This window comes from Mesoplodon densirostris, chromosome 6, assembly GCF_025265405.1.
Source record: "Mesoplodon densirostris isolate mMesDen1 chromosome 6, mMesDen1 primary haplotype, whole genome shotgun sequence".
Classification (NCBI taxonomy): Eukaryota; Metazoa; Chordata; class Mammalia; order Artiodactyla; family Ziphiidae; genus Mesoplodon; species Mesoplodon densirostris.
In genome coordinates, this window is record NC_082666.1 from 34,093,387 (window position 1) to 34,215,282 (window position 121,896).

Here is a 121,896-nt window from a genome sequence, read left to right on the forward strand (position 1 = left end):
AATTGGCCATGTGAGCTCCCTAACACTGATGGAAAAGCTGGGGCCCAAAGAGGGTGCCTGGGAACTCAGGCCAGAGCACCACCCCACTGTCTTCAGAAGATATGGTTTTGATGTGTGGAGTCTTTTCCCCCAGTATTATGAGAGAAACTGGCTTGGCTGTTACTGGAGGTGACTCATTCCTGCTCTCCGCAGAGGGAGCACAATCACATTGTTCCTGCAAGGTGTGCACTCCTGCCAGGTCACTTGCACTTGCAGACAAGTGATTCTTAAAGGATTAAAAAGCAGTGCAAAGGCTTTGGATGTGCCAAGCTGCATGTAGCTGCACCAGAATCTCCAACACTGTAGAGAGAGTGCAGGACCAGACCCTGAGGAATCTCACAATGGTCCCAGCTCCTCCATTCACCACTTATGTGTCCTTGGGCAAGCTGCTTCCCAACCCAGACCCTGTTTTCTCATCTAAAAAACATCTGACCAGATCATTTCTGTTTCAGTTCCCCAGTTGTCCATGACCTTTTCTTACCTATTTCTTGTTTGGAACACTTCAGTAGTAACTACAGGAGAAAGACAAATTTTTCTTCCTCATCTGTTTCTCCTATGTCCATTACCAGATGTGGGAAAATCCAAAGTCCCCAAAGTGACTCACCCCTGTGCACCTCCTGGGGTCCAGGACCTTGGGCTGGTACATTGGGCCGGTCTCAAACAGGTGTCAAATGAATTTTAATAATGTTCACTATTGGTCCCCACAATCCAAGTCTACAGAGAGACTGATGTAGACAGCAGGCACTGAGAGAAATGAAGAATGTGTGCAATGGTTAGAGCAATATATTCTCCTTAACCTAAGACTCTATGGACACACGCAAGGCATGACACATCCTGAGGCATAAATCTTTGTTCCTAAGGGTGAAAGTGACCAAAACCATAGATCTCCACAAAAGCCACTCCAGGATGACTAAAGAAAGAATGAAATGTAAATGAGAGCACTTTTTTAGGCTCTTACACTATGTTACCAAAATTTCCAGTGTTTTCTCTTTTTCTTAAAAATAAATTTCATTCGGGGCTTCCCTGGTGGCGCAGTGGTTGAGAATCTGCCTGCCAATGCAGGGGACACGGGTTTGAGTCCTGGTCTGGGAGGATCCCACATGCCACGGAGCAACTAGGCCCGTGAGCCACAACTACTGAGCTTGCGTGTCTGGAGCCTGTGCTCTGCAACAAGAGAGGCCGCGATAGTGAGAGGCCCGCGCACCGCGATGAAGAGTGGCCCCTGCTTGCCACAACTAGAGAAAGCCCTCACACAGAAACAAAGACCCAACACAGCCAAACATAAATAAATAAATAAATAAATAAATTTTAAAAAAATAAATAAAATAAAAATAAAAAATTTCATTCAAATAGCACTTTTACTTGGAGGAAAAATCAAAAGGTATAAAAGGATATAAATTAAAAAGTAAGTTTTCCCCCCACCATTTCCAGGTCTCTCAGTTCTCATCAGAGCCTGCCTTTCAGAGATAGCCCATGTCCACACAACCATAAATGCAGGTCTGTAACTTTGGGGGACCTCCATGGTTGCCTTGGTTTTTATGAAACTGCCTTACTGAGTGTAAACTACATTAAATACTAAGGAGAGCTATGAGTTGCAAGTAGAACATTGGCAAGGTATGACTTTAGCATTCTTATTCACTTCTCATTCAGTCCTTGGGTGATTTCATTCATGCCCTGGCTTTCCTCACCTCCAATCTGAAGCCTCCCAGGCCTCTATCCCTGGCCCTGCTTTCTTTCCTGATTCCAGCCACATCTCTCCACCTGGACTGGGCACCCCAAACTCAGGTGCCAATGGAATTGGTCACTTTCCCCCAAACCAGCTCTTCTTCACCTCTTGCCAGGCTCCAGCTTTCCCCACTCACCCCTGTTAGGAATGTATGTCACTTCTCTTCCCCTCCACCTTCTGCCTCACTGCTCTGCTCCTCCGGTCAGTTAAGTCCAGTAATGTGACCCTCTGGAAAATCCCTTCCTCTTCCTCAGCTTTTCCCTGCCTTAGTTAATTTCATTGTCACCTCTCACTGGAGCAGATACATACATAGCGCTTACTCTGTGCCAGGTACTCTCCTAAGTGCCTTACACATATAAAGTCATTTTATCCTCACAACGATCCTACAACAGGTATGCTATTATTATCCCCATTTTACAGATGAGGAAACTGAGACCGAAATGATAATAACCCCATTCCCTAAGCTCACTAGACTCTATTGTGCCTCCTTTGACTAGATTTTCTATGGCCTCTACTGCCTTCAAGACCCAAGTCAACTGTTACTTATTCCAGGAAATCCTCCCAGAGTACCCACTATTGTCACAATAGTTTCAGACTTTTAGTCTACTTTCCTCCATGTAAAATACTGCCAGATAAAATTGGATGGGACATGTTTATACTGAAAATTACTTCTTATTTATTGAAATTCCAATTTAACTGAGTATCCTTATCATTAATTGCTAAATCTGACAACCCTACCCCAACAAAACCATAAATAACTTGACAGCAAGGCTACTCCATCCTCGTGTCCCACCCACCCACCCTCAGGGGCTAGAACAGAGCCTGGACCAGGTGGGTGCTCAGTTCAGTTTACTGTATTGAATTAAAGTTGGGTGCTCAGCTAACGGTGATTGTCTGCCATGTTAGCTTTTACTATGCTTTGCGTGGGGAATGATATGTCCCTTATGTCCCCCCAGTGCAGCAGACACAGTGCTATGTGCGAAATAATTAAATTCAGTGCATCTTGGAGCCTCACTTTTCTCATCTATAAAATGAGAAGGTCTTCCCTGGTGGCACTGTGGTTGAGAGTCCGCCTGCCGATGCAGGGGATGCGGGTTCGTGCCCCGGTCCGGGAGGATCCCACATGCCGCGGAGCGGCTGGGCCCGTGAGCCATGGCCGCTGAGCCTGCGCGTCCGGAGCCTGTGCTCCGCAATGGGAGAGGCCACAACAGTGAGAGGTCCGTGTACCGCAAAAAAAAAAAAAAGTTGTTAAAATGAGAATACTGTTCAACACCCACTCCCCCACACTTTCTTCTAGGCTGCTCATAAGGATCAAATGCCACAGGGGAGGTGCAATGGTGCTTTGAAACTGAGAAAAGCTGCAGTTTGTGAAAGATGACTACAATTACCAATATTAGCATTTCTAACTCAATAATAGGGAAATATACAGCCTACATCTAATCTGATTTTTCAATAGTTTTAAACATTGAAAGCTACTAATTGCTTACTAAGAAACAGCATGGCAAAGGAATTGAGACAGTGAGAAAATCCAGGTGTTCCCGATAGCTAGGAAGAGGGTAAAAAGAAGAGCAGAGGGGAAGTACCCATTGGAGACAGAAGCAGATACCGTCCTGATAGGTGCCCCACCAGAAACCCCAATGCCCAGTGACCCAGGCCAATGCCAAGAAGATCACCTGAGATTACCAAATGGTTTTCCCATACCATGTTTCTTATTACCATTTCACCAGTTTAGGAAAATAAGACCAAGAATGGTAAAATTCCATGTCCAACTTCTTCAAGTCTTAGATGTCCTCAAGTTAGGACTGAATCCGGCCACTTCCCCCAAGACCTGGGTCAGTAGGAAGGTTGCTTCTTGGTTTCAAAAGGAAAAAAAGGAGAAGGAACAAGCTGCACAAATAGACTCCTCATGTCTTTACCTTTCTCTTCCCCCATCTTTTAAAATTCATCCTGTGAGTTGCTGCCAATTCACTGAGTTAAAACTTTAAGGATCTAATTTACTTGGGAATCTACACACATAACCAGAGATCATAGTGAATGGAAAAACATCATTCAGAGGTGGAAAGATGGTGGCTAGTTCGTGCAAAGCTCCAAATTCTTGGAAGATCATTAGAAAAACGTTGCCAGGTGGCCAGCATTGAGGCTGATCCCTTGTTCCAACTCCATCTGGGCGGTAGAAGACCTTGAATTACTTGGTCTCTATTTGCACACACATGGCGGGTCAATAAAGTAATTGTCTTAATCCAAAAAGCATACCAGTGACCAAGATATCTTCAGCTACATATGTGGACTTTTTAACATATAATTGTCTCAGTTCTCTGATCTCTTTGGAACTGATCCCTCTGAGACTTTATTTTTACAAATATTCCAGTAATTAATTTAATTTATAACCGAAGCACATTGAAAAGATGAGAGCTTCCTTCTCTCCTCTACATTGGTGTTTATTTTGTGGAAGTCTGATGCCAGCCAGAATCACCTTTTCCATACTTAATGCATTTTTAAATACCTTTGTAATCAAACAAGGGCATTAAGAGGGATTTAACACTTGCTAATGGGACGCCACAAGCCCTTCTTTCCCCAGATGGCCTCTCTTCTGGCTTCGTGCTGGGAATAAATCATTTGGAAACCAGGTGCTTTCTTATTCTCAATTGTTTTTCTGTTTTCCTCTCTTACACCTAGCTTCATCTATATTGGCAAATGAAGTGAAGAATTCAGACTATTACTCAGATAATTCAACAAAAATTGCCCTTACAGAAATTTTATTTGTTTGTATGTCTTAGAAGTGAAAGTAGGGGCTTAGCTTTAAACGTAAATGACTTGATATCCACTGCTGTAAGGCAAACCCATGGCCAGTGAGTGGAGTTTTGCTGGAAGATAATCTGCTTATACTCCTAACACCAGGGGTGTTAACTATTTATCACTATGAGCCTCTTGCTCCTCCTCTCTGTAAAATCAGGGTCACAATTCCTACATTGCCAGGTTGTTGATGAAACTAAATTAGATAAATATGAAGATTTTTGCATGCAGTAGGTATTCTGTACATATTTAAAAACACACTGGCACATACATATACAACACACATTGTACATTGATCAGAACATTTATAGTGCACTTTACAATTTATAAAACACTCACCTACATTCTCTCTTTGATCTTCAGAAAAGCGCTGGGAACTGTAAGGACAGTTAGTCACCATTTTTACAAATGAAGAGCCTGAGGTTAAATGAAATTAAATGGCTTTCCCAAGACCACACAGCTGGTCTAAGTTCATCTGTACAACCCCTGAAGCTCTCCACCACCTCTACACTGATGCCACATGCTCCACACAGGTGTCTAAAAAACTGGTTCTTTAATTTGGCTTCACACTGAAACTACATGGAAAACTTAAAGATAAATACTAATACCTGGCCCCACCCCCAGAGATTTCGATTTAACCACTCTAAAGTGTGGCCTGGGCATTAGGATTCTTTTCTCAGTCTATCTCTTCATTTTCAATTAAACTTCTATTGTGAGGTAATGGTAAATTCATGGGCGGTTGTAAGAAGTAATAGACAGAGATCCCATTTTCCCCCAAAAGTAACACCTTGCAAAGCTATAGTATAATGTCACAACCATGATACTGACACTTATACAGTCAAGATGCAGAACAGTTTCACCATCACAAAGATCTCTTGAATTTTCCTTTTATGACTACACCCAGCTCTCCCTACCTACCCTTCCCTAACCCTGGTAACCATTAATCTGTATTCCATATATATATAGAGAGTGTGTGTGTGTGTGTCTGTGTGTGTGTGTGGCTGCATTGGGTCTTTGTTGCTGCGCAAGGGCTTTCTCTAGTTGGGGCGAGCAGGAGCTACTCTTCGTTGCGGTGCGCAGGCTTCTCATCGCGGTGGCTTCTCTTGTTGCAGAGCACGGGCTCTAGGCGTGCGGGCTTCAGTAGTTGCAGCTCGCAGGCTCTAGAGCTCAGGCTCAATAGTTGTGACACATGGGCTTAGTTGCTCTGCAGTATGTGGGATCTTCCCGGATCAGGGATCAAATCCGTGTCCCCTGCATTGGCAGGTGGATTCTTAACCACTGCACCACCACGGAAGTCCCATCTCTATACTTTTTTTGTCATTTCAAGAATGTTATATAAATGGAATCATGCAGTCTGTGACCTTTTGGGATTGGCTTTTTTGACTCAGCATAATTCCCTGGAGATTCATCCAAGCTGTTGGGTGTTTCATTAGTTCCTTCCTTTTCGTTGCTGGGTAGTATTTCCTGGTATGGATGTACCAGCTGATTTAACCATTGAAGGACATCTGAGTTGTCTCCAGTTTCTGGTTATTATGAATAAAGCTGTTATGAATATTTGTGTACAGGTTTTTGTGTGAAGAGAACTTTTAGTTTCTCTGGGATAAATGTCTGAGTGCCTTTTCTGGGTGATACGGTAGCTACGTGTTTAGTTTTGTAAGAAACTACCAAACTGATTTCTAGAGTGACTGTATCATTTTCCCATGAGCAATGTGTGAGTGATCTACTTTCTCATCCTCACCAGCTATGGTGTTGTCATCATTTTTTCTTAAAAGCCATTCTGATGTGTGATAGTTCTCATTGTGGTTTTAATCTGCATTTATTTCTCTAATGGCTAGTGATGTTGAATATTTTTTCATGTGCTTATCTGCCAACTATATATCCTTTTTTAAAAAATTTTATTGGAGTGTAGTTGATTTACAATACTGTGTTAGTTTCAGCTGTAAAGCAAAGTGAATCAGTTATACATATACATATATCCACTCTTTTTTAGATTCTTTTCCCATATAGGCCATTACAGAGTACTGAGTAGAGTTCCCTGTGCTATACAGTAGGTCCTTATTAGTTATCTATTTTATAGATAGATAGTAGTGTGTATATGTCAGTCCCAATCTCCCAATTTATCCCTTCCCCCTCCTTATCCCTCGGTAACCATAAGTTTGTTTTCTACGTCTGTGACTCTATTTCTGTTTTGTAGGTAATTTCATTTGTACCCCTTCTTTAGATTCCACATAAAGTGATATCATATGATATTTGTCTTTGTCTGACTTACTTCACTCAGTATGACAATCTCTATGTCCATCCATGTTTCTGCAAATGGCATTATTTTGTTCTTTTTTATGGCTGAGTAATATTCCGTTGTATGTATGTACCACATCTTCTTTATCCAATCCTCTGTTGATGGACATTTAAGTTGCTTCCACGTCTTGGCTATTGTAAATAGTGCTTCTTTGAACATTGGGGTACACGTATCTTTTTGAATTATGGTTTTCTCTAGCTATATGCCCAGGAGTGGGATTGTTGGATCATATGGTAGCTCTATTTTTAGTTTCTTAAGGAACCTCCATACTGTTCTCCATAGTGGCTGTACCAATTTACATTCCCACCAACAGCGTAGGAGGGTTCCTTTTCTCCACATCTCTTTAGCATTAATTGTTTATAGATTTTTTTGATGATGGCCACTCTGACCGATGTGAGGTGATACCACATTGTAGTTTTGATTTGCATTTCTCTAATAATTAGTGATGCTGAGCATCTTTTCATGTGCTTTTCAGGCATCTGTATGATTCAGTGCCATCCCTATCAAATTACCAATGGCATTTTTTCACAGAGTTAAAACAAAAAATTTTACAGTTTGTATGGAAACACAAAAGACCACGAATAGCCAAAGCAATCTTGAGAAAGAAAAACAGAGCTGGAGGACCCAGGCTCCCTGGCTTCAGACTATACTACAAAGCTACAGTATTCAAAACAGTGTCATACTGGCACAAAAACAAATATAGATCAACGGAACAGGATAGAAAGTCCAGAGATAAACCCGTGCACCTGTGGTCACCTAATCTATGACAAAGGAGGCAAGACTATACAATGGAGAAATGCAGTCTCTTCAATATGTGGTGCTCTGGACAGCTGCATGTAAACAAAGGAAATTAGAACACTCCCTAACACCCTACACAAAAATAAACTCAAAATGGATTAAAGACCTAAATATAAGGCCGGATACTATAAAACTCTTAGAGGAAAATATGGGCAGAACACTCTTTGATGTAAATAGTGGCAAAATCTTTTTCAATCCACCTCCTAATGAAAATAAAAACAAAAATAAACAAGTGGGACCTAATTAAACTTAAAAGCTTTTGCACAACAAACCATATACAAAACAAAAAGACAACCCTCAAAATGGGAGAAAATATTTGCAAACGAAGTAACTGACAAGGGATTAATCTCCAAAATTTAAAAACAGCTCATGCAACTTAATATCAAAAAAACAAACAACCCAATCAAAAAATGGGTGGAAGATCTAATAGACATTTCTCCAAAGAAGACATGTATATCCTTTTTAGTGAAATGTCTGTTTATGTCTTACATCCCATTTTTTAATTAGATTGTTTTTAACTGTTAAGTTTTGAGAATTCTTTACATATTCTAGATACTAGTCCTTTGCTGGATATATGGTTTGCAAATATTTTCTCCCAAGCTATAGATTGCCTTTTGTTTGCTTGTTTAAAAGATTTTATTTTTAAACAGTTTTAAATTTAGAGAAAAATTGAGCAGATAACATAGAAAGTTTCCATGTACCACCCCCACCCACCCATACACATTTTCACTTGCAGTACTGTGGCACATTTGTAATAATTAATGAACCAATACTGACATATTATTAACCGAAGTCCATAGTTTTTATTCCTGAATAATGTTTCATTGTACAGATGTACCACCATTTATCCAGTAAACTATTTAGGGATATCTTCGTTGCTTCCAGTTTTGGGCAACTAGAGTAGAGATGCTACAAACATTCATGTGTAAGTTTTTATGTGGACATGAGTTTTCAGTTCAATTGAGTAAATATCTAGGAGTGTGACTGTTAGATCATATGGTAAGAATACATTTAGCTTGGTTTTTTGTTTTTTGTTTTGTTTTGTTTTTTGCGGTATGCGGGCCTCTCACTGTTGTGGCCTCTCCCTCTGCAGAGCACAGGCTCCGGACGCGCAGGCCCAGCAGCCATGGCTCACGGGCCCAGCCGCTCCGAGGCACGTGGGATCCTCCCAGACCGAGGCACGAACCCATGTCCCCTGCATCGGCAGGCGGACTCGCAACCACTGCGCCACCAGGGAAGCCCTAGCTTGGTTTTTAAAAAATTGCCTTTTAAAGTGGATGTACAATTTTGCATCTTTTATATAGGATAAGCGTATTTTCATATGTGTATTTGCCATCTGTATATCTTCTTTGTTGAAGTGTCTGTTTAGATCTTTTGCCCATTCTTTAATTGGATTGCTCATTTTCTTATTGTTGCATTTTAAGAGTTCTTTGGATACAAATCATTTATCAGATTATTTGTTTTGCAAATATTTTCGACCATTCTGTGGCTTGTTTTTTCATTCTCTTAACAGTGTCTTTAACAGAGCAGAAGTTTTTCCTGTTAATAGAGTCCAACTTATTAGTTCAATTTTTTCATTCATGGATTGTGCTTTTGGTGTTGCATCTGAAATTTCATCACCAATCCCAAGGTCATCTAGATTTTCTATGCTGTCTTCTGGAAGTTTTATAGGTTTGTGTTTAGGTCTATGATCCAGTTTGAGTTAATTTTTGTGAAGGGTGTAAAATTTGTGTCTAGGTTTATTTTTTGCAAAAGGATTTCCAATTGTTCTAACTCTATTTAAAAAATTATCTTTTCTCTATTGAATTGTCTTTACTCCACTGTCAACAATCAATTGATTATATTTGTGTGGGTCTATCTTGGAGCTCTCTAGACTGTTCATTGATCTATTTGTCTATTCTTTCACCAGTCCCATACTGTCTTAATTATTGTACCTTAAGTAAGTTTTTAAGTCAGATAGTGTCAGTCTTCCAACTTTTTTCTTCTTCCTCAGTGTGGTATTGGCTATTCTGGGTCTTTTTCCTTTTCATATAAACTTTATAATCAGTTTCTCGATATCCACAAATTACTTGCCTCCAAGTGGGGGTGTAAAATCAGCTCCCCACTGGGCCCCCTTGTCACCAGAGAATGAAGAGGAGAGAGGTAAGTGCCAACTAGCCCCACCTCTCATCACCTTTTTCCGCCTCATTGCTGCTGCATGAGGATGGAGGTACAGCAATGCTGGACCCACTGACAATACCCCACTGCATGGGGTATGAGAACAGATTTTCAAGAACAGTAAAATACTGTTACAGGAGAGAAAAGAGTTCCACTTTGATTTATACAGAGGTGACTGCATTTTTTTTTTAAAGATGCTCCTATTGCTCTTTTTTTTTTTTTTGCGGTACACGGGCGTCTCACTGTTGTGGCCTCTCCCGTTGCGGAGCACAGGCTCTGGACGCGCAGGCTCAGCAGCCATGGCTCACGGGCCCAGCCGCTCCGTGGCATGTGGGATCTTCCCAGACCGGGGCACGAACCCGTGTCCCCTGCATCGGCAGGCGGACTCTCAACCACTGCGCCACCAGGGAAGCCCTGCTCTTTTCTTATATATATATATAAATTTATTGATTGATTTATTGATTGATTTATATTTGGCTGTGTTGGGTCTTTGTTACTGTGCGCTGGCTTTCTCTGGTTTCGACGAGCGGGGGCTACTCTTCGTTGCGGTGCGCGGGCTTCTCATTGCGGTGGTTTCTCTTGTTGCAGAGCATGGGCTCTAGGCATGCAGGCTTCAGTAGTTGCAGCACATGGGCTCAGTAGTTGTGGCTCGAGGGCTCTAGAGCCCAGGCTCAGTCGTTGTGGTACACAGGCTTAGTTGCTCTGCGGCGTGTGGGATCTTCCCAGACCAGGGTTCAAACCCATGTCCCCTGCATTGGGAGATGGATTCTTAACCACTGCGCCACCAGGGAAGTCCCAAGATGACTGCAATTTAAAGGGAGAATGAAGGCATAGGGAGGGAGTCAAGCAGGGGCTTAGGAGAGTCAGAGAGGTGAAAAAGTACAAAAAAGCAGGAAGCAAGGGTTGGTCTCTGTGAAACCCATCTGGGTTAGCCAACTGGCACTTACTGAAATTAGGCTCCTACCCTCCTGCAGAGGCTGAGAGACAGGGAACCTATCTTCCTTCGGGTGTTGGCTTGAACAAACAGTAAGTTCTTTGGGCATCCTTGAATTTTCTCAGACAGACATTCTAAGGGAGCATGGGGTCATCCTATGGATGCAGCAGCCTTGAGCTGTTAGAAACTATTTTAGTGTTTTTTCCAGTCTTTATAGGCCAAGGTTGAGGCCTAGTTAAGAAAGGGCTCAGGGGACCCTGGCTAGAGTTTGGTCAAGGAGAGAATCTCTGTCAGTGTCCGGGGGGCTTTAGTTGTAAGAGGGAGGACCTGAGAGAATAAGGCGACTCCATGAGCCAGAAGTCCTCGGCATCAGGAGTTTTGAAAGCTCCTCAAGTGACTCTAGTAAGCCACACAATTTGAGAACCACAAGACCAAGACAAGAACTTTGCCCTCCATTTTAATGCCCCCCTTCACAAAGAAATAAATTCCTCTAAGGAGACTGCATGCTCTGTGTACATGCGTGTACATGTACGCATACTGGTTTGTGTATATGCAGGTATGCATGCACACACCAGGGTGAGAGGTAGAGAAGAGGCCTAGTCCTCTCAAGCCACAAGAAGATGAAGAAAGTGCTTAGAGCTATGGAAGTGTACCAAGCTGCCTTTGTTTTAGCGATGGGGGAGAAAGGGATCCTGCCAGAATTCAACCCCATATCCATTTATTTGGCCATAAAAATGAGGGAGGGGTGCTTCTCAAGGTTGTGGTTGAGGGGTTACATTCATGCTAGGTCTTGCTGACCAGTTCTCATCCTCACGGTTTTCTCTGCTGGACGCTTCCTGCCTGAAACCACGGAACTGGCTCCCAGTCTCAGCAATTGCTCAAGGGTCATCCGTAAAGCACTGCTTTCTGGCCTGACTTTCCCAGAACTCACTAAGCATAGTCCTGTTGCTTCTTCTATGATTTATTTAGATCCTAATTATTATTCTATGTATTTATGCAAATGCAGAAGACAGGAGGGGTGAAACTCCTTTCAGAAGCCATGCAGTGGTCTCTGGAATGTTAAAGGCTCAGAAAATTGGCAGATTCTCAGATTCCATCTCAGGAAAAGAACATTTTTCTAGACTGAGTGCTGCCTGAAAGGTTTGGCATTTCTGCCTGTGAAAATGAAAGACTAGGTGGGGCCTGAGGCTTCCCTAGAGCAGTGGTTCCCACATCAGAATCACTGGCAGCCTGTGAGATCACACTGGTGCTTCCACTCCACCCCACACATTCTGATTTAACTGGGACTGAAGTTGGGCATGGGTCTTTCTTAAAAGCTCCCCAGATGATTCTGACAGGCAGACAGGTTGAAGGCTGAGAACCCTAGAAATTCTGCAGAGTTCTGGGAGGAAACAGCAAAAAGTCCAGGACAAGCAAATACAAATTAAGGAGCCTCTGAGCAATACATAGGGCATACTTTCCCCAGGGCACCGACCCTGAGCCATGACACAGAGGTGGAAAAGACACAGTCTGTCCTTTCTGCTGAGTTGGGCAGGTGATAAAGCCAAGGCTGGTGTGCAAGGCCACAGTGGTGGGAAGGGACATTGGGCTGGGCCTTGAAGGTGAGTGGAGCTTGGACAGGTGGTAAAAGGCGTTCTGACCTTATAGAGCTGCGTCTTCATGAGGAAGCAAAATTATTTTTTTTGCAAGAAAAATTTAACATGAGATTTTTATCTGCCCTTTCAGCCACTACCCCCTCCTCTTTAGTGTGCAGTGTACATCTGCATTATACACTAACTAAATCCCCTTGAAAGACACAGGAATGCCTCCTTGCCAAAAAGAAAAAAAAAAAAGGCAATACTTCTACCTTGGCCAATTTCAAGCTACCAACATGGTCTAACTGGCTTGCAAAATTCCTGACACTAACAATGGGCTCTCACAAGCCATTAAGAGCTAGCTCTAGCATCACCAGTACCCCCCACTCCCTCTCCCCACTGGTGAAGAACCACTACATTACAAGGAAATGTAGGATTTAAAAAAAAAACACTTATCAAATAAAACACCATTAATGGTTCGTATTATAATGAAGTGAATTACTTAAACCCACCTTATGCAGATAATTCTTAGGACAAACTTGGTAATACAATCTGGGGAGAGAGATCAGGCTGACCAGACAGGCAGTGAGGATCACAGGCCTCTTGCCATGTCTAACTAGTAGGACTTTACCACATGATGTCACTCTAATACTTGCTTATTTATGTCTCTGGAAGTCTCAAGCAAGTTGTCTCTCCTTTGCTAAAAGATTGGCGTTCTTAACTTTAATGCCTTGGGCTAATTATGAAATTACATCATATTTGTTGTTTATTACTTGAAAGGAATCTTTTATATGTATTCTTTTTCTTGTAAAAGAGACTGAAAATTTGCAGAAAGGAGATAAGGGCAGAGAGGCATTTTGGAATCACAAAACTTTGATTTAGCACAAGACTGATTTACCAGGTGAGTAAACTTGGACAAGATTCTTAACTTCTACAAGCTTCAGGGTCCTCACCTGTAAAATGCGGAAAGATGCTTGTAACTTCTACCTCACTGACTGGGAGTAAGTCATTTCCATTGGCATGTACTAAACACTCACCCCATGCCATTTCTCTGCACTGGGCCCAGAGAAAACCAGGATGAGGAAGTCCAAGTTCCTGCCCTTAAGAAGCTCAAGTTTAACCTCAGGGACAAACACCTAAACAAGAGAATATAGAGCAACGGCCAATTGACACGCTTAGGTTTGCACTCTAAAGTGTGAATGTGTTATCTGACATTCTCTAATACTGTGACAAAAATTCTTCACGTGTAGTAGCTTTTTTGTTGGGAAATAAATGAAATGTTGGTCTTAATATTTCAATTATAAGAGTCGTCAGAGATTAAGTGATCAGTGTTTTCATACCATCGGCCACACAGGGTTGCTTTTAGAGGAGAGGACCAGGAGATTAGGGCACTGAAACTGTGACTGTGGAGATAGGAGAACTTGCTGAGAGTGTGGGGAGTGAGGAAGAAAGGATTGTGGAGGCAGGGAGGTAGACATAGGCATGGTTTTTAGAGATGGTCAAGACGAGCATGTGGAAGAACGTTCACATGCAGCACTAATTTACTGCCTGTGTGATTTGGGGCACATCACTGTCCCCTCTATAAGCCTCCATTTCCCTCTCTATAACTCATCAGGTATTTAGATAAGTATTAAGCAAATGTTCTTGGGTTGCAAGCAACAGAAAAGAATGCTGGCTAATACAACAAAAGTTATGTTGAAGCAGCAGGTATATGTGAAGACATCAGAGGGGTAGAGGCTTTGGCAACACAAGAATACAGGCCCCACTGAAAGAATTCACGTTCCAGAAAAAAATTTATACACTGTTCTGGCCAAATAAAATGTGTCTCCTGGCACCATCAGCCTCTAGTCCTCCAGTCTGCAACTCTCTCTACAGGAAAGAGCCCAGGTTCCTGCATCGCACCAAGGCCCTGTCAGCTCCAGAGGAACTCAAACTCCAGGCTAGAAACCCAATTCTAGGCAACAGGGAGGGCCAGATGGCAAGGCATTAGGTGATAAAGACCATGTCTGGTTCTCTCCCAAAGCTGCAGCTCCCGCACAAGGCCAGGGGCAGAGGCAGCCTCACAGACTGCCCCCAAATCAGGACTCTTTGTCTAAGGTAAGAGTTGGCTCACAGATATTTGATAGCCCATCACATTACGCAGCTCACCAATGTCTGATTTCACAGACAACTGCTCATGGGCCCCTGGTCATGGACCCCATCAGGAGGTGGGGGAGGAGAAGAGGCAGGAACCACCCTCTTCTAGGCAGTCAGTCATTCACCAGCTAAAATCTCGCAAGACTCGATAGCTTCTCCCTCAGCCCTAAAGCTACTAAGTGGTCACCACGCCTAGCACTTCCTTCTCCATTTGCAGCTTTCCACTACACCACCTCCTCCTTCCCACCCCCAGGAACACTGAGCACAGCCACCAACGTGGCTGTCCACTGGATCCCCCACTAGCTGTGTGTAATCCCAAGGGAAGGGCCACATTCTGGCCATTTCTCTCTCCAGCTCTGGGCCTCACCCATAGTAGATGCTTGGTAAGTGCTTAATGGTTGCTAACCATTAAGAACCATTGCTATAGTTGGAATGTTTGCTTCCACCCTCCCAATCCCCCACCCCTCCCTCCAAATTCATATGTTGAAAACCAAACCAAAGTAATGGTATCAGTGGAGACATTTGGAAGGTGACTTTTGGGAGGGCAGAGCCTTCATGAATGGGATTAGTGCCTTTATAGAAGAGGCCCCAGAGATACCCCTCATCTCATCCACCAAGTGAGAGCACAGCCAGATGTCAGGAGTTTGTAACCCGGAAGAAGGCCTTCACCAGAACCTGGCCATGCTGGCACCCTGATCTTGGCCTCCGGCCTCCAGCCTCCAGAGCTGTAAGAAATAGATTTGTTGTTTATAAGCCACCCCATCTGTGGCGTTTTGCTATAGCATTCCAAACTAAAGTAACCATGCTTGCCCTTCTAGAAATAATCATGACCTGGGTCAGGAAACATTGGCTCAACCACTGACATGGCCCCCTCCATCCTGGTCCTCAGTTTCCCCAACTCTACAGGAGGGAGAGAACCACATGATTTCTAAATGGCCTCTGGTTTCTCTAACACCCTTCAGATTCAGTGGCTATTTGTGACTGTAAAAATAGCTGCAACTCTGGCAGGTGTCTAAAGGGAGAGGGCCACCGATGGGTAGAAATGGCCCCTCCCACTCAGGAGACACCCATGGGCTGTTCCTTTGAAGGGGACAGGCAGTGAGGGTTGGTTAGTGAAGCAGTCAAGCAGTGACAAAGCTATGGGCAGGTGACCATCAGGGGCAGAAACAAGAGATGGAAATCAGACACCTCGTTGTGAGTCTCCCACCCACCACTTAACTATGTGACCCAAGCTAGTCCTTTAATCTGAGCCTTTGTTTCCCCCTTGGTCCATGGGTGAGCAAGCAGTATGAGGGTCTGTTGGATTGGATTTTGAACCTTGAAGAGCTAATAGAACAGGAAGCCACATTCTGGGCTCTATGATGATGTTACCCTCATGGGAAGAGCAGAGGGGGAGGGGCCAGTTAACCTCCCCCACCCCCCTGCTGCTCCCGACCCAGCAGAGCAGAAGGTGCTAATATGCCTAAACCCAACTCCCCACCACCTTCTGCTATCACACTAGAGCAAGAAATCCAGATCAGACAAGAGCCATTGCATCTTAAAATTTTATGTGACATTCTGTAGATGTGTATAGAGTGGCCTGTGGCTGCCTGCCCACAGACCTGGACTGTAGGGACACCACTGCTCAGCACTTGCTGTAGATGGCTTCACTGCCCCACTCCTCGAACTCTTCCTTGCTGACCCAAAGCTGCTGGAAGGTCTGCAGGGAGGCCAGGATGGAGCCGCTGGTCCAGACGGAGGTCTTCCTCTCGGGAGCAGCAAGCACTTCGGGGCTGTCCCTGGGGCAGAGGAGGCTCAGCTCCCTCTGGAAGCGCTCTGGGAAGCCGTCCAGCATGGTGCAGCCGCCACACAGCAGCACATTGGCTGCCATCTCCTCCTTGAAGCCCGCCTCCTGGCAGCGGTTCAGGCAGGTGGCCGTGAGCTCAGGGAGACCAGGCTGGTTGCTGCCCACCAAGGTGGGCTTGAAGAGCATCTCGGCGCACTGAAAGCGCTCATGGCCAATGGTGATGAGCTTGCCGTCGGGGAGCTCATAGTCCACACGCAGATCCTCCAGGCACAGGCCAAGCTCTTCCTCTGGCTTGAGTGCCGAGTAGCAGCACTTCTTCTTGATGTGCTCGATGATGTGCAGGTGGTCATCCGTGAACCTGTGGCCGGCCTCGTTGAGCAGCTGCAGCAGGTAGTTGGTGAGGTCGCTGCCGGCATAGTCGGCACGACTCGTCAGGCCCGGCAGCACATTGCCCTCGGAGATGGGCACCACGTGTGAGACGCCGTGCCCACTCTCCACCACCAGCCCGGAGGTCTTGCCATAGGAGTAGATGGACAGCAACGACTGGGATGTCACGTGCATGGCAGGGATGCCAAAGGTCTCGAACATGAGCTCTGCATACCTCTCGCGGTTGCTGGTGGGGCTGAGTGGGGGGTCGGAGACCAGCACGGCATGCTCCTCGGGGAGGATCTTCATGGCTGTGTGGAAGATGTACTCCCAGATGTTCTGGACGCAGTCCCAGTCCACCACGATGCCGTATTTTAGCGGGTTAATCAGCTTCAGAGGCGCCTCTGTGTTGAACAGCTCGTGGCCCACGTAGATCTCCTTGCAGGTGTCACCAGTATCAGCCACCTCTGAGCAGCGCTTGCCCACAGTGGAGGAGATGAAGTAGGTGGGCCTCGGCTCCCCTGCATAGCCACACTTACAGTACTGGGAGCCCAGGTCAACGATGAGTGCCTTGATCTTACGCACCTTCTTGGGCTTCATCTTCAGCTGAGTGGATGAACTTGTGTCCCGGATGCCAGCCTCAGGACCTGGCAGTGTGCCTGCCTCTCCAGGGTCCCCCTGAGCCGTGCCCATGGGCTTGGGGCTAGGGCTGTTCCTAGTCCCCATTTGCCTTCCTTGCTCACCTTTCTCACATCCACATCCTAGAGCTTCATGGGGAGAAATAAGAGGGTTCACCTCCAGCAGTGCCTTGGCAACCCCTCAGGATTGTGATGTCACCACGGGCTGGTCCATTCCAGCAGTCCAGGGAGGGCTTGGCCTTGGCAGGCCCTTGACCTATCAGCCCCACCCGCATCGGCCTAACGCGACTTTGCTCCCAGACAGAGCAGGTGGCCAGCACAGTTTTAGAAATCCAACCACACTTGGGTCTCAGAGGTTTCTGCTCCCTCCCCTTATATCCTCAATCCTAATCCCCCATTCACTAGCTGAACACCTCTTCCTCCTCAGCTTCTTGGCCAAGAGGGTGATAAATATTTGAGCCCCTACAGTAAGCCAAACGCTGTAGCAGGCACCTCACATGACACTTCACAGCATCTTGGGAGGTAGGCAGAGCTAAGGAAATCAAGGCTCAGAATGCAAATGACTTGCCCAAGAGCAAACAGCTCTTGGAGTGTTTGTACTTTAACCCAAGTTCCTCCAAATCCAATGTACCAGGTCACCTTGAAGATTGTGTAGACCCTGATGATAAAAACCTGGCCACAAGCAGTGCCCAGTCTAGTTGGGAAGAAGATGAATGGATGCAGAGGAGTTTGCAGGTGTACGTCTATTGGGAGAACAGAGGTGCACAAAGGAGGGAGGGAGTCAGAAGGTTCTCCGGAGAGGTGCTGCCTACGTAGAGTACTGAAAGATAAGTGGATATTTGTCAGGTAGCTAAGAGGAGGGAAAGCCATCCCAAGCAGAGAGCACAGCCTGATCAAACACTCCGAGGGAGGCATGGTGGGGAGCTTCCAGTAGTTAAGGTGTTTGGAAAAATACATCAGGATACGGCAGTCATGGGGGCAACTAGGGAGGACCCCGAATTCTAGAGGTAAGGGCTTAGATTAAAGTGACCACAGCTGGGGAGCCAATGAAGCCTTTAAGCAGGGGAGTGGTCAGATTTGGTTTCCAGGACAAAATCTTAGAAAGATTCATGTTTAGTTGTAATACGGAGGGACAAGACTCTGAGATCTAAAAGGAGGATGTTGCAGAACTTTGTGTAAGACTTGAACGTGGCCTAAGCTAGGGCTGTGATAGTGTGGAAAAAAGGAAGGGGCAGGTTCTAAAGAAATTCAGAAAGTAGAATCTAATCTAATTGGTTGGTTCTCAACTGTACTCAATTCAGTCCAAGCTTCTAGTCTAGCATTTGAGACCCTTTTCTCATAGGCTCCTGTGACATCTCTAGCCTCAAGCATTGCATTTATATGAGAAGATTAGATGTGGGGAGTGAGGAAGAGGGAAGGATGAATTCCTTTCCTCTGCCCAAGCAAAGATGGCCTGTCATACAGAACAAAGAAATTCATTAGGTTCCCATAGGGTCCTCTGTGCCAAACTGTCCTCCCTCTGAAGAAAAAGACAGATTAGGGCTTTGGTAAAGAAACAGGAGGAAAAGGGGAAGAGAAACAACTGGGGCTAAGGAAGTTTTCTGGGAAACTTAATAAGAGCAGAAGTAGTTGAAGGATTAGGTGACATCGATAAGAAAGAAAAGAGGGATTTTTAAGACATAAGAAATACTGCTGTGGAACATATAAGAATGTTAATAAAGAGCTCATGGGAATTTCTGTTTGCTGAATTGTTTCTTGGAACATGGCTCTAGGGAACTAGATTATGTGGGAAACAACTGTATAAGGATTTCAGTTATGAGCACCACCAAGTTCCACTAGTGGTATCTCAAAATCACAGAACCTGAGGATTAGACACTTGATCTGGCATGGACAGCTGTGAGGGACAAACTTTTCCTCACATTGGATTGACATCTGTAACTCTCTGAAGAAACCATTAATTGGTCTTGGGTCTACTTTTCAGGTTGTGCAAGGCAAGCTAATTCTTCCATGTGACAACACTTAGGCTATTTAAAGGCAATGCACGCGGACCCCCTAAGCCTCCTCTTCTTCCACTCCTTATGGAAAGACAGTACAGAGTAGAAAGAGGAGTAAGGAACTGGACTCAGAAGACCCGAGTTCAAATCTAGCTCCATTATTATAATCTGTATGAGCTTGGGCAAACTACTCAAAATGTTAGTCGAACCTGATTTTGATAGTGTTATATCCCCTCATCAGATTGATCCCTATCCACCGCCTCCAGGTTTCAGGCTTGAGCATCTAGGTGGATGGTAGGACTCCTCATATATAGACAGAGGATACAGGGGCGAGAGCGGTTATACAGGGGAAGGCAATGAGTTCCATTTGGGGCGTGCTGACTTAGAGATGTCCAGAGGCCCCTAGACTGTGGATTATGGAGCTCGGGAAAGAGAAATGATCTAGATTTAGTCCTCAGGAGAGTATCTCCACCTTCTGAAGACAGCTCCTTTCCCTTCCACCTCAAGGAAACTGGTTAGTCTTAGTATTGGGGTTATCACACTGAGGGCTGAGCTTTGGGAATGAGGTCCACTGTCTGTTTGACAAGGAATTCTTTTCTTTGCTGGGAGCTTGACTCAGAGATTCCCAAAGGCCAACATATTGAAGAGTTGGATTCCTAGGTCTCAACAGTCTTAGGCTCGAAACATTCAGATTCAGTAAAGTGGGGGTGGGATCTAGGAATTTGCTTTCGTGAAAAGAAACGTACTTTGGCCTTTTCCTTACTAGATTCTCTTTCTTCCCTCCTTAGCTGCTAAAATTACAGGGCCTGGTTCACCTTTCCTCCAAAGGTCAAGGGTGGGTGGTGTCCCAAAAAACAAAGCGAGGAGCAAGGGTACCACCTCAGGGAGAAATGTGTTTCTTGGTCTAATTTTTTCATGTTTTCTTTCTCCACATTAGGGGAGAGCCTCAGCGTTGCTTTCAAGAAGGATCTCATGGTTTTTTTGGTCTTGGGCCAGAGGAGCAAAAGTAGGTGTTATCCCATGAGAAAATACGGCCCAAGAAAGCATGAGCAACATAGAGTGTCTCTACCTAGAGGGACCTCACCAGAGACCCCCAGGAGCCCACATATGCCTTAAATGGCTGGTGACAGGTGTGCATGGTTGTGGGTGCCAGGCAGTGGAGGTTATGGGTGCAGTGTGCCAAAAGTCTCTCTATCCTTCCATCATTGATACCACTGTGTGCTGACCCAGAGAGAAGGGTCACAAAGGGTGATGTGAAAGACAGCATCCAAGCATGCAAAATCCTGAGAGGTGAAGTAAAAGGAGTGAAATGTGACCATTGGCTTTAGCCTGAAGGATGTGGGGATGGACCCTGAGAGTCCCTGTGCCCATGGACGTTACAGGCTAGATGGAGCAATTGGCCTTAAGCTAGCACAGCCCCTCTCCCACCTGTGATGACAGAAAGCGCTAAGGACAGCAAGCATGGGCAGTGGGGGAGGAGCCTGTGAAACAGAGCATGTCAGGCTCTGAGTGTCTTAGTGAAGTGGGGTGCACAGGTCGAGTGACAGAGGGTGAAGAATGGTCCCCCAAAGATATTCACATCTGAATTCCTGGAACCTGTGAATATGTTACCTTTCATGGTAAAAGGGACTTTGCAGATGTGAGCTAAGGAGTTTGCAATGGGGAGATTAACAACCCTCGATTATCCAGGTGGGCCCACAGTAATAAGAAGTATCTTAAGAAGAGGGAGACGGGAGGGTCAAGTTCAGATAAGGGGATATGACGGTGGAAGCAGAAGTCTGAGAGGTCCTTGAAGAGGAAGGAAGGGGCCACAAGCCAAGGAAGGTAGGCAGCATCTAAGGGCTGGAAAGGGACTATCCCTTAGAGCCTCCAGAAGGAATGAGGCCCTGCTGAGACTGTGATTTTAGCCCACTAAGACTGGCTGTGGGCTTCTAACCTCCAGAATTGCAGGATAATAAATTTGTGTTTTAAGCCATGAAATTTGTGGTAATTTGTTACAGTCTAAATAGGAAACTAATATAGGCTCTTACAGGACTCCAGGGCAGTAAAAATGTACTAAGCAACTGCATATTTCTCAGAAATCGAGAGGTGGGTTGAGGGGAAAGAAAATGGATGATTCTAAACTAAATACACCTTTGGTTGTCATACAAGTTCTCTTGAAATAAAGTCAGACAATCCAAGTTGGCCATGCAAAACCCCTGAAAAGCAGAGGTAAGTAAACTATTTCTCAGGCAGCCAGGCATAGAGAAAAGTACTTTCTTATTCTTCTTTCAAAATTCAATACCATCTCCTCCTCTACCCATTGAACCAAGAAGCTGCCCCTATCACATAGTCGCAAGGCTCATGAAACTGGACTCGGTCCTTTTCTTCTCTCATATCCCAGAAGGAGTAAAGAGCATCCCCAGTAACTTCCTTAAAGGAGAAAGCCCACCATTGTAGTGATTGCCTCTTTAATAAGAGCACGGTGTTGCATAACATAAGGATGGATCCTGGGCACCTTGAGAGCAGCAGGTGTCAGCACCAACAGGCCCAACTTCAGAGATGGCATGTGATACAGTGGCCAAGCAGCCTCAGAGACACATGTTGGGTCACATCAAGGGACACCCCTGGGAAGAAGTCGCAGTCAGCAGAACTTGGCACTGCTGGCTGGATATCCTTGGGTGGGCTATGTACCCAAGAGCCTCAGTGTTCTCATCAGTGGGACTGTAGGGTCTAATTTCATTGTCAACCCAATGACCTGGACAAAGGAGGAGTATGTGCACAAATATGTGTCCAAAAATAATTCCCCTGCAGGTTGCCCTAAGAAATAAGTGGGACAGAAGTGCTTGGCGTGGTCACCATAGCAGCCATTGGTCCTGCTAAAATCTAAGTCAGATGGTGTCAACTCTCTGCTCAAGATTCTCTAGTGCTTTCTGACCTCACACAGAGTTAGAGCCGAAGTCCTAGCAATGGCCTATGAGGCCTGACGTGAGCTGCTCTCCCTCCCCGACCCCTTCTCCCATCTCTACTTTTCCTTGCTCTCTCCACTGCAGCCACACTGGTCTTCTTGGAATCCTCTAACTTGGGAAGCAGCAAACCTTTTCCGTAAAGGGCCAGAGAGTCGATACTCATTTTCAGCTTTGTAGGCCATACAGTACTTATTGCAATGACTCAACTCTGAGGTTGTAGCATAAAAGCAGAGATAGACAATATGTAAACGAATGAGCATGGCTGTGATCCAATAGAACTTTATTAAAAAAATAGGCTGCAGTTCTGAGTTTGCAGACCCTGCTCTAACCCACAGTCGTCTGCACCTGCTGCTCCCTGATATACACGTTGCACTCTCCCTCACCTCCTGCAGGCCCTCACTCAAGTGTCACCGTCTCAGGGAGAAAAATACCTGGCACATGAACACAGCCACCCTCCCCCCAGCCTTCCCTGCTTTGCTTTTCCCTTTTGCCATTAACATCTTCTAACATATATTTATTTTGGTTATTGTCTGTCTCTCCCCAGTCCCCACTGACTAGAATGTAAGTTCTACAAGGGCAGAGGTTTTTGTCTTTCTTTTTCACGGCCGCCTGCCTTGCACATAGCAAGCACTCAATAAATATTAATTGATTGGATAAACCATGTTTATTACAAAATCTAGAAAAAAGTAAGTCACTTTAAAAACGCTTTCAAATCTACCCTTAGGGTAGACAGGACAGGACAAAGGTTCCCAGTATCTAGAAAGCCCTGGGACACTGGATTATGTCATAATGGGTGATGTCATCACTGGGGAAATTCTCTGCTTTAAGCCTCTCAGGCCTTGAGGCCAGTGGGATTGAGGAAACTTCTGAGAGCAAAATGGCTCTCGAGAGCATGTGGGCTCCACAGGCGGCAATCACAGGGGATGGGGCTTCCGAGAGAATGGGTGAACAGGCCTCCCTGCAGACACGGGTCCTCCAGACTGCCTCCTTAAAGGACGGCCCAGCAAAGCGGGCAGTGTGGGTTCGCCGTAACCATTCAGAGCCAGAAGAACCTACGAAATCACCTGTGGTCAATAAGAAGTCCAAGCTAGCGTTGACCAAAGCAGTGGTCGTGGACCTTGGCACGGGCTACTGTAAATGTGGCTTTGCTGGGCTGCCAAAGCCCACCCACGTGATCTCATCCACAGTGGGCAAACCCTATGTGGAGACAGCCAAAACTGGGGACAATCGCAAGGAGACATTCGTGGGGCACGAGCTTGTCAACCCAGAGGTTCGTCTCAAGCTAATTAATCCTCTGCGACGTGGCATCATCGTGGACTGGGATACAGTGCAGGATACCTGGGACTATCTCTTCCATCAAGAGATGAAGATTGCCCCAGAGGAGCACGGGGTCTTGGTTTCAGACCCACCCCTGAGCCCACACACCAATAGAGAGAAGTACGCTGAAATGTTGTTTGAGACCTTCAAAACTCCCGCAATGCATATCGCCTGCCAGTCCCGCCTGTCCATGTACTCCTACGGAAGGACCTCCGGCCTGGTTGTGGAGGTCGGCCACGGCGTGTCCTATGTAGTTCCCATCTGTGAGGGCTATCCTTTGCCCAGTATCACCGGACGGCTGGACTATGCGGGTTCTGACTTGACAACCTACTTGATGGGCCTGATGAACAATTCGGGGAAACACTTCACTGAGGACCAGCTGGGCATTGTGGAGGACATCAAGAAGAAATGCTGCTTTGTGGCCCTGGACCCCACTGAAGAGAAGAAAGTCCCAGCTACTGAGCATACGATCCGGTACACCCTGCCGGATGGGCAGGAGATACACCTGTGCCAGGAAAGGTTCCTCTGCTCAGAGATGTTCTTCAAGCCTTCTCTGATCAAGTCTGTGCAGCTGGGCCTCCACATCCAGACAGCGTGCTGCCTTAACAAGTGTGACATCGCCCTCAAACGAGACCTCATGGGGAATATCCTACTCTGTGGGGGGAGCAGCATGCTCAGCGGTTTCCCTAACCGTCTGCAGAAGGAGCTGAACAACATGTGTCCTAATGACACCCCCCAGGTAAACGTGTTGCCCGAAAGAGACACTGCGGTGTGGACGGGTGGCTCCATCCTAGCATCACTTCGGGGCTTCCAACCACTGTGGGTCCACCGCTTTGAGTACGAGGAACACGGGCCTTTCTTCCTCTACAGAAGGTGCTTCTGAACTCCGATGAAGCATGGTCTCTCTGGTGGCCACGCATCAGCTTTGCTGGATGAGCACCCATCCCACACAGAGAGAGCTGAGCCAGCCATTTCACTCCTGCAGTATTAAACAATCCTCATGTTTCCCTCCACAGTGTGTTTCTCTATTTCCTCACGCAATGAGATCTTCATGCATGCAGCATCTGCCTTAAAATGTCCATTTACCAAAACAACAGCGAAGGGGTGGGGGGAGAAGGGGGGAATGATTATGGACCAAAAAGATGTTGATTGCTTAAGTATTTGGGGCAGAAACTACCTCTAGAATTATTCTGTCCCTTATTTTGTATATTCCCCACTTGATGTACTATAGTATTGTTAAACTCTGCTTGGAAGGGGGAGTGGGATAAAGATAGATAGGTAGAGTAAATGCTGTTGTGGCATATAAGAAGATCCCTTTCAATAAACACCAACAGGAAGTATGCTGTAATGGTTCAGTCTCCCACAAAGCAGCAGAGTGCATTTCATACTTGATCAGTGACTCTGAAGGCTTGGGAAGAGCTGACGAAGATGTCTGACGCCTGCTTTGACTGTACTTTCTTTTAGTTCCAATAGTCATTTATGTCTCAATACCAGTCCTTACCAAGCCATCATGGTGACTGGCTGCTGAAACCTGGTGCATTATGAGCAAGATAGGTGTATCTTAAGGGAAAAACTCTTCAGGGAATAGGTGCTATATAGGTTTCCCCCTTTAAAAAATTGGGGGCAGATTTATCTTGGGTTATCAGCACTAAGGTCATGAGGATGCAACCTACAGCCATTCTCCAGACACTTCAAGCAGCAGGTGCTCATCTCCGTCCAGACTGGATTCTCCATCAACCTGCAGGGTATACAACTGGAGTCTGGAACGGGCGCAGGATAGAGGCTGCCAGTTCTGCAGTGTGGGTTTGTGGGAGGCTGCTCCATGCTGGTCATTCTAACCCAACTAAGGAACTGAAGGAACGTAAAGATCCTCATGGTCCGGGAAGCCCTTCCAGAGCCCAGCATGTTCTGTGATATTCCTGTGGGGTAGTTTATAATTGGACCTTCAGTTTTTTAGAACAGTCCCCAGTACATGCTCTGCCCTGTCTCCAACACTGGCAGACAGCATAAAATAGTGGAAAGAACATGGGCTTTAGATTCTGCAATTTGAAACTGTTGTGCTTCCAACGAGCTGCGTGACCTGAGTCTGCTCACCTGTAAAATTGAATTCAAATGCCTACCTCACACAGCTGATGTAAATATCAGAGGTAAACATCTGAATATACCAGTGTGTGGCCTCCAGGAGGTGATCACAAGTGTTGTTAGCTAGTATTATTTTGTAGAATTCTACCTCTTATAAAGGAGCCCAAATGCCCTACTATGATCCTGAGCCACACATACACCCAAAGACGCACACATTCAATCACTCGTAGGAGAGTGATGGCATCTCTACCATTCCCAGGGAGAAGCCCTACAGAACCACTCTCAGAGCCTCCAGGTTTGCCTAGACAGCCTTGAAAGACCTAAATGCCCCACCCTGGAGGCCTGGTAAGTAAGCACAGCTGGCTGGCACTAGCAAGCTAGAGTAGAGAAGCAGAAATAGCCACAGAAGGGCTTAGTCAGCAAGGACTAAGCCTTACCCGGGAGGATCAGGGAATCAGCTAGGAGTTGGGTACATTGACTTGAGAGAGGTATGCCTCGTTCACCTCAGTTTCTGCCCAAACCACTACTGTCAACACTCTATGAACATTCACTGATGGGCAGGTTGAAGTTTGGTTAATTCTTAACCTTTGGACCTCTTTGGCAGGGTGGTAAAGCCTATGGACCCCTCAGAATAATAGAATAATATTTTTAACTGCATCAGATAAAATACATAGGATTACAGAAAGACTCTATTTTAGATCCCTTAAGGGATCTATGAACCCCCAGTCAATTACCCCCCAAAAGGTGAGGGTCTTGATGAAGGGGAGGCATGGGACGTGGTTCTGGAGAATGGGAACTCCCAGGCCATCCTAGGACCAAATGCTATATCGCATTTTAAAATGAAAAATACCAATATAAGGCTAAACAACGGTGTGATCTCATTCAAAGCGCTTTTATGAATTCTCTCACTTGATCCATATAAGTCACACTTGCAGAAAAAAAGAATCCTCCTCACACATAAAAAGAGATGAATAGTTTTTAGTAAGTATTTGGACGTCATCTTATCCCAGTGGTTCTCAACTGAGGACAATTTTGAACCCCAAGGGACATTTGGCAATGTCTAAAGATATTGGCGATTATCATAACAGGAGTAGAGGGTACGTAGCACTGGCATCAAACGTGTAGAGGCCAGGGATACTGCTATACATCCTATAGGCACAGGACAGCAAAGAAGGCCGTAACCCAAAATATCAACAGTGCCGAGACTGAGAAACCCAGGTTAGCCCAGTGGGCACACAAGGTTGTAGAAAAGCAAGATTCAGTGAGATTCAATGACTTTGTTCAAGGACACTAAGATGAGTGGACCCATGACTTTATCCTTTCCGTATACCAAGAGGACATCTGTTGGTCTTGAAGTTCCTGGGACTTCAAAGCTAGTAAGAGTAATGGAGGAACAGCCTAGTGTAAGCGTGAAGCATAGGCAAGGGCTTAGGGAGCACAGAGAAAATAAGAATCAAGAGCAGGCCTTCAGGGTTGCCAAACATCACCATATTAACTTTGGCTTGTCTACAGGTCTCAGACATTTATGGTTACCTAGCATCTAAGATGTTCATCCTCAACTCAGTTGCTACTAAATATGACAGACAAGGAGGGACAGCCAAAGACTCCCAAGGCTTGTCCAGGTGGTGCTTCTAGTGAAGCAAAGAAGGTTATGGGCCGACACGGGAGGAGGAAAAAAAGCTGATTTGGCTTCCCAAACTTGTAGTCACCTTAAATTACTAAGAATCGTCAGTTTTATTTATTTTTAAAAACATCCTCTTCAATTACGGCTATGAAAAACCCCTCAGAGGTGTGCACATGTATGTATACACACACATAAATATACGTGTGTATATATGTAGATATATGTGAAAAATAAATTTATTTTAAAATATGCAGCAGTGCTAAGAAATAACACCAAGCTGTATTCATAAAGGCATAATAAAAACATTAGCGCCTGCCTCAGTTTTTAAAAAAGTCTAAATATAAAATACACTTTGATTACAGGAGACAATCCTCTGCAAGTTTCCTCTTGATGTCTGGAGCATCTGAACAAAGCTGATTCCATGGGACAAACTAAATAACTGAGGCTTTTAGCTTCCTGCAGCATGAATTTGGGAAGATCCCAAATTTGGGAGAAGAGTTATATACTCTTCTCTAGAAGTTGACAGAATCTTTCCCCCAAATTAAGCATTCATCACTCCCAGGAGTTTCTCCTTTGTCTTTACACAGCATTTTCCCCCATAAATTCGCCCTTGACTTTGCCTTCAATTTGGAAGGTCTGCTCCCACCTGCTACTTCTCCAAATGAATAAAATTCCATCTTGCTCAGAGGACAGAGTCCCTTTACTATTATCCATAGCAAGAGCACTATAATATATTAAAATGTCATATAAGTAACCATGTTCATTAATCCACACCAAAGAGTAGTCACAAAGCAGTTGCAGCCTTTCAACGTTGGGCACTTAATTATAGATCTTCTTTTTCTATTATTTTGAGAAAATTTTCAGACACACAGAAAAGTTGAATTATACAGTGAACACACCTAGATTCTATAGTTTACATTTTTCTATATTAGGGAAAGCCTTCTTTAGTTACACAATTCTGGGTATACCTATACTCTGACTTCCTGTTAGTTTACGTAGAGTAATAAAGGTCTGTTTCTGGTATTAAAAGCATGAGAGAGATTGATAACCTTACCCAAGAGTCAGCCACAAAACTGTTGTCAAAACAGACAGAGCGGGCTTCCCTGGTGGCGCAGCGGTTGTGAGTCCGCCTGCCGATGCAGGGGACGGGGGTTCGTGCCCCGGCCCCGGAGGATCCCACATGCCACGGAGCGCCTGGGCCCGTGAGCCATGGCCGCTGAGCCTGCATGTCGGGAGCCTGTGCTAGACTCACCAAAAAGAGATAACATTCTCATTTCTTCCAAAGAAAACAACTAAAAGACAGAGGTCAGTTAAGCACCATAAAGAAAAATAAATGAAATGGCCTAGATACTAACAAAAACATTATGTTAAAAGAAGCAACATTTGGAGAGAAAGGAGTAACTTACTACTGTTCATGCCTGTGATGCACACTGCTCACCATCCCAAACGTACGCAATACTGTTTCAGAAATTCTAATCTGTTCCAGCCCTAACACTGCTAACCCTAGCAGAACATTCACAGGCAATAAAAATAGTCCATATGGACACTGTAGTGATAGGAGGCTCAAACCAGCTATCACTGGAAGCACATGACCTGGTAAGATATTACAAAATAACCGCTGTCAGCATAGGAAAGCTTAGAATATCAAAGGAGAGATTTTGCATTTCATTCTGCTTTAGTTCAAGGTGAAGTCATTTAAATGATTAAATCTGACCAAATGTTGGGAGCACTAATAGCCATGTTGTTTATATATAAGGCTTTCCTCAAGGAACATAAAACAATTTAAAAACATTATTTTACTTTTCTTCACACTTTGGAGGTAGCAGCCACGAAACATTCCCAATTAACTGAGGCACAAATCAATTCTGTGATTTGTCTACGGTCCCAATATGATTCCGACCTGTAGCTGGGAATGAAACCCAGTGTCCTGATTACCACAAATACCAGAAATACGCTCTCAATCAGCGCTAAGTAGAAGAACAGTAATTTTTACGAAATGATGATATATGGGTTAAAGCTTAAAGCCTTGCTAACGATTAAGATTATATGCAAAGTAAAATAGAAATGGTGTCTGCTGAGGTCTGCTGCACAGAGCAGCTCTCTGTAATGCTAAGGTAGATGGTCTTTTTCTCCCCAGCTCCCAGCAGCCAGGCCTCGAGGAGTGAGGAGTGGAAGGAAAACAGCCTTCTCTGTCAGAGCCCTCCTAACTGGGGTCAGGGTCGCTCTAGAAGGCTCAGTTTCCACTGAGTTCTTTTGTTGATATTTGGTGGTATAAAAAGCTCAGCACCTGAAAGGAAAGAGAAAATGTGACAGATACACTCTTTCAAGTTGGTGGGAGCTGAGCCAGTAACTCTAAGCTAACGCTAGGCGACGGGGCTTTGTACCTACGACACGACCATCAGAACCAGAGTTAATGTTTCTGTGACCCTAACAACCTCCCAGTCAGAGCAAACACAGCCTGGAGGCCCTGCCCCAAGAAGAGGAATTCCACTTCAACTTTAGGCATGTGGGAGGGTTGAAGAAAAAAAAATGCCCACTGAGTGATTCAAAGTGGAAGAACGTTCTGTATTTCAAATGGGAGGGGGTGGAAATTGTGGTGCTTACAAGGCCGAATGCATGTATTAAATTTCACCAAACTATGCACAAAAGAGCTGTACGTTTCACTGTATGTCAAATTTACCTCAATTATAAGAGTAAAAAAAAGTGCTGGCGTGTATTCAGTAAAGTTAATGGACAGAAAATACTTACAATAAAAATTTCTAAAAACACACTGATCAATAAAAATATCCCTACTTAAAAAAACAAAAATAACTGGAAGAGGTGGGTGATGGTTGGGGGAAATTTGTCACCGTTAGATAAAACTCGCAGGCCCTTTTTCAGTTAGATTTATGGAGCCTCCTACTTAAGTAGAAATCATATACAGGAAATAGAGACATGAGAAAATATGTATATAGAGAGACGTTCTTTCTTAGTATTATTCAGGGTACACCTATATATATGACCCATACAGACATGAAAAATTATTTTAGAAGAATATTTTAAAGTGTGTGAAAAATGCTCAAGACAAAATGTTTTAAAAACATGGTTTTGGGCTTCCCTGGTGGCGCAGTGGTTGGGGGTCTGCCTGCCGATGCAGGGGACGGGGGTTCGTGCTCCGGTCCGGGAGGGTCCCGCATGCTGCGGAGCAGCTGGGCCCGTGGGCCATGGCTGCTGGGCCTGCGCGTCCGGAGCCTGTGCTCCGCAACGGGAGAGGCCGCAATGGTGAGAGGCCCGTACCACAAAACAAACAAACAAACAAACAAAAACCATGGTTTTCATTATACATATACACATGCACGGTACACACGTATGACTAGAAATTATTAAATCAATTTTCTTTGCCATACTTTTCTGTACAATCCAGATTTTCTCTACTAATCGTAACAGTTTTATAATTTCACATACAATTACTACTCTCTACACCCCCAAACAAAATTCTATTATATATAGACAAAAAGACCACAAGAGGTTGTGCTTATTTAACAATATTGGAAAAGTTTACTTAAATTCAGGGTCAAGCCCCATAATTTCATGTTAAATAGTAACTAAACTTTCAATGACAACTTATCTGTTTTTAAAAAAGAAACAAGTTCTGAAAATAGTGTATCTTACTTTTAAAAATTAGGCATAACTACAATTATATTTGATTCTTAGACTTAACCAAGAATAAATACCAAGTATTGACTTATTGGCAGGAAAGAAATTATTCTGACAAACTGTATGACAGCAGGACATGACATCTTTCACGTTTCCATGTTTGAATTTCACAGCACAGAGAGAGTCATTTCACAAAAACATTTTGAGGGCTTTATCAACTTTCCCAAAGACTTCTCTTAATCCTTTGATAGTCAAATCATACTCATTTGGAGTAATTTTGTTATCAGTTATAACAAGCCCAATTCGGCCATGATTTAAACACTACTCTAGTAAAAGGTTAATCCATTTTATGAAATGGATTACATTTTTGCAGGCTTGCAATCAACCTACATGGTACTGCGTTGCATCTTAACATGAAACAATCAGAAAATGCCCCATCAAGTCACTGATCCCCTACTACTACTGTTAGCTGGGAAGGGGCAGGTGAGGAATATTTGAAAGGAACTAATTTTGTGAGTAGCTCATCCGCCTCTTTTTGAATTATGAGAACTTTTCCTTTCCTAACAATCTACACTAGTGTTCCTACACAGGGACATGGATAATAAACACTCTGATAATGAAGAGCCTCAACATTTTAAAGTCTTTAAGGCTCAGCTGGGAAATGGAAGTGCTCTTTAATAAAGCCAACTAGACCACCCTAGAGAAAGGTGTGAGTGAACTTGACCTGAAGGTCAGCATCAAGCCAGCAGTGAGGAAAAGAGGGGACAGAAATCACAACTGGATTCGACACATTACAAACTAAACAATTACCAAACAGCCTCTGGTCTGAGATGAATTGTAGCATCTCAGAAATAAGTGTACGTTTGGGGACTGATACTAAAGGCAGCTTGCCGGCCTCCAGGAAGAAGGGGATCTAGGGATACAGCAGTTAACTGTCTGCATATATGAGCTTAGCTGGAACGGAAGGTGGTTAATTTATTCCTGGTAGCAACATAAGCCATGAAAGTTAAACTTGACATGGCTCCCACAAAGTCCACTTCAAATGTCATCAAAATGCTCCCACAGTGTAGTACTTAAATGAAAAAATTTCAGAATGTTGCCTCTCACATGCCAGAAATGCAAATAGCACCAGTAAAAATTGCCACCTTTTCAAAGTTGTTATGCTTGATTGATCCACATGAAGGGCGAATACTCGGGCACCAAACTGATTTTTCAAAAGTTTTTTAGGGGGCCTCCCTGGTGGCGCAGTGGTTAAGAGTCCGCCTGCCGATGCAGGGGATACGGGTTCGTGCCCCGGTCTGGGAGGATCCCATATGCCGCGGAGCGGCTGGGCCCGTGAGCCATGGCCGCTGGGCCTGCGCATCCGGAGCCTGTGCTCCGCAACGGGAGAGGCCACAACAGTGAGAGGCCCGCATACCGCAAAAAGAAAAAAAAAAAAAAAAAAAAAGTTTTTTAGGGAATTCCCTGGCGGTCCAGTTGTTAGGACTCAGCGCTTTCACTGTCAGGGCCCAGGTTCTTGGTCAGGGAACTAAGATCCCCTGCGGCCAAAAAAAAAAAAGAGTTTTAAACCAACTTTCAAAAGAAAGCCTTTCGGGCTTTTAACTTTGTTGAGGAATATGTAACCTAATTGATGAGAATCCTCTTCCCCCAACAAATAAACAAAACATTTTTGGTATAATTCAATAGGAAATGCAGATGAAATGCTAATCTTCTTTGGATTTGTTTTCAAATTATAGTCAATTCTAAGGATGACTAAAAAATTCCAGCTCTTAAGCAAGAAATATGAAAATGTCCCCAAGACACAATGCAAAACTGCCAATAGTCAAAAATGATTCAGATGAATCCTTAAAATGTACATGCAAATTAGACTGTTTAGACTCAAACTTCAACTGTAATGTGCCTGTATGCATGAGTGTATGCCACTGCACTGACAAGTGTGCATGTCAGAACAATTTTTTTAAATTATACATTTAATGTCATGTTGGATTTCCCAGAACCCCACCCAGGATCCCACCACTAAAGGCATTAAACTGATTTTAATAAAGATACAGTCTTAGAACTGAGGGAAAATTGTAGTGACTCCCCATTCTCTCCTAATACTACTAACCTTTTCAATACTTACAAAAAGATATTCCTTCTGCTTAGTAATGTAATAATTTAGAGTGAAAAAAAATACTAAGAACAGGGACTGAAGTCTTCTCTTGTTGATAAGAGGCCATGATACCATTTGCAGTAGAATTGGGACCTAGAACCTAAGTATTGGGTTGGCCAAAAAGTGCCTTTGGTTTTTTTTTTTTTTTTTTTTTTTTAGTTTCTGCTTTATAACAAAGTGAATCAGTCATACATATACATCTGTTCCCACATCCCTTCCCTCTTGCGTCTCCCTCCCTCCCACCCTCCCTATCCCACCCCTCCAGGCTGCCTTTGTTTTTTAAGTAAAAATAAAAGACACGTTTTTCATTTTCACCAAGAACTTTATTGAACAATGTATTCACTCTTTTGTTCCACTACCTTCTGCCATTTTTCAGGCAACTTCATAATTCCATCTTCCCAAAACTTTATCTTTTTGAGCAAAGAACTGTTCCAGGTGCCTTCTGTAGTCTTCCAGGGAATTGAAATTTTTTCTATTAAGAGAATTTTGTAAAGACCTAAATAAATGGAAATCCGAAGGTGCAATGTCTGGTGAATACAGCGGATGAATCAGAACTTCCCAGTCAAGCTTTTTTGCCTGGTCATCAAAGAAAAATGTAGTCTTGCGTTATCCTGATGGAAGATTATGCGTTGACTAATTCTGGATGCTTTTTGTCGAGTGCTGCTTTCAGTTGGTCTAACTGGGAGCTGTACTTGTTGGAATTAATCATCTGATTTTCCAGAAGGAGCTCACAATAGAGGACTCCCTTCCAATCCCACCGTATACACAACATCACCTTCTTTGGATGAAGACCGGCCTTTGGTGTGGTTGGTGGTGGTTTATTTCACTTGCCCCACGATCTCTTCCGTTGCACATTATTGTACAGTATCCACTTTTCATTGCCCATCACAATTTGTTTTAAAAATGGAACATTTTCACTATGTTTCAGTAGAGAATCACATGCAGAAATATAGTCAAGAAGGTTTTTTTTGCTTAACTTATGTGGAACCCAAACATCAAAGTGATTAACATAAACAAGCCGGAGCAAATGATTTTCAGCACTTGATTTGGATATTTTGAGTGTGTTGGCTATCTCCTGCGTGGTATAATGTTGATTGTTCTCAATTAATGTCTCGTTTGATTGCTATCAACTTCAACTGGTCTACCTGACTGTGGAGTATCATCCAGCAAGAAACCTTGGGCACGAAACTTCGCAAACCACTTTTGACGTGTTTGATCAGTCACAGCACCTTCTCCATACACTGCACAAATCTTTTTTTTTTTTTGCATTTCAGTTGCGTTTTTACCTTTCTTGAAATAATAAAGCATAATATGACGAAAATGTTTCTTTTTTCCTTCCATCTTCAATGTTAAAATGGCTACACAAAAATTCACCAATTTAATGTCTTTTTTTAAATGCACGTGGATATGACAGCTGTCACATACAAACTAATAAAATTGTTTCGAGTGAAGTTAAAGACAACTAAGTGCTACTAGAGCCATCTTACGGAAAATAATGAACGAACCTTTTGACCAACCCAATAGAAAGCAGACTGAATCAGCAATGATTATTTTATACTTCTGATGACTGCAAATACCCAAATCTCTACCAGCAATAAATAGCCTTTCATTTTCATTATGGTATCAAACACATATGTGATTTTAATTGGCCAGTTTCTCCAGTCTCAATTCAGACCTCTACATCTCCTGTCCACCAGAAGAACAAGGTAATGATGGGGGGAAAACAGAAAAAGAAAATCTCAGTGATATAAGCCTGGTCCTTTCCAAATAAGTGAGCCATACCCTGGGGGGAGGGGATATAATAAGAGGTTACAGAATACACAGAGCACCAGACTGTACTCAAAGATTTGTGAGAATTTTTACATTAAAACAATTCTGTGCATATCATGGAGGAGAATGCAAACTTGCACATGTGTTCAAGGTAAACAAGAAACTTTGCAGGAATTCCACACCCGCTCGAGCCTCAGCAGGCACACTCCAGGCCCTCCACCTCGCCTTCACTCAGGTCTGCGTGTTCTCTCCTGGCGCACTCTCAGTAGTGATGTCATGTGCTCAAAACACTGCCATGTGACTATACCACGTGGTATCCTGCACATATGACATTACCATGCTTTACCAACCAAAGCAAAAACACAATTTTCCTGGTCATTTCCCCTAGAAGCCTCGTAAGTTGTTATCTTAGATGTTAACATGATCTGAATAGACAAGGATAAGGGAGGGCGTGGGGTAGCATTATAAATTGTTAGCCTCGAAAACACTAGTTCTGAAGGTGATCACATTTCTTCTAAGAAATACCTATTCCAGTAAATTCAAGTATTTATGGGAGGCTAATTCTCAGTTGTTTATATTTTTATGGCTTATAAAATGCTTTTATATCTACCTTCTCATCTAACCTTCAAAACATTCCAGTGAAGTATATAGGAGAGTATTATCCCCATTTATAACTGGGGAAATTGAGACCCAGTAAGCTTATGAGCTGATTTCCAGCCTCTCTCTCAGCTCCAAATCCACCCTTCCTATACACTGCTCGTGATGCTGGGACTGAGGGCCTGAGAAAACACCCCTCCTTGGACAGCCGTTATGCTCCAACAATAGCAGACACCAGAGGGACAGGGCAAGGCTGGATGGAGGAAGGAGAGGGAATTTGTTCCCTTGTTCGCTGGCTTTCACTCAACAGTAGCTCTGTACCCCGCAGCAGCTGTTTGTTCCAGTTTCTGTTTATTTCTATACACTTAGACCCAGCCTCATCCTGCCCCCTCGGCAATACCAGCACCAGCTGGCTGCCACCCCCTTCTCCGAGGTTCAAGAACCAGCTCTGCAGGGGCCTCACCTCCAAGCCTCTAAATTCTAAGAATCCCAAACTCTTCCTTTTGTTCCTTCAGCTTTATGGGTACAAGCAGCTGTCGGGTTTCAATCTCAATGTTCCTTCTCTGTGTTCCCTTTCTGCCTTCTCAGTCCTCTAGTACTTGGTTAACCAGTTCCATATATTAAAATCTCTCTGATAGGGCCTCCCTGGTGGCGCAAGTGGTTGAGAGTCCGCCTGCCGATGCAGGGGATACGGGTTCGTGCCCCGGTCTGGGAGGATCCCATATGCCGCGGAGCGGCTGGGCCCGTGAGCCATGGCCGCTGAGCCTGCGCGTCCGGAGCCTGTGCTCCGCAACGGGGGAGGCCACAACAGTGAGAAAAAAAAAAAAAAAAAAAAAAAAAAAATCTCTCTGATAAAATAACAGCTGTGGTTTTTGTTTTCCTTAATGGACTCTGACTGATAAACCAGCCTTTCTGAATCAAAATCAAAACTCTGAACAATACACCTGAGGTGTAAGAGACTGAGCAGATACACAATAAATAGATGACAATATATTAGAATTCTTGATGGGAATGGATTATGGAATAATGGTAATAGATAACATCTTGTGCCAACTTGGCAAGTCTTGGTAATATGATTGTGGTAACATCTCAAGCTGGCTTTGCTTTCTACCCACCCTGTCGGTATACCTGTTTTTTCCAAAACAATTTTTCTGTTTTCCCTTAAGGCGATGGTTTACCAGCCTCATCTAATTGCTTCTTTCTGAGACTCATCTATTAGTTTTCACAGTATCCAGTTTTGTAGTTCTCCTGGGCAATTTTATAGCTTTTCTTCAGGCTATTGTTTAAGGTTGTCTTAACAATTTATATAATTTCTTTATCATTTATATAGTTACTCATATTTCTTTAAAATTTATATATTTTAGCTTTTCTAGTGCATTATGGTTTTAAAATTTTCACACTTACCATTGCCTTATGGTTTTTAAAGTGGTTCCTGCTTCATAATTTCATTTGATCCTTACAACAGGTTATCAGAGAATAAGAATATTTTGTTCACGTCTCATAGCTATTAAGGGGCAGAACTTAATTCTTCTTGGTAGTTGTCAGTGTGATATTCCCTAATCTTCTGATGAGAGTGGTAGCACAAATATTATTATGATTATTTTATAGACTCAGAATTGAAACTTAACTGACATGCCTCATCAAAAACAACTGAATTCCTGCCAGAGTTGAAATTAGAATAAAAAATGAGAATTTCCTGATTTTTGGTCGGATCTTTTTTCCATTATGGAACAAAGGCCTTTTAGTTAAGACGTATTATCAGGTCTTATATCTTTAACTTATGAAGCAAAATAAAAGAGTTTAAAAAGGAAAAATAAAACTTAAATGTAACTTGTCAGTTTTAAGTTTCTTTATATTATAAAATGAACATATATAATGTTTACCTGAAAATTTTTGAAGTGCCTTAAGAAGTATTAGTTAAATATTAAAGTTGTTTTAAGAATACTCGAAATATTTTTAGTCTATTCAATATTACTCTTCAAAACTTGGGTATGTTAATGCATGAAATGCTCTAAAACTTTAGTACAAAATCAATTTCCAGGCAATAATTTTTTCTTACCTCATTAATAATTCATTTTATTTCAGGGGAGAGAGTCCACTAAAAACTTCGCAGGATTTAATTCATCAACCAGAGGTAGATTTTAATTGCATTTTATGCTAATACTGTAGCATAAAAGTTGGTAATAGCTAGTTTTCTAAATGATTTACTGTAATTGTGTGTTTCCCTGTGCACACAACACATGTATACTATAGATAACGGTAGAAAATTAGAGGACTTGCAGTAACATTTTTTGGAGCTTTTTGGTTATCTTATTGGGAAAAAAACCCACCAAATATTATAGGGATAAAGTAGAATGGGCTTTGATAGTCACTAGATGCAATATTAAGTTTCAGGTTTTCCCAAGTAGGTGAAACTATCCTATCAGCAAATGGATTTCTCTTATACTGTCCTGAATGTGAGGAAAGGTTTTTGGCTTCTTCATTATTGAATTGGATGAATGATATTGATTAAATGAGATAACACATAAGAAAGCATCTGTCATGGGGCTGAGACCATTATAGATCCTCAGTACATGTTAGTTTCCTTTTCTTCTTCCATATTCCTGATGATTTAGGGCATTCAGGGAGAGACACATATACTGACGCTCACCCTTCTGCCCTATGTGTCTCATGAAACTCCACATAGGCCTAGCTCTAATTCTCCTCACTTACCTGGAGGCTTAGATTGATAAGTGGATTACAAGAGTCCTTTCTTATTTCCCCTGACTCTCACGTTAGTCTGTTTGCCTCTCTAGAACCAAGGACATTCTTGCAATTGAAATTTGAAATTTCTGTCACTTTATCAATGTTATGTGTTTTCCTTTGGCAATCCCATGTGTTTTCACCTGAGCCTCTTCAGGAAAGGAATTTTAGCTTGAGAGAATGATTGTCAACAGAGTCAGCAGAATTATAGAAAATACATCATTTGGAATTTTCTGTAAAGTTGACTATGAGATTTTCCTTTTTTAAAAAGTTGGAATAGAGGCTTCCCTTGTGGTGCAGTGGTTAAGAATCCACTTGCCAATGCAGGCAGGTTCTAGCGCTGGTCTGGGAGGATCCCACATGCCGAGGAGCAACTAAGCCCATGAACCACAACTACTGAGCCTGTGCTCTAGAACCCGCGAGCCACAGCTACTGAGACCGCATGCCACAACTACTGAAGCCCACGTGCCTAGAGCCCATGCTCCGCAACAAGAGAAGCCACGGCAATGAGAAGCCCGCATTGTTTCCCTTTTTAAAGGATAGGGAAGGATGCGAAGGACTATTTTGACCTTGAGATCAGGTTATCCAATGATAGCAAGGCTGTTGGAAAGAGAGTTAAAGTTAACCCTGAAATTATTGCCTCCTTCCTCTTCATAAGCTTTATCTAATTTATCACCAAGATCTATTATTTTTCTTCACAAATCACTCTCAGATGTGCCCTGTTCTTTTCATTCTTCCTGCTGCCACCTAAAGCTCAGCCTTCACTTCCCTGGTATCTCTCACTCTAAAAGATTCTGTGTACCATTTAAAAATGATCATCCCGAATATTCTAAAGTATTTTTCAGTATTCTTTCCCATCATCCTCTTCTCCTCACTAAATTGTACAATGTATGGTGAATAGGGAAAAAATAATCCCCTCAAATGGCTAGTTGAAGAATGTGTATAGGTGACAAATTCTATCTTGCTGAGCTGGAAGCAGGAATGTTCTAACGCTTTCGACCTCATCTAACCCTTTTGACCCCATGTTCCAAGATTCAACACCCTCTTATAATTGGGGATATTATGAGATGAGCTTCAGATCCAGGCATAATTTTTATGGCTAAGTATCAAATGTCTGTGCAATTCTGCACGGTAGTTGGAGGTGTCCCACTGTAGGGGAGCCACTGCAGGGACTGATTCGGCATCAGGTCTGGGAAATCTGCTTCTGAATACTGTTAAACTCTTGTGTTTTCCTGGATACAACAAAAAACATAGAAGTTCCATGACAGACCTTTTATGTTTAGCTTTCATTTTTAAAATTCTGTATGAAAATTATCCATGAGTGTATTTCTTACCAACTATCTAGACGACATACGCCTAATGTAGTGATGTTTTTCCTTTCTACCAGGTTTTTGCTGAAGAGGGTTTGACGCTTGCTTCAAGTGTGCAAGCTTTCTCAAAACAGGTAATGCATGTATCCCTGCCTGCTGCTGGTGGTGATGTCATAAATACCCACTTTGAGGGTATATTATCAAGGTATAAAGGTATTTAAGGTCTAAAAGATGGAATTTCATTGGAGTTGTTATAACTTCCTTATTTACATTTCAGCTGAAAGATGATGATAAGCTTATGCTTCTCTTGGAAATAAACAAGCCTGTTCCTCTATGCCACCAGCTCCAGGCAGTAACTAAGATACCTTTGCAGAATCAAGTGTTTCTAAAGGTAAAAGGGAGGGTGGGACATTCAGGAAAGCGCTTGAGACACTTTCACACTTCTTTTTTTATTAGGTTAGCTTCCAGCCCCTTTTTCTTCAAATAAAGTGTTAATACCCACAGAAGAACAATTTATTTCCATTTTTCCTGCCTTGACTGCAAGAACCATTTATCATCTGCAGTTATAACTGACCCCAGGAAGCAGTAGGTTCACCAAGTAAATTAGCTTTTTGGACTTGATTAATACCATAGCACGGAGCAGCTACCCTTAAATCCCAACATCATCACCTGACTAACTAGGGCACAGACCCCTCAGAGTGAAGGGCTTCTGTTGTTTTAGGGAGTTTGAGTGCAAAAAAGTAGAGTGCAAGGAATTGCAACGAAGGGGGTTCACTGCCACTATTTGGTGCACTTTGAGAAGCCCCTAAACCGTCTGAAATAGAACAGGTTGATTTTCCATCCATTCTTCCTGGGGTTCCATGAAATTGGTATGAGACTTGGGCAACAATCCCTACTTCTGTGTTCTGGGACCTCAGGTCATCAAGTCAGCTCAGATGCCTTAATCCGTATACCCTTTGAGATCCCTTAGATTTCTATAATGAAGAAATTTTTACCATTTTCAAACTAAATAAATGCTGAAGTCTTTTGAAGACCTCCTTATAAGAATTTGATTTGCTTGCTTTCTGTCACTATAGGTTGATAAGAGTATTACAAAGACAAGATGCATAATGGCTATTTTGGTCCAACTTCTCTCATTTTGCTATAAACTGCTGAAGAAGGTAAGATAATTTATCTTAAACTCACATTTAAAAAATTAGTCTAAAAGAAAGTGCAAAAGAAAATAGATACTATTTAATTTTGCAATTATTTTAAGAGTAAAGTAAAGCAGAAACTAATTTTCTTAATTCTTTTCAGATTCAAATGGAAAACAACAGACGGGTCTCAGTTACAAATAAAGATTCTGTGGATGGTAAAACTTGAGAAGCTTTCGAGGTCAGATCTCTGGAACACCATGTGGCAAAGCTAACATTTTTAGAAAGCAAACGATCCTTTATATTTCAGAAGCTGAACAATTTTGTAAAGAAAACAAACTGAAATCTTGCTTTATTTTCTGATCATGAAACCAATTGTGAAGCTTTCTGACAACTAATAGATGCCATGGTAGTTGCTATATTTCTAATTGCAGTGTGATTTTAGAATGGGACATTGCGATGAATAATGTTCTTTAGGTCAAACCAAATATCCCTACTGTCTTAATGACAGTTTAATCCAAAGAAACTACTTTGAATATATGATCACTTTTGGCATATTTTACCCTAACTTCCTATTTTTTTAAATTTAAGCTTATCATCTACCATATCAATTTGCAGCAGAAGAGACACAGTAGTCTGGGTGATACAGGTTTTTCCTTAAACCTGTGGACTCTTCTTCAATCCCTCTGTCCACTGAGTATGACTGGGCCTCCACTGTTCCCTCTGTCACAGATCATCCATGCCAGGAGCACACGTTTGTTCTCTAGTAAGGGTTTCACGGAGCACAGGAAATCCGGTGTGATGCATGTCCCTCTCCCACCCAAAAGCAGGGTCATGGAGCTCACTCCACGGAATCCTGGAGGAACTCACTAGGAGATGGTTTTAGTTCTCATTCTAGCATAGCTGGCCTGTCTGCCCTGAATATTAGCTGGAATCCTAAGCCTATCTTACTGGCTTAAAAAGTAGTTTTTGTACTTCTGAGTAGTGACTGATGGAACAGAAGGTAGAACACAGAGAATAATTGAACTAAGCTGTTTAAAATAAATTCTGAGTAAGCATACATTTTATATATGTGCCGTTGGAATGTTCATTTTAAAACAAATAAACAACTTTAGTCTTTTTAGTTTTACGGTTTAAAGCTTTTGTTTTTGTGGGGTGGGTTTTGATAGAAGGATCTGGTTATAAGTTCTGTCCTTATGGTGTAGTATAGTTAACTTTGTTTTTTTGTGCTTGTATCCCAGTGCTTCGAAATTTATTTTGAAACCTAACGGGACATGTCAGTTGCCAAATGGCAGTAGTTCTATAAGCTCGTCTGATGATCATTATCTGGGTCAGCCATCACAGTCAATGTTCACAAGATCCTGAAGAACTACCAGTTAGCTCGTCAATATTTTATTGAAGGAAACTTGAATTTACTGTAGGCCTTGGAGAGAAAATGGGATGCACTCAGCTTGGTTATGACCTTTATAAAATATTTCTTTATAAAAATCATCAAACATGATTTTTATGCCCTGAAACCGAAATACTCTTTTAAATTACAAAGGAAATAATGGGAAAATGATGTGAGGTAATTTTATATGTAAAATAGATATATAATTCTTTTACTATTTTTAGTATCTTTGTTTTATGACACCTTTGGGCACCATTTGTGCTACCTGAAATGGGAATTGGCTGGTTTGTGCTTATACTTTCAGCTCATAGCACTATCAGAGTAGATGTTTCTATAGTTACTACCTGTATCATGTCCAGTGGGTATACTTAGGGGAGAGTTAGGGTTAGAAGAAGTTTCCTTGTGAGTCAAAAATAATTTTAAAATTTTATTTACAAAATATTTTACAGAACTCAAATGACAATATTCTCTTATTTAAATGCAAGTAGGGGTAGGGAAGGGATAACATGACTTGAAAAGCAAAAGATGATGGAGAACTAAAAGAATTTATACTCAAGGATAATTGTTTTATTTAAAAACAGAAATGTTAATATGTATATATATGTTGCAGCCTTTAAGGAAAAATAACAATTTGAAAAGTCCTTTTATTTGAAATTCAATGTAAATAAGTATACAATCTTAAACCATGAATTCATAGTTTTTTGTTTATTGTTTAAATGATGTGAAAGCTTTTGGTCTGTTCAAAAGCATGTGTGTCTTTGAATTCCAGGAACCTCTCGGGAACTTCTTTGCTGGTTACTCTGTAACTAGAGTGTGAGACTGAGTGACCACAAATAAACGTTACTTCATACAGCATTATAATATTGATACTTCCATGTTAGCAAAGCCCCTTGCAAAGCCTTTTCATGTATCCCTCATTAAGAAACCAGTGTTACAGTGCTACGTTGTTCAGAGTTGAAGGCCAACCCACAGACATAAAGAAGGTACACTCTACACCCTGTCTCTGCCCAGCAACCTGAGCGGGGGAGTTGGGGCAGAAGGGGTGGGACCGGACGTTTCAGTCCTGTCACACTGAAGCAGATTGGGTAAGGAAGGCCAGTTGTTTTTCAACTTCAAAGTGATGGAAAATTGAGGCAAAAACAATAACCATGACATAATACTCAAACAGAATTACCTCAAAACCTAGTATTTACTAACCGGTTACAGGATGATGGGTAAATTATTTTTACTTTTCTGACTTTTCAAATTTTCCTCAAAGTGCTTTGTTTGTTGGTTTTTAATCAGAAAAACGTCTGTCGCTTGCCAGTTGTTAGAATGAGAAAAGCAAAAGAACAGAGTGAGTACATGGGCAGGCAGATCTGGGAGGCTGAAGACAAAATGGAATCAAGGCTTGTTATGCAAGACAAAGAAGGAAACCTAGGTCAGGTGTTAAGATCAGGCCTCCCTGCGGATGGCGGGTGTGAAGTATGCTTCAGCATCTCTGGTTCTTCCTTAGTGCACTGACTGGTAGGCCAGGTAAGGATAAGAATGTCCTGTTGTTTTTACTCAATCTTAATCCTCATGAGGTCGCTGTTGTGGCATTGATGCGTTTCACCACGACTTCTTCATACTGTTTTTGTGTCAGTAACCCTTCTGTTATGCTTTTACTTTCTTCAAACTTGGGCAACACAACTGCAATGTATCCTTCAGTGGATGGCTAGAAGGGAAATAGAATATTTAATACTGTCAAATGGTAAAAAATCAGATAAAGAGTATGTGGATGGGATCTTACTTCCCCAGACCCTTTTACCTTCTCTTGAAGAACAGATGGCTTATGGAGGATGTTTTCATTCACTTCCATCAACCGTCCTCGAACACAGCTATTTAAAGAAAAAATTGCTTTGAAGAAAATTATTACCTTCTTTGTTTCTCCAAAATTGTGGTTAAAAAGTAACTCACCTAGATATGGTGTATTCTTCTCCATCAGAGCAGTAAATCTTACACAGAGGTGCAAGTTCTGTTAGAAACTGTGCCCCCTGATAATAAAAGGGAAGAAAAAATTAATTGATGTACATTTTCACTTTTCTTTGTGAGGCAGCCCTCAGAGTTACAATAGGATATATTCCTGGAATTAGCGTTTTAAATAAAAATGACTTAAGTACAGAAAAACCATTCATTTATTCAAATACTTATTTTTTAAATGCCTCTATAGGCTAGGCACCATCCTAGGCTCTAGGGGAAAAAGCAGACTAAGACACATGTGATAATAGGTAGTTCAGTTACATATTAAGAATATATTTTACCTTAATTTATTATACTTTATATTTCACTGTACATGAGAAAGCTGCACATAGCCAAGTGTAAAGACATCAAAAGGGTAGGAAAATCTCATCAATAAGCAATAATATAAAATTCAACATTATACAGAATGACAGCAATATTGTACAAAGTTAGTTTCATTAAGATTCCTACCTTATTTTTATATCAGAACTTAATAGAGAAAGGAACTTCTTTATAAGGTCAATCACTAAGACTTTCTGAAGAAGGGATATTTTTCTAATTTAAAAAAAAAGCAATTTGAGGAAAATTTGGAAAACAGAAAAGTTTTAAGTAGCAGATAAGAGTAACTTACCCCTTATCCTATAACCCGCTAGCAAATACTACATTTTGACATATGTCTGTTTGAATGTTGTGGCACGGTTATACTTTCATGTACTCCACTGTATGGATATATCTGGGGAGGTTCTGAAAATTTCTATCGAGTCGGCCACAAAGTTCATGCAGGTTTTTCCCTAACATGAAAAACCGGAGCAAACTTTTTGGCCAACCCAGTACAAGGAGGCTCATGGGAAATGGATGCAAGCATGTCTCATGGGTTGCTCTTTTTTCCCAGGAATTTTTACTGCAGTGAACATCTGAGGTCAAGATGCTGTTCTTTATGGCCTCTTTCCCACTCACAACATTATTAGACAGCATTCAGGTGTTACTGCATGAGCTTCACTCCTCTGCCTGTGGGTACTTCGTTTCAAAAGACTAGTCAGTGTGACTCCCCACTTTTGGGAGGAGGGGCTGGGGATTTGTCCCAGATGGTTTGTCTACCACAGGCTCTGTGTCAGAAGAGAAGTGTTTTAACCCCTTTTGGTCACCTCCCTTGGGAGAATAAATGATGGGCAGCGCTGAGATGCGATCAAAGCTTATCTGCAGTGGGTTCCACGTGCAGGTCCCTCTCTGGTCCTCAGTAGTAACAACAGTGCGACTCTTTTGGACAAAGATTGATCACAGGAACATCACAAGCACTAACTGTTCTACTTGTGATTTGTAGACTTTTAAGAATGGTCCATGCTTTTGAAAGTCCACTTGCTTCCTCAGTGAGGAAAAATCAGTAATTATAAGGCAGGTTATTAGGGGCCTTCAGGCCTACAAAGGGGAGTGTAAACAAGGGTCTTCCAGAACAGTGAGGTAATTAGCAGGAACTCTTAGTACGAACTCAGTAAATGAAGGACCTAAATCATCCACTGAAACTCTCCTTTCCAGGGGGTTTGTCAGGATAGTTTAGTATGGTATTGAGTTGTCCTTGGTGTGATACCCTCCTTTAACAGTAAAATGTCCATCTTGCCTAGAATTGTAGAGGGCACAGGTAACATTTTCTATAACTAAACACTACGTGGAGGTAGAGGGTGTAGCTAGATGTGTATTAAATTGGCAATGATTTAGGAATGGCAAGTGATAGGAAGCAAATACTGTATATTTTCTCAGATTGATTTTTTTTCACTACCTCAGGACTTTTTTTTTACTTTTAAGTTCACATGTGAAAATTTATGATAAAGAAGTATTGATCATCTAAATTTTTATAGAATTCTAAATACTAGCTTAACAAAACAGGAAGGGACAAAATATCTTGTTATATTGGTATTAGCGTTGTTCTTTCAAAGGCCCACCTTCTCCATCCTTCATCCTGGGGATGATAGGGATGGTGGCCCAGAAGTTAATATGATAGATAATATACCTTCTGAAATACCTCATTTTTTTGGCCTGAGAATTTCCTTAGAGCTTAAGTATTCTTAAAATCATCTCTAACTGCCAGGGAAGTATGCTGAGTATACATTACTGGGTTCTAAGTATGGCTGGCTCTATCATTATTATGACAATAGAGGGTTTAAGTAGAGAAATACAGAAACATACCCGCTTAAATTTCCCAGAGACTTTGTTCTGAAGTCTGCTACAGTTGGTACTGATTTGATAGGAAATGCTTTTAATTGCTTTTCCACTTTGAAGAACTGGATGGGATCCTGCCAGTGTGATGACACATATTCTACGAGGAGCAAAAATTGATCCTGTATTATTGCTTGGTATGATTCTTCCTCCTATAACACAGTATTCCTACTGGCACAAGAAGAGCTGAGCTGACATTTGTTTAGTCAGCCTATCATTTCCCCCCATTTTCCTCTGGCTACTATTGGAGCTTAACTGATGAGAAGAATGCAGTAATAAAAATGGAGAAAATGGGACTGAGTTTCCTTCCCCAAAAGGGTAGCATACCACAGGTGTTTAGACAGCACAGAGGAGGAAGAGGGAAAAGTAAGGCATGCCGGTATGGACAGGAAACCATCTGTGCTTCTACCCTAGCCCTCTCCGTGGGCTTGGGCGATTCAGTGGTTAGGCACAGGCTGGTTACTTGAGGTAGTAGCTGAGGGTGTGGTCCTCCATTTGGATGTTTGGGTAAGCAAGTTTATTTGTTTAGCGTAGGCACTGAAAGACTCATTCTTGTCAATCAAACTCCTACTATAAATAATACCATCTCAATACAGTGGAGGATAATCACTTAATGAATATTTATTCAATACAAGACCATACCAGGCTACAATGCCAGAAAAAAATTTTTTTTGATAATTTAAAATTCCCAATTTGCTTACCGGTTAGAGTGTTGTAGTATACAGTGGTCCTCACAGGGTTTTCCTTTGACATCTAGAAGAAATGAATGAGTCTGATGGCTGTTGAGTCAATATTTACTACCACTGTGTAGTCCTTTCTTTGGTTTATAGAGGTAGTTAATTATGAAGGCTGGTATCCCTTCATTACTCAAAAAGATATACCTAAAGGCTGACCATAAAGTATTTAAAGATATCTGGTCCAGATGGAATCATTCATTCAATGTTAAAATGATGATTAACTCTTTGCTCCACCGTTTTTTATCCTCACTTTAAAATGAGTACAATCATTATTTCTATCAGAAAAAAAGTGATTAGTAATGTATTCTTTATTTAATTTAGTAGCATGCTTTGTTGGTCAGTTTTAGAGAGACTTAACTCATCCTGGTTCGCCCAGGACTGTCCTGATGTTGGCACTGAAGTAATGGATTCCCGAAAACACCTCAATCCAGGGTTAACCGGACGGTTGGTTACACTAAGTCTGGCTAATAAAACGTATGCTATTGTAAAATATTTCAGTATTGTAAAAGATGAGTACACCTATTATCCCTAAATGAATGGGAGCAAGTTGGGTTAGAGGAGGGTCCCAACGATGCTCTCATCACTGATATGTGCTGGGTATACAAAGCTGTACAACAGGATACCTACTTCTAAGTAGGCCAATGTGTAATACCAGCGACTTCCTTTAAGTAAAACTGTTAGATTCTGCTTTCTAAATGCCTCTATTCTAACCCACCCTCTTCTCTCCATCCCTATGCCTCTACCTTAGTTTAGACCGCTACCATTTAAATCATTTTATGTATCGCCTCTTCTTGGAGGACTGAGCCCCTCAAATCCCTTTAGGCACTCAAGGAGATTGCAATCCAGCTCCTGCCTCCCTCGAGGATCTCACCTTAGTCTACCATCTTCCCGCAAGCAACCCACCCTCGTGAACTCGCACTGCGCTCGCCCTACCCAGAATGCACCCTGCTGTTTTCCACGTCCTTGCAAATGCCATTCCCTTGGCCTACAGGGGAACAGAGAGATCCAGTTCCTTCTGATGTGGGGAGGAAGCGCTGGGGAAGGTGCGTGTGGCTTATGATCTGTCATCATAGTCCCTGTACTGTCAGACAAATTGGGCCCAGAAGAGACTGACATCATTCTCCACTTACCCGCTTTGTACCAGCGAGTGAAGTAACGATCCACAAGCGACGGCACCGCGGGCTCCGCAGCCGAGGCGGCCACAGGGGTCTCGGGCTCGGTAGCCATGGCGACCCAGGGTGCTGCAAACCCCGCCCCCTGGGACCTGTACTCTTCCTCTCGCTTGCCACGGAGGAAGGTATCTTTCCGGCGCCGGGACACGCGCTGTGCGCACGCGCGCTGCTCCCCGGGTTGCGCAGGCTCCACCCACCGGCGCCACTTAACTGAGCTTTGGGGTCTGACGTCAAGGCGGGGATCAAATACAATAGGCTGGGCAGGAGGATGTAGGGATAGGGGGCGGTGGCCAGCGCAGCTCCACATATATCTTTGCGGGGGAGACGGAGAAGGCAGGCCACGCCCCTTCCGCTCGCGGCGTCCCTCTGGCGCCGCTCGGCGCGTGTCGGGCCTTCTTCGTTTGCGAGTACTTGTTTCGCAGGTCGCCCCTCCGCCTGGCTTCAGCCACGACCGGAGGGTCTCGAGCGGCCTGACGGCCCGGAGACCCAGTGCGCGTCGCGAGAGCTCAGAAGCACGGTCAGGGAGAGGTCCGTGCGCAGCCCTGGGCGGACGCACCGCTGTTTGGGGGTCCTCAGAGCGCGGCGTAGGTGAGCGTTCGAGCGGCCTAGCTGGGGTGGGGGCACGGAAACGGGCCCTGTCCGCCAGAGGGTGTCCTGATGAAGGGGGCCCCCTAGCGCCGAACCGCTACCTGCTGCTGGTCTGGGAGTGAAGTGCGGCTTGACCACCTCTGCCCTCGAGTTCTCTTTTCTGCAGACTCGCCGCCTGCTGCACCCGCGGCCATCAGAGGGCTCGGCGCGGCGCGGCAGGAGGGGGAATGATATGCTGCTCCCCCAGCTGCACACTTACCCAGTCTCCGGATTCCTTGCAGGTGCGGACTATACCGCCGACCCAAGTAATGCACCAATTAAAGCACAACAATGCATGATAGAAGCTGACGGTAATAGAGAGAAGTTCAGGTGCAGCTGCGAGTTTTTGCAGCCCGAAGTATTTTAGCTTAATGCTCATTACCTGGGAGTCAGGATTCTGAGAGTTGGGTGATTATGTATAATTTAAGCTTATAGGCTGCATCCCTTTAGTGATTAACTTGTAATAGAATACCAAAGGTTCTTCCCTATGACACTTGGCCGGTGATTTTGAAAGCTCAGTGATTTGAGAACTCAGGTTGTTTGATATGTTTGTCAGTCAGGATCCAGTCAGGAAAGTAGAAACCACACAATATTTCAACAGAATGTAATACGAAGAATTGGTTAAATACCTGCTGGAGGAACAAAAAGCAAAAGGGAGCAGTGAAGTAATTAAAAAGGTAAACTAATGAAAGCAGTTACAACACTTAGCTAGGTCTGAGGATCAAAACAAGGGAAGCCATTGGGGTTATCATGACCTGGGAGGAGAGGCATTGGAAAGCTGGTGTTGATAGCTCTGGAATTCAGAGGAGGAGCTCCATGTTACTAGATTTCAGGCACCTGGAGGGAGCACCTGCCTGGTTAGTGCTGGTACCTCTGGGGTGGTTGTTATCATGCTAGTCATGGGAGTGCCAGAGGCTGGGACTAAGGGCCCCTGGAAGGATGAAGGCGCATTGCTGGGGTGACAGTGACTGAAACAGCAAGGTAACAGGAAGAAGGGAGTCCTCCTCATCTCCTTCTGCCTTTGCCTTCCAAATTCTTATGCTGGGGTTCATGGACCCCAGAGCTCCACAGATTGTTGGTGAATAGAATCCAAGTTCACAGGGAGACATTTTGATGCTCTGATCATGGCAACAATAACAGCATAATTATTAGCTAAACCAGGTTGAAATACATCTGGTCCTCTGTCGCCTGTTTTCACCTCTTGCTACTCTGTCCCGTGTTTACTCCCCTCTAGCCAGACATCCTCTCATCTCACATTTACCCATCCTTTCAGATCTATGTCAGTGGTCGTCTTTGTGTTATTTAAAGATGAAAGGTAATGTAATTTTTATGTGCTTTCAAAAACCTAAGCTTTCTATATAGAATTAGATCTAAATAAAAAGTCTGCATAGTATAATACAGGTTCGAATAATTTCTAGAAGTTCTTGAATATAACTGTCATGAAAGCTCACAAAACCATTGTTTGCCTTGATTCTCTTCCTCACTTCCACCGTGTGGGCTTGCCTTCCTCTTAACCCACATTTTATGTTGTCTCACTCATACTACACTTAACATTTTATCTGCTATGTAGTATAAGGATTAATTCATGTTTATTCTTTCATTGTCATAAGTAGGAAATGCAAGATGAGAGAATTCACCTTGGATTAAGGTGACAAGAAGGCCAGTGTGGTCTGTGTAATTGTCACCCCTCACATAAGTTAGGGACTTCCAATTACAGTATAAACTTTAAAGGGGTCTGGATATAAATATATAGCACATTGACTTTTTTTTCCTCTTAGGTAATGTTATACATTAAAACAAGTCTGATTTTGTCAGACCAAGGTAGATTTCCTATTGATCGTTCTTTTCTCAGCTTTTCTATTGCCCTGGTGAAAATCAGGCCAGGAAAGTGGAGTAATGTGAAGTAGTTATATCAGGTTATCAAGCTCCTTGAATTGTTGGTCATCATTTTGAAGTATACTGTTGTAATTTCATAGTGTCGTCTTTTCTCCCTGAGGACAATAAATGCTTTTCTTTTTTTAAAAAAAATTTATTTATTTGGTTGTGCTGGGTCTTAATTGCGGCACGTGGACTCCTTAGTTGTGGCATGCAAACTCTTAGTTGCGACATGCATGTGGGATCTAGTTCCCTGACCAGGGGTCGAACCCAGGCTCCCTGCATAGGGAGCGCAGAGTCTTAACCCCTGCACCATCAGGGAAGTCCCATCAATGCTTTTCTTTATTTCTATGTCTGATTTCAATTTTAATTTTTTAATGAAGATATAGAGCCAGTTTATAAATAAATGTAGTTGGTGATATTAAAGTAATTTTATTTTCTTCAACTGCCAGTATATATGTGGATTTTTATATTATTTTGTAAATCAAGTTATAAAAATACCCTCATGTGCAAAAATAAAATGTTTTCTCATTCATTGCATTCTTCTCAACTTTCCTTCAGAATAACCGATGTTAAATCTTTTTTGAAGAAGAAACTCTGAAGTTGAGAATCTTGCCTCTTTCAAAGAGTGAGAACGTAAAATAGATTTCACAGCCTCAATTTGTAGACCATATATTTACACAATTGGTTAGGTTGCTACCACTCATCTCTGTGTGGGTTCAGATTAGATCTTTTTTTTCTTGTTTATTCTAACTTCTCTGCTCCCTGAATCATTTTGCTTATATTGGAGTGTGATTTATCGCTACTCAGCTGTTTCTATTTCTCAGAGAAATGAAAGCTTCATCAAGAGATATTTGTACTTTTCTTTCAGGAGTCGCTTCATCATGAGAAATCTAAAGTTATTTCGGAGCTTGGAGTTCAGGGATATTCAGGCTCCAGGGAAACCTCAGTGCTTCTCTCTCCGAACTGAACAGGACACAGTGCTCATTGGCTCAGAGCATGGACTGATAGAAGTAGACCCTGTCACAAGAGAGGTAAGTTATTGATGGAGGGTGCTAGCACTTGGCATGACTCTTGACTTGTCTTTTTTCCAAACTTGCTTCCCCAAATAGTCTTTCCTTTAAATCTTTCTGAATTTACGTCCCCCCCAAATGAATGCTCCCTTCGCTTTATACTGATGTCATATTAGACGTAACTAGTACCCTGTCTTTTAGTCTGCTTCTGTTTGAATTTAAGCTGGCAAAGCTCTGACGTTGTATTTTGCGGGGTGCCCTACTTTTTACCCTTTCTACCATGTAAATACTATCTTTTAACAGTTCTCAAGTGGGAATGCAGGTGAAATTTTTCTGTAGGGCTTTTAAAATTTTTTCAGTCTCCATCTCATACCAACTACATCAGAATTTTCACTTCTGGAGCTTGAGCGTATGTATATTGAAAAGCTCTTTAGGTTGATTCTGATATCTTCCCTTAATTATATTTTGCTACTAATGTATTTTAGGTGATTACATTCTTAGTCCCTTTTCCCCATACTGTATACATTTTAGAAAATCATAGTTACTAGCTTCATGTTTTATTGGATGTTTTCAAAGATACCAGGCTTTTATGTTTGCTTGGCACAAAGGTCACATGAACTGTGTTTTGTGTTAAAGATGGTAGTGTTGTGAAATTTCTCAAATGAAAGTTTGGGTTTTAGGAAAAAAACATTTTTGAAAGCTTTTATACTATAAAAGAAGCATTAAAAAGTATTTCTGGGGCTTCCCTGGTGGCGCAGTGGTTGAGAGTTCGCCTGCCGATGCAGGGGATGCGGGTTCGTGCCCCGGTCCGGGAAGATCCCACATGCCGCGGAGCGGCTGGGCCCGTGAGCCATGGCCACTGAGCCTGCGCGTCCGGAGCCTGTGCTCCGCAACGGGAGAGGCCACAACAGTGAGAGGCCCGCGTACCGCAAAAAAAAAAAAAAAAAAAAGTATTTCTGGAAGTGTGATGAATTGTTCTTAAAAGTAGATTGACTTAATTTGCTTATTTGTTTGTTTTGGTGAAAGGTGAAAAATGAAATTCCTCTGGTGGCAGAAGGCTTTCTCCCAGAGGATGGAAGTGGCTGCATTGTTGGTATTCAGGAGTTGCTGGATCACGAGTCTGTGTGTGTGGCCACAGCTTCTGGAGATGTCCTACTTTGCAATCTCAACACACACCAGGTAAGTGGAAGAGATCAGTGAGGGGGAAATCTTAGACATCCTCAAACGCCTTTTTTTGTTTCATGTCACTTGTTTTTCATAGAAGTTTAAAATGTCAGGAGCCATAATATTTAAGCATTTTGCAAATTAAAGTCTTTACGTTATATAATTCTTTACAGAAACTTGTTGGCATGGCTTTAGCTATATTTCAGGATTCTTCTAAAACTCAGTTTCGTCTGTTGCATTTATTAATTAGAACAATCAGAACATTCCAAATAAGAACTTAACAAAAACCCAAATCTGGCCATTCTTGTATGGTATAGCTCACCTCTTACTAGAATCTGATCCTGAGCTGTAATCTTTATTTCTCAATTTATGAAGTCTTTGAAATGTTTATATGGCTTATGTTTTCTTTTATGAATACTGAATAAGCCTCTCCTTGATGGCTAACTTTAAGAGTCCCTGAACTACAGGCACTAAGGTGATATGCTATCATTATGTGCACATCTTGTGACTACCAGAGAAGATAGATTTCAAACATTTGCCTCCTTCTCTACTTAGCATAAGGCTTAGTTTCTGGATTTCTAGCCTCACCTTCTCCACAGCGTTTTAAACTTTATTGATTACTCCCTTAGTTGTGATCTGTATCACAAGTCATTACTAATCAGAGGATAGTAATAGCAGCTGACATTTATTAAATGTTTACAATGTGCCAGGCACTTTTTCAAGTGCAGAATTGTATTCAATCTTCACTACAACCTTATGAGGTAGATTGTTGTTTTTCCGTTCTTCCAAAGAGGAACTTGAGGCACAGAGGGCTTAAATGATTAGGCTAAGGTCAAACAGTGATCAGGTGGGATTTAAACCCTGGCAGTCTAACTCTGGCACCTTTGCTTTTAACGGTTCCGTTTAGTACAACAATAAATCTTATTCTCAGTTCATGGTGAGAAATATCAAAGCCATCAAGTATAACTTACTTAGTATTTCTCACATTTAAAAGGTATGCTTTTACTTTCAAAACACTGTGTAGAACTTTTTCCTAATTACTGAGCTCCTCCAAACCATCCGTCTCCACCAGATGGTGCTGATCCTCCACATTTGTGGCATCACAGTGTCTGCAAGACAGAATCCATGTTCCTTATTGTGCCTTATAAGACCTCTCACTGTCTGTTCCCCAAATTCCTTTTTAGCCTCACCTCCCACCCCCATCATTCCTGTGTATATGTATACCTTAGGCTCTAGTTGCAGCTGATTTTTAAGTGCTCTTTTTAACTGCACATTTCCCCCCCAGTTTCTTCCTCCTGGCCCTATTCCTACCCTTCAAAGCACCTCCTCCGAGAAGCTTTCCTGGACTGTCCTGGGCCACTTGTCAGTCTCTGCTCTGAGCCCCCACTTAATTCCCAGAGACCTCGGTTACATCCCTAACCCTACTGTAGAGGCATCTTTTTTTTTTTTTTTTTTTTTTAAGATGTTGGGTGTAGGAGTTTTAGTAATTTATTTATTTTTGCTGTGTTGGGTCTTTGTTTCTGTGCGAGGGCTTTCTCTAGTTGTGGCAAGCAGGGGCCACTCTTCATTGTGGTGCGCGGGCCTCTCACTATCGCGGCCTCTCTTGTTGCGGAGCGCAGGCTCCAGACGCGCAGGCTCAGTAGTTGTGGCTCACGGGCCTAGTTGCTCCGCGGCATGTGGGATCCTCCCAGACCAGAGCTCGAACCCGTGTCCCCTGCATTAGCAGGCAGATTCTCAACCACTGCGCCACCAGGGAAGCCCTAGAGGCATCTTTTATCTCCTTAACGGGAGGAATGGAGTGGCCGTAGTCACTTCCAGTCCCTGTGGTCTGTATCATGCCTGGTCTTTTAATACCTGTTACTGAATAAATGTTCACTGAATAATTTCCCCTTTGTGTGTTTTGTTAATTGTTTTGATTAAGGTCATAGTAAATATTTACAGAGATGCTTATACTTTCATATCTCCCTTAACATTTAAAAATGTCTCTCTCAGCTGGAATGTGTCGGGAGTGTAGCCAGTGGTATCTCTGTCATGAGTTGGAGTCCTGACCAAGAGCTGGTGCTTCTTGCCACAGGTAAGCCTGTCACTGGTCCCTAATTCTTGACTTTTATAAAACATGACTCCTAATATCTCACAGGCTTAAGTTTTAGGGTGCTTAGGTTTCAAAAAAAAAAACCCAAAACATTTCTTGGAACAAGGATACCAACATGATAATCTATAAGGAATGTGGTGTTTTTGAGTTAAGTTTTACTTCTTAATATATTGTTTTAAAAAGTTGCTGCTAAGGTCCATAGTTATGGTTTAAAATGTCAGCAATATTTAACCTGCTCTAAGAGGAAGAGTTGCTACATAAAATAAACTGATTCTAAGAACTGCTCTCCCAGTCCTATTTTTTTCCCTTAAGTCTTTTCATTCCAGATGAGTTTCTGCAAACTAGCACCCTGATGAGGTATACATTTGAAGAGATATCTTGCTGACTAAATCGTTGAAGTTAATGGAAGAGGGCTATGTGGACTTTAATGTTAGCTTGACATACATAAATAGCTGAGAATAAGTACTAGGTGATTTACCCAGTCAAAACTTTTTTTTTTAAAATGAGAGTCGGAACATTTTGAATAACTTCTGTCTTCCCTGTTTTGACTATAAACTCCTCCACTCCAGCTCAGTAGCTTCCAGTGCTGTAGATACTTACAGAACGGCAGATTTGCTAAATGGGAACAAAATCATTCTTGTTTGTGCTCCTCCAAGGTCAACAGACCCTAATTATGATGACCAAAGAGTTTGAACCAATCATGGAACAGCAAATCCACCAGGATGATTTTGGTGAAAGTAAGTATAGCTTTGTTTGAACCATTTTGTGACTTGTCTTGCACACTGATAGCCACATCATAATAAGCCCAAAGAACTATGAAGCTTAAACCCCAACTTAATTCACTGACTGATAGCCCCATTCCTTTAGTTCATTCCAGATTTTAAAAGGCATACCTCTGGTGCCTCTCCAAGTCTGAGAGCTGGCTTTGTCAATAATTTGGGGAATAGGAATCTGTGCTTAGAATCACCTGGGTAGTTGTTGCCCAAACCCCAGGACAGGCTTAGTCAGGGGGTTTAATGAAAAGGACTGTACTAGCTAGAATAAGGAGAGCGTTTCTGAGGTACAATTTTGGGGAGAAGACAAGAGAGGCAGGATAGAGAGCTGATTTTTGTTCCTAGTGATTAGACCTGAATTTTCATGGGACCCATCATATTGTTTTCTTGCTAAGATCTAGCTGAGGTGATATGGGCATTAGGCTGTGGAAGTATTGAAGAGGAGAAGAGTGGAGATGCTTATTGAGTGTAAGAAGCTCTGGCCAACTTCAGGGCACCAGGTAGCTGGCCTGATTGAGGAGAAGGATGGGGGAGATGGTATTTTAACTTTTGCTGAGGTCTAACTTCATGACTTCTCATTTTACTAAGAAATCATTTAGAAAAGTGCTACTCATTTATTCATTCAAAAATAATTTGTTCAGGGCTTCCCTGGTGGTGCAGTGGTTGAGAGTCCGCCTGCCGATGCGGGGGACATGGGTTTGTGTCCCGGTCCGGGAAGATCCCACATGCCGTGGAGCGGCTGGGCCCGTGAGCCATGGCCGCTGACCCTGCATGTTCGGAGCCTGTGCTCCGCAGCGGGAGAGGCCACAACAGTGAGAGGCCTGTGTACAGCAAAAAAAAAAAAAAAAAAAAAAATTTGTTCAGAAATAATGTTTGAGTAGGTAGTGTGAACCCAGCAGTGTGTTTGGTGCTGTGGCTAATTCATCTTTTCCCTTAAGGAGTCAATAATAACAGGATGTTCAGGTATTAGGGTAGCATAAGGAGAGAAAGGGAGTAATGGGGACAGAAGGCTTCCCAGAGGAGGCCGACTTGAGCTGAGTTTTGGCTGACTTGGTGTTGGGTAGATGAGGGTTGAGGGTGGGGGAGTGGTTCAAGCAAGTGAATTAGTTCATTCCAAGGCAGGGATGTTTCATAGAAGCCTTTGACACAGCATGGCTTATCCAGGCAACTGTGAGTACTTCAGCATTGCCTAGTGACAGGACATGGATGTGGAATTAAATAAAAGGGAGGGATTTTGATTAAGTTTGATAGGGAGTTTGGACATTAAGTTACAGGAGATCAGTCATTAAGGGTTCTGATGATGCAAGGTTGATTGGTGGAGAGGGAAGAGACGAGACAGGGTGATCTGGTAGGAGGTTGCTACAGGAATCCATGTGAGAGATAAAGAAGGTGGGTGTGGGACTAGAAAAGGGAAAAATGCAGGAAAATTTTGATTCTCAATGAGGATAGGAGTACATTTTTTGGAATTATGAGAAACTTTTTTGGAATATGTGTGCATGGTTCCCCTCCTGCCCTAGCTAGTTTGAGAAATACCAGTTTAGAAAGTGAAATAAATAGGCTTTGGGTATGTAAGGTGAAGAAGAAAGTTTAGTAGGACTCTAGTCAGAAGCTCAGGTGGTGGAAATAAAGATGTCAGTATCTGAGAGGGAAGGTGGGGAAGTGCTGGTCTGTAAGGGGTGGGTGATGAGTTCCTTCTTGGATTTATTTAAGGGCCATATGGGATCACCAAGTAAAGCAGGTGAGTAGAAGGGGCTGAAGCTCAGGAGAGGCCAGAGCTGTGGACTGGGAGTCATTGGCATGTGGGGAATCTTGACAATCTTGGGGTTAGATGTGCTTGCTCAGGGAGCAGGTATGGTGCTGGATCTAGGGCCCGGGGTGGGACTCTGGGGCATCCAGCTTTGAGGATAGTCACAGAGGTAGTAACCAACACATCTTTGCATGGGAAAGTGCTCTGGGCCTGGCTCCTCCCACCGACTTTTTCATAAAAAATCTAATAGAGTAAATCAAAGGAGAGGGAGTCCAAGTCAGGGTCTTAGGTCTTAGAAATGTATTTGTCAGTATTTGTCAGTACAAAAAGTCACTCTGTGGAGTGGTGAATAGATATTTTTCTTCTAACCCAGGTGTCGACAAACTTGTTCTGTAAAGAACTGGATAGTAATTGTTTTCCTCTTTCAGGCCATATGGTCTGTGTTGCAGCTACTCAACTCTGCTGATGTAGTGTGAAAGCACTTAAGATAGTACATAAAGAAATGGGTATGGCTGTGTTCCAATACAAGCTTATTTGTAAAAGCAAATGCAGGCTGTAGTTTGCTGATTCCTGCTGTAACTCCACCACTTATCATCTGATCCCACTGGAAAAGTTGTCTTGCTTCGCTCCTTGACCCTTCATCTCTCTGTGGAAACTTTCGGATAGAACCCCAGGGGTGTGCACCAGGATAGGCACTACTATTTGTATACAGCAGCAAGGTGTGCTTTGGGATACTACAATACTTGGGTGTGCCCAAGCAGAGCAGACAGGAGACAGTCATGCTGACCCATAATTTATAGAAATTATAAACAGCTCAGATTCGTCAGAATCAGCATCAGTTGTAGGAGGGAAATATTGGGTCCTGGATCTGGCCAATGCTTTCAGGGGCATCTCTGTAGTACCTCTTATAGGTGGATGCCAGATCCTACCTTCAGGAACAGAAGGCTGCATTATTTCAGCAACTGACTTTATATTTTATGTAAGATCAGCATTATAATTTAGAAAGAAGCCCAGCCTGGAAGGCAGAAGCCCTGTGTTCTAATTTTGGCCTCTGTCACTAGGGTGTGTCAGTCTCTGTGAGGGCTTGAATTCCATAGTCATGGTCTCCTCCAACACTAGCAGGGAGGTTGGATACATTTAGTGGATTGAACTTACGATTGGAATTTTATTCCCAGCTCTTGTCTTCTTGAGTTTTATGTTTTGTTATCTGTGGATATGCTGCATAGATTCTTCATGTTTCATTCTCCTTGTAAAGTGGGGATGGAGTGCTGACTGTCATCAAGGGAATTTATATACAATGGCAGTAAAGCTCTTTCCAAAATAAGGGCATTTCAAAGTCTTCAGAATCACTTCAGTATATAATATGGAACATAGGTTTTTGTTTTTTTTTTTTTTTTTGCGGTACGCAGGCCTCTCACTGTTGTGGCCTCTTCCGTTGTGGAGCACAGGCTCCGGACACGCAGGCTCAGCGGCCATGGCTCACGGGCCCAGCCGCTCCGCAGCACGTGGGATCCTCCCAGACCAGGGCACGAACCCGTGTCCCCTGCATCGGCAGGCGGAGTCTCAACCACTGCGCCACCAGGGAAGCCCCATAGGTTTTTAAAATATTGACTGCTGGTCAATCTATTGAGAGGTCTCAGAGGACCCAACTTCATGAAGAGTAGCTATGAAACTGCTTTTATTTTATTTAGCTTGTTGGTTGTCTTGCATATTCTCACTCACTTGTTCTCTAGGCAAGTTCATCACTGTTGGCTGGGGCAGGAAGGAGACGCAGTTCCATGGATCAGAAGGCAGGCAGGCCGCCTTTCAGATGCAAATGGTAAGGTTGGTCTGATGGATAAAGAACCTTCTTTGGAATAAATAGAAGTTCTGCTAGCCACCAGGAGCTGTTAGGTGTCCAGGTGTTACCAAAAGTGGGGTCCGGCTGCTCGCTGCTCTAAAGCCAATAAAGAGGCAAGGTTGGTGGAAAGGAACGTTTGCTTTATTCTGCTGGATGCCAGCAACTGGGGAGTGGGAGGGTTGGGGGGGCGAGTTTTGTCCAAAGGCCAACTCCCCTCCCTGACAACCAGTGGGCAAGAGCTTTAAAGGCCGAGGGGGGGGCTACATGCAGAAACAGTACAGTCAGCTCTGACAGTCATCTTGAAATTGGTCATGCGGTGGTCTGACCAGCATCACCTTGATTATTAAGTACAGTTAGTCTTTACTTCCAGGGTCGGTTTGTTCCCATTTCTTTGAGGCCAATTCTCGGATTTGTGGCAGCTTATGTCATGGCCACAGTCTGGTCATCATGTAGTTAATTTCTTCCACCTGGTGGCAGTTTCAGTATCTATAAGACAGCTCACAGGATATGGCTCAGAATATTATGTGTAGCCCTTGAAGATGAACTAAAAAGGTCCTTGACTGTGCTTAATGCCTAAACTATTATTATTTAGTCATGTTGGACTGTCTTCCTTTGTTTCTGCATTTTCTCACTTCTCTGATTAAACTTACTGTTTGGCTAAAGTTTTTCTGCAGACAAAAGGCAGGCTGAGGACATGGGGTTGGGGGGACCATCGGGTCCTGCCCTGTTTCACAGGTAGAGGGCGGTAATGGACAGATCTCGTCTGCTCTAGTAAAACAAGCTGTTTGGAGACCTTAGGGAATGAGTCATGCTAGAAAGATCCTTTTTTCTTTTTTATTGCCAAGTTGTTTTGTTATTTTTTTTTCACATAGAGAATAATTGTCACCAATATTCATTTAAAAAAATAACTCACCACAGACAGAAATGAAGCACTCTGTATCCCTTCCTGATACCCTCCCCCTTCCTCCCCAGAAGGAGCTGCTGCCCTGCGTTCACTGTTGATCATTCACGCGCATGTTTTTATACTTTTCCTACGTATGTATATATTAGTCTTTTTTCCCCTGATTTCTCTTCCTGGATGAAACGCTATGTTTTCCTTCTTTCTGGATACTTTTTGAAGGATAGAGCTACAGGATTTATTGATAATAGATCAGATGTAGGGTAAGAGAGAGAGAGAGGAATTGAGGATAATCCCCAGATGTGGGCCTGAGCAAATGGAAGCACTTTGTCTATGTTATATGTGGAGATTTCCCTGAGCTGACCTTCTAGGATAGATGAAATCATACACTGCCTGCCGTTACGTTTTCCATCCTTAATTTATTTCTGGCTACATTCCGTGTAACTCATATTGTCTCTTAACCCTTCACTAGAGGAAGTTTGTGTATACCACAGGGCAGTTTCATTGAGAATAAATCTTGTTAGGCTGCTGTGTATTCCCTACTGTGTAGCTTGTGGCACTAGCACCATTCTGACTTAGCCTGTCACTGGAATGTGGTGATGGATGCTCAGGTGGTCATTTGTCCCCAACCCCACAGAATTGGCTTCTGTCTTCAAGGCTTTCGGGACTGAGATGCAAGTGGCACTGGAAACCTTTCTTCTTTCAGTGCTGCAGAATGCGGAGCTTGTCCATGTTTTCATCACTGCTGCTGGCTTTATCTCCTCTGGCTCTTCCCTGCCCACATTCCTCTCATCTTCTTAACTCTTCTGTGCAGCATTGTGAAGTTTACTCAGTGAATAAAACTCTACCCTCTTAAATTTAGACAAACATTAGTTTCCTTATATAGTTACCTGATAGATTCCTCAGCTTGTTGTTTTTAATATCTAGATCTGTAGCTCTTTTTCCCTGTTGCTATGCTTGGAGGCCACTTTTTAATGTCTAGAGAAAGATTTTGTTTTGTTTGGTTTTAAGTTCTTTTCTCTTGATTTTTGGGTCTAAGGGCCCTTCTGGAAGGGTTCCTGAGGATTCTGTGAAACTTGATTTCTAGATAGCTTAAACCTTATATAAAAATTTAACTTTAATAGCCTGAGGCTTGTTTGATTCTGGGCCATTTAAGGCCACCAGTAACATTTGTGTTTTTGCCTCTCTTTAGCACGAGTCTGCTTTGCCCTGGGATGACCATAGACCACAAGTTACCTGGCGTGGTGATGGACAGTTTTTTGCTGTGAGTGTTGTTTGCCCAGAGACAGGTATGGAAATAAATTTTTCGTCCTTTTGCTTTGAGGGTTTTCTTTCATTACACGCATGAGGTAACAATGTGCTGCTTTAGGTGTTAAATGAATATAGAGCTAAGAATCAGAAGAGTTCTTTGAGGCTATTTGGCCCAGCCTCCTACCTGTAGGATATGAATTTTTTTTAAGCATTTTTAAATTTTTTTAAAATTTATTATTTATTTATAAATTTATTTTATTTATTTATTTTTGGCTGCGTGGGGTCTTTTGTTGCTGCGCGCGGGCTTTCTCTAGTTGCGGCAAGTGGGGGCTACTCTTTTTTTTTTTTCCCGGTACGCGGGCCTCTCACTGCCATGGCCTCTCCCATTGTGGAGTACAGGCTCCGGATGCGCAGGCCCAGCAGCCACGGCTCACGGGCCCAGCCGCTCTGCGGCATGTGGGATCTTCCCGGACCAGGGCACAAACCCGTGTCCCCTGCATCGGCAGGCGGACTCCCAACCACTGCGCCACCAGGGAAGCCCCCGGGAGCTACTCTTCATTGCAGTACGTGTGCTTCTCATTGCAGTGGCTTCTCTTGTTGCGGAGTACAGGCTCTAGGCGCGCGGGCTTCAGTAGTTGTGGCACGTGGGCTCAGTAGTTGTGGCTCGCGGGCTCTAGAGCACAGGCTCAGTAGTTGTGGCGCATGGGCTTAGTTGCTCCGCGGCATGTGGGATCTTCCCGGACCAGGGCTCGAACCCGTGTCCCCTGTATTGGCAGACGGATTCTTTTTTTTTTTTTTGCGGTACACGGGCCTCTCACTGTTGTGGCCTCTCCCGTTGCAGAGCACAGGCTCTGGATGCACAGGCTCAGTGGCCGTGGCTCGCGGGCCCAGCCTCTCCGTGGCATGTGGGATCCTCCTGGACCGGGGCACAAACCCATGTCCCCTGCGTCGGCAGGAGGACCTTCAACCACTGCGCCACCAGGGAAGCCCCGCAGACGGATTCTTAACCACTGTGCCACCAGGGAAGCCCTGGATACGAATTTTTAACAAGATTCATCTAATTGGCTTTGTGAAACCATGACAGTTTTTATTAATAAGGAAGGTGTTTGGAAGTTCAGACTTGACAACATTTATCACAATGCTTTAAGTTTTGCTGTTGTTGTTTTTCTCCCTCTCTCTACTACATAGGGGCTCGAAAGGTCAGAGTGTGGAGCCGGGAGTTTGCTTTACAGTCAACCAGTGAACCTGTAGCAGGACTGGGACCTGCTCTGGCTTGGAAGTGAGTGCGAGAAGAAACCTTGTAACTTCTTGCCAGAGAATTTCTTGGTACTAGGGTGGGAGTGGTGGTACCTACTGAATATAGGTGTTTATAAAACACAAAGAGATAATTACTTTTTCTCATTTGGCTGTAAGCCTGTATCTTTCTTTTTTTAGTTCCCTGAAGTCTGAATGTGGTTTGAATAGTAGATTCTGAGCTTCACAGACCTCATCATTCCAAGGCCCACACATTTTGTAGGGTATAGGCAGGGCCTACATGAAGCCACTGTGTAAAACAGAAAGTGGTGCTTCGAAGGGAAGTTGCAGTCTCTGAATTTCTGTGGGGCAGTAGAGCTTTGGTGAAAACTAGGAAAAGGGCTTCCTTTCCCTGCACAAACTCCCACACTGAGGGGACCTGTCTGCTGAGGAACACGCAGGCTGGATTTGGGCCCGATTCACCTGTTGGCCTAGTACCCTTGTGCAGGTCACAACCTGCTTATGATATATGGCTGTCCTGATTATAGATAGAAGAAATACTTTCTGCCTCAGCAGCATCTGTTATAGGCAAAACCTAGGTCTCTAGGTTTTAGACATCTGTTTCCCACCAGTATTTGAGTGGCAATTGGGTGACAGAGAAAAGAGAGAAATGTATTTGAATTAAAACTCTAGAGACAAATACAAACAAGATGGGGCGATCAAGGTGTTTTCAGTAGATTGAGAAGTCTTTAAAAATACCTACCTGAGCATATAATATTGCTGAAGTCATATAATTGAAAGAGAAATAGTTTATGGTTTTATAGGACATTATACTGGGAATGGTTTAAATAATTTATTGGTTCTTTTAAAAAGTCACCCAAGTGCAGTCTAAATCTGCACTCACCCAAGTCTAAAAGACTCACCCAAGTGAGTCTTTGTGGGCAAATAGAGCCCTTGTGCAAATCAGGAAAAGGCACTCTGTCCTCTGGGCAGATAACAGTCCCACACTAGGGTGACTGCTTGCCAGGAAACATGGAATTTAAAACTTCCTTGGATGGAGGCTTTTTGTTTTTTGCTGAAAAAATTGTTTCTCTGAATTTCATCTTGGTCTTAGCCAGCTGGATGAGCTTTTGGATGCTCTAACACTCTGGGTTTGCTTTAAGGCCCTCAGGCAGTTTGATTGCATCTACGCAAGATAAACCCAATCAGCAGGATGTTGTGTTTTTTGAGAAAAATGGACTCCTCCATGGACATTTTACACTTCCTTTCCTTAAAGATGAGGTTAAGGTAGGTGCCTGAGTTGTTTTACCATCAAATTTAGAGGACTTTCCACAGCTATAGAGAAGAAGATTTGTATTTGATATGGGTATGTAAACAGAAGCCCCAGAGTAGACAGTAATAAAAATAGTTGCTTCCTATGACTGAATTTTTTTTTTATAAACCAAATTGTTTTTCCTAAGGAGATTTTGTAGAGAAGAAATAGCATTCCTTCCTCACCCTAGATAAAACACAGAAAGGAAATGGAAATGCCAGTTTTTATTGTTTATTTTGACAAAAGCATAATTCTTCCAGTGATAAAGATACTTGCCATTTTTAACATGTAAACCTTAAGGAGGTTGTGTACCATTTGGATCTTCGCTGGAGCGGAAGCAAATCATGGTAATTTTTAATTATGTAAAAATTTAAATATATTAAAAGTTGAGAGAAGAGTTTAATGAATTCCCATGTACCTATTACTTACTTTCAACAGATATGTACCAGCATTTTGCAAAATTATTTTCATCTATTCTTTACTCTCTGCCCCCCCACACACACACTTTGTAAAAATTTCCTAGGGTTTTAATTTTAAAAATCATGTTTTCAATATTCATTTCTCTAACAGTTGAGAACATTTTTCTTTATATAAACCACAATTCCATTATCATACTTTACAAAATTAGTAATAATTCTTTAATATTATCTAATACCTAGTCCATATTCAAATATTCTTAATTGTCTAAAAACGTCACCTTCATTTGGTTAAGTATTTAAACATCATGCATTTTTTTGAAGTCCTCTACATATGATGACAGAGATTTGTTTAATAACTCCATAGGTTAGTAATTTACAGCTAAGGATCAATTCAAGTGTGGGATTATTTGACTTGTGAGAGCAGGGAATTTAGCTATCATAAAGATTTTGGGGTAAATACGTAAAGGCCAGTGACAGGTCTTTTTTCCCTACTAGGTTAATGACCTTCTCTGGAATGCAGATTCCACTGTGCTTGCGGTTTGGCTGGAAGACCTTCAGAGGGAAGAAAATTCCACTCTAAACACCTATGGTAAGACAGCTCTAGTATCTCAGCCTTCTGCCCCGTAAAATGTAATTGAAAGTAGTAGGCCGTGGAGTTTCCTTTATCCTTTTCATTTAGTCTTGTAATGGAATCAAAGATAACTGAGGGAGTTAGGTAGAGATGAGGGAGTGGTTAGCTTTTGATGGGATGGATTTCAGTTATGTATCAGGCAGGGTCTCTAGAGAAATAGAATCAGGGTAAGCTGGCTGGTTGGAAATTCAGTGAAGAGTTGATGTTGCAGTCTTGAGTCCAAAATCTGTGGGACACGCCCACAGTCTGGAAACTCGGACAAGATTCTCTGTTACAGTCTTGAGGCAAAATTCCATTTTCCATGGGAGGCCTTAGTTTTTGCTCTTAAGGCTCTATGAACTCTTTGGATGAGATTTATCCACATTATGGAGGATAGTCTGCTGTACTTGAAGTCAGCTGATTATAAAGGTTAATCACATCCGCAGAATACCTTCCCAGCAACGTCTAGACTAGTGTTTGATCAAACAACTAGACACCATAGCCTAGCCAAGTTGACATGTAAATTAACCATCGCAAGTCATCAGTGCTTTCTCTTCATGGATGGTACCACTGTAGCAAATAAAAATGCTAGCCAAAGGAATACTGTGGAAGTGAAAGAGAAATGAGATTAGATATAAGTAAGAATCTTCTGTAGCTTTTAAATTGCAAATCAAATTGTAAATATGTATTTTTCAGTGTATATGTAATATGTGAAAGCATTAGAAAATAAAGATGGGAAGAAGAAAAGTTCTTCTGTAACTTTGTCACTCAGTAATCATTAAAGTTTCTTGTCTTCCAAATTTTATGTATGCATCTCAGTATAGCTATGATATCATTTTTGTTAAATATGTAGGTATGATGCCTGCAGTTTTGTAACTTGCTTTTACAGTGTGTCACAAACTATTTCCATTTCAGATATCTATCTGTGTCATTTTAAATTGCTGTATATTCATTTATGCTACAGTTTATTAAATCTTATGTTGTTAGACATTTAAAGTTTTGTAATTTTTCACTGTCATCAATAGCAGTGCACTGAACATTTTTTTCATAAATCTTTTCATTTGCTTGATTATTTTCTGAGTGGCTTTCAAACTTTTTAATCAATAGAACTTTAACTGAAATGTTATTGAGAAGCTCATTCATTCATTTATTCATTCAACACAATAGTTCTCAACCCTGGCTGCAGCTTTAGGAAAAAAAAAAATGCTACCAATGTCTTATTTCAGAGTTGCTCTCAGTGTGTTATAATGGGGACTCTACATCAGTATTAAATTTTTTTGAAAAAAAGCTTCCAGGTGATTTTTTTTTGTAAACACTGACATTTATTTACTTATTTGTTTTAATTTTATTTATTTATTTATTTATGGCTGCGTTGGGTCTTCGTTGCTGTGCGTGGACTTTCTCTAGTTGCGGTGAGCGGGGGCTACTCTTCCTTGTGCTGCGTGGGCTTCTCACTGTGGTGGCTTCTCTTGTTGTGGAGCACGGGCTCTAGGTGCACAGGCTTCAGTAGTTGTGGTGCATGGGCTTAGTTGCTCCGCGGCATGTGGGATCTTCCCAGACTAGGGCTCGAACCCATGTCCCCTGCATTGGCAGGCGGATTCTTTTTTTTTTTTTTTTTTTTTTTGCTGTACGCGGGCCTCTCACTGCTGTGGCCTCTCCCGTTGCGGAGCACAGGCTCCGGACACACAGGCTCCGCGGCATGTGGGATCTTCCGGGATTGGGGCACGAACCTGTGTCCCCTGCATCGGCAGGCGGACTCTCAACCACTGCGCCACCAGGGAAGCCCCGGCAGGCGGATTCTTAACCACTGCACCACCAGGGAAGTCCCCAGGGGATTTTTTAATGTGTAGCCAGAGTTGAGAACCACTGATTAACCAGGTGTTAACGGCTGGCCCTGTGATATGCTCAGGATAAAAGTGTAGCTGCAAGAATAGCCACAACGTCTGTCCTCACAGAGCATGAGCATGTAGTCTAACTTAACCCAGAGCTAGGTCAAAGTATTGTAGTAGGCTCGTTCGAGAACTACGTTGGATTTGCTGTGATTGCTGAGTTAAGAATTAGTGATCAGGGAGATGTTTAAAGAAAAGAAATTCCTTAATATAATTAAAATCTTCATTTATGTGTGTCATCTGTTTAACAGAGGTTGGCTTTGACATGATTAGGTCTTTTTTTCCCAGCTTTATTGAGATATAACTGACATGTAACGTGTACATTCAGGAGCTACAATGTGATGATTTGATACATGCATGTACTGTGAAATGTTTACCACAGTAAGGTTGATTAACTCATCCTTCACTTCGCATAATTACCATTTTCGTTGTTATGGTGAGAACTTTTTTTTGGCTGCGTTGGGTCTTTGTTGCTGCATGCGGGCTTTCTCTAGTTGCGGTGAGCAGGAGCTACTCTTTGTTGTGGTGCACGGGCATCTCATTGTGGTGGCTTCTCTTGTCACGGAGCACAGGCTCTAGAGCGCAGCCTCAGTAGTTGTGGCGCACGGGCTCAGTTGCTCCACTTGCCTCCATGCAAGCTTCAGTAGTTGTGGCACGCAGGCTCAGTAGTTGTGGCACATGGGCTCAGTGGTTGTGGCTCGTGGGCTCTAGAGCGCAGGCTCAGTAGTTGTGACGCATGGGCTTAGTTGCTCCGCGGCATGTGGGGTCTTCCCAGACCAGGGCTCGAACCCGTGTCCCCTGCATTGGCAGGCGGATTCTTAACCACTGCACCACCAGGGAAGCCCGGTGAGAACATTTTAAATCTACTCTCATAGCAACTTTCAAGTATACAGTACAGTACAGTATTGTTAACTGTAGTCACCATGCTATACATTAGGTCTCTGGAACTTATAACTGAAGCGTTTGTACTCTTTGACCAACTTCTTCCTATTTCCTGCGCTCTACAGGTTTTGGTCTTGTTCTTTTAAGGGTAATTGCATGCTAATCTCCCTTGGACATAACTGTATGCAAAACACCTGGAAGATAATAATAAGCGTCTTAAGCGTAATACAACATAGTGATGCTAGTCTAGTGCCCTTGGATTGGGTGTTTTAATACTTTTAATCTAATTGCCAAATTTTCTTCTTTCTAAGTCTTGAAAAAAACAACTCACTAAAGCACTGTCCTATGGTAGGAGCCTTCCATCACCATGATCATAAAGTTTGAAGGTAGAGGTAGAAATGAACACATGTGCTTCGGACCTTATTGATGCTTAATATTTTATCCTCACGAAAAACTATACTTTAACAATTATTGTTAATATTATTATCTTAATGAAGAGACTGAGCAGAAAGGGTCATTTGAAAAAGAAAAGGGTGTCCTCATCCCTCTCTAGCAAGTGGTACGAAGTCTGTTCCTCAGACCCCTGCCTCTGATGACCTTCCTTTGCTTTTCCCCTGCAGTTCAGCTCTGGACTGTTGGAAACTATCACTGGTATCTCAAGCAAAGCCTGCCCTTCAGCACCTGTGGGAAGAGCAAGATTGTGTCTCTGATGTGGGACCCGGTGACCCCATACCGGCTGCATGTTCTCTGTCAAGGCTGGCACTACCTCTGCTATGACTGGCACTGGACGACTGACCGGAGCTCAGGAGAGAATTTAAGTGACATGGCAAATGTGGCTGTTGTTGATGGAAGTAAGGAGCTGGAAAGTGTGTCCATGGGCCCGCAGGGGGCCTGAGCCAGGAGCCTGCAGATGTGGTATTTTGACTAAAACAGTGCAGGATTTTTATTTGATTGATTACTCTGGTTGTTTGGTTTGTTTTTACTTGTTTTGGTTTCGATTGGATGGGAACGCCCTTAGGTGAGGCGTGTACTCCCCTGAGAACCATGGTCTCCTCTCCCCCTGCCTCCCTCAACTCCCTTTTCTACTACCACCATGGGCTTTACACATTTACTTGTCTGGGCTTTGAAGACATTGACATTTCTGACCCGGGGTGGAGAGGAAGACAACAGTAGGCTTCTGGCATTGGTGTGTCAGCCTTGTCTTTGTGCCCTGACATAGGGTTAACGTTGACCCTCAACACCACTCCATTATGTTGCTTTATTTTTTGATATATATTTAATTTATATACATAATTTGCTTGCTAATTATATACCTTTCCAGTATCTTCAGTTCAAGTTACAGACATCTGCCTAGTACTCGGATTGGATTGGTGTTTTTTAATTTGGTTGAGGGTTTTTGTTTAGTGAGGGGAAAGAAACTAGGGAAAGTCAGTCTTTCCTGAATCGACAGTTTATTTATTGCTGATGACCTAAGGAAAACTTGCTTCTAAGGTTGTAACGTGAGTTGATGTACTAATTTATGTTCTATGTAGTGATCATAATACTGATTTTACAATCATGTGTTCTATATAGAGGACTTAAGCACATATGCCTTATTACCAGATCCATGCACAGGGAAGTGCTTTAAGGATTTTGGTTTATTCTGGCTTGGTTGCAGGCCCAGGTTTAAAGCTGGAACTCTGACCTTTGGGCCTGCTTGCCCTAGTCCCTGGCACCTGAAACTCCAAGCCCCGAGATGAACTGCTATAGGCCTGGAGGTGACAATAGCCAGATATAGGCAGAGCTCTGACACTTACTTTCCTCCTCTACACTGTATTTAAGCTTATTCATGATAAAAACACCAACAGTTACTTTTAAGAATCGCTGTATATTTTCTACCACCATTATTAATTAGTGGTACTCTGCTGTTCAGATGCCTTGTTTTACAAATTGAATATCCATGTGTCTCATCCTCTTTCTCTCTCACATGCAGACAGGGTATTGGTGACAGTCTTCCGGCAGAGTGTGGTTCCACCTCCCATGTGCACCTACCGACTGCTGCTCCCACACCCTGTAAATCAAATCACGTTCTCGGCACACCCTAAAAAGAGCAATGACCTCGCTGTCCTAGATGCCAGTAACCAGATTTCTGTTTATAAATGTGGTATGTTCAAAAACTGTTATCGGGATGTTCTGAATCAAATCTCCTACACAAAAGCAAATTATAGTTTGGTGTTGCGTTAGCTCTAGGGCTTCCAAAAATTTTGAAGTTTGTAATTAATATCATTCTTACTGTGATGTTTAATTGACTTGCAGGGTTTTTTGTATGTTTGTGGGGTGGGGTTCAATCCTACTCTGGCTAATAAGAACAATTCTTTTTGCTTTGTTGAATTTGAAGGGTTAGGTATTTAAGAATAATTCTCAACCCTAGAAAGAACATAGTGTCTCATTACATCCTTAACGTTGTCATTGCACATATTTTCAGTTGATCTCACAGCTTTCCTAGGAGCTGTGTCAGAGGTGGAGTTTTTCTGTTTTATAGATGAGGGAACAGCATGCCGGAGGTGCTTGAGCAAGAAAGGACAAGGACCTCTACTTAGGTGTTTTAGCGTCTAATCTAGTTGTCCTTCCACAGTCCCATTGCTGTCAGTTTCTAGTTGCTTTCCTGATGCACTTGAAGAACCTGAAATTTGTGAATTCTATGGTTGTATTGTAAGTTACACTGGCACATGGCAGTGGTAGCCTTGTTTGCAAATAAGTTTTGAATTCTCAGCCTGAAAGGTAGGCAGAAATTTAATTTAAGAAAGAGGTTAAGATGTGGTTATTTTCTAGATTGCTTTATTTGTAAAGTGGATTACCTTCTAGAACCCATTAAATGCAGAAGCCCATATCTTTAGTATCAGGAAAAATGTTTGTAGTTTACTATGATAGTATTTGCATTTTTTTTTCCTAGGTGATAGTCCAAGCGTAGACTCTACGGTGAAACTGGGAGCTGTGGGTGGAAATGGATTTAAAATTTCTCTTAGAACACCTCATCTGGACAAGAGCTACAAGTAGGTTGTTCTTAGTTGCCTTGGACCTCTGGGCCCAGAAGCAGCCAGCATTTAGTCCTAAATTCAGCCAGCTGTTATTATCTTAGCCTGTGCCTGTTGCTCAGTGGAACAAGAAGTAGATACAACACCTGGGCCCTGGTTTTTCAGCCTGGTTGGAGAAGTCAGTTACCTATATATCTGAATGTCATATATGCTGATGGGTGGCAATGGAGCATAAGTCTTAGGCTGACTTAGAACCCATTCCCCCAACATCCCTGGGGGGATTTTCAACAGGGAAAATCCCATGGGAAAGATGGAGATGCAGATGGTAGAGCAGAGTGCATTTGCTTACACAAATGAGGATATGTACATTGTTAATGTGCGGCTGACCTAATGCAGTCTCTAGTTTGTCTCATCCTACAATGCAGAACTTTTGGTTGCTGTGTTTTGAGGCTCTCAGGTTGCAAATCAGAATGCATTTTCCTATTGAAACAGTACTACAAACAGTTGGATATAATTGAATACCTCAGGTGCACTATAGGCATTGTAAAATGACCCAGAAGCCAAATTATTAATTATAAGTCCATTTCTGTGAGAACCCAGAATTTGATTCTATTCTATTTAATAAGCCCAAGTTCTTAACTAACACAGTGCTTTGTCTCCTGGGTGCATTTATTTCTAAATCAATGGGAATAATGAGCAAATAACTGAATATAACAAATAATATGTTTCTTATATGCCAATATATGCAATATATTTAATAAATGAATATATTTCCTACCTGTGTATGATTTGGGAGCTGTCTATATAATGCTTAGTAGTTTTTCAAAGAGCATGTACATGGATTATTTCATTTCACAGACTTGAAAGTTTAGAGGACAGATTTAAGGCAAACTAGAAAGCATGAGGCAATTGAGAATATAGTTTCATTTTTTAAAAAATTGTGAGAAGGATAGCTCTAAGTCATTTAGAGAAGATTTCATGAAGGGCATAAATAACTTACCTTGAACCTTGAAAAAGAGATAGGTTTAGGATTGCCAAAGAAGGATTGAGAATGTTGAGTGTGGTGGGCAGAAGAGTGTCAGTGAGAAGCCGAGGCAGGAATGCTCCTGCGTGGGGCTGAATGCAGTGAAGAGACTGAGTCCAGGGACAGCTGGTTGAGTAGGAAGATCAGACTGGTGACTCAACTTCAGTGGGTGCTGAGGATCTGCTGCTTGAGCTGAAAGGCAGGAAGGAGCCATTGTGAGTTCCCCCGTGAAGTAGTAAAAACAGGCCCTCTTCCAGTGTCTAAATGCTACAGGAGGAAGGCATTAGCGGCAAAGAAGTCATCTCCCAAACGAATTAGTCATTTTGATATGAGATGCTTAGGAAAGGATCCGTTCAACTGAGACCTAAATATCTGCTGGAGCCTGGTTTGAATGCTGGTAATTGGTAACAATGGAAGACTGCTGGGGTTTATTAGTGTAGGGCTTGGGGCAGTCAGTTTTTCTTCTGTAGTCAGTTTCTTGAAATGTTCTCTTCAAATCTAAAGATCTCAGAGTATAAGATACTTAATTTTAAATACTAGAAAAATGTATTCTTAAGCCAGGCGAACATTATTTTTGGATTTTCTAGTATTGGGCATTACCTCAGGTTTTGTCCCTCCAAATAATTAGGAGTTGACTGTATATAAAGTGGTTCATTCTTCATTCAGGAAAATCTCGGTGATGTTAAAGTTTTATTCATGTTTTGAAAATTCTTCAATGTTTGAAACAGAATTCAGTTTGAGAACAGTGAAGATGAAGAAGTAAACCCACTGAAGCTCGGCCTTCTCACCTGGGTTCAGGAAGATGTTTTCCTGGCTGTGAGCCACAGTCAATCCAGCCCACAGTCTGTCATTCACCATCTGACTGTGGCCCCTTCTGAGATGGACGACGAGCAGGGACAGCTCAACATTAGGTATTCCAACAATTCGCTGTATTCCATGTGTTAATAAGCAGATAGAGTTAGGCTTCTTTTATGAGCATGGGACTTTTTTTTTTTTTTTTTTTTTACTTCCAGTGAGCAGGGTTGAGGGGCAGTGGCTTCCTTTTTAGACATACTTAGCAAGAGGGTTAAGTCTAGTTTTTAGTCATGTCAAAATATAGACTAAAATACATCAAGAAGTGGTGAAAAATAGCACAAATGCCAAGAGATGAGGCAAAACATTTTTAAGGTGTGTTAAAATTTTTCATTCACCTTATATTCCAGCAGAGTAATTATTAGCCTATGAGAATTAGCCACTCTAATTACCCTTGTTAGTTATTAAAATCGATTATGAGATCTATATATATGCACTTCATTTTGATTTAGTGACTTCAAAATACTCCTATACATTTTGTTTGGCACTTGATTGCATTTATTACTAGAAAGCCTCTTCTCTTTTTCTTTGCTAAAATTTCATAGCTCCCTGGCCCTGAGTTTCATTTTGATTCCTGACTGCATCTTTGTCACGTAACAGGTTTCATTAATGAATGTTGTTTTCTGTATCGCAAGCCCTATTGTGCACCAGGTAGCGCTGTGTGGACAGCTCCAAGAAATCCTCAGGTTTCCAGTGTCAAAACTTGGCACCCTCGGCATACATTGATAGTAATCCCCAGATTCACATGTAATTAAAGTTCTGCTGGTTAGCTTTAAATTCTGAAAACCGTTGTTGCAAAATTAGGAACGTTTCTTTATTGTATACATGAAGCATATTCCAAATGTAGTCATTAACTTCTAATCTTTGAATGATACTGCTTCATATTTTTTTAAAAAAAATATTTATTTATTTATGATTTATTTTGGCTGCGCCAGGTCTTAGTTGTGGCACTCAGGATCTTTTTTAGTTGCGTCATGCGGGATCTAGTTCCCCAACCAGGGATCGAACCCGGGCTCCCTGCATTGGGAGCATGGAGTGTTAACCGCTGGCCCACCAGGGAAGTCCCAATAATGCTTCATATTTTTAAAGGTTTTGTGAATATGTCTGGATGCAGAATATGTTCTAGCTGCATGCAGACTTAACAGGGGCTTCCTTTGGAAAACAGAGCAATTTACATTAGAAATGCCTAAATTGTGCATGTTTCTACTACTTCAAATATGCAACTTTTTATCATTATCTTGTAAAAGGTAAATGCCGTCATCTCATTTGCTATAAAGGAAGTGAGAAGTCATTTAAAATATATTTCTGCTGCTTTGACTTCTGTTTCTCAAAAAAGACTATTTTGTTCATACAAAATGTTAATGTCTTTGACCAATATATAGTCCCCCAGTCAGCTTATAGCTTACATTTACTATAGCTTGTGCTTTGTAAAAGGTACTCTTCTAAGTGCTTTTCCTATAGTAACTCACTTCCTTCTCACAACGCCTCTCTGAAGTAGGCACTGTTGACGCCCTCATCTTACAGCTGAGACAGCTGAGGCACAGAGCCGCTTAAGTAACGTGCCTGAGATAACGCAGGTGGAGCCAGGATCCAGTCCCAGCCATTGCACTTCCAGAGTCTGTTCCCTTAACTTCACAGATAACTTATCCTCCCCAGATTTGTGGCATTTTGGGGTTTTTTGTAGATTTGTTTAAAACTCTTCGAATAAATGTTAGCATTGGCACCATTTGCTTTTATCGTACCTCTTCCACTTCCTTTAAGACATGTCTACTCTTGGTGCATTGACTCAGGAAAAAATATAATGGCAATAACAGATTCCCCTCTTCCCATTAAGGGAGACCCACAGATTTCTATGAATGAATATAATAGCAATATAGGTATTAAGTGTGCTCACTTTCCTACAGATTCACTGCTTTATTTAATGCAGTAAATTGAAATAAGTTGCAATAAGTTATATAAAGTTGCTGCCAGAATAGGAGTGATGACCTCACAATGTAGACACCTACTTATTGACATTGTGGAAAATAATGTCACGTGACAGGTAATTGCTTTACCTGGGCTTGCGCTTGCAATAGTTTATCTATTAGTGTGTATATACATATGGGTGTGCGTTTATTATGTTTATGTTATATTGAAATAGGCAGTGCAGCACCAAAGGAAAATTGCTTCTTTTTCTGTTCTGCAAAATCAATGAAATGTCACTACTTTTGAGAAAAAGTCTGTTCACACCTCCTTCACTTCCTTTTTTTTAAATTTTACTCTTGTCAGTTCATCTGTGACAGTGGATGGGGTCATAATCAGTCTGTGTTGCAACTCCAAGACCAAGTCAGTAGCACTGCAGGTGGCTGGTGGTCAGATACTTAAGTACCTTTGGGGTGAGTATCAAAATGTTAGGAAAGCGGGGGCTTCCCTGGTGGCACAGTGGTTGAGAGTCCGCCTGCTGATGCAGGGGACACGGGTTCGTGCCCCGGTCCAGGAGGATCCCGCATGCCACGGAGCGGCTGGGCCCATGAGCCATGGCCGCTGAGCCTGCCCATCTGGAGCCTGTGCTCCACAACAGGAGAGGCCACAGCAGTGAGAGGCCTGCGTACCGCAAAAAAAAAAAAAAAGTTAGGAAAGCATGTTTATGACTTACGTAGGTATTTAATTCTTGAGCACATATACTTGTATCTTATCAGTGTTGCGGTGATTATTAGGTCTTTTAACTACCCTGAAAATCCCTTATCTATAGAGTGGAATTAGCAGGTGTGTTCTCCCTGTATTTTCTCTTGTAATGAACTGGAGTACTTTACTGAGTTTCCAAAACACATTTGGAAAGTGATTTAAATTGCATGTTAAGTATTTTAGCAAGTATTGATGCAACAGTTTTTTTTTTTTTTTACAAAGAGCAGATAAGCTCTTGGTAAACCTCATCTGCCAATCCTGCAGAATCACCCTCTCTGGCTGTTGAACCATGGAAGAACCCTGGTGGATTTCCTGTTCGATTTCCTTATCCGTGCACACAGACCGAACTGGCCATGGTTGGAGGAGAGGTAAGTAAACACAAGGCAGAAAAACTTACCACTTAAGAGCAGTGACCCAGGAACTGACAGCATTAAGTAGAAAGAGTGTGTGCTTTGGAGGTGGACCTGAGTGTCCACTAAATCTCAAGGCAACAATGAGAAGTTACTCACTCTCAACAATGAGAAGTTTCCTGAGCCTCAGCCTCTAAATCTCTGAAATGGGATTAAGAGCTTGCATGTAGTAGTTCGTTGATTCCTTTCCTTGGAAGTATAAATTCAAAAACAGAAAAATGCAATTGGCAGACTTTTATCCCCATTTGTACAAAACATTCAAAGTTAGTTTATAAGTAACTTTTGGGGACAACAGAAATGTAATCTTGAAACTAGTATTCAGTAGGTTATCATTCATCAAATATTAGAATGCCTATAATTGTGGCCAGTGGTAGGATACAGTGGTTACAAAACCAAACAGCTGACTAATTCCTGCCCTTCTGGAATTTTTAATCTATCAATACAGGTATGGCTGTCCCTTCTGATAGGAGAATGAAGTAAATGAGCAGGGTGTAATGGTAGAGAATAGAGAAGTGTTTGAGGCTAGTTAGAGGATGGTAGCTGTGAGGATGGGGAGACCAACTTTTGATGGTCTGGGAAAGCCTCTAGGAGGTGGTGGTGTATGTGCTGAGATGTGAAGAAAAAGAAAGCTCTATCTCTGAGAAAGGGAGAGTGTTCCAGGGAGGAGGAACTATCCATACTGTGAGCTTAGAAGAGCTCAGCTTATTCAAGGAACCTAATGGAAGCAATGGCTAGACCTTAGTGATAGGCCATGGGAAAGAGTGTGGCTTTGCTCATTTAACATAGACTGGAAATTGATGATTTTAATCAGGGAGTAGTGTGATGTGTTTCACGGTTTGAAAGGTTATTCTGGCTGCCCACTAGAGAGTAGGTTGAAAGGGAGGAGAGTGGAAGTGGCTGTGAGTGGAGGCAGTGAGGGGCCAAAAGGTGATACGTTTGAGACATGCGTAGGAGATAGAAACGGCAGGGCTTGCTGATGCACTGGATGGCGTCATAGCACACTCTGCACTGGACCAACCACATCTTAGGCATCTTCAGTCCCCATTACAAGGACCTAGATGTGAAATCATAGGGCATTGGAACCATGTAATAGAAAAGTTTGGTTTAACTGGTTTGGTTAGAATTGTTTGTAATTTCATATTTTATTTCTTTGCAGGAATGTGTCCTTGGTCTGACTGATAGATGTCGCTTTTTCATCAATGACACTGAGGTATCAAGGCTTATTCTGACACTGGATCTTTTTCAGTCTTGGCTCCAAGTAATATAGCTAACTCTCCCCTTTGCCTGCCTGACCTTTTGTAGGTTGCTTCAAATATCACATCATTTGCCGTATATGACGAGTTTTTATTGTTGACGACTCATTCCCACACTTGCCAGTGTTTTTGCCTGAGAGATGCATCATTGGAAAGTAAGTTTTCAGTGTATAAAATAGAAAATAGTCCCTGTTCTAATATCATTTGTCCTTTGAAGTCTTGATGACTTAAGATTGTTGGATACTTTGGCTTTTTATCATGGAGTCCTAGAGTGGAGAAAACTTTTCAGGTTCATTTACTTAGCCCCTAATCTCAACATGATATCTCAGTTGAATCACTCCACACCAGTTAGCAAAGAGAAGGAGGTCCTTCCTTAAGCAGCACATCCTAAGGTAAACAAACAATTTTCAGGAAATTTTTAAATATAACTAATATTTTACTTTGAATTACCATGTAGGCACCAAACTGGCAATATGCTCAATCTTCTTTGTAATCTTCCTTTTCTCACTGTGGCAACCCTCCATTGTATATCTGAAGGACTCCATCTCATGGTTCATAGGAAATCGGCTGCATTTTTTTCTGTGTTTCATGTCCCCCCACCCAGCGTGTATGTGTGCGCATGCACACAATTTTCTTATGAAAAAAAAAGCCCACTTATTTTCTTTGCTTCTATTGATAACTTGGAAACAGGGAATCTTTCACTGATACGATCGTAGCTCTATCAGTACACTAGGACAGAGAGAAAGTGCCCAGTCCTGCCTGCGTTTTCCATATCAGTTGAGAAGTTGTGTATGGGCATGTGCATGGGGGCTCTGTGAGAGAGCACAAAATTCTGGGATAAGGTTGTTTATCAGAGGGGCTAATGGTCTTGAGGCTGAGTGAGAGAGCAGTGTGGCTTAGTTGTTAATTGCTTCCTTCTACTTTGGATAACATGCAGTTGCAGCTGCAGTTAATGGAAAGTGGCTTGTCCTGACACTGATTCTTAAGGCTTAGACTATGGTGTCTTTAGCATTACAGGCAGGTCTGAGCAGCAGCCATGTGTCTGATGGAGAATCTCTGCGGAAGGTGGAGAGGGGTTCACGCATTGTCACTGTTGTGCCCCAGGACACAAAGCTTATATTACAGGTAAGCTGATTTTTCAGGCTATGTTTCTGATAGTCATTTGACAGTAGATACCAAACAGAATTCTTGTGGATTATATTTTAAGCTGTCTTATCATTTGTGTTAATTTATTATAAGCCTTTCCTTGCTAAGTTCTCTGTTAGCTTTATACAAAGGAGTGTTAATACAGGCTCTGCCCCGTAAGGCTAAGAGGGAAACTTCTCTTAAAAGTCAAAATAAATTTTGAGCACAACTGAATTTTGCCAAAGGTATGCTCATTTTACAGTGTTGTGTTAGTTCTCTAAGAAGAGTTAGGTAAAGTTGTATATCCTGGGTATTTAATTTTTTTCTGTTTAGTTAAAAATGTTATTGATTTGATTTATTTATTTTAAGATGCCAAGGGGAAACTTAGAAGTTGTTCATCATCGAGCCCTGGTTTTAGCTCAAATTCGGAAGTGGTTGGACAAGTAAGTACCATGTATATGGTTAGTTAGCTTATTGTTATGACTTATGTGTGAAGACAGCAAGTATTCCATTAAGATTTTTAAAACTTAAAAGTCTTTAAATCTTTCATTACATATATCTTCAATCAGATTCTCAGAGGCTCTCTTTTTTTCACACTTTGATTCTTATATTGTATGGTGTAATAAACATTCCTAGCAGAAGGAATCATGAGGCTCATTGTACGAAACAGGGCTTCCTAGCCTAAGGGGAACGATATAGGCTTTAGATGGCCTGTGAACCCAGGGAATTTTTGCACCATCCTGTGTCTATGTGTATTTGTCTGGGCAGAAGGCCCAAGGCTTTCAGCAGACTTATAAAAAGGCCTATGACCCAAAAATGCCTGAGCCACTGTTGTGAAGGAAATGATCCATTGTTTGAATCTCTGAATTTGGGGGAAACTTTATATTGGAAAGATGTTTACTAACATTTTGTTAAAAAAGAAAGTAGCTCTAAGTTCCATAATGATTTTCTTGTGTGCATGTGTGTGGATATAGTCCTCAACCGGCCATGATGACTAAAATCACACCTTTTAGGAAGGTAAATGAATCTGGTACCTGATTTTTTTCATTCTATGATTTCAGAGTAGAAATCCAGTAGTAGTTGGGCTATAGTCTTAATTTTAACTGGTTTATATCATTATGAAAATATGCTGAGTCCAGGGAGCTTACTTTTTGTGAAATGCCCTCTCTGTCCACTTTCTGTCTCTTCACAGACTAATGTTTAAAGAAGCATTTGAATGCATGAGAAAACTGAGAATTAATCTCAATCTGATTCATGATCATAACCCTAAGGTAACATTCTAAATCTGATATTTATCATAGCTTACCTTAGGCTTGAACTAAGATGATCTGAACTAAAATGTTTTATCCTTTTTTTATTCTTTTCTTGGGTAGGTGTTTCTTGAAAATGTGGAAACCTTCATAAGACAGATAGATTCTGTAAATCATATTAATCTGTTTTTCACAGAATTGAAGTAAGTATTCTGAATAATTCATGAGTATCATATGCATAATTTTCTCTCTTCTGGTTAAGGAAATCAGACAGATAAATAGAGGAGAAAAATTACTTTTCAATATATTTTTTTAATCTCTAACTCTTAGATGCCACATGTACTGGATTTTCAATCTTTTCCCTTTTTAAAACTAAGATTTTAAAAGATGTCATTTAGAATTATTATTTGACTTTAATTTTAGGTGTACATAAAAAACTTAATTGAAATAAATGGTGTCTTTCTGCAATGACTTTTTTCTAACTTTCTATTTTTTTATTTTTATTTTTTTCTAACTTTTCTATATGTTTTAAATTTTTCATTAAAAAGTTGAGAAAATTGTCCAGTGAGCATCCTGTACCACCACCTAGATTCTACAGTTCATATTTTCCTGTATTTGCTTTATCACTATTTCCCATCTGTCATTCCACCATTCTTTTTTTTTTTTCCTAATGCACTTTTTTAAAAAATTAATTTATTTTTGGCTGCATTGGGTCTTCGTTGCTGCGTGCGGGCTTTCTCTAGTTGTGGTGAGCGGGGGTTACTCTTCGTTGTGGTGCGCAGGCGTCTCATTGCGGTGGCTTCTCTTTTTGCAGAGCACAGGCTCTAGGCATGCAGGCTTCAGTAGTTGAGGCATGTGGGCTCAGTAGTTGTGGCTCACGGGCTAGAGAGCGCAGGCTCAGTAGTTGTGGCGCACGGGCTTAGTTGCTCCGTGGCATGTGGGATCTTCCCAGACCAGGGCCCCTGCATTAACAGGCGGACTCTTAACCACTGCGCCACCAGGGAAGTCCCCACCCTTCATCTTTACTTTAGACAAATTTCGAGGTAATTATAGGCATCAGTCCACTTTACCTGTCAGTACTTCACCTTGCATAACATTAACTAGATCATATTCTTTGTGTATGGGGTCCCCCCGCATGTAAAATTTATATATAATGAAATGCACAGATTATAAGTGTACCATTCACTGAGTTTTGACAAATGTATACTTCCATGTAATCTTGACCCCTATCAAGATAGAGAACATTTCCTTCATCTCAGAAAGTTCCCCCAAATCCCTTCTTGTTTATTCTTTGTCCCCACCCTCTTGGCAACTGCTTTTTTGAGTTTTTCACTGTAGATCAGTTTTGCCTGTTCAAGAACTTTATATAAATGAATCATATAGTATACTATCTTGAGATTCATCCATGTTTTTGCATGTATCGCTAGTTTATTCTTTTTTATTGCTGAGTAGTATGCCATAGTGTAAACATACTGCAGTTTATTTCTTCATTCTCCTGTGGGTGGACACCTGGACTGTACCCAGTTTGGGGCTATATGAATGTAACATCTGTAAACATTAACGTACAAATCTTCTGTGGACATGTTTCCACTTCTCAGCAAGTTTTTCCATTTTTCACCATATGTGAATATTTTTAGAACTAAACTGTCTTCCAAAAGCCATTTTTTATTTATTATCTCATCAGCACTCCAACATATATGTTAGTAGTTTGATAGCTGGGACATGTGTTCCGTTAGTGACCTTGTAATACACATTTGTTCTCAGGGAAGAAGATGTTACAAAAACCATGTACCCTCCCCCAGTTACCAGCATTGTCCAGCTGTCCAGCGATCCTGATGGGAAAAAAGTAGACCTTATCTGCGATGCTATGAGAGCAGCCATGGAGAACATAAATCCTCACAAGTACGTGTGCTCTCGTTAGTTGGCATCTTTTGAGTAACAGAAGTGTGGAGTTGTTTTTCTTCAGCTTGCTCATCTTTCTTATTCTGGTGTACTTCACTTATTACTTCAGGTACTGCCTATCCATACTCACCTCTCACGTGAAAAAAACAACCCCAGAACTGGAAATTGTGCTGCAGAAGGTACACGAGCTTCAAGGTAGAGACATGTTGACAGAGTGTGTGTATCGGGGCCTCGACTGACATCGGGTCTTCAGTCTTCTGGAGATCACACTGACCAGGACCAGGGTCACATCACTGATCTAGTGTGTGGCTTTTTGGTCTCCATTTTAAGACCTGGGTCCATTTCTTTGAATGCCGCCCTATAAAGCTTGTACAAAAGAGTCAAAAGAATATATTCATCTGGTGTCCAGTTCTGCCAGGAAAACGTATTGCTTTGTCTTTTTGGTTATGTTGCTAGATGTGTGGGTTTTTTTCCCCAAATGGTTTTGGTACTGTTTTGTTTTCTTACACACTGACAGGAAGTGCTGCACCTGTTCCTGATGCTGTGAGTGCTGAAGAGGCCCTGAAGTATTTGCTGCTTCTTGTAGATGTTAATGAATTATATGATCATTCTCTTGGGACCTATAACTTTGATTTGGTCCTCATGGTAGCTGAGAAGTCACAGAAGGTATGTGGAGGTACTACTTAAACATACTTCTCATTTTTGTTTATGCGAACGTGGTAGTATGAAACAGTGCTCCTGACACTGCAGTGTTTGGTCTGATGTTAAGGCTGTGAGGACAGGCCTCGAGGCAGATCTGTGAGTCTCCAGGGCCCATACTTCCAAGCTCATTCTCTATCGCTGTTCTGGGCTTACCAAAGTGTTTTGATTGCTAGGTTGAGCAATCGAAATAAAATTACTGGGTTATTTTTAAGCTTACAGGCATAAGTGTGAACAAATTCTTCTCTTATAAAGGAAATATAACAAATGATTCATATTCCAGTCCAGTTCTACCATGTAGCTTCTTTTTCCAGTGGAAATTGGGAACCTGGAGAATATGGCCATATGTTAAGGCATTTTTACCAAAAGTGGTTTTATGTAGTTTGGTTTTATATATAATTAATATATTAATACACTACATATTTTAAAAATGATGTAGCTTTCATTTCATTGCTATAATTATTATGTTTATTTTTATAAGTAATATAATCACAAGCAACAAAATTGTCCTTTACAAAAATTTTTTTTTTTAATTTTTAGGATCCCAAAGAATACCTTCCATTTCTAAATACACTTAAGAAAATGGAAACGAATTATCAGCGGTTCACTATAGACAAATACTTGAAACGGTATGAAAAAGCCATTGGCCACCTCAGCAAATGTGGTAAGTGTGAGGGTTAGTATGTTTATTTCTGCTTCAAATATTCTTTGGAACTAGGGAGGGTATAAATTGCAATCAAATGTTACTTTAGACAGACTGATTTCAATTTCCACACCTGAAAATGTTAACAATTACGTACCCGCACCTTATTTTTATCATATGTTTTGAAAAGCTGAGGGTAAAGCAAATGTCTTTGAATGAACGGGAGGAGCTCCATAGCTAAGAAGATAGAGTAGATGCTTTTGAGTCAAGAGTGATCATCCTCGAAATTCACTTCAGTGTCTTAAAATCAAAATTGGTTGATAATTCACTCTTCTCGTGGTGTTTGCAGGCACCTGAAGGAAACCCAGCTTGTCTGAGTGGCCATGCCTACTGGCAGTGCCCTGACCCAGTTTTGATTGGCAGTGATACGGAGTCGAAGCAGCACGATGTCGGGTGTTGTGCTTCACCCCATCCCTGACCAGTACTGGAGCCTCAGGCTTCAGCAGTTATGACTCTTTCCTAAGGGCTGAGACGGGGACAAGGAAGAGTCACTTGGGGTGCTTGTTAAGCATTCAGCTTCTGGCTTCCTTGGAGGATCTGATTCAGCTGGGCTGGGATGGGACTCAGGTGTGTGTATGGTTAATAAGCTCCCCAGGTGATTCTTACTAAGGAGGCTGAGCAAACACTGGGCTGGATGGTCATTCATCAGGGGTAGTGTAAAATTCCTTTTAAGTAGAACTCTGATTCCAATTGGTGCTTCTCATACCTCAGAATCTGCAGTGGTGCTCATTAAAGCTCACACTCCTGCATTCCCATTCTCCAGATACTCTAATTATGCAGGTCTTAAAAAGGTCCCTTGTTGATTTTATGTAGGGACCATTGGTAGAAATGAAATCCATTATGCTTCCCAAGTCTCAAGCTTGTGTGTGTATGAATCTTATTCCTGTAGGACCGGAGTACTTCCCAGAATGCTTAAACTTAATAAAAGATAAAAACTTGTATAACGAAGCTCTGAAGTTATATCCACCAAACTCGCAGCAGTACAAGGTGTGTAGCATGTGATGTGAGGCTCTCCTGATTTTGCTTTGTGCTTTAGTTGGAAAAGGATGAAGCTCCCGAGTCCCTGACATGTCCTTAGTTTCAAGGTTTGTCTTCAAACTAATTAGCCTCATGTTGAACTTCTTATCTGGGAGAAAGACCCTGACCTGTTCCTTTCCTGAAGAACTTGCCCAGGCCAGAAACCTAGGCGTTGTCTCTGGATCCTCCTCGGGAATACCATGGCAGTTTCCATCCTGCCCCTCCTCCAGCCCACACTCATGATCATCCTGAATAGTGCTGATCTTTCCCATATATTTCTGCATAAAGTTTGGTTCGTTTGTTTGAAATCTGTTTAGCTTTTCTCATATGCAGATACTTTCCTTATCAGCTACATGTATTATAATTCTTACAACAACCTGGTAGGTGTAGTGCACAATTTTCAAATGAGGAACCACCTTGCCTCAGGACCTGGCACGTGAGGTGGTCGACCTGGGATATGGAGCCCGTGCCATCACCACCACCATTTTCAGTTTGTCCACAAATTGCACATGTGTTTCTGTGATCTGGCCCCTGCCTGCTTCTTTAGCGTCAGCTGCCTCTGCCAGCCCTCTACCTCCCCTTCCTTTAGCCCTCCTGTCCTTCTAAACTCTCGGGTCTCCTCTGCCAGAAAGCCGTTCCTGGCTGAGGTACCTAACACTGAGCTCCCAGAGCACCTTGTTCTAACCTTGGGGATGGTATTTATCAATCTGCTATTTACTGATTCGTTGCCCACCAGGTTGTGGGTTTCCTTAAGGGCAGGGACCCCGTGTTATGTCCCTCTGTTTCCCTGCCTAATACTGAGCCTGGGGAGTAGAGAATTTGGCCAAAGCCTGCCTCTTTGCTCTCATTTGCCTTATCTGTTCGTCTCCTGTGCTCTCCGTGCTTCAGTCATACCAGCCTTCTTATTATTCTTTCCTGTGCGTTCCATACCCATTCCTGCCCGACGGCCATGGTGCTTTCTGTGCTCTTGGCATGGAATACTGTCCCGTAACTCTTCACATGGCTTCTTCTCCTCACAGCCCTCTGAAATAGCACTCCCATCGCTCTGTCCCTTTACCACTACCTGCCATTATGCTGTCGACCACAGTGTGTTTATAAGTCTGTACTCTTTCACCACAAGAGCAGGAACTTGGGAGTGTTCCTTGTTACTGTTTATTTTTTGTTTGTTTGTTTTTGCTTTGTTTGGCTTTATTTTTTGCTTTGCTGTTACTCCCGCTGCCCTGAATAGTAGTCAGTAATTATTTGTTGGATGAATACATGGCACATGCTCAGTAAGGTTTTGAATGGAAGAAGGATTGAATTCACTGGTCATCCACAGGGTTTTTCTAAGTCATTCCAGGGAGTTTCAAGTATAATGACCGAGGCAGCCTACCTTGGAGATTTAAAAGAACAGTTATCACCTCTCCTCACCAACCCTTTGTCTCTTCCTGTCCCAGGACATCAGCATTGCTTACGGGGAACACCTGCTACAGGAGCACCTCTGTGAGCCAGCAGGGCTCGTGTTTGCCCGCTGTGGTGCCCACGAGAAAGCTCTCAGCGCCTTTCTGGCTTGTGGCAGTTGGCAGCAAGCTCTCTGTGTGGCAGCCCAGCTTCACTTGACCAAAGACCAGCTGGCTGGGCTGGGCAGAACTCTGGCAGGTAAACACGCCATTAGGTTCTCCCAGATAACTTCTCTAATGGCTTTGTGTCTCTGTGGTTTTGGTTGGCAGTTTTGCAGACATGTGTCAGGTGGCAGCCACCTTGGTGCACTGTCGTGTGCATAGGTAAAGGTTAATTTGGAGTGGCTTATTAGGTAGAGTAAAAGTTGAACTGCTACGAGAGTTCCCCAAATACAATGACACAATAAAGAAAGCAGTTTACTTGTCTCTCTCATGGCACTGACAAGTCCTCCCATGGTGCGGATCTGCCATCTCTTAGGCAGAGAGTCAAAGGTGGATTTTCTCCACATCTGTATTCCAGTCCTCGGGAAGGGGAAAAGCTGGAATCGTGAGAGAACACTCAAAGTTGGAAATGACTTAGCTAACACTTTTCTCTACCTCATTCACCAAACTCACATTTTACAGGTACACCTAGTACACTGTAGCTGGGTAGCAGTGTGCCCTGCAAGAATATAAAGATGAATTTCGGGGTGGGACCGTTCAAATATAGACAATAGATCATTGGAAACCATAATAGCAATTTTCAGAAATGAAGGCAAATGTATAAGCAGTGTGAAAGCAAAGGCAGTTTAGCTGTATCAGGATCTAGGGATTGCCTGAACCGGAGGTGAGGTTATTCCACAGTCTGATTTCTTAGAGTGGAGTGGCATTCCCAGAGTGCCTGGGAGAAGAGACGGGTGGGGCTCTGGCCCTGTCAGCTGTGCTTGAAGTGAGTGAGTGGCTGGTATATTTTCCCCCTTACCTTTTCAAGAGTCTTGTAAAAATTGTTATGATCTCCCCATAAAAAGCAGTCCTGAAAAAAAATCCAAACTATATTCTGTTCAGTGTACGTACATATTCTCTTTAGTAATTTCACATTCTTTTTTTTCCTTTGGGATTATAAAAATGTGTGAGATTATCACTTTTCTGTTTCTGGCATTTTCTGGTTATTAGATCTGTAGACTCTTCTATAAGCCCTTTGAGTTTCCAAGCTAAACTCTTTTTACAAGTACCGAGAAGTCCTTATTTGAGTCTTATTAACCCTTCATTCTGGCTCCGTTGATACTTCTGCTCTAGAAACTTGTTATTTGTAGTTTAAATTTTCTAGTTCTTTTCTTGGTGTCTCTTATCTTCTCTTACATTCTTTCCAACTCTTAGCTTGCTGTTTGTCATGCCTTATAATGGAGTGCACCTAGTTCTCCCAGATGCTTAGCAGAAGAAGGTGGAGAAGACAGTGCTCAAAGATTTTTGAGAAATGTTACAAGGTGGAGTCACTTCATGTGTACATTTAACTTAGGCAGTTTACACAAGTCACCAAAAGAAAGAAAAGATAGCTATTTAAACAGTGGAGGTGACTCTTCCTGGTTTTGTCAGTGATAATATGCCCTGGAGTTAGCATGAAATGGGAGACGTGACTCTGCCAGCCCCTTAGTTAACTCTGGGTTCTGTGTGCCTCTCATAGTGTAATTATCTCAACTGGGCTGAGTATGAGTCTCAGATCTGAAGATACTGCAAGACCCTTGACATAAGCCAGCTATCCCCATCTAGTGCTTAACCAAAGAAACAGCAGCCTCTTCCTATTAGAGGAAAAAAATGGATTAGTGAGAGATGCTAGGTCAGTTTCCCATATGTGTGCCTTTGTAAGCATTTTTCTGACTGAGTTTGACTCTATGTGATTTTCACATCTCATGCTAAATTTTGATGGTAACTTCCATTTAAGATAGGACCCCGTGGTATTCCTGCCTGTCTCTCTCATAGAAATTCATAAAGTATATAGTTTGATACACAATAAAGACATATTAATGAAGCATTTCAGCAAAAGAACGCTTAACTCTATCTTACCCAGTGCTTCACAAACGTACTTGACCTGAGAATGGTTTCTTGGTTCTGCCTTTTATGATCCTTTGAGCAGTCTTGGGGGAACACTTTTGAAAATGCTATTTTAAAGCAGTTCACTTTGAATGTATACTCTGTAGAGCTCAGTCTCCAATTTGTAGGAGAACATTTTGATTTAAATAGTACCACCAAACACCGTTTCCACTTGAGTTTTGGGAATACCGTTCCTCGTAAGCCAACTGTGCTCAGATGCTTATTGTCTTTGCAGGAAAGCTAGCTGAGCAGAGGAAGCACGGCGACGCAGCCACAGTTTTGGAACAGTACGCCCAGGTAAACTCAGTGCCTCCCGTCCACACCCTCTGCCCCACCCCCAATCAACAAGCAAGGGCTTCCCAGTCGTACCTTAGTGATCATGAAAATTAAAGGAACTGTGGGTATTTAGGAAATCCAGAGATAGTATTTCCCCTGAAGGTCTCCCATGTTGCTGACTTGATTTGGAAATCCAAGTTCAGTATATCTCTAAGTAATTACACTTGCTGTGAGGTAGAATACCAAAGAACTCTATTATAATATGCACTAGTGGCTTGACCTTGGTAGAAAGTATAAATTAAATCTGAAGGGGATTATACCTTGTATATTAACTTGCCAAAGTAGAAACAATGAGAAAAGACTGTTCTCAACCAAAGTGATGTAGCGTTGCACCCTTTTTTGGCTTTCACTCCCATTCTTTCTGTTGGAAATGTCTCTTTTACCTCGGACAGCTTGATGGGTTCCAATTTTTCACCAGATTATAAAGATAAGTACCTATAACAGCTTTTGATAGAATTCTAGGATTTATTATGAAAATAATAAAGCCTATGTGCTGTCACAGACTTAACAGGACACAGGTACACAATTAATACCAGGGATTCCTGCCTTTTAGGGTTTTGGCCTTTGATGAGAAAGTGTTTGTTACAGTTGTCACTAGTGGGCACATCTACATAACAAAATTGTGCTTTTAAAATACTTCATTGTCTTTCATGTAATAAGAGTGAGTGAAAGAAGGTAACTGTGATATCATTAGATCCTGGAAAGAAAATATGTTGGGTGATTGAGCTGAAAACATGAAGATATATCCCACCTAAGATGGTTAATTAAATGGATAAGATGCCTGCTTTTGATTTCTAACATTTCTGTTTGACTTTCTTAGAATTTCCAACTCTCTGCTTACATGACCCATCTGTTCTTGCACGTTGTTTTTTCCATTAGAGGTGTTATCATATTTATTGTACTGATTTTAAGTTCCCAGCCTCACAATCTCAACATCCCTGCCATATCAGTCGTGTTCTGATGCTTGCTCTGACTGTTCAAACTGTTTTTTACTCCCTTTTGTATGCCTTGTAATTTTCTGTCAAAAGCCTAATGTGTGTGATATACTGGGTAAAAGCAAATCTGATAAATAGGTCTTTAATGATATGGTGATGAGGCTGGGGGTTGGGTAGGAGAAGGGTTCTGTAGTCCTGTGATTAGCTGTCAGTCTTTAAGTGAGCATGTACCTCATCTGTGAACTTCACCAGTGCTTCTCAGTTTTTTTCCACTCCTTAGGTAGGACAGGAAGGTTAGAGGGGGCTGGATTTGGGTATTTCCCTGCCTCCACATTGGTCAGGCCCTGGTAAAACCCACTTTGATTAGGCTCTGCCCAAATCATTTGAGTGCAGGTCTTGTTAAAAAGATCAGTATTTTCAAATGTCTGCTTTTCCCTTCCCCCTGCTAGAAGTACACAGTCACCGTGAGAAGTTCTGGTAGGGCTCCTGGAGGTAAAAACTCACAAAAGTGTAGGAATCTCCATAAGTATGGACCCCTATAGAGTTTTTAACTCTTGGCCTTGTCTACAGTGAGTGAGATTAGCTGGAGAAATTCAGTCTTTCACCCTAAGTGTGGTGTTTGCTAGCTTTTTGGGGAGTTAATAGTTGTGAGAAACTGGGAGGGCTGTTGTTGGAGTTGGCAAACTGTAACCTGTGGGCCAAATCCCATTGGCCACCTGTTTTGTAAATAAAGTTTTATTGGAACATAGCCCCACCATTTGTTTACCCATTGTCTGTGGCTGCTTTTGCACTTAAAACCACAGAGTTGAAGAGTTGTGACAGAGACAGTCTGGATGAAAGTCCCAGAAAGCCTAAAATATTAACTCTCTATCCTTTTACAGAAAAAATGTGCCAATCCTAGCCCACTTGTGTTGTGGAAATTCCCTTTTATTTCTGGTTCTGAGAGTTTTTATCATGAACGGGTATTGAAGTTTGCTGATTGCCTCTTAAACTAAGATGTTTTCTGTTTTGTTTTTAGACCAGTGATAGGGTGAATTGTATTGACGTTTTTTCTTTTTTTTAGTTGAAGGATAATAGTTTATTTACAATGTTGTGTTAATTTCTGCTATACAGCAAAGTGACTCAGCTGTACATATATATACATTCGTTTTTATATATTATTTTCCATTATGGTTTATCATAGGATACTGAATATATACTTCTCTGTGCTATACAGTAGGACCTTGTTGTTTATCCATTCCATATATGGTAGCTTACATCTGCTCACCCCAACCTCCCACTCCACCCCTCCCCGACCCTCTTCCCCCTTGGAAACAAGTCTGTTCTCTATGAGTGTGAGTCTGTTTCTCTCTTGTACATACGTTCATTTGTGTCATATTTTAGACTCCACATATAAGTGACACCATGTGGTATTTGTCTTTCTCTTTCTGACTTTCTTCACTTAGTATGATAATCTCTTGTTGCTGCAAATACCATTGTTCTTTTATATGGTGAGTAGCATTCCATTGTATACATGTACCACATCTTCTTTAACCATTCATCAGTTGATGGACATTAAGACTGTTTCCATGTCCTGGCTATTGTGAATAGTGCTGCTGTGAACATAGGGGTACATGTTTCTTTTTGGATTACAGTTTTGTCTGGATATATGCCCAGAAGTGGGATTGCTGGCTCATATGGTAATTCTATTTTTAGTTTTCTGAGGAACCTCCATACTGTTTTCCATAGCAATGGCACCAACTTACATTCCCACCAGTGGTGTAGGAGGGTTCCCTTTCCTCCACATCCTCTCCAACATTTGTTATTTTATAGAGTTTTGATGGTGGCCATTCTGACCTGTGTGAGGTGGTACCTGATTGGAGTTTTTATTTGTATTTCTCTAATAATTGGCACTATTTAGCATCTTTCCATGTGCCTCTTGGCCACCTGTATGTGTTACTTGGAGAAATGTGTATTTTGGTCTTATACCCATTTTTCGATTTGGTTGGTTGTTTGTTGAGTTGTATGAATTGTTTGTATATTTTGGAATTTACACCCTTGTCCATAGCATCGTTTAGAAATATTTTCTGCCATTCCGTAGGTTGTCTTTTCGTTTTGTGTATGGTTTCCTTTGCTGTGCAAAAGCTTGTAAGTTTGACAAGGTCCCATTTGTTTATTTTTGTTTTTATTTCCATTGCCTTGGAAGACTGACCTAAGAAAACATTGGTATGATTTATGTCAGAGAATGTTGTGCCTGTGATCTCTTCTAGGAGTTTTATGGTGTCATGTCTTATGTTTAAGTGTTTAAGCCATTTTGAGGTTATTTTGTGTAGGGTGTGTTTCAACTTCATCAATATACATGTGGCTGTTCAACTTTTCTAACAGCACTTGCTAAAGAGACTGTCTTTTTCACATGATATATTTTTGACTTTTTTATCGAAGATTAATTGACAGTAGTTGTGTGTATTTATTTCTGGGCTATCTATTCTGCTCCATTGATCCATTTGTCTGTTTGTTTTTATTTCAAACCATTCTGGTTTGATTTCTGTAGCTCTCTAGTATGTCTGAAGTCTGGGAAGGTTATGCCTCCTGCTTTGTTCTTTTTCCTCAGGATTGCTCTGGCAATTCTGGGTCTTTTGTGGTTCCATATAAATTTTATGATTATTTGTTCTAGTTCTGTGAAAGATTTCGTGGGTCATTTGATAGGTATTGCATTAAATCTGTAGATTGCTTTCAGTAGTATGGCCATTTTAACAATATTAATTCTTTCAACCAAGAGCATGGGATTTCTTTCCATATCTTTGAGTCATCTTCAGTTATCTTTCTTAATGTTTTATAGTTCTTAGCATATAAGTCTTTCACCTCCTTGGTCAGGTTTATTCCGAAGTATTTTATTTTTGGGGCTGTGATTTTGAAAAGTATTGATTTTTTAACATTCCCTTTCTGATATTTCATTGTTAGTGTAAAGAAATGCAGCTGATTTCTGTATGTTAATCTTGTATCCTGCTACCTTGCTGAATTCGTTTATCAGTTCTAGTAGTTTTTGTGGGGTGTATTTAGGGTTTTCTATATATAGGATCATGTTATCTGCATATAATGACAATTTTACCTCTTCCCTTCCAATTTGGATACCTTTTGCTTCTTTTTGTCTGATTTCTGTGGTTAGGCCTTTCAATACTATGGTGAATAGAAGTGGTGTGAGTGGGCATCCTTGTCTAGTTCCAGATTTTAGCAGGAAGCCTTTCAGTTTTTCACCATTGAGTATTATATTGCCTGTGGGTTTGTCATAAATAGCTTTTATTATGTTGAGATATGTTCCCGCTATACCCACTTTGGAAAGGGGTTTTAACATGAATGGATGTTGAATTTTGTCAAATGCTTTTCTGCGTCTATTGAGATGGTCATGTGGTTTTTGTCTTGCCTTTTGTTGATGTGGTGTATCACACTGATTGACTTGCATATGTTGAACCATCCATGGGAACTTGGGTTGAATCTCACTTGGTCGTGGTGTATGATCTTTTTTATGTGTTGTTGGATTCAGTTTGCTAACACTTTGTTGCGAATTTCTGCCTCTGTATTCATCAAAGATATTGGCCTGAAATTTTCTTTTTTGGTGGTGTCTTTGTCCAGTTTTGGTATCAGGATGATGGCAGCTTCATAGAATGTCTTTGAGAGTATTCCCCACTCTTCAGTTTTTTGGAGGAGCTTGAGAAGGATCGGTATAAGTTCTTCTTTTTATGTTTGGTAGAATTCACCTGTGAAGCTATCTAGTCCTGGACTTTTGTTTGTAGGGAGTTTTTTAAATTACAGACTGTATTTCACCTCTAGTGATTGGTTTTTCAAATTATCTGTTTCTTCTTGATTCAATTTTGGTGGGTTCTATGTTTCTAGAAACTTGTCCATTTCTTCTAGGTTGTCAGTTTGTTGGCATATAATTGTTCATAGTATTCCCTTATGGTTTTTTGTATTTGTGCAGTATAAGTTGTCGTGTCTCCTTTTTTATTTCTTATTTTGTTTATTTGGGTTCTCTCTCTCTTCCTCTTGGTGAGTCTCGCCAGAGGCTTGTCAATCTTGTTTACCCTTTAAAAGAACAAGCTCTTTGTTTTATTGATTTTTTTTTTTTTTTTTTTTTTTTTGCTGTACGCGGGCCTCTCACCACTGTGGCCCCTCCCGTTGCGGAGCACAGGCTCCAGACGCACAGGCCCAGCGGCCACAGCCCACGGGCCCAGCTGCTCTGCGGCATGCAGGATCCTCCCGGACTGGGGCACGAACCCATGTCCCCTGCATCGGCAGGTGGACTCCCAACCACTTGCGCCACCGGGGAAGCCCTGTTGTTTTTTAAATCTTTATTTTATTTCCTCCCTGATTTTTATTAATTCCTTCCTTCTACTGACTTCATGTAATTCATGAATTACTTCATGAATTACTTTTTGTAATTCTTTTATTTGTTCTTTTTGTAATTCTTTTAAGTTGTTGGTTAGATTGTTTATTTGAGATTTTTCTTGTTTTTTGAGTAAGGCCTGTATCACTATGAACTTCCCTCTAAGAACTGGTTTTGCTGCATCCCATAGATTTTGTATGGTTGTGTTTTCATTGTCATTTGTTTCAAGGTATTTTTTAATTTCCTCTTTGATTTCATCATTGACCTGTTGTTTTTTTAGTAGCATGTTGTCTAGTCTTCATGTAATCATTTTTTTCCTCATTTATTTTTCTGTGGTTGATTTCTAGTTTCATGCCATTGTGGTCAGAAAAGATCCTTGAGATAATGTCTATCCTCTGAAATTTGTTGAGGCTTGTTTTGTGCCCTAGTATGTTGTCAATCCTAGAGAATGTTTCATGTGCACTTGAAAAGAATGTGTATTATGGGCTTTTTTGGATGTAATGCCCTGAAAATATCAATTAAGTCTAACTGTTCTATTGTATCATTTAGAATCTCTGTTGCCTTATTTATTTTCTGTCTAGAAGATCTGTCCATTGATGTGAGTGGGGTGTTAAAGTCTCCTACTATTATTGTATTCCTGTCAGTTTCTCCCTTTATGTCTGTTAATATTTGTTTTGTGTATTTGGGTGCTCCTATATTAGGTGAATATATGTTGACGAGTGTAAAATCCTCTTCTTGTGTTGATTCTTTTATTATATAGTGTCCATCTTTATCCATCTATATGGGCTTTGTTTTAAAGTCTATTTTGTCTGATATGAGTGTTGTGACTTCCACTTTTCTTGTCATTTCCGTTTGCATGAAATATCTTTTTCCATCCCCTCACTTTCAATTTCTGTGTGTTCTTTGCCCTGAAGTGGGTCTCTTGTAGGCAGGTATTGTAGGCTCATTTTTTAAATTCAGTCTGCCACTCTGTGTCTTTTGATTTGAGCATTTAGTCCATTGACATTTAAGGTAATTATTGATAGATATGTATTAATTGCCTTTTTAACCTTGTTTTCCTGTTGATTTTATATTTTTTCTTTGTCCCTTTTTCTTTTTATCTTTTGTGGTTCGATGATTTTCTTTTGTGTTATACTTATGTTCTTTTTGGTTTTTTGAATCTATTGTATGTCTTTGATTTGTGGTTACCCTGTTTTTCCACTATGTTAACCCCATCCTGTATCTGTTTGCCTTAGACTGCTAGTCATATAGGCTCAAACACATTCTAGGAAATGAAAAAAAAATCTACATTTTCTTACTCTCCTCCCCCACATCTTATGATTTTGATGTCTTCTTTTACATAGTCATGTTCATCCTTTTGCTGTTTATTGTGGTTATCATCACTTTCACAGAAATTAAAAAATTTTTTTTTTTAATCTCTGTACTGGCTTATTTAGGTGATTTGCTTTCCAATTGTGATTTTCTCTTTCTTATATATTCTTTTCTATTTAGAGAAGACCTTTCAATATTTCCTTTAGGATAGGTTTAGTATCGCTGTATTCTTTTAGTTACTGCTTGTCTGAGAAATTCTTTGTCTTTCCTTCTATTCTAAGTGATAATCTGCTGGGTAGAGTATCATAGGCTGCAGACTTTTCCCTTTCAGGACTTTGAATATATCTTACCCCTCCCTTCTGGCCTTGCAATGTTTCTGTAGAGAAATCAGCTGATAGCCCTATGGGGGTCCCCTTGTAATTACCTCTTTGTTTTTCTCTCGCTGCTTTTAGAATCATCTCTTTATCTTTAACTTTTGCTATTTGTATTATAATATGTCTTGGTGTAGGTCTATTTGGGCTTACCTTGTTTGGGACTCTGTTTCCTATACCTGGATATGTTTCCTTCTTTATGTTTGGGAAGTTTTCAGCCATAATTTCTTCAAATACATTTTCGATCCCCATTGGCATGCTTTATATTATCCCATAGGTCTCTTACATTGCTTTCATTCTTTTTTTTTTTTTTAATTTGCCTTTCTGTCTGCTGTCCTGATTGGATGATTTCCATTATTCTATTGATATCTTCCAGGTCACTTATTTGTTCTTGTGCATTATTTATTCTGCTGTTCATTGCTTTTCGTTCAGTTGTCATCTCCACAAATGAGTTTTCTAATTTTTCTTGGTTACACTTTATAGTTTCTAGTTCCTTTTTTTTTTTTTTTTACAGTATTCTGCATTTCTGTCAATAGCCTTCCTTAATTCTTTCAGTATTTTCATTATCTCCTTTTTGAAATTGGTGTCTATTTGACTGAAGAGGTCTGTTGATTTGTTCTTTCAGGGGAATTCTCTTGGTCTTTTAACTGTGAGTGGTTCCTCTGCTTCTTCATTTTACTTATATTTCTCTTATTCTGTGAGTTTAGGAGAAACAGTTAGCTACTCTTGTCTTGGAGGGCGATTTATATGTGGGTCCGTCCCTGTGTATCTTATGTGGGTTTAATATTTTTGGTGCGAGGGCTGTTTTTATTTTTTATTTATTTGTTTATTTATTTGGCTGCATCAGATCTTAGTTGTGGCATGTGGGATCTTTGTTGCGGCATGTGGGATCTTTCATTGCGGCGCATGGGCTTCTCTCTAGTTGTGGCATGCAGGCTACAGAGCATACAGGCTTAGTTGTCCCGTGGCATGTGGGATCTTAGTTCCCCAACCAGGGATTGAACCTACATCCCCTGCATTGGAAACAGATTCTTAACCACTGGACGACCAGGAAAGTCCCACGAGGGCTGTTTTTTTTACAGATACCTGTAGCTTCTTTCCTCAGCATGTGCTGGCCATCATCCCCTTGATAGGGGTTGTGCAGATATGGGAGCTAGTGCCTGGTCTTGGGGTTCTCGGTGGCACTGGCAGATCATGCGCACTCCTGGAGCATGCGAAGGGAGTAGAGGCAGCTCACAACCAATCCTGGAGTCCAGAAGGGTGGTGGTGACAGCTGGTGATTACTCCTAAAGCCCAGAGGGCAGCCACTGCTTGTGACCGCTCCTGGAACTCGTGTAGGCGTTGTTCTGCTGCCTGAGAGCTCCTGCAGGGAAAAAGGCTGTAGTGGCAGGTCTTGCCCCTCCCCTCACGCACTGCCCACACAATGGCACATGGCCTCTAAAGCAGCCTAGGTTTCCTCCCACGTACACTCTCAGGTGCGGGTGCACCAGACTCTAGCCCCTTCAGGCTGTTTGCGTGTAGGCCACTCCAGTTGTCTACCTGGGTCTGATCTCCGAAGCCCGAGTTTACACACCCAGCCCCTGCCCCTACCAGAGGACATGCGTCTTAGGCTGGGGAGTGCACGGCGGTGGCACTGTCTGTCTCTCCATTCTAGCTGCTGCAAACCAGTTGCTGCATTCTCCTCTCAGGCTCCAAAGCTCCCCGTCTGTCCCAGCTAATCTCCCCACTGGTGAGGGGACTTCCCGGGGTACAGGAACCTTTCCTCTTTCACAGATCCCTCCCAAGGGCCCAGGTCCTGTCCTGCTTCCTTTCTCTCTTTTTTTTTCTTTTGTCCTACCCAGTTACATGGAGATTTTCTTGCTCTTTCAGAGGTCTGAGGTCCTCTGCCAGCGTTTGGTAGATATTCTGTGAGAATTGTTCCACATGTATGTGTATTTCTGATATATTTGTGGGAGGGGGTGAGCTTCATGTCCTGCTACTCCACCATCTTGATCACTCCTCTGCACTGACTTTTGAATGTTAAACCAATCTTGCATCCCTGAGTTAAACCCAACTTGGTCATAATGTATGACCTATATTGGTGGATTCGAAAGTTTACTTGAGGCTTTTGTGCTTGTTCACAAGGAATATTGGTTTATAGTTTCCTTGTTATGTCCAGAATATGTAAAGAACTCTTACAACTCAAGAACAAAAGGACAAACAACTCATTTTGTTTGAAATGGCCAAAAAACTTGAATAGATATTTCTCCAAAGAAGATATACAGATGGCCATTAACCACACGAAGAGATGTTCAACATCGTTGTTCATTAAGGAAATGTAAATCAAAACCACAGTGGGCTATCACTTCATACCCACTAGAATTGTTTTAATCAAAAGAATGAAAAATAAGTGTTTTCAAAGATGTGGAGAAATAGGAACCCTTGTATATTGCTAGTGGGTAGGTAAAATGGTGCAGCTGCTGTGGAAAAGAGTTTGGTGGTTCCTCAAAAAGTTAAGCATAGCATTACCATAAGATTCAGCAGTTCCACCCCTAAATATACACTCAAGAGAAATGGAAACATATGTCCACAAAGAAACTTGTATACAAATGTTTATATTTTTAGAGCATTATAATAGCCAAAAGGTGGAAACAACCCAAATGTCCATCAATGACAGATGAACAGATGAATAAATTGTGATATGTGCATACATGCACAGACACACACACATACACACACACACACAGGAATATTATTCAGTCATAAAAAAATAAAAAATTGATGTATGCTACAACTTAGATGAAACTTGAAAACATTATGCTGAGTGAAGTAAGTCACATAAAAGGACAAATATTGTATGATTCTACTTACATGAAGTAACTAGAGTAGTCAAATCCATCTGGACAGAAAGTATAATGATGGTTGCTAGAGGCTGGGGGTAGGGGAACATGGGGATTTACTGTTTAATGGATATAGAATTTCAGTTTTGCAAGATAAAAAAAGTTTTGGAGACTGATGGTGGTGATGGTTTCACAACAGTGTGAATTTGCTTATGCCACTGAACTGTACAGTAAATGGTTAAAAGGGTAAATTTTATATTAAATTTTACTACAATCAAAAAAAATAAATTAAGGGGAAAGAAAGGAACAAATAACTGGTAGATGGTACAACTTGGATAAATCTTAAAAACATATGCTAAGTGAAATAAGTCAGACACAAAAAGTCACCTACTGTGTGGTTCCTTTTTTACAATATATCCAGATTAGGCAAATCCAGAGAAACAGAAAGCAGGTTAGACGTTACCAGGGGGTGAGAGGAGTGGGAAATAAGGAGGGATTGGTTAATGGATATGGAGTGTTTTTATGTGATGATAAAAAAATTTTGAAAGTAGGGAGAGCTTGTGGTTACCAACATTGTGATATAGTAAACACCATCGAGTTACACACTTTAAAATCATTCAGTGTATGTTATGTGAACTTAATCTCAATAAAACACACACACTCACACATTGCCAGTCAAGCAAAACACATCCTACCGTGTTTCTCTGGGACATATGGTATAGGCCTGCAAGGATCCTTTGGGGTCTCGGAAGAAAATGTTTAATTAATCTTTTTAATTAAAAATAACCTATTTAAAGTAGTATATATGTAATATAGATTGTTTAAAGTGCTGAAAGCAAATACAAGAAAATAAAAACATCTCATTCCTACCACTCAGAGATTGCTATTATTAGCACCTCCTGTTTTCTTTCTAGAGTTTTCTCTCTCCTTTCTGTCTCTTCCCCACCCCCTCTCTCCACACACACACACACGCACACACACGCGCGCGCACACACACACACACACACACACACGTATTTAACCAAAATGAAATTATGCTGTTTGTTCTGTTTGTAAATTTGGTGTGTTTGGTTATGATCTTCATCTCTCCATGTTGACGCATTTTAATTCATCTAATAATTACAATTTAAGTTCCCTCAATATTCCAAAATTGTTTATAGTAGATCGATCCAAATTAGATTACAGTCTAGGGACATGTATTGCATTTTGTTATGTCCTTTAAATCCCTTTTATCTAATGTATACACCCCCCTTTTTATGACAGAGATTACTTGAAGAAACCCAGCCAGTTGTCTCATATATTTCATCTTTTAAAAATGTGTTTTGTTTTATATGCTTTTTAAGTACATTAAGTAATTATGTATTGGGGTACATGATCAAAAGTTTTTAGTGGTAAGGGTACAAGCATCACAAATGGTTAAAGACTGTAGCGTATGCAGGTGTTTATTACACTCATCAGTTTTTTGTAGGTTTGAAGTTGTTCAAAATAAAAAAATAAACATTAAGAAAGAAAAAATGGTTTAGAAGATTACTATTCTAGTCTACCATTTTTTTCAGAGTGTGCACTTGTCAATTCAGGAGCCCACCTAAACCTCTGGAATCAGATTTGGAGGCGCAGCTGGGGAAATGGGCATTTCTAACAGTCTGTCTCGTGGTTTTGATGCTCAGGGATGTAGAGAGGTGATGCTTACCTTGTGCTTGGTGATCACTTCCAGAATTGACACCGCTCCTTTGTCTCTTGCATCAGTATTTATCGAGCATGTACTCTAGGCCAGTCCCACCAACTGGGACTGTGAGTGATAGGCTGGAAAGGCAGAGGGAGGCAGCTCTGTGGGCAGTTTTGCAGTTTATTATGGTGGCATCTAACACACTTGCTCCATTAGCCTGTTACCTTCCTTGATGTTCCCCTGTCAGGATTATGAAGAAGCTGTGCTCTTGCTGTTAGAAGGAGCTGCCTGGGAAGAAGCTCTGAGACTGGTAAGAGGACTTCAAAACTCCTCCCTGCATGAAGTGCTAAGCGGAGCAAGAGCCTGCACAGGGGAGACAGTGTCAGCTGCAGTCCTTTGTCTTCCGAGCTACTGAAATTTGTTAGAAATAGTTCAGGTTCCTGGTCTAAGGATAAGCAGTGCTTTTTAAACCATTTAAAAAATTTATTCTTGATGTTTGGAATTAGTCAGTCCTCTAAATGTGAAATATTACTAATTTTTACTGAAATGAATTGAGTTTTCATTGGCTACCTTATAGGAGGCCTACTCCTCTGGAAAATATCCTGTCACCTCTGAAAGTGATCCATTTCCAAGTATCTTAACTTTCCAGTGATTTGAAGTTTTCCTGCCTAAAATTGTTGTTTTTTTTTTTTTTAGGTACATAAATATAACAGACCAGATATTATAGAAACCAACGTAAAGCCTTCCATTTTAGAAGGTGAGGGTTACATTTTAGATAGAATTCCTGATTTGGAGGGTATAGAACTGCTGGGGGAGACGGAGACGGGAGAGTACTGCCTGTGCTATTACGTCCTTTAATCATGTCAGTGATGAAAGGACTCATTATATCAAGTCAATCAGAGTTCTCCACTGGGTGTGAAATTTACTTCTGACCATGGTTTTTAAATATGCTAAGTTGCTAAATAGTAGCACATAACTTATTTGAATGTTAAAAACCTGTGATAAGATACAATTAAGAATCTTTGGGAATAGTTGGTAAACTCAAATATATTAGATAATATATCAAATGGTTAATTTCCTGCATTTAATAATTGTATTGTGGTTATATAGATGATATCCTGATTCTTAAGAGAGATGCTGAAGTATTTAAGAGGGAAGAATCATATCTGCAACTTTCTCTCAGAGGGTTCCACAAAAATGTGTGTGTGTGTGTGTGTGTGTGTGTGTAGAAACAGAGGAAGCCAAAAATATGGCAAAATGTTAATAATTGATAAATCTAAGTGAAGGGTATATGTATGTACATTGAATTACTGCAGCCTTTAAGTAGGTTTGAAACTTTCAAAATAAAAATTTTTTTAAAATAAGAAGGGACTGGGCCTCCCTGGTGGCGCAAGTGGTTGAGAGTCCGCCTGCCGATGCAGGGGATACGGGTTCGTGCCCCGGTCTGGGAGGATCCCATATGCCGCGGAGCGACTGGGCCCGTGAGCCATGGCCGCTGAGCCTGCGCGTCCGGAGCCTGTGCTCCGCAACGGGGGAGGCCACAACAGTGAGAGGCCCGCATACCGCAAAAAAAAAAAAAAAAAAAAAAAAAAAAAAAAAAAAAAAAAAAAAAAAAATAAGAAGGGACTTCCCTGGTGGTCCAGTGGTTAAGACTTTGCACTTCCACTGCAGGGGGCTCAGGTTTGATCCCTGGTTGGGGAACTAAGATCCTGCATGCTGTGTGGCGTGGCCCCAAAAATAATAATAATAAAAAGAAGAACCTTTGCAGATGGTTCCTTGATAACAGATGAGTGTTATCAGTTCTAGAATACTCTGGTGTTCACTGTATCCCTTAAAAGCAAAATGTAAAAGCAGGACATCAGTTTGACTTATAAAAGTCTTTCGGAGTAGAGGTTGATTTTAAGCTCTGCACAGTCTACCCTGTAAGTAATGTCTGGCCTTTCTGACATTAACATGTATTTATATTCTTACCCTGCCTGCTCTCTACCACCCTGTCCTACTCAAAACTGGGAGGGTTCTTTGTGTATCATTCACTTTAGGTACTCCTAACTGGATACTGGAAGCATCCTTCCTGGCCCTATAACAATCCATCTAGCCCACTCTTACTTGGATTTTTCTCCACTAACTAGAACCTAGAAAAATGTTGACAGTTCATCTACAAAGACCTAATACTTATATATTTAAGAAGCATTTCAGTGACTTTCCTCCTTTTTTTTTTTTTTTTTTTTTTTTTTTCTTTTTGCGGTATGCGGGCCTCTCACTGTTGTGGCCTCTCCCGTTGCGGAGCACAGGCTCCGGATGCGCAGGCCCAGCGGCCATGGCTCACGGGCCCAGCCGCTCCGCGGCATATGGGATCCTCCCAGACCGGGGCACGAACCCGTATCCCCTGCATCGGCAGGCGGACTCTTAACCACTTGCGCCACCAGGGAGGCCCTTTCCTCCTATTTTTGTTAACAGCTTCCTATGCACTCCTTTATTTACTAGTCTTCTCTTGGGTTAGATACCAAGTCTTTTGTTCAGGTGATTTTGTAAGTTTAGTGGTAGAGAGTATTCTAGGATGATGTTGATGAACTTTAAGATCTGGAATCTCAATCTCTAGTTCTTTCTCCTATAGCAATGTTGGTTACTTCTCATTAAAGAAAAAAATTCTTCCTTGAAAAACCTGGTAACTTCTTTTCTTTGTTAAGCTCCAACTCCCTCACTAACCACCCCCCCACACACACACTCTAGTTTTATCTCTTTGTTTAAACGTGCTCAAATAATTTTCCATCTGCACCCTTAGCCCAGAAAAATTATATGGCGTTTCTGGACTCTCAGACAGCCACATTCAGTCGCCATAAAGCACGTCTATTGGTGGTGCGAGAGCTCAAGGAGCAAGCACAGCAGGTGCATCTGGGTGAGTGCCCACCTGAAGACACAGATGCTTGGGGGGTGGCGAGGGGCAGCATTGCACTTTGTCTTAGCTGCTTACTGTCCCTCCCGCAGTGTGATTACTGTGCCAAGTAGAAGTCCGAGGCCTCTGAGGGTCCGTGAGGGTCTTTGTTGTGGGTACTGGGGAGAGAGCTTGGGGGCAGGACCAGGCACCAACAGGCAGAGCTCTGCCAAACATTCTCTCCACACCCCGACCAGAGCAGCGGACTACTGTATTTACACAGTGAACTCATTTCCAGAAGTTCCTTTGCTTTAAAAAAAAAAAAAAAAAGACTTGCCTGGTGGTCCAGTGGTTAAGACTCTGCACTCCCAATGCAGGGGGCCCAGGTTCAATCCCTGGTCAGGGAACTAGATCCCACATGCCACAACGAAGATCTTGCACATGGCAACAAAGATCCCACATGCCACAACTAAGACCCGGCGCAGCTAGCTAGCTAGCTAGATAAATAAATAAATTTTTTTATGTAAGAAGAATAAAGTTTGGTAAAGTACTAGTTTACAGTAATAAAACTGTATTTATTATCTTATTTCATTTTGAGATCGACTTTGTACTAGTTTTCATATGTCCTTAGATATGACCTGATTAACTGTAGTTCCCTTACCCCTCTGAAGGTAAACCCTCTTTTGCAGGTAGTTTTCATCCTCTCTGGTTCTTCTCTTCTAGATGATGAGGCACCCCACGGTCAAGAGTCAGATCTCTTCTCTGAAACTAGCAGTGTCATGAGTGGCAGTGACGTGAGTGGCAAATATTCCCACAGTAACTCCAGAATATCAGCGTATGTATCATGTTTATTCAGCACATTGACCATGCCCTGGGTATATGGAAAAAGTACAAGTAAATAGGTCAGTCTTCCAACAGGACAGTGCAGCAGGAGGGGGAGGACATTCTTCAAGGCCCTGTGGAAGCTGTGCAAGGACCTTCCCAGCATATCTAAGAAATCAGACTCAGCTTTGAAATGTTTTCTGCTGCAGCTTCGTGGCCTATGTGTTTGCCCATCACCCACATGGCGCTTACAGTGGGTACTCAATTTACATATGACATCTGACTTTATTCATTTAAGAAATATTAAGTGACTACAATGTGTAGGCACTGAGAAAAATATAAAGATTATAAAGAGAAAAGATTTCACACTTCTTCAATTCAAAATTCAACTAGTCAGAAGTATAATCGAGCTAGTCGTAGTGGATGTTACCAAAACCTTTTAAGGAGATGTGAGTTATAAGAGCTTGTACTCTTCCTTGGGAAACAAAAGTATATAATGCGAGATTATATATTTAAACCAAATTGTGCTTTAGGAATTCAGAATGGAGACCTGTGAGGTTGTGTGGGGCAATCAGAAACTGCAAGAAAGCCACCTAGAACTGGGCTTTGAGAGTGGGGGTGAGAGTCCCAGACAAAACAAATGGCATAATTAAAGACCTCTGAGGCAGGAGAAAATGTGGGATTCATATATATTTTATGATATTCAAATTCCAATCTGGTATGTCTGTTATCTTACTTCAACTTAATTTTGTTGCCTTTAAACTTAATTTGGTTTTTGCTACAAAATTGAAGCTGTTTGTTCTTTTCATTTTTCTACCTCTTATTATCGATGAAATCCGATTTTATTCTGTATTTTAATCAAAACTTCAGGCCAGGCATCACGTTTTAGGGTTTTCCTTATTACTTCCTGCCTTTTCTCTCCCAATTTAATTTTTATGTATCATTTTAACACCTTCACCATTTTCCCCAAAATACAAATACCATCTGTATATACTCTGGTTTCCCAGAAAGTTGGTGGCCAATAGTTACATTCATTTTAATCTGTTCAGCACAAAGAGAGCCCCTTTTCAAACATCTCTAATTTCTAACAGGAGATCATCTAAGAATCGGCGCAAAGCGGAACGGAAGAAGCACAGCCTCAAGGAAGGGAGTCCACTGGAGGACCTGGCCCTTTTGGAGGCACTGAGTGAAGTGGTGCAGAACACTGAAAACTTGAAAGGTATCTTCTCAACACTGATGCTTCTCGCCCACAAAAAACAGAGTAAATCCGTCACTTCAGGGTGCATTCCTGAAACAGAACTTCTCAGCCAGTAGCCTAGGCGTCTTCCTCTTTGGCATCCACCTACCTGAGCTGTGAGAGACTATCACTGAAACCAGGGTAAAGACGGAGGAGGCACTGCTTTCCTGCTTGGCTCTTGTGGGTTTGTTTTCTTTTTGTAGTAGATATGTTGAATTATTCCAGCTCTGGGGGAGAAAGAAGAAAATGAGGGAGATACTGTAGTATGCTATTAGATATTTTCACTTGGGAAAGAAACTCCTGTTTGGATTCTAGCAATGAAGCTGGTGATACAACATACCACTCTCAAATTTCTTCTCTCTAGATGAAATATACCATATTTTAAAGATACTCTTTCTCTTTGAGTTTGACGAGCAAGGAAGGGAATTACAGAAGGCCTTTGAAGATACTCTGCAGCTAATGGAAAGGTCACTTCCAGAAATTTGGACTCTCACCCCTCAGCAAAGTTCAGCTACACCTGTAAGTTTTCCTCAAAGACAGAATGTGCTTTTTTTTTTTTAATCACTTTGACAGGTTATTACTCTCTCACAATCTCTTAACAGTGAGAGCAAAAGATTTTCCTGTTCTTAAAACATACTATACAATAGTTAAATTGTCTCAGGCTTATGTTTAACAGGTTATTTTTGACAGGTTATTACTCTCACAGAATCTCTTAATAGAGCAAAAGATTTTCCTGTTCTTAAAACATACTATACAATAGTTAAATTGTCTTAGGCTTATGTTTAAGCTGTCAGTAAGAAGATTTATGTTTGATGGTATAGTTCATAGTACACCTTGGCCTAGGTTAAGTTTGCTTTTTATTTCTCCTTTCTGCATGAAACTGCTGTCATGGAGAAGATGGGAAAGTCACATGGTTGTCCCTGACCTTCAGTGAGATTGGTCAGGGTAGGGGGCAAGCTAGGACCAGAATTGGCCTCTCACCTCTCTGTTCAGACTTAAGGATGGGATCTGAGTTCTTTAAAGGAAGCCCAGACAATTGATTTTTCTCGTTTTATGGTAAATTTGACTCATCACTTCTGTGTTGTTGTAACAAGCTTGCTAATTATGTTAAAGCTGTTTGTGTCCCATCAAGAATTCTAATGTGTTGTCATCTATTTATTGTGTATATCTGCTCAGTCTCTTACATCTCAGGTCTATTGTTCAAAGTTTCAATTTTGATTCAGAAAGGCTGGTTTATCAGTCAGAGTCCATAAGGAAAACGAAAACCACAGCTATTATTTTATCAGAGAGAGTTTAATACATGGAACTGGTTAACCAAGTACTAGAGGACTGAGAAGGCAGAAAGGGAACACAGAGAAGGAGCATTGAGATTGTAACTGTGGGCAGCCGCTTGTACCCCTAAGGCTGAAGGAACAATAGGAAGAGTTTGGGATTCTTAGAATTTAGACGCTTGGAGGTGAGGCCCCTGCAGAGCTGGTTCTTGAACCTCGGAGAAGGGGGTGGCAGCCAGCTGGTGCTGGTATTGCCGAGGGGGCAGGATGAGGCTGGGTCTAAGTGTATAAAAATAAACAGAAACTGGAACAAACAGCTGCTGCGGGGTACAGAGCTACTGTTGAGTGAAAGCAAGCGAACAAGGGAACAAATTTCCTCTCCTTCCTCCATCCAGCCGTGCCCTGTCCCTCTGGTGTCTGCTATTGTTGGAGCATAACGGCTGTCCAAGGAGGGGTGTTTTCTCAGGCCCCCAGTCCCAGCATCACGAGCAGTGTATAGGAAGGGTTGGTTTGGCGCTAAGAGAGAGGCTGGAAATCGGCTCATAAACTTACTGGGTCTTGATTTCCCCAGTTATAAATGGGGATAATACTCTCCTATATACTTCACTGGAATGTTTTGAAGGTTAGATGAGAAGGTAGATATAAAAGCATTTTACAAGCCATAAAAATATAAACAACTGAGAATTAGCCTCCCATAAATACTTGAATTTACTGTAATAGGTATTTCCTAGAAGAAATGTGATCACCTTCAGAGCTAGTGCTTTCGAGGCTTAACAATTTATAATGCTTCCCCACGCCCTCCCTTATCCTTGTCTATTCAGATCATGTTAACATCTAAGATACCAACTTACGAGTCTTCTAGGGGAAATGACCAGGAAAATTGTGTTTTTGCTTTGGTTGGTAAAGCATGGTAATGTCATATGTGCAGGATACCACGTGGTATAGTCACATGGCAGTGTTTTGAGCACGTGACATCACTACTGAAGAGTGCGCCAGGAGAGAACACGCAGACCTGAGTGAAGGCGAGGTGGAGGGCCTGGAGTGCGCCTGCTGAGGCTCGAGCGGGTGTGGAATTCCTGCAAAGTTTCTTGTTTACCTTGAACACATGTGCAAGTTTGCATTCTCCTCCATGATATGCACAGAATTGTTTTAATGTAAAAATTCTCACAAATCTTTGAGTACAGTCTGGTGCTCTGTGTATTCTGTAACCTCTTATTATATCCCCTCCCCCCAGGGTATGGCTCACTTATTTGGAAAGGACCAGGCTTATATCACTGAGATTTTCTTTTTCTGTTTTCCCCCCATCATTACCTTGTTCTTCTGGTGGACAGGAGACGTAGAGGTCTGAATTGAGACTGGAGAAACTGGCCAATTAAAATCACATATGTGTTTGATACCATAATGAAAATGAAGGGCTATTTATTGCTGGTAGAGATTTGGTATTTGCAGTCAGCAGAAGTATAAGATAATCTTTGTTGATTCAGTCTACTTTCTACCTAGGTTCTAGGTCCCAATTCTACTGCGAATAGTATCATGGCCTCTTATCAACAAGAAAAGACTGCAGTTCCTGTTCTTGGTTAGTATTTTTTTCTCTCTAAATTATTATAGTACTAAGCAGAAGGAGTATCTTTTTGTAGGTGTTGAGATGGTTAGTAGTATAAGGAGAGATTGGGGAAACACTACTATTTTCCCTCAGTTCTAAGATTCTATCTTTAGTAAAATTAGTTTAATGCCTTTAGTGTTGGGATCCTGGGTTGGCGGGTAAGAAATCCAATGTGACATTAAATGTATAATTAAAAAAAAATTGTTCTGACATACACACTTGTCAATACAATGGCATACACTAGTCCATACAGACACATCACAGTTGAAGAAGTGTTACTCCTAAACAGTCTAATTTGCACATACCTTTTAAGGATTCATCTGAATCATCCTTTTTGGCTATTGGAAGTTTTGCATTGTGTCTTGGGGACATTTTCATATTCCTTGCTTAAGAGCTGGACCATTTTAGTCATACTTAGGATTAACAGTATAATTTGAAAACAAATCCAAAGAGGATTAGCATTTCATCTGCATTTTCTGTTGAATTCCTAAAATGTTTTGTTTCTTTGTGGGGGGCAGCGGAGAGGATTCTCATCAGTTAGGTTACATATTCCTCAAAGTTAAAAGCCCTAAAGGCTTTCTTTTGAAAGTTGGTTAAAAACCTTTTGACAGATCAATTTGGTGCCACAGTATTTGCCTTTCATGTGGATTAGTCAAGCATAGCAACTTATTTTTAGCTTTGAAAAGGTGGCAGTTTTTAAGGCTGCTATTTGCATTTCTGGCATGTGAGAGGCAATGTTCTGCAATTTTTTCATCTAAATGCTCTACTGTGGTAGCATTTCGATAACATTTGAAGTAGCCTTTGTGGGAGCCATGTCAAGTTTAACTTTCATGGCTTATGTTGCTACCAGGAATAAACTAACCACCTTCCGTTCCAGCTAAGCTCATATATGCAGACAGTTAACTGCTGTATCCCTAGATCCCCTTCTTCCTGGAGGCCGGCAAGCTGCCTTTAGTATCAGTCCCCAAACGTACACTTATTTCTGAGATGCTACAATTCATCTCAGACCAGAGGCTGTTTGGTAATTGTTTAGTTTGTAATATGTCAAATCCAGTGGTGATTTCTGTCCCCTCTTCTCCTCACTGCTGGCTTGATGCTGACCTTCAGGTCAAGTTCACTCACACCTTTCTCTAGGGTGGTCTAGTTGGCTTTATTAAAGAGCACTTCCATTTCCCAGCTGAGCCTTAAAGACTTTAAAATGTTGAGGCTCCTCATTATCAGAGTATTTATTATCCGTGTCCCTGTGTAGGAACACAAGTGTAGATTATTAGGAAAGGAGAAATTCTCATAATTCAAAAAGAGGTGGATGAGCTACTCACAAAATTAGTTCCTCTCAAAATATTCCTCACCTGCCCCTTCCCAGCTAACAGTAGTAGTAGGGGATCAGTGACTTGATGGGGCATTTTCTGATTGTTTCATGTTAAGATGCAACGCAGTACCATGCAGGTTGATTGCAAGTCTGCAAAAATGTAATCCATTTCATAAAATGGATTAACCTTTTACTAGAGTAGTGCTTAAATCATGGCCGAATTGGGCTTGTTATAATTGATAACAAAATTACTTCAAATGAGTATGATTTGACTATCAAAGGATTAAGAGAAGTCTTTGGGAAAGTTGATAAAGCCCTCAAAATGTTTTTGTGAAATGACTCTCTCTGTGCTGTGAAATTCACACATGGAAATGTGAAAGATGTCATGTCCTGCTGTCATACAGTTTGTCAGAACAATTTCTTTCCTGCCAATAAGTCAATACTTGGTATTTATTCTTGGTTAAGTCTAAGAATCAAATATAATTGTAGTTATGCCTAATTTTTAAAAGTAAGATACACTATTTTCAGAACTTGTTTCTTTTTTACAAAAAGATCGAGTCTCATTCAGAGTTTACCCACTATTTAACATAAAATTATGGAGCTTGTTCACAATGAATTTAAGTAGGCTTTTCCAATATTATATATAAGTAAAACCTCTTGTGATCTTTCTGTCTATATAGATTTTTGTTTGGGGGTGTAGAGAGTAGTAATTGTATATGAAATTATAAAACTGTTACGATTAGTAGAGAAAATCTGGATTGTACAGAAAAGTATGGCAAAAAAATTAAGATTTAATAATTTCTAGTTATACATGTGTACCATGCATGTATATATGTATCATGAAAACCATGTTTTTAAAACACTTTATCTTGCACATTTTTCACACATTTCAAAATATTCATGTAAATAATTTTTCATGTCTGTATGGGTCATATATACAGATGTACCATGAATAATACTGAGAAAGATCATCTTTATATATGCATGTTTTCTCATGTCTCTACTTCCTGTATATGATTCCTACTTAGATAAGAGACTCCATAAAGCTAACTGAAAGAGGGCCTGCGAGTTTTATCTAACGGTGACAAATTTCCCCCAACCATCGCCCGCCTCCGTTTATTTATTTTTTTTAAATATGGACATTTTTATTGATCAGTGTGTTTACAGAAATTTTTATCATAAAGCATTTTCCGTCCATTAACTTCACTTACTGAATACATGCCACTACTTTTTTTTTACTCTTATAATTGATGTAAATTTTACATACAGTAAAATTTACAGATCTTAGGTGTATAGTTTGATGAAAGTTAACTCTGGTTCTGATGGTCGTCTTGTAGGTGCAAAGCCCAGTTGCCTAATTTTAGCTTAGAGTTACTTGCCTCAGCTCCCACCAAGAAAAAATAGTGTGCTTATCACAGTTTCCCTCTCCTTTCTTTCAGATGCTGAGCTTTTTATACCACCAAAGATCAACAGAAAAACCCAGTGGAAACTGAGCCTTCTAGAGTGACTCTGACCCCAGTTAGGAGGGCTCTGGCAGAGAAGACTTTTCCTTCCACTCCTCACTCCTCGAGGCCTGGCTGCTGGGAACTGCGGAGAGTAAGACCGTCTATTTTAGCATTACGGAGAGCTGCTCTGTGCAGCAGACCTCAGCAGACACCATTTCTATTTTACTTTGCATATAATCTTAATCGTTAGCAAGGCTTTAAGCTTTAACCCATATAGCATCATTTCGTAAAAATTCCTGTTCTTCTACTTAGTGCTGATTGAGAGCATATTTCTGGTATTTGTGGTAATCAGGACACTGGGTTTCATTCCCAGGTACAGGTCGGAATCATATTGGGACCGTAGACAAATCACAGAATTGATTTGTGCCTCAGTTAATTGGGAATGTTTCGTGGCTGCTACATCAAAAGTGTGAAGAAAAGTAAAATAATGTTTTCGAATTGTTTTATGTTCGTTGAGGAAAGCCTTATGTATAAATAACTAATGGCTATTAGAGCTCCCAACAATAGGTCGAATTTAATCATTTAAATGACTTCACCTTGAACTAAAGCAAAATGAAAAGTGAAATCTATCCTTTGATATTCTAAGCTTTCCTATGCTGCCATTGCTTATTTTGTAATATCTTACCAGGTCATGTGCTTCCAGTGATAACTGGTTTGAGCCTCCTATCACTACAGTGTCCATACGGACTATTTTTATTGCCTGTGAATGTTCTGCTAGAGTTAGCAGTGTTAGGGCTGGAACAGATTAGAATTTCTGAAACAGTATTGCATACGTTTGGGATGGTGAGCAGTGTGCATCATAGGCATGAACAGTAGTAAGTTACTCCTTTTTCTCCAAATGTTGCTTCTTTTAACATAATGTTTTTGTTAGTATCTAGGCCATTTCATTTATTTTTCTTTATGGTGCTTAACTGACCTCTGTCTTTTAGTTGTTTTCTTTGGAAGAAATGAGAATGTTATCTCTTTTTGGTGAGTCTAGAAAAAAGCTTAGTTTGTTTTGACAACAGTTTTGTGGCTGACTCTTGGGTAAGGTTAACAATCTCTCTCATGCTTTTAATACCAGAACCAGACCTTTATTACTCTACGTAAACTAACAGGAAGTCAGAGTATAGGTATACCCAGAATTGTGTAACTAAAGAAGCCTTTTCCTAGTATAGCAAAATGTAAACTTGAGAATCTAGGTGTGTTCACTGTATAATTCAACTTTTCTGTGTGTCTGAAAATTTTCACAAAATAATAGAAAAAGTAGAAGAAGAAGATCTATAATTAAGTGCCCAACGTTGAAAGGCTGCAAGTGCTTTGTGACTACTCTTTGGTGTGGATTAATGAACATGGTAACTTACATGTCATTTTAATATATTATAGTGCTCTTCCTATGGATAATAGTAAAGGGGCCCATGCTGATGGGTGGGAAATAGAAGTAAATGTGTCTGTTGATAATGGTGTGACTTTGCATGGATGTTCACTTTCCTTGAAATAATATATTGAAGCAGCAAAAAAGAATTTGTGTGAATACAAATTACTATCAATTACTCTCTCTCTGAGCAAGGTGGAATTTTATTCATTTGGAGTAGAAGCAGGTGAGACCAGGCCTTCCAAATTGAAGGCCAAGTCAAGGGTGAATTCATGGGGAAAAGTGCTGTGTATGGGCAAAGGAGAAACTCCTGGGAGTTGTGAATGCTTAATTTGGGGGAAAGATTCTGTTAAGTTCTAGAGAAGAGTATATAATTCTCCCCCCAAATTTGGCCTCTTCCCAAAGCAAATTCATGCAAGAAGCTAAAAGCCTCAGTTATTTAGTTTGTTCCATAGAATCAGCTTTGTTCAGATGCTTCAGACATCAAGAGGAAACTTGCAGAGGACTTTCTCTGATAAATAAAAGCACATTTTAAATTTAGACTTTTTTTAAAAAACAGAGGCAGGAGCCAATGTTTTTATTATGTCTTTATGAGTATAGCTTGGTGTAATTTCTTAGCATTGCCACGTATTTTAAAATAAATTTATTTTCCATATGTATCTACATATGTACACACATGCACACATCTGGGGGATTTTCCATAGTCATAACTGAAGAGGATTTCTTAAAAATAAATAAAACTTGAAGGCATTTTGAGTTTATTTTTGTGCATGGTGTAAAGGTATGTTCTCACTTCATTGGTTTACATGCAGCTGTCCAACTTTCCCAGTATCACTTGCTTAAGAGACTGTCTTTTTCCCATTTTATATTCTTGCCTCCTTTAAGGTTTAATTGACCATAGGTGTGTGGGTTTATTTCTGAGCTCTCTGTCTCGTTCCATTGATCCATGTGTCTGTTTTTGTGCCTATATCACACTGTTTTGATTACTGTACCTTGGTAGTATTGTCTGAAGTCTGGAAGGTTTATGCCTCCTGCTTTGTTCTTTTCCTCAGGATTACTTTGGCAATCCTGGGTCTCTTATGGTTCCATGTAAATTTTAGGATTATTTGTTCTAGTTATGTGAAAAATGTCATAGGTAAGTTGACAGGGATTGCGTTAAATAGGTAGATTGCTTTCAGTAGTATGGTCATTTTAATAATATTAATTATTCCATTTCAAGAGCATGGGATATCTTTCCATTTCTTTGAATCATCTTTAATTTCCTTTATTAATGTTTTATACTTCTCAGCATATAAGTCTTTCATCTCCTTGGTCAGGTTTACTTCTAAGTATTTTTATGTTGGGGCTGTGATTTTAAAAGGTATTTTTTTTTACATTCCCTTTCTGATATTTCATTGTTAGTGTAAAGAAATGCAACCAGTTTCTGTACGTTAATTTTGTATCCTGGTACTTTACTGAATTCGTTTATCAGTTCTAGTAGTCTTTGTGTGGAGTGCTTAGGATTTTCTGTGTACAGGATCATGTCATTTTCATGTCATAATGAAAATTTTACCTCTTCCCTACCAATTTGGATACCTTTTTTCTTTTTCTTGTCTTGCTGTGGTTAGGACTTCCAGTTCTATGTTCAGTAGAAGTGGTGAAAGTGAGCATCCTTGTCTTGTTCCAGATTTTAGCAGGAGGGCTTTCAGCTTTTCACCATTGAGTATTATATTGGCTGTGGGTTTGTCATAAATAGGTTTTATTATGTTGAGATATGTTGCCTCTCTACCCACTTTGGAAAGAGTTTTTATCATGAATGGAGGCTGAATTTTGTCAAAAGCTTTTTCTGCATCTATTGAGATGATCATGTGGTTTTTGTCTTTTGATGTGTTGTATCACATTGATTTGCATATGTTGAACCATCCTTATGAAGTTGGGATGAATCCCACTTGGTGTATGATTTTCTAAAAAAAATTTATTTATTTATTTATTTATGGTTGTGTTGGGTCTTCGTTGATGCTCATGGGCTTTCTCTAGTTGCTGAGAGTGGGGGCCACTCCTCATTGCAGTGTGCGGGCTTCTCACTGCAGTGGCTTCTCTTGTTGTGGAGCATGGGCTCTAGGCACGCAGGCTTCAGTAGTTGTGGCGCACAGGCTTAGCTGCTCCGTGGCATGTGGGGTATTCCTGGACCAGGGATCGAACCCGTGTACCCTGCATTAGCAGGCAGATTCTTTTTTTTTTTTTTTTTTTTGCGGTACGCGGGCCTCTCACTGTTGTGGCCTCTCCCGTTGCGGAGCACAGGCTCCGGACGCGCAGGCTCAGCAGCCATGGCTCACGGGCCCAGCTGCTCCGCGGCATGTGGGATCCTCCCGGACCAGGGCACGAACCCGTGTCCCCTGCATCGGCAGGCGGACTCTCAACCACTGTGCCACCAGGGAAGCCCAAGCAGGCAGATTCTTAACCACTGCACCACCAGGGAAGTCCCATGTATGATCTTTTTTATGTGTTGTAGGATTCAATTTGCTAATATTTTGTTGAGAATTTCTGCACTTGTATTCATCAAAGATATTGGCTTGTAATTTTCTTTTTAGGTGATACCTTTGTCCAGTTTTGGTATCAGGGTGATGGTGGCTTCATAGAATGTCTTTGGTAGTGTTCCCTCCTCTTCAGTGTTTTCAAAGAGTTTGAGAAGGATTGGTATAAGTTCTTCTTTGTATGTTTGGTACAATTCACCTGTGAAGCCATCCAGTCCTGGACTTTGTAGGGAGTTTTTTCAAATTGTCTATTTCTTCTTGATTCAATTTTGGTGGGCTCTATGTTTCTAGAAACTTGTCTATTACGTCTAGGTTTTCAAATCTGTTGGTATATAATTGTTTATAGTATTCCCTTATAGTTTTTTGTATTTCTGTGTTACTGGTTGATTTTTCATTTATTTTGTTTATTTAGGTTCTCTTGTCTTTTTGTGCCTGGACAGTTTTGTCAATTTTGTCTACCCTTTCAAAGAACCAGCTCTTGCTTTTAGTGGTTTTTTTTTAATCTGTATTTTATTTACTTCCTCTCTGACCTTTATTCTTTCCTTTCTTCTGCTGACTTTTTGTTTGTAATTCTTTTACGTGGTTGGTTAGGTTGAGGTTTTTCTTGTTTTGTAAGGAAGGCCTGTATTGTGATAAACTTCCCCCTAGAACTGGTTTTGCTGCATCCCATAGATTTTGTATGGTTGTATTTTCACTGTCATTTGTCACAAGGTAATTTTTCATTTCCTCATTGACCCATTGTTTTTTTAGTAGCATGGTGTTTAGTCTCCATGTAATGGTTTTTCGCATTTCCTTTTCTGTGATTTCAGGTTTCATGGCATTGTGGTCTGAGAAGATGCTAGAAATAATTCCTACACTTTTAAATTTGTTGAGGTTTGTTTTGTTCCCTGGTATGTGGTCAGTCCTAGAGGATGTTCCATGTGCACTTGGAAAGAATGTGGATTCTGGTTTATTGGATGTAATGTCCTGGAAACATCAATTAACTCTAACTGTTCTATTGTATCTCTAGAAGAGATCATAGGCAAAACATTCTCTGATATAAATCGTACCAATGTTTTCTTAGGTCAGTCTTCCAACGCAATGGAAATAAAAATAAATGGGACCTTGTCAAACTTGGAAGCTTTTGCACAGCAAAGGAAACCATACACAAAACGAAAAGACAACCTAAAGCATGGCAGAAAATATTTCTAAATGATGCTATGGACAAGGGCGTAAATTCCAAAATATAGAAACAGTTCATACAACTCAACAAACAACCAAATCGAAAAATGGGCATAAGACCAAAATACACATTTCTCCAAGTAACACATACAGGTGGCCAAGAGGCACATGGAAAGGTGCTCAACAGCACCAATTATTAGAGAAATACAAATAAAAACTACAATCAGGTACCACCTCACACAGGTCAGAATGGCCATCATTAAAACTCTATAAAATAACAAATGTTGGAGAGGATGTGGAGGAAAGGGAACCCTCCTACACCACTGGTGGGAATGTAAGTTGGTGCCATTGCTATGGAAAACAGTATGGAGGTTCCTCAGAAAACTAAAAATAGAATTACCATATGAGCCAGCAATCCCACTTCTGGGCATATATCCAGACCAAACTGTAATCCAAAAAGATACATGTTATCCCTATGTTCATAGCAGCACTATTCACAATAGCCAGGACATGGAAACAGTCTTAATGTCCATCAACTGATGAATGGATAAAGAAGATGTGGTACATGTATACAATGGAATGCTACTCAGCCATATAAAAGAACAATGGTATTTGCAGCAACAAGAGATGATCATACTAAGTGAAGAAAGTCAGAAAGAGACAAATACCACATGATGTCACTTATATGTGGAGTCTAAAATATGACACAAATGAACGTATGTACAAGAGAGAAACAGACTCACACTCATAGAGAACAGACTTGTTTCCAAGGGGGAAGAGGGTCGGGGAGGGGTGGAGTGGGAGGTTGGGGTGAGCAGATGTAAGCTACCATATATGGAATGGATAAACAACAAGGTCCTACTGTATAGCACAGAGAAGTATATATTCAGTATCCTATGATAAACCATAATGGAAAATATATAAAAACAAATGTATATATATGTACAGCCGAATCACTTTGCTGTATAGCAGAAATTAACACAACATTGTAAATAAACTATTATCCTTCAATTAAAAAAAAGAAAAAACGTCAATACAATTCACCCTATCACTGGTCTAAAAACAAAACAGAAAAACATCTTAGTTTAAGAGGCAATCAGCAAACTTCAATACCCGTTCATGATAAAAACTCTCAGAACCAGAAATAAAAGGGAATTTCCTCAACACAAGTGGGCTAGGATTGGCACATTTTTTCTGTAAAAGGCTAGAGAGTTAATATTTTAGGCTTTCTGGGACTTTCATCTAGACTGTCTCTGTCACAACTCTTCAACTCTGTGGTTTTAAGTGCAAAAGCAGCCACAGACAATGGGTAAACAAATGGTGGGGCTATGTTCCAATAAAACTTTATTTACAAAACAGGTGGCCAGTGAGATTTGGCCCACAGGCTATAGTTTGCCAACTCCAACAACAGCCCTCCCAGTTTCTCACAACTATTAAACTCCCCCAAAAGCTAGCAAACATCACACTTAGGGTGAAAGACTGAATTTCTCCAGCTAATCTCACTCACTGTAGACAAGGCCAAGAGTTAAAAACTCTATAGGGGTCCATACTTATGGAGATTCCTACGCTTTTGTGAGTTTTTACCTCCAGGAGCCCTACCAGAACTTCTCACGGTGACTGTGTACTTCTAGCAGGGGGAAGGGAAAAGCAGACATTTGAAAATACTGATCTTTTTAACAAGACCTGCACTCAAATGATTTGGGCAGAGCCTAATCGAAGTGGGTTTTACCAGGGCCTGACCAATGTGGAGGCAGGGAAATACCCAAATCCAGCCCCCTCTAACCTTCCTGTCCTACCTAAGGAGTGGAAAAAAACTGAGAAGCACTGGTGAAGTTCACAGATGAGGTACATGCTCACTTAAAGACTGACAGCTAATCACAGGACTACAGAACCCTTCTCCTACCCAACCCCCAGCCTCATCACCATATCATTAAAGACCTATTTATCAGATTTGCTTTTACCCAGTATATCACACACATTAGGCTTTTGACAGAAAATTACAAGGCATACAAAAGGGAGTAAAAAACAGTTTGGGGCCTCCCTGGTGGCGCAAGTGGTTGAGAGTCCGCCTGCCGATGCAGGGGATACGGGTTCGTGCCCCGGTCTGGGAGGATCCCATATGCCGCGGAGCGGCTGGGCCCGTGAGCCATGGCCGCTGAGCCTGCGCGTCTGGAGCCTGCGCGTCCGGAGCCTGTGCTCCGCAACGGGGGAGGCCACAACAGTGAGAGGCCCGCATACCGCAAAAAAAAAAAAAAAAAAAAAAACAGTTTGAACAGTCAGAGCAAGCATCAGAACACGACTGATATGGCAGGGATGTTGAGATTGTGAGGCTGGGAACTTAAAATCAGTACAATAAATATGATAACACCTCTAATGGAAAAAACAACGTGCAAGAACAGATGGGTCATGTAAGCAGAGAGTTGGAAATTCTAAGAAAGTCAAACAGAAATGTTAGAAATCAAAAGCAGGCATCTTATCCATTTAATTAACCATCTTAGGTGGGATATATCTTCATGTTTTCAGCTCAATCACCCAACATATTTTCTTTCCAGGATCTAATGATATCACAGTTACCTTCTTTCACTCACTCTTATTACATGAAAGACAATGAAGTATTTTATTTTTTATTTATTTATTTTTTTTTTTGCTGTACGCGGGCCTCTCACTGCTGTGGCCTCTCCCGTTGCGGAGCACAGGCTCTGGACACACAGGCTCCGCGGCCATGGCTCGCGGGCCCAGCCGCTCAGCGGCATGTGGGATCCTCCGGGATCGGGGCACGAACCCGCGTCCCCTGCATCGGCAGGCGGACTCTCAATCACTGCGCCACCAGGGAGGCCCCAATGAAGTATTTTAAAAGCACAATTTTGTTATGTAGATGTGCCCACTAGTGACAACTGTAACAAACACTTTCTCATCAAAGGCCAAAACCCTAAAAGGCAGGAATCCCTGGTATTAATTGTGTACCTGTGTCCTGTTAAGTCTGTGACAGCACATAGGCTTTATTATTTTCATAATAAATCCTAGAATTCTATCAAAAGCTGTTATAGGTACTTATCTTTATAATCTGGTGAAAAATTGGAACCCATCAAGCTGTCCGAGGTAAAAGAGACATTTCCAACAGAAAGAACGGGAGTGAAAGCCAAAAAAGGGTGCAACGCTACATCACTTTGGTTGAGAACAGTCTTTTCTCATTGTTTCTACTTTGGCAAGTTAATATACAAGGTATAATCCCCTTCAGATTTAATTTATACTTTCTACCAAGGTCAAGCCACTAGTGCATATTATAATAGAGTTCTTTGGTATTCTACCTCACAGCAAGTGTAATTACTTAGAGATATACTGAACTTGGATTTCCAAATCAAGTCAGCAACATGGGAGACCTTCAGGGGAAATACTATCTCTGGATTTCCTAAATACCCACAGTTCCTTTAATTTTCATGATCACTAAGGTACGACTGGGAAGCCCTTGCTTGTTGATTGGGGGTGGGGCAGAGGGTGTGGACGGGAGGCACTGAGTTTACCTGGGCGTACTGTTCCAAAACTGTGGCTGCGTCGCCGTGCTTCCTCTGCTCAGCTAGCTTTCCTGCAAAGACAATAAGCATCTGAGCACAGTTGGCTTACGAGGAACGGTATTCCCAAAACTCAAGTGGAAACGGTGTTTGGTGGTACTATTTAAATCAAAATGTTCTCCTACAAATTGGAGACTGAGCTCTACAGAGTATACATTCAAAGTGAACTGCTTTAAAATAGCATTTTCAAAAGTGTTCCCCCAAGACTGCTCAAAGGATCATAAAAGGCAGAACCAAGAAACCATTCTCAGGTCAAGTACGTTTGTGAAGCACTGGGTAAGATAGAGTTAAGCGTTCTTTTGCTGAAATGCTTCATTAATATGTCTTTATTGTGTATCAAACTATATACTTTATGAATTTCTATGAGAGAGACAGGCAGGAATACCACGGGGTCCTATCTTAAATGGAAGTTACCATCAAAATTTAGCATGAGATGTGAAAATCACATAGAGTCAAACTCAGTCAGAAAAATGCTTACAAAGGCACACATATGGGAAACTGACCTAGCATCTCTCACTAATCCATTTTTTTCCTCTAATAGGAAGAGGCTGCTGTTTCTTTGGTTGAGCACTAGATGGGGATAGCTGGCTTATGTCAGGAGTCTTGCAGTATCTTCAGATCTGAGACTCATACTCAGCCCAGTTGAGATAATTACACTATGAGAGGCACACAGAACCCAGAGTTAACTAAGGGGCTGGCAGAGTCACGTCTCCCATTTCATGCTAACTCCAGGGCATATTATCACTGACAAAACCAGGAAGAGTCACCTCCACTGTTTAAATAGCTATCTTTTCTTTCTTTTGGTGACTTGTGTAAACTGCCTAAGTTAAATGTACACATGAAGTGACTCCACCTTGTAACATTTCTCAAAAATCTTTGAGCACTGTCTTCTCCACCTAAGCATCTGGGAGAACTAGGTGCACTCCATTATAAGGCATGACAAACAGCAAGCTAAGAGTTGGAAAGAATGTAAGAGAAGATAAGAGACACCAAGAAAAGAACTAGAAAATTTAAACTACAAATAACAAGTTTCTAGAGCAGAAGTATCAACGGAGCCAGAATGAAGAGTTAATAAGACTCAAATAAGGACTTCTCGGTACTTGTAAAAAGAGTTTAGCTTGGAAACTCAAAGGGCTTATAGAAGAGTCCACAGATCTAATAACCAGAAAATGCCAGAAACAGAAAAGTGATAATCTCACACATTTTTATAATCCCAAAGGAAAAAAAACAATGTGAAATTACTAAAGAGAATATGTACGTACAATGAACAGGATATAGTTTGGATTTTTTTTTAGGAGTGCTTTTTATGGGGAGATCATAACAATATTTACAAGACTCTTGAAAAGGTAAGGGGGAAATATACCAGCCACTCACTTCAAGTACAGCTGACAGGGCCAGAGCCCCACCCGTCTCTTCTCCCAGGCACTCTGGGAATGCCACTCCACTCTAAGAAATCAGACTGTGGAATAACCTCACCTCCGGTTCAGGCAATCCCTAGATCCTGATACAGCTAAACTGCCTTTGCTTTCACACTGCTTATACATTTGCCTTCATTTCTGAAAATTGCTATTATGGTTTCCAATGATCTATTGTCTATATTTGAACGGTCCCACCCTGAAATTCATCTTTATATTCTTGCAGGGCACATTGCTACCCAGCTACACTGTACTAGGTGTACCTGTAAAATGTGAGTTTGGTGAATGAGGTAGAGAAAAGTGTTAGCTAAGTCATTTCCAACTTTGAGTGTTCTCTCACGATTCCAGCTTTTCCCCTTCCCGAGGACTGGAATACAGATGTGGAGAAAATCCACCTTTGACTCTCTGCCTAAGAGATGGCAGATCCGCACCATGGGAGGACTTGTCAGTGCCATGAGAGAGACAAGTAAACTGCTTTCTTTATTGTGCCATTGTATTTGGGGAACTCTCGTAGCAGTTCAACTTTTACTCTACCTAATAAGCCACTCCAAATTAACCTTTACCCATGCACACGACAGTGCACCAAGGTTGCTGCCGCCTGACACGTGTCTGCAAAACTGCCAACCAAAACCACAGAGACACAAAGCCATTAGAGAAGTTATCTGGGAGAACCTAATGGCGTGTTTACCTGCCAGAGTTCTGCCCAGCCCAGCCAGCTGGTCTTTGGTCAAGTGAAGCTGGGCTGCCACACAGAGAGCTTGCTGCCAACTGCCACAAGCCAGAAAGGCGCTGAGAGCTTTCTCGTGGGCACCACAGCGGGCAAACACGAGCCCTGCTGGCTCACAGAGGTGCTCCTGCAGCAGGTGTTCCCCGTAAGCAATGCTGATGTCCTGGGACAGGAAGAGACAAAGGGTTGGTGAGGAGAGGTGATAACTGTTCTTTTAAATCTCCAAGGTAGGCTGCCACGGTCATTATACTTGAAACTCCCTGGAATGACTTAGAAAAACCCTGTGGATGACCAGTGAATTCAATCCTTCTTCCATTCAAAACCTTACTGAACATGTGCCATGTATTCATCCAACAAATAATTACTGACTACTATTCAGGGCAGCGGGAGTAACAGCAAAGCAAAAAATAAAGCCAAACAAAGCAAAAACAAACAAACAAAAAATAAACAGTAACAAGGAACACTCCCAAGTTCCTGCTCTTGTGGTGAAAGAGTACAGACTTATAAACACACTGTGGTCGACAGCATAATGGCAGGTAGTGGTAAAGGGACAGAGCGATGGGAGTGCTATTTCAGAGGGCTGTGAGGAGAAGAAGCCATGTGAAGAGTTACGGGACAGTATTCCATGCCAAGAGCACAGAAAGCACCATGGCCGTCGGGCAGGAATGGGTATGGAACGCACAGGAAAGAATAATAAGAAGGCTGGTATGACTGAAGCACGGAGAGCACAGGAGACGAACAGATAAGGCAAATGAGAGCAAAGAGGCAGGCTTTGGCCAAATTCTCTACTCCCCAGGCTCAGTATTAGGCAGGGAAACAGAGGGACATAACACGGGGTCCCTGCCCTTAAGGAAACCCACAACCTGGTGGGCAACGAATCAGTAAATAGCAGATTGATAAATACCATCCCCAAGGTTAGAACAAGGTGCTCTGGGAGCTCAGTGTTAGGTACCTCAGCCAGGAACGGCTTTCTGGCAGAGGAGACCCGAGAGTTTAGAAGGACAGGAGGGCTAAAGGAAGGGGAGGTAGAGGGCTGGCAGAGGCAGCTGACACTAAAGAAGCAGGCAGGGACCAGATCACAGAAACACGTGTGCAATTTGTGGACAAACTGAAAATGGTGGTGGTGATGGCACGGGCTCCATATCCCAGGTCGACCACCTCACGTGCCAGGTCCTGAGGCAAGGTGGTTCCTCATTTGAAAATTGTGCACTACACCTACCAGGTTGTTGTAAGAATTATAATACATGTAGCTGATAAGGAAAGTATCTGCATATGAGAAAAGCTAAACAGATTTCAAACAAACGAACCAAACTTTATGCAGAAATATATGGGCACCACCAGTCCCTCCCATCAGGAAACTTGCATAAGCCTCTTAGATAGCCTCATCCACCAGAGGGCAGAAAGCAGAAGCAAGAAGAACTACAATCCTGAAGCCTGTGGAAGGAAAACCACATTCACAGAAAGATAGGCAAATGAAAAGGCAGAGGGCTATCTACCAGATGAAGGAACAAGATAAAACCCCAGAAAAACAACTAAATGAAGTAGAGATTTGCAACATTCCAGAAAAAGAATTCAGAATAATGATAGTGAAGATGATCCAGGACCTCGGACAAAGAATGGAGGCAAATATCGAGAAGATGCAAGAAATGTTTAACAAA

The 121,896-nt window shown here is 41.6% G+C and overlaps 4 protein-coding genes, 1 long non-coding RNA gene and 1 other non-coding gene across 7 annotated transcripts; 4 read left to right on the forward strand and 2 right to left on the reverse strand.

Annotated features, from left to right (window-relative positions):
- Positions 1–16,077: 16,077 nt before the first annotated feature.
- Positions 16,078–17,331, reverse strand: ACTL7B (actin like 7B). Its single transcript, XM_060102337.1, has one exon. The coding sequence runs from the start codon at positions 17,329–17,331 to the stop codon at positions 16,078–16,080; it is 1,254 nt and encodes a 417-aa protein (XP_059958320.1).
- Positions 17,332–23,062: 5,731 nt separating this feature from the next.
- On the forward strand, positions 23,063–24,385 carry ACTL7A (actin like 7A). Its single transcript, XM_060102379.1, has one exon. The coding sequence runs from the start codon at positions 23,063–23,065 to the stop codon at positions 24,383–24,385; it is 1,323 nt and encodes a 440-aa protein (XP_059958362.1).
- Positions 24,386–39,745: 15,360 nt separating this feature from the next.
- Positions 39,746–40,763, forward strand: LOC132492530 (uncharacterized). The gene is made up of 3 exons (XR_009532829.1): positions 39,746–39,806; positions 40,492–40,575; positions 40,712–40,763. It is a non-coding gene; the product is annotated as an uncharacterized LOC132492530 (long non-coding RNA).
- Positions 40,764–42,429: 1,666 nt separating this feature from the next.
- LOC132491974 (protein Abitram) lies at positions 42,430–48,202 on the reverse strand. The gene is made up of 6 exons (XM_060101072.1): positions 47,997–48,202; positions 46,831–46,882; positions 46,100–46,229; positions 43,877–43,953; positions 43,728–43,797; positions 42,430–43,634 (listed from the first exon to the last, which is right to left on the reverse strand). The coding sequence occupies exons 1-6, from the start codon at positions 48,091–48,093 to the stop codon at positions 43,497–43,499; spliced, it is 564 nt and encodes a 187-aa protein (XP_059957055.1). The 5' UTR covers positions 48,094–48,202; the 3' UTR covers positions 42,430–43,496.
- A 181-nt stretch (positions 48,203–48,383) lies between these two features.
- ELP1 (elongator acetyltransferase complex subunit 1) lies at positions 48,384–111,603 on the forward strand. 2 transcript variants are annotated; one of them, XM_060101195.1, is made up of 38 exons: positions 48,539–48,626; positions 48,793–48,907; positions 51,412–51,574; positions 52,580–52,732; positions 54,710–54,791; positions 55,466–55,546; positions 59,063–59,148; positions 61,260–61,356; positions 62,507–62,597; positions 63,715–63,838; positions 64,778–64,871; positions 68,284–68,514; positions 69,636–69,806; positions 70,596–70,695; positions 72,430–72,612; positions 74,822–74,928; positions 75,482–75,585; positions 76,784–76,837; positions 76,930–77,035; positions 77,890–78,005; positions 78,375–78,448; positions 79,198–79,276; positions 79,379–79,458; positions 81,020–81,157; positions 81,267–81,352; positions 81,675–81,823; positions 82,397–82,520; positions 83,449–83,546; positions 85,013–85,214; positions 87,318–87,379; positions 99,128–99,190; positions 99,577–99,637; positions 101,663–101,776; positions 102,476–102,587; positions 103,666–103,793; positions 104,176–104,330; positions 106,583–106,658; positions 109,434–111,603. In XM_060101195.1, exons 3-38 carry the CDS (start codon positions 51,425–51,427, stop codon positions 109,499–109,501), a joined length of 3,999 nt encoding a protein of 1,332 aa, XP_059957178.1. In that variant the 5' UTR covers positions 48,539–48,626; positions 48,793–48,907; positions 51,412–51,424; the 3' UTR covers positions 109,502–111,603. The 2 variants fall into 2 exon arrangements, with proteins under 2 accessions (XP_059957179.1, XP_059957178.1); XM_060101196.1 differs by lacking the exon at positions 48,793–48,907 and having other exon boundaries at positions 48,384–48,626.
- Positions 102,087–102,159, forward strand: TRNAG-CCC (transfer RNA glycine (anticodon CCC)). The gene has a single exon. It is a non-coding gene; the product is annotated as a tRNA-Gly (tRNA).
- Positions 111,604–121,896: the final 10,293 nt, after the last annotated feature.

Coding starts and splice junctions, on each gene's coding strand:
- ACTL7A (XM_060102379.1), top strand. CDS start 23,063: ATGGCTCTCGAGAGCATGTGGGCTCCACAGGCGGCAATCACAGGGGAT.
- LOC132491974 (XM_060101072.1), bottom strand. CDS start 48,093: ATGGCTACCGAGCCCGAGACCCCTGTGGCCGCCTCGGCTGCGGAGCCC. Junction 46,883..47,996: donor CACTCGCTGGTACAAAGCGG/GTAAGTGGAGAA, acceptor CATTTCTTCTAG/ATGTCAAAGGAAAACCCTGT. Junction 43,798..43,876: donor GAAGAATACACCATATCTAG/GTGAGTTACTTT, acceptor TTCTTTAAATAG/CTGTGTTCGAGGACGGTTGA.
- ACTL7B (XM_060102337.1), bottom strand. CDS start 17,331: ATGGGGACTAGGAACAGCCCTAGCCCCAAGCCCATGGGCACGGCTCAG.
- ELP1 (XM_060101196.1), top strand. CDS start 51,425: ATGAGAAATCTAAAGTTATTTCGGAGCTTGGAGTTCAGGGATATTCAG. Junction 74,929..75,481: donor GATACTTAAGTACCTTTGGG/GTGAGTATCAAA, acceptor CCAATCCTGCAG/AATCACCCTCTCTGGCTGTT. Junction 79,459..81,019: donor CTGTTTTTCACAGAATTGAA/GTAAGTATTCTG, acceptor ATTTGTTCTCAG/GGAAGAAGATGTTACAAAAA.